This window comes from Anastrepha obliqua, chromosome 1 (assembly GCF_027943255.1).
Source record: "Anastrepha obliqua isolate idAnaObli1 chromosome 1, idAnaObli1_1.0, whole genome shotgun sequence".
Taxonomy (NCBI): domain Eukaryota; kingdom Metazoa; phylum Arthropoda; class Insecta; order Diptera; family Tephritidae; genus Anastrepha; species Anastrepha obliqua.
In genome coordinates this window covers 78640146-78784324 of record NC_072892.1, presented here as the reverse complement: position 1 = coordinate 78784324, position 144179 = coordinate 78640146, and the positions used below count along the sequence as shown (strand labels likewise).

General features: G+C 35.7%; 1 protein-coding gene across 1 annotated transcript; it reads right to left on the bottom strand.

Annotated features, from left to right (window-relative positions):
* Positions 1-31255: 31255 nt before the first annotated feature.
* On the bottom strand, positions 31256-140663 carry LOC129235478 (homeotic protein ultrabithorax-like). The gene is made up of 4 exons (XM_054869348.1): positions 139624-140663; positions 101039-101089; positions 45610-45660; positions 31256-31362 (listed from the first exon to the last, which is right to left on the bottom strand). Exons 1-4 carry the CDS (start codon positions 140375-140377, stop codon positions 31256-31258), a joined length of 963 nt encoding a protein of 320 aa, XP_054725323.1. The 5' UTR covers positions 140378-140663.
* Positions 140664-144179: the final 3516 nt, after the last annotated feature.

The following is a 144179-nucleotide window of genomic DNA, read 5'->3' as shown; positions in this document are numbered from 1 at the left end:
TGAAGCGTATAATTTACGAAATATACAAAACAGGTCAACTCAAAACCTTAACAGAAAATTCTTCCTTTTAAAGTTTTAAGAAAATTTTGTTTGTTAAAGCAACAAAACGAGTGAGCACCTATTCTCCTAGTTAACTAAACTTAACTCAAGTGCATCACCACATATATGATTTGCCGTGCAACACTATTAGCGCCATTTGTTATGCCAACACTAACATAGCCACAATGCCACATTCTCTTCAATCATTTCATTCCATGTTCACATCGCAGCAGTTATTATTGTTGTGGAGCATTCATACGTTGGATTGTTCACATTTTTTGCCATTGCACGTTTTGCCGTTGCCGCAATTTCCACTCAATTTTTTCTTATACAATTCAGCTGCATTTCTCGCCATCACCTTTGACGCAGTTGACTTTTCAGCTCATTGTTATTGTTGCTTTAAGTGTGTGTTTTTTGTGCTAGCGCTCGTTGTAAATGGGCAATTAAAGAAACAGGTTACATACCCATAAATCGTTAACGGCTACTTTAAAGTTTCGCCAGCCCCTGTCTCGTTCACCGCATTTATTTGTTTGCTGAAATGCGACAAAAAGAATGCACTTAGCTTTTCTTACCGAAGCTACCCCCTTTTATGTGCTCATACATATATAAATATTTTGCCGTTGTTGGCCATCAACACTACTATCGTTTTTGTCAGCTTTTGCCACTGCCGAGGTTGCTTTTGTTGGCGCGTTGCTGGCACCACGCGCATATCGTTGAATGTTGACAGCATTTTTGTGATTGCCTGATTTATTTTCAGCAAATCGATGGCAAATAAATTACATTTAATTTCTTAAAACTACAACAGCAAGACAAAACGCAACGCACAAGATCGAAATGAGTGCAAAAAGTTCAGTTGCAAGTAGCAACATCAGTCGAGACAGCGACAGCACTCGTTAAGATACAGGCGACTACTACCATTCGCACTGCAGTTTTACCACTTTTGGCATTTGTGGCAACGGCATTTATGGCCAGCCATAGCAATTGGCATTTCGTGAATGTATCCGTGTGAGTATGATTGTCGCGTAATTACAATTTTTTTATGATTTGACATAAATTGGCATAAATTCAATTAAATTGACATAAATTCCCAGGTCGTCGCGGAATTACCGGCAAATGGCGTCCAGTTGGCGACGCAAAGGAAATCCAACAAACGATGGCAACATTTTATGCCACTAATTAAATTTTGTTGCGTCGTCTTCGGAGCTTTAGCTTCCACTTTTTTAGTTTTATTTGGCCCATGAATTTTTTTAAATCTACATTGGGCGCAAGCAAATCAAATTCCAACAAGCCAACAACAAACACAGCATAAATTGGCGGGCAATGCCGGGTAAATTCAAACTGTTTCCATATCATAGCAGCTGAATTGGTTGAACTGGTGGTAGTGCTTTTCTCTTGACTTGAAAGCGTATCCAAATACGAGTAGAATAAAGGGGCAATCGAGATAGGAGTTGGAGAGCGTAGTGAAAGCTTGAAAAATTAAAGGATTTGCAGCCAAACTTCAAGTATTGTAATTACAAATGTGCACAAATAGGAGTATGATGAGAAGATGTACAGTAAACTATAGAACGTTTCGTAATAGTAAAAATAAAGACGCAAAGCACGTTGCAAGCTGTTGTTATTTTGCCACTGTTTTCCTTCTTTCTGCGCCCTTCAATTGTCTGTGGGCCCTAGAGCTCATTGCGGTTGGGCGCCTCGACAGTCAGTAGACAAATAACAGCAGTTGCCAATGCCGTTTGTTGCACAAATAAAAGTCATATGCATTGCATGGCATAGAAACTGAATGCCACGATTGCCACTACCGCATACGCCGCATCCGCAACTTCTTCTCATCCGTGTAGTGCAAACTAATTAAAATTCAAAAGCCATAAACAGATTTTGCCAATAAAACTTTTACACGCAAAACACTTTCGACAACGCCAATGACAAGAGCAAAAACAACAATAGCCTCTGAGGTGGAGCATAAAAAGGATCCAACGGAAACAAAGACGAAATGAGCACAATGTTTAAGGAATAGTGTTTCGATACGACTACTTGGCAACCAGAGACGGAGGACCACTACAAGAATGAAATTTTGACTTAAGTATCTTAAACTCCACCCGCCACCTTCGCACTTCACCACTTCCGGCTGGAGAAAAAGACAAATACACTATTTAGCTTGGTTCTCATACGAAGAAATTGTTGATGTTACTCCTACTCCGTTCACAACAAAAGCCGACGCCAAAAGACCTGAAGTCACAGTAGAAGTAGAAGTACGATAACTGACGAAGAATGGGAGTGAAATAAAATTTTGCATTTGAGTGCACAATATTCAGTCATGTGAGCATCTGCCTACTGGTGAGTGCGAGCGTTAAAGAAAGCGGGAAAGGAAATGGGAACATACAGCGACACTCGAACGTTAAGCATAAAATATGAAGAAGGACGCAAAAGATGCCGCTGGAGGAATTGCAGCACCTAAACACAGCGCCACGACACTCGGCTAGCTACATATAATAGGAATAGGAAGAGCACATACTCCGACTCCGATTCCAGCCCAACCAGAGTTTTAGTTAGTGCTCCACAAGCAGCTTTCAAGCTTAAATGGGACGTGTGATGTCAAGCAGCCTAGCTAACTTGCTGTTGTGCGCAAGAGAGGTGCAGCGTGGCGGCTCTCAGGGTTTAACTTTGTTGCTGGTGCTGCGATAAAATGAAAATTGCACACGAGCCATAAATAAGGATTCTCTCAAGGATAATTTATAAAAGTTTGCGCAAATATCTTATTTTCTATTTTTTGTATTTGTTTTTGCTCAGACTTTTTCAAACGTGAGCGAAGTAATAAGTTCACCGATGTTAGGCGCATCAAAAGAGAAGTACCACAGAGTTGAATGAGCTATAGGATACTATGTATGTTCATGCATATGTAGGTATACATATGTTATATATAGGTATGTGTGTATATATGAAAAAACTAAAAGCAGAGGCACATACCTCTTACTTTCTACCAGTAAACTCAGCTATAGAGACCAGTATGTAGTTAGAAGATGAAAATAAAATAATGGGTGGGTTTGTACACCTACAACTAAAAAGTAAAAGTGTGTGCAAATCCATCTTAAAGTTTTTTAGTGGGTTGTTGCTTATACTTATTAACGAGGCATTCCAAATTATGCTCTTAAGAATTACTTTTAAGTGCTTAAAATATGACATTAAATCCTAAATATGCTTCGAAATTGCTTTTAAAATCCTGAGCGCTACAGCCATATTGGCTTTATTCAGCGATACGATTTTTATAATATCAAAAATTATATTTGTAAAACCTATATGCATTGCATCAGCTTGTTGCTAGCAATCGTGACCAAAAACATACGACGGGGGCAAAAAGTAAGGTGAATTTGGTTGTAAAATGAAAATTCTTTATTTATTTAGCATCCAGAACTCTAATTCTACAGAATTTTGAAAATACAGAATTATGACTTAAAGGAATTTAGGCTGTTTAGAATTTGTTTCACGATTTTCCCCAATTTTTTGGTTAAAAAAAGCCTAGCAACAGAATTTATGCATTACTTAACGGAGCGTCAGAGAAAATGTATTTTGTTAACATGTTTCATAATACATGCATACTAGGCCGAGTCGATTTGTGGGGTGGCAAAAAAATCGCCCATTGCTCTGTAAAAATTAATTTCTAGGGATCAAAATAGGAAACTTTGCCGAAGGAACCATACCTCTAAAACGAATTCTGATGTCCCCCAATTTGGGTCGAACTTTTTAGTTTCTTTTCTCATGTAAAGACCAAAAATGGTGATATTTTGAAATGATTGTATGGGGAACCCCCCAGGGGAGTTCCAGGGGGTGTGCCACTGGCATGGGTGGATCTCCCGTCCAAAGTTAGTGGTCATACATTTGGACTCGATTGGAGCACTCTAAATAGGTCAAATTGGGATTTTTCGTTCGACCCAAATTGGGGGACATCAGAATTCGTTTTAGAGGTATGGTTCCTTCGGCAAAGTTTCTTATTTTGATCCCTAAAGTACGATTTTCACAGAGCAATGAGCGATTTTTAAATCGACCCCCCCCCCCAAATGCATACATATTTAAATAATAAAAACCGCTTTTCGAAATACCTGTATTTTATTCCTAAATTTTGTCCGATTATCTTGTACCACATAAGACGTTTATTTAATACTAATGTTAATATTTACAAGAAATGTTAATAGTTACAATATTTTAATAAGCCTATAGAGAGTCATAAAACAAAACTGCAAGTTAACTTAAAACTTCCCGTTTTGCGTCTAAGCACAGCATAAGAAACATTTTGTAAACGCTGAAGGCATTCAAAAACGACTATGAAGGCAAACAATTTCTTTGTCTACTTTTTAAATAATTTCAGTTTTTAGCTAATTAACGAAAGCCGTACCCACCAAAAAACCAACTAATCAAACCAAACCAACGGTAATACTGGCCGCTTCAGTCCTGCGAAAACTCGGGGCCAGAAAAGTGGTAGCTGCTGAAGTGATTTTTTAGTTGTAGGAATTCAAGTTAGTTAGATGATTGCGGTCCCTGATTAAATTCATCACAGAAATGTTGCAGGTACATAACGGAGAGGCAAATGAAAAAAAAAAATGCCAAAGCATTGACATTTCGACGATAGCGTCAAGCGTAAACAAGCATTTCATTTTGTATTTGTTGATGCGGCAGTCGCATAGTTGTCGTTTAGTGCAATCGAAACTGTTCATGTATGCATACATTTCCACATATATTACTCTATCCACTTACGTATATATACTGTCACCAGACACATTGTTGCACGGCGTATGGATGGATGGATTTTACCGTTAGTTTTGCAGGCTTTATTGCCGACTGATTATGCAAACAATGGCAGACCGAAAGAGCGCGAACAGCAAACGCTGAAGAATCGACTTGCCACCACTGCCATAGGGACCACCACAAAGGGAGTCAGATAGACAATGAGATTGGCAAAAACTGGCTACGATGCAAACATATATCCATACATGCATAGATACGTGCATGAACATATGTGTGTGTACCTTCATTTAGTTAGTTAGTTAGGCCTTTTTAGCGAAACCCTCACCATTGTCGTACACAACGCTACTTGTGCCGCATATTGGCTACGTTAGGCACTTTAGGCCACATCATGTTGTTTTTGTTTAAGCCGTTGACGTCGTTGTTGTCATTGTAGTCGTTATGCAATGCTAACATTTGTATGCGAATTTTTAATTTTTTTACTCTTTCGGTGGCGACATCACTAGCGAGAATACAACTTACCACAAACGCCAAACTTCTTTGATGGCGTTTAGTGCCCGTACCGCTGCCCTCTCACTCCTCCTGCGCTGGGCATTGCCAGGCTGCTAAGGTTTGGCCGGTGGGTGTTCTTGCAATAGAGGCAGCCACAATAGTGATGGAGATTCCGGTAGTAGCAACTTTGAATTTTAAATGCAATGATTTCCTTTTTCCATTTCATTTCTGTTTCTTTTGCTGATTGTTTGCAGCCGCTTTAGTTTACATACTTTTTTCATAGCCATCTTGCTGTGTAGTTTTTTCTAGCTACTTAGTTCGGGTTGGTTGCCATTTGTTGTCTCCTTGCCGCACAATACACCACATCAGGGGTACGAATATATTGGGCACCCTTTATTATACCTTTATTCGCGTGGACTTAGTCATTTTTCTCCAAGTCACCAAGAAGCGGCCAACGATTGCATCGAAAACTTGTAGGTGTAAGAGCGCGAGCAGTGAGGAGTATATACGTACATATATGGGTGCACTGTCATCTAACTGTTTGCTGGTTGGTGCACAAGGATTCGTGATGATTGCTATGATTTGCCATTTGCGAAATGATTCCTCATTTTGCTAGCGTCTAAACTCAGTGGAAAGCCTGACAAAGCCTGCCAAAGCACATAGCGTTGGGTGCGATGTTTTCAGCGCGCTGCACGTTCTCATACTCCTTTACCATATGCTAGTCAATTACATACATACATATATGCTTTTACGAGCTCTTTTTGCACTATCATGCTCGTTCGTTTGCGCAAACCAATTCACCATTTTGGACTTTTTACTTTTAATATATGCAACGTTTTGTATCACTTAATGGCGACTCTGCGCAAATATTTGTGAAAGTAAGCTTTTTTCTGCTTAAAGGGGGTCTGCTTTGTGAGTTGACATTGTCGGTTTGCTGAAATTCGTATCAGCAACTCTGCATCGGTCGTGACAAAACTAAAATTTCAAATTCAACTCCAATTCACTTTTAGCTAAAAACTAAAAAGGAAAATCAAAGAAAACTTCTAATAACGAGAAAAAACTCGCACCAAACTTATACGAGAATCGTGTTAATTTACTTTACTGTAATCCGCCTCGCAATAATTTACACACATATAAACATACATTTGAATTTCGAAAGAAAAAATATCGGCTAACTACGAATGACCGGCCGTTAGCCGTTGCTATGCTAATATTTGAGTTATCACGTGCCACGTATGTACATTTGCGTCAGCTCGCGTTGAATAAATATATGGTCCATTATTTTCTAGATTGAACGTTCATTTGCATTAAATACAACTTTGATGGGCAGGAATTTGAATTTGCCGAATTTGAATTTGAAGTGAAATCACACGTACTCGTATGTATGTATATTAGGGTGCCTAACTAAAAAAACAAAAATGGTTTCCTTCATGGAAGTTGTCAAATTTATTGTACCTTAATAATTTCTCCCCAAAATTTCTGAAAAGTATTTAGCTTCAATTGCGCATCACTTTAAAATACCTCCAAAAATCGATTTTTTATAAATAAAATCTATTTTTTATAAATAAAATAAATTTGTAAAATATTTTTGCCAAAAAATAGTCCCACATAATAGAAGAGTTTGAGCTTAAAAGATCAGCATAGAAATATTTTAAAATTGTATCAACGAAATCAAAATAAAGAGGCTTTTGGAGGTACCTTCAATTAGGTGCTGCTCACGCAAATCTTACTATTTTTCCCAAATATTTTCGGTGGAAAACTGGTATTTTTTTGTATACGATTTCAGAAATTATAACTATACTGTGAGCGGTATCACTTCACATTTGTACGTATTCGAAATTTATTGCTACGCTTTGCTGCTGCGTGTCGAGCATAATTATCATCCCCACATTTGTATTTGCGTACATTTCACGCATATGTATATATGTATATTTGTAGGCTCTTTGTTTAGCTTACTTCTGTAAGAGTACTGTCAGTTATTTATAAGATGCACGAATTGTAGTGAGAAGTCACCAGATATTCAGCTTAAAATTCAGACAACTTATTTTCGGCTTAATTTTAGGTAGGTAGCATATTTGCATTTGCTCGATGAAGGATTTGTATTGAAGTATGATCTTGTGGTTTGATAAAAAGGAGTGTAACGTCGACGGTGAGATAAAAAAGAAGTAAATAATTTTTTTTTCCAAAGCTTATATGGTGAAGAAGCGCAAAAGAAAAAGAAAAGTACAGCCCTGATGGTGATATAAAGAAGTAAGGTTGTTCATGCTACCCTCACGCAAGATATTTCTATACATATTTATACAGTGTTGCGCAAAACCTAGGCAACTTTTCTGTTGCGCTGTAGACGCCGGTTTTTTTCTAACCCTCAATGTATTACTTGTGACCGTATTTTTATATGCATTAAATATATATTTATATACTATAAGTATATTACAAAATTCCGCGACCGCCATGGAGTGATGCATGACTACCATCCGGAAGTACACAGGTTCGAACCTCGGTGCATGAAACATCAAATGATAGAAAACGTTTTTTCTAATAGCGGTCGCCCCTCGGCAGCTCCACATAAAAAAACCACTTGCCATTCGGAGTAGTCTTAAAACTGTAGGTCACTCCATTTATAGGAAAAACATCAGAATAGGAGGATGGGCTCGACCAAACACCAAGTAAAGAGTGTAAGCGCCAATTATATATAATTATCATACTTGCAATGATTAGAGTAATGCTTGAACAAAGAAAGTCAAGTAAAGTAATCGCTCATCGAACGAACATAGATTGCGACTACAGGAATAATAATGCCAACCTTTTCGGGCTTGCAATTGCTGCAATTATAATCTAAGATCATTCGATAAATGGTTAGCTTAAATTAATTTAGTAATATTAATCCTTATTACCTAACTCCGCCTAGAGTAAGATTTACGAACAATTTCAACGACTTTACACAAAATTAGCAAAAGTTGCTATTTATATTATGTATGTGTGCGTATATTATAACGGGTGATTTTTTAGCTATTATCTTTTTAATCAGTTGGTTCAAACATCTTCAGTTTGGTCTATAATTTAACCATGAATCGTCTTAAAAACGAACAACGCTTGCAAATCATTGAATTTTATGATAAAAATGCGTGTTCTGTTAAGAAAGTTTATCGCGCGCTTCTTCCATTTTATGGTCAGTTTAATCGACCCACTGAAGCGGTTGTTCGAGCTATTGTGACTAAGTTTAGAACCAAATTTACATTATTGGACATCAAACCACCAACACGCTTACGTAGAGTGCGAACTGAAGAAAATATCGCAGCTGTATCGGCCAGTCTTAATTCTGACCATCAATTATCGATTCGTCGCCGTTCGCAGCAATTGGGTAACAGAGGCACTGAACAACGTGGAAAATTTTGCGAATTGATTTAGGTGTGAAGCCTTTCAAAATACAGCTGGTGCAAGAATTGAAGCCGAACGACCTACCGCAACGCAGAATTTTTGGGGAATGGGCTCTTGGAAAGTTGGACGAAGATACACTTTTTATCGAAAAATTGTGTTCAGCGACGAAGCTCATTTTTGGATCAATGGGTACGTAAATAAGCAGGATTGTCGATTTTGGAGTGAAGATCAGCCAGAATAATTGCAAGAGCTACCAATGTATCCAGAGAAAGGGTCACAGTTTGGTGCGGTTTATGAGCTGGAGGTGAGGTATCATTGGGCCGTACTTCTTCAAAGATGCTGCGAATCGTAACGTAACTGTGAATGATGAGCACTACCGTGAAATGATATCCAACTTTTTTTTGCCCAAAATGCAAGAGCTGGACTTGCATGACATGTGGTTTCAGCAAAACGGTGCCACATGCCACACAGCACGCGTAACAATGGACTTGTTGAGAGGCAAGTTCGGTGAACATTTTATTTCACGTTCGGAACCTGTCAATTGGCCACCCAGATCGTGCGATATAACGCCTTTAGACTATTTGTTGTGGGGCTATGGAAAGACTGGGGGCTTTTGGAAGACAACATTAAAGCATTTATATGTGAGATACCGGCCGAAACATTGGAAAGAGTATGCCAAAACTGTACTAAGCGGATGGACCATTTGAAGAGCAGTCGCGGTCAACATTTGCATGAAATAATCTTCAAACTAAATAAAAATTGCATGCATTTTTCTGAATTTTGCGTGTGTTTTTTGAAAAACTTTCCTATAGCTCTTAAAAAATCACCCTTTATATGTGTTCTTTTTAATTTAACTGTTTAACACTTCACATCTCTTTATTTATTTATGTAGTAAATTTCCAGTGCTAACGGATAGCTAAGAGTGAAAACATATTTCAACTACATGCATAGATTAATCCAAATTAAAATATAAACTCTCGCTAAAGGAAAAAGTTTACTGGATTATGCACAAAACTGCGCTATCTTTATATCCCAGCTAATCTGAGGTTTCAGTACACAGTTTTTCGAACGAAGAATGAGTTATCTGGAAAGCTTCGTTCACTTGACTTTAAAAGCAAATTAATGCCACTGTATTTGACATAACAATACATTTGCTTCTAATAACTCGTGACTAAGATATACTTCACCCAAAAAAGCACATAAACATTGAAACATTGAAATACTGTTTCATCTAACGGTCTATTGTAGCAGCAACATATTCCTCCTTCATTGCTTAGTTTACTTGAATGAAAGCACTTAGGGGCAAACAAAAAAAGTAAATTAATTTGGTTTTTGTTTTTTATTTTTATTACCATTTACTGTTTCGAGGTCAAAAAATTGTGGTACTAACTTATTGATAAATCAATTCATAAATGCGTTAGTGTTTGAAATTGTAAAACTAGCCAAACTGTTTAATGGAATTTCAGACCAAGCCGCTTTATTTTTTGAATTAAACCATTTTTGGTTTCAAATTTTTGCGTCCAAGACGATGCCATCTAACGGTGTGTATAGATGAATGATCCATTGAGTTGATTCAAATAGTATTTTCCTAATTTTTCATCCCTCTTGAGTCTACAATTTTCAATTTTAATGCACCATAATATCGCGACTATGAAGGATGTCGATTCAAGTACCTCTAAATTGTACTCAAAATTGTTCTATTTACATGCACCGGTCACCGTAACCGAATGGGTTGGTGTGTGACTATCATTCGGGAGTGTGTAGCTTCGAATCTCCGTCCATGAAACAGCAAAATGAAGAAAAGGTTTTTCTAATAGCGGTCGCCCCTCGACAGACAATGGCAAACCTCCGGGTGTATTTCTGCCATGAAAAAGCTAATCATAAAATCATATCTGCCGTTCGGAATCGACTTAAAACTATAGGTCCCTGCATTTGTGGAACAATAAATGACGCACGCTCTCACGCATGAATCAGCTCTTAAAGCACCTAACAGAAGTGTACGCGCCAATTATTTACTTTGTTTTTTATTGTTTAGATCCATCTGGCCCATCTGGCCCATCTGGCCCATCTGGCCCATTTAGATACTATTTTATTTCGACAATAAATTTTTTTGCACTCACCGGTGTCTTAAAATGTTTTTTTTTTATATTTTAGATAAGGCGAATTAAAGATAGCTCTCCGAACTTTAGGTAGGCTACCTGTACACGTAACGAATTACTTTAATAATTGTATAAAAAGTGCAGAATTGTATGCAATCTTTGTAGTCATCGTTCTAGTACGTGCCATGTTTTATAAAATATAATGTATTGATTATTAACATTTCGATGTCTCTCAACCTGTTTAGAAAACTTGTCAATTTGGAAGCCCTTTAGAGCAAAAGAAATTGATTTGCCTTTGTCCCCGACCTGCCGTTTCTGCTTTCCTATTTGACCGAATATTATAAGCACTTAGTTAAATACACTGAAAACTTCAAAAAACAGTCGAGTACATCTATTCAAATGAGAATCAAAATATTTGCTGCCTCAACATACCGTTAGTTGAAACTATATTTCAATGTTTTCATAGCGGCTATAATTTACATTTCATTTCATGAAAATAACTGCCTCTAACCGTAAATTGCACAACTAGTTCTGAAAATTAACTTAGAGAGAGTATTTAATTCAATCCACGGTAATAATCTGACAAAAATTTTTTACACGAAACTCCAATCACTCATACACATTTAGACATATTTGAGCACCCTTAACTAAGTAAGTCAAATTATTTTCGTTAAATGTAATGCTGAAAAAAAGACATTATCAGTTGGTCCAATGTTTGTGTGCATTTTGTCCGATTGAATAAAGGAACCATGCATTTTTCCACTAACTCAAATTGCTAGTAGCCTTGACTTTGGCAGAGCAGTCAATTGACGCCCATAAAAATGGCAATTTTCTCTGCTAGCTTAAAAAACGGTCACACATTCCAATAAGAAGTACTCTCAACATATGTTGCTGAAGGACCTTAAAACAATGTAAAAAACGCACATAAAAAATGCAATAAACAATACAAAAATGTGCGCCAACATGTGTTAGCCATTTTTTCGACTGTGCGAAAAATAAACTCACCACAGTGTTCGTTGTTGCTTTTGCAGCAATTAAAATGTCGAAATGCCAAAATGCCGCGTTCAAGGATAAACCCATGTGAAACCATTAAGTCCCACAGATTTTTTTACTGCCGCGGTTTTTGCAATGTCTAATGTTTCCTGTTTTGTGCGCCTTGCCGTGTACCAAAATCTACCGCACGTCTCCTCTGCCGTGTATCAGCGTTTCACTAATCAGCAGTGGAGTAGCTGCAACAGTTGGCGCGTCCCCCATATACTCTACCATATTTGCTATCAATTCGAAAGCAATTCACCGCTTGGTTTAGGTCATTTCTATTTGGTGCTCTGGCTCGCGTTGAGTCGATGGTGGCGATGAAGTAAGCAGTCGCGGCCTGCATGAATCCAGAACTGAACTTGTACTTCGTGCTCGGCGGGAATTTACAACATTTTCCTGTTGAAACGAACACCGAACAACGAAATATCGTGCCGGCGCGTTCATATCTCATTCCGGCGGCGGCAGCAGCAAGAACTACCACTCCAAAAGCTACGGCTTTAGCCAGAAAAAAAATGCGCTATTGCTGTGGTAATAGCGACGGCAGTGTTGCACGAAAAAATTGTCATGATTCGATCTTTTATTTATTTGCTCATACTAACACACGAAAAATTGCGAGGAAGAAAATGGAATACGAGAACCTACAATGCACAGGCAGCAAACAAAGAAGGAGTCACCAGTTACCATTTACCAGCTACCAGTCACCAGCAAACAGCCGACAACCGCCAGCAGCGTTGCAATAATGCAAGGAAGAGAAAGGAATCTAGCGAATGGCGCTCGCTGTGGCAGGTTCGCATGTTGCGCTGATTTTTTACCATTTCGTGGAAGGCACTGCATGAATTTTCTGCCTTTTGCAATACTTTTGTTTCACTTTTTTTAATTATTGTTATTCTCTTTTTTTGTGGCACGGACGAAGATTTTCCGCTAAATTTGGTTATATTTTTTAGTAAAGCAGAAAGGCCACATTTGAAGAAAACTTGTTGCTTACATACTAACGGTTTGCCTGGTAGATGGGGATGGGCTATAGTAGGAGATGAGTTTTCGTTGGGAATTGCTCATAGAATGCAACAACGCAATTCAACTAACTATATTGGGCCTATAATTGAGGCCTCGAAATTTAAAAGAAAGAAATAGAAAAAGTTGATAAATTTGACAGGAATTACATAAACAAAACGACGGGTTTATTTCTAATGTAGCGGAAGCATACATATATTAATTTTTTATATGCCACGTGGCGCAGTATTAATCATCCTGTCGGCAGATTTATAATTTTTGTAAATGGTGTGACACTTGTGAACTCGACAGCTGCAGTATACAAACAGACAAGCAATGGAGTGCGTAAAGGCCAAAACAAAGATTTCGAACACACACAATTATTATTTTTGGATATCCCCATTTAAAGCTTTAATTAATATCTACAGAGTCTGCAGAGGACTTACTCAAGGTTTTTATCGATACTTATTTCCCAGGTAACGAAGTAAATTAACTCGCTTCCCAGAAGATGTGCCAAACGCGAGCACATTTCGAAAACCACCTCCACACAATGTAAAATATGAGGGCGGTAAAGATATTTTCACCTTAACTAGAAATACCCTGACCATGATTCTTTCAGTAACACTTTTTTTCTGTCCTATGAACCAAATATACATTTTCGGAAAGGGGAGAAAAAATAAAAATAACCTGTATCGGCGATTTTCATATACACGTCAGATTTTTTTTTTTTATGTATAAAATATAGAGCTCGTAGTCCGCCTGTGTGAAAAACTTTGTATCAATTTTTAACCAGTTTTCCGTGATCCAATCGCGCTGAATTTCTGCAGGGAGACTCGTGGAAATGTTTTTACTATGTAAAATTAAAAAAAAAAAATTGTATCAATTCTCAGATTTTTTTGAATTTTTTTTTTCTAAAAAAAATTTTTTTTCTAAATTTTCGGCATAACTTGGAGGGACTCCAAATTTTTAAACAACTTATTAACCTTTAATTTATTGTTTCATACAACACACTCTGTGCCGTTTGTGTGTTTGTTACAGTTCCGGAAGTTCCGATCATCTGACAGTTGCGCTACTACAAGACGTATACTTTGACAATTGTTTTAAGTTCTGTTGCGCGAAAACGTCTTTCTGTATATTTCATCTTACGAAAAATGCAGTGCCCGACTCGAAATAACTTTTGTTACGTTTGTGGCTTATTCGAACCAAGTAAAATTTTTTAAAATATTACGAAAACAGTGGTTAATTCGTTTCAGAAAATATTCAAGACTGCTTATGTTCCTTACTTGTGGTATACTCCGGAAGTCGTGTGCGACTATTGCTATAGAAATTTATGCAAGTTTACTGATGGAAGGTCAAGAATAAAGTACTCCAACAATTTGGCTACCACGTACGGAGCACTGCAGTGAACTGTGCTACTTTTGCGTAACTTTTACTCAAACTAAAGGGTACCAATACTTCCGCTGCAACAAAATTCGCCACGCTAATGTAGAATCGGTTATTCCAGCGGTTCTGTACTCACCAGAAGAACGTATAGCGGTTTCAATGGAGATTTTTGATGATGTTCCCGAATTTAGGGATGGAGAATCAACAGTAGCACCAACAATGCTATCAACATTTCTTGCATCGAATGCGAGATGCGGGGAACCAGAGGTATCGGAATTTGTACCAACACCCAGTGAACTTGGGACTGCAGTGCCGCATTTAGTAATGCAAGCCGACTTCAATGACCTTGTACGAGAAGGAAATTTGTCAAAGAGAACAGCCGAACTCTTTGCATCACGCTTTAAGCAGTGGAATATAGTGGCGGCTGATTTTAAAATAACAGCCGCTTGTGATCGACGTAGCAGTATTCCATATGACGAATTTTTTAAATTGCACGAAGATCGGGAAAAAAACCTGGCTTATTGTTGTGATATTGATTCGATGTTCGAAAAAATTGGTTACCCTCATATTAAAAAATAAAAGGCCTAAGTTTCTTTAAAAGCATTTTTAAAGTAACAATTTTTAATTTTAATATAAAAAATTAATAAAAAAATTCGGGGTTTTATATCTCTATTGTAATGCGGAGTGATATACCTTTCTTTTGATACCCACATAAGCATATCTCATGCAATTTTCTTTTTAATTTCGAACAGGTGGCAACCTTGTGAAATATTGTCAGTGGCAACACCTAGGTGAAAAGTCTAGAAATGTGATACACTATCTGTGTGCTCAATTTCATTCAAATCCGTTAAGCTAATCCTGAGATCGTGTGGCTATACAGATATGCATACAAGAATTGCTCGTTTAAAGTTATAAAATACAAAAAAAAAAATTGTGACGTGAACATGAAAATCGCCGATACACGTGTATTTTTATTTTTTATCCCATTTCCGAAAAAGTATATTTGGTTCATAGGACAGAATGTGTGTAACGCAGTGTAATGTAGCAAACTGTTGGTGCACTAGCACGTCTGGCTTTTGCTAATCTTCAAGAATTATGTGTCTCTTAACCGCACTACTATGGTGTGGGTATAGCTGAAAGTAGTATTTATCCAGAAAATCACGAGGATATACCTCTGCTAAACCTGTGAAATTGTTCCAGACGTGCGTAGGTATCCGTGAATCATTCTGGGATGATTGCATTTCTGATGTACAATAAGCGCATATAAAAAGAAAACTAGCAGAAGCGGCGTTTCATGATGTCGTTTAAACATTAGGGTGATTTTTGGGAGTTGAAGTAATTCCCTTTGCTGGCTTTCCTTAAAAAGTCTTTTCCAGAGCTAGAAGTCGAATGCGATTTCTTCAGAATTCGGAAGTTGCAAACTCACAGGCAATGTTATATCTTAGCCCAATCTTAATCAGAAACAGGGGAATATAGTAAAAATGTATGACTCACCTAACTGAAAATATTTGGTAGTCTAGCTAGATTTTAAACAGATTTGGAAAAATAATATCAAAGAGGAAAGCAGCATCGCCTTTTGCTAGCAGAAAAAGAGAATACGCGGGGTCCCCATCCGAATTCCAAAGAATTGCTTTATTAAAAGTGCAATAATGCAACTTATATTTTTATTGAACACTTATTCACCTTTTTGCCGAGTTTGCATTTCCAGCACTTGCCAAATAAACGGTAAACAATTCCACAGAATTATTCACCGTGCTAATATGCCACATAGACAGAATTTAAACAATAAATTATAGTGTAACAGTATTTATAAGGCAGTCTTAAGATAGATGCAATAAAGAAAGGTTTGAATTTAATTGAATGAAAAATTGTTTTTTTTTATTCATCAAAACTTTCAAACTCAGAAGTGTGCATCACATAACTTCACTTGGTTTATTTCAGCCGTGGCATTAAAAATCTTATATTATAGACTAGATTCCATAATAAACAGTAATTTATAATTTGACTAATAGTACGATGAACAAAGAATGAGCTCAATATTGTTTTGAGGGTTTATTGAACCTCGCAAACGTTCTGAAGATCTGTGCCAGAGCAAAATAGTTGATTGTTGATTGAATAGTTAATTGAATGCAGATAAAAATCAGTGTGAAAGTGCATGGCTTCAAGTGTATTTTGCTGGAAACAATGAAACAAATTTGTTTAAGTAAATCGAGGCTATAAATAAAACCATAGATCAAATCATAGACAAACATATCGGTCATTTAGTGTCATAATCTAAAAAAAAATATTTTAGATAAGTAAGCAGAAATTCCTCAAGTCTTCTTGTATGCTTTATAAAAAATGCATGGCGATTTTAAAAACATCTCATTAGTTGAAAATATGTCTTTACTTTTACTAAGGGGACTTAGTAAATAGGAAATTTTTGAAGCCATGTGGTCAACATTTTGGTTTTTGAGTTATGACACTATTGAAGTAAATGAGCGATATGAGAGTGATTGGGGTGTTCTTCCATTCTCAAGTAACTTCGTGTCGATAAGCCAACCCCGAGCCAAACCAAAGCCCAGATCGATGAAATCTAGACGTGAGGTAACTTGTGGCTTAAAATACCATGCACGAATGGGATTAGAAGTTTTAGAAAAATGAGTTTTTTTACCACTCCATGAAACGAGATTGTTCAAAATCAGGGTCCGCTATGAGACTCCGAAATTCAAACAGCGATTTTGAAAATGATTAGCGTTAAGGGGCAGTCAGAAATGTGAATGAAAGTGATTTTTCTCTTATTTTGGAGTTTCGGAAAGTTCGTTGTAACCTTTCCCTTTATCGATTTCGGAAATGCGGCTTGCATGGTCTGACTGCAATTACCAGTAAGCGTAATTGGAAAATTAAGTCAACAATTAAAGTCAACTTTATAGGTTTATACTAGCAACCTTCGTTTTGATTCAGAATATTAAAGGTACGAGGTACAGAAAATATTTTCTAACAATTATTAAATGCATGAGGTTTGCTTTTTGTATGACTTGTATAAATTTTTGCATTTTCCGAACAACGATCTTTGAATTTTTTCACATAAACCCGCACAGAGCAGAAAAATATTTTTCCTATTTTTGTATCCACTAGGTCAGGATTCTAAAGTCAATTTTGAGTCCTCTAAATTTTAAAAGACATACTATGTATGACAATTTTTTAATATAACAGGTGGGATAAAATTAATCAATTATGGAAAGATTTATAATATTTGCAAATATCGTCCTACGGCAATCATATTTGACACTTGTGAGCTAGACAGCTGCAGCATACAAACAGACAAGCAATGCACGTAAGGGTCAAAATAAAGATGTCCGTCATTCAAAATAATGTTTTTTAGTAAAAAATTGAATGGTTAATTTTGCGCCACCCAATTAATTTTGCGCCACCCGTTACTTACATACATAGGTAGTATGCCCTAGCAATCTTTCAATGTTACACACCTGTGCTAGGTACCGTTAGCTGGAAAAAATCTTATGATTATGATTTTAAACTAGTTTTTTCGCTACCGTGGAGTATATAAATCAAACGAATACAATTCTAAATGCGTTCTTAATTTACTTAATTAACCATTTTGTGTGCATATTCAAATATCTCAATCCCTTCGTGTTATAAAATATCCCCACACTAACTTCACATTCCATCCAAACTCTCAGATAATAAACACATCTCTAAACAAATCGACTTCATTAGAGACAAAGAAATATAATAAAGTAAAAATAAACTGAATAAAAAAAGGAACAAATTTTAGCTAATAAATCCATAAATCATGTCAGGGCAGCGAACAAGCACATGTCTAGCAAAGCTTAATGAAAACAAGTCCACACACACACACACATTAGTATAACGACAGAAATGAAATGAAATAAAAAATGAAAAAGAAGTACCACGAAATCAACATCAACAACAATACAGGAGACATTTTCGAGAAACGAAATAAATTCCAAAGGGAGAAGTGACAATAAAAATAACAGCATAGACAATTTTTTTAAAAATATACCTATGCATATATGTACACATAAAAATACACTGATTTTTAAATATATTCATATATAAATGCATGAATCACGGAAGGGAATTATGGAAAGTGTGGCATAGAATAGGTACAACTAAGTGAAAAATTGTCCAAATAATATTTACATTCAACAAAAACATACGAGTATAAATCGAGCTATTCAATTGAAATATTACAGGAAACAGACAGCAGATTTAACGCTCAAACTGAGAAAAATTAAAATATTCAATAGACGAAATGTTTTTTAAATGTGACTTAGAGTAATTGTATAATATTATTAAATGTAAATCACAACTTAATATCTACAAATTATGCAAAATATTAAGAACGACTATTAAACTAATTGATGTTTATAATAATAAAAGATAGAATGCGCGGAGTTGTAATGAAGGTAAAGAAAAGTACGTAAGTTACAAATTGTATATGCATTACGTATGTATGTATATACGCATGTATTTTTAAGTAAGGGCATGTCAGAATATAAAGTTAGTCCGAACGATAAGAAGGCCCGTGACTTACAAAGTTTAAGAATCTGAGAAAACTCCTCTTTCATGGTAGCGTCGAACAATTATTTCAAACACATAGTGTAGTTATGTATGCAAGTTTACAGCAACGGCAGCAATAACAACAAAAATGGTTCCCTCACTTTACTAAGAAACCGACTTAAGGAAAGCAGTAGCAACAACAAAAAGAGTAAACGTAAAGTGAGCCATTGCGCGCGCCATCAGACATTCGACAATTCCACTTGTACGCGAATATTGTGTGCCAACGATAAACACTTCAGAGCGGCCATTAAAATCTCGCCAACAAAGTGTTTGAAATGAATGAGCGCCAAGCAATATAAAACACAGCACATTTGGAGAGTAGAAACTGCTTCACACTACCACCACCATAGTTATCAACACTTTCAACTAAAATAGCGACAATCACACAGCATAAGCAATGTTTTGAGTACTGAGTTTGCGCTCTTCCTATCAGTTTGCTAACAGCTGTTGTACCAACAACAATAATGCACACGCAAGACAAACGGTGAGAGTGGAATGGAGTACATGGTTGCGAGCGAACTTGCGCGTGAGAGCGACGGGCGGTCTACTTAGGTTAGGCAGAGAGCAATATAAATGACTAATGGCGGTGGATGGAAGACGAATAACCCAACCTCTTCATTCATTCTCAACGGTTGATACTGTGTTGTTTGGTTCACAATCGAAATGCTATCTCGCTCTGGCGCAAGCTAAGATGCTTGTAGTTGTTAGATGAGTGACTTTATGCAGTCAACAAATAAGCCTCTTGAAGCATGCAGGTTTCACTCTAACAAATGGCAAATAAATTTAAAATTTTATTGGATTTTGCTACAGTATTTAGATTCATAGTATTTTTTGAGTGGTAACGAATACTCATATATACAGATATGCATATGTAGTTATATATATACACATACACATATCCGCGTTCACATATACATACATGTGTGTTTACACCGCTTCAGCGAGAAACATTTGTCACCAGATTCCTATCCACCTGACAAATATATAATGTTATATTCAACTAGAACAGTGCATTTAGAAACAGGAATATCCTAAACACTTACATACATTTCAGCTATAAACATATGAACATATATGCAGAGCCACACTCCCTTTTAGTGGTAAAAAAAAGTGAACAAGCAATTTTCGCAAACGATCAGAAAGTAGTTCGGCTTAATTTAAGGCCCAGTGAATACTTTCGATCAGAAAATTACTTTTTTATCATTTTGAGATAGTTAATTATGTATGTACATATATGTATTGCTGATGACACTTTGACATTAAACGGTCAACATTGTCTGATTAATTGTAACTGTTTTTAACACATTAGGCATGGTTTGCGGTCTTAACCCAATACAAAAGTATTCAAAATTATTTTAGCCGAATCTTTCAATAAACTGAAAAGAATTTTAAATCGAACAATTTCAAAACCAATTTGTAAGTGACTGGCACACTTTACTTACCTATGAAGCTCTGTTTATTACCTTAGCGTTTATTAGCTTATCTTATTTACTGTTTCTAAATGTCTGCGTCTACAGGTATGTATGTGTAGTATATGTATTATTATACAATATGCAGTTATTAATTTAATATTTAAATAAAACTTAAAAAGCGCTGGTCTAAGCATCCCTGCCAAGGAGTGGGAATGTAAAATATAAATTTACTAAATGACCTCTTTTCCCAGTTTTAATATTATGTTTTTCATAAATCAACACAAACCTCGGATCCATTTACCACACTCGATATCTTTGTATATATGTACATATTTATGTAAGTCTAACTATTCAGGCTGCTTTTGAACTCCTTTGCAACATGTTACTGCAACAATGTTTACTTTATTTGCCCCAATGAATATGCACTCAAGTAGCGAAGAAACAAAATACCTACTCATTCACTTCTGAGTATGAGTCTCGTAAGTCACTCAAAGGCATAAACACTGTTTGAGCCAGCAATGAGTGAGCCCAACGAAGATGAATTGCCTATTGCTGCTTGGTGAGTTTATGTTCCTTTTCGTAGGCCGTGTGTGTGTGCATGTGCATTACGGCGAATTTATTTACGACGCCATATTTGTTGTCAACACGCGCTCACACATACCACAGCATATTACTCATCTGGCGACCATTCTTAGGTAATATTCGCCGCATTCATCATATCTTATGAGCAAACGTATACTGAGCGTTGGCAATAGGAAGGTCAACGTGGCGAATCTGCACGCAATGACAATAATTCATTGCGTTTGTTCAGCCGTAACTGTGACAGAAGCGACGGCGCCGAACATCAAGCGCTTTATTGCAATTAATTGTAAACTTTTTAATAAATACCCGTAATTTAATGATAAAAAGCATATATTTTACATACACAAAGATGCAAATACACGAATATACAAATATTATATGTGCAATAAGCAGGTACACAGATATGAAACGGATTAAGCAGTCAGTATGTAGTGAAATAGTGATGTGTAAACTTACTGTGCTACTGTACTTTTAGAAACTTAAAAGTGTTAAATGTCGAAAGATGCGTTTGCCGTCGCAAGATGTGCATTGTGCAGCAACATCAAAGAATTCTTAAAGAAATATACTGAAATTATAGCGCACATTTGTTGTTTCAATACACAATTTGTGTTGGAGGAGGAGACAAAGAAGTAACCGCAGCATTTCGAACATGAAATTCTAGTGAATACTCCTCAGTTTTGATTTTCCAGCTTTTTCAAGCACCACACACAGTTTTGAAAAACAATATTTAAGTTTTCCTCTTGAAAGAAAATATTAAGTGTTACTCCAGTCAATGACAACTTATTGTACTTTATTTAACACTTTAATTCACTACGCAAATATCTTTAACTATTTGCGCATGCTCGATTTGCTTCCCTTTTGGCCTTCCGCTGCTGAGATACCCCAGATAAGGCTCTCAATTGCCAAAATGCCTACCATTAGTTTGCTTTTTAATGCATGGTTGCCAACACGGACCTTTACGAGTTCAAAAAATGTATTATGAAAAATTTTATGCAGGAGAAAGTTCCAAATAAGCCAAGTAGTCGCATGTAGCAAATCTGAGTGCAATATTAAAAATTGGTTTATCCATATCTTGAGACGAGCACCCGAGAAATTTTTCTATATATTTCTACCTGAATTATCTTTATAAAACTGCGTAAAAAGTGTAAAAAACTGAGTAGCTTCTCACATTTTAATGATAAAAACACACTAAATGTTTAAGGAATTTATAGTATCTTAAGCCAGAGTTAAAAAAAATTTTACACTTAAAAAATTCTGATTCAATTAATTTACGGTGAAATGCCTAGTGATATATTTTTATTCTTGTTCTTCGCATTTTGGCAACCATGCCAGCTACCATGGCGAATAGAATGCTTTATTGCTGCAGGACATTGAAGTTTATAGCTTTTGCCTCTCAGCGAAATAGAGCAAAAACCTTGTTCGTCGCTCACTTTCTTATTTAGGGCAATAAATTCGATTGGAAAATGTACTACCTACCGCAGCAGAGCATGCGAGAAAAAACTCTCCGCTGCCGCTGTTCCAATGGGCTTTGGGAATTGCGCGGCCAGAAGCAGGCTATGTATGCATACATACGTGCGTACATACATATAAAAGCAAAATAAAGTGCTAACAGAGTAACTGTAAGGATCAAAAACTAAATTTATTAAACGTACATAAATTTGAGTGAAAAGTGTTATTATTAATTACTCTTCAGCAGACATTTGCACCTTTAATGAATAGAATAACGGTTAATGCACATATGGTGAGTCTGAGTTATCCTTACGCCCTTGTCTCTTGCCTTCGGCCTGATTTCTTGTGATTGAGTTTTTCTTAGCTGAGCAAAAGGGAATTTGTTGGTGAGCGCACATGGCGGAAAGCGAAATGCCTTCCGTTGATTTGTGCTCAGTTCTTGTTAGTTCAGCCTACAGGCTATACCGCCACCCACCTTTCAAAAAATCGAGCAGAAGGGAGAATTGTGTATGTTATGTTTCATTCTTAGGTATATGTGGGTCATTCCATTGGGAATCCAATAGAAAACGCCAACACATTGGCAACAATGGAGGCATTCAAGCTTTATGACCTCAAAAAGCTGTAGAGAATATTCTCATAGCCTCTAACCATAGCATCCGGCACTAAATTTCTGAAGCATTATTCTCTGCTTTTGCTTCTACTTTTTTGTACGTTTTTTTCTCTTTATCGTTGTAGCAATGTCACTCGAAGTGAGTCCTTCTTATCCCCACCTGCTACATTTCAATGGAAAAATATAGTAGATACGAAGATGTTGCATAACTTTTATTTGGAATGCCTCGGTGTGGTAAAGCGATGGGTGAGCTGACAAAGTAGAAGAACAAAATGTTCTTTACTTTTCAGTAAAATCATTAGGATGCATGTGCAGTAAACAGGAAAGAGGGTTGTCTTTTAAATTTCAATTAAGTTCATGACTGCCTACATTTGAGCCTGCAGTTCAATGCGGAGTACGCAAAAGCTGAAATTGCTTCAAAAGAAAGCCGCAAATCTTTTTGTATTATTTGTTAGATGCGTCAAAAATGCTCATTTAAAAAAAAAAAAGCTGTCATATTCTACGACCAATCATTCCAATTCGATTATATTCGGATAAGCACTTTATTGGTACTTGACGTCAAGTTAAAGCCATTAACACTTAATAAAATTGAATACTACAACCAATATGCAGTCAAATTGCGTAACATTACAGAATATTTAAGGCAATTACCTACTCAGTTCAGAAATGGTTAATAAATATGAAAGTAATAAGTTTTAAAAAGTACAGAAACCTCACGAAAATTCGTTTTCATTTTATTTTCTTTTGGTGTCTTTATAAACTGCAGCCAACACCTCATAAAGCCTCAAGCAAAGGGCGATCATTTTTTTATTCGTCAACACAGCAACATGAATGGAATTTTAATTATTTCTTAATTCCATCGCGCACCTTTTCAAGAAAAACATTCGCTTCTCCAACATCCTCAAGTTATTTTAATAGAACTTTAACCCATTGTCGGCCAAGAAAAGCAACGCATGTTGTGAAAATATCAAGCAGCTTACTTATTATTTAATCGTGAGTCACGTGTAAGGATTTGTAATTCAAAATTTAAATTTAGTAATAGTAACTCGCCGCCGCCGTAGCCGAATGGGTTGGTGCGTGATTACCATTCGGAATTCACATAGAGATCGTTGGTTCGAATCTCGGTGAGAGCAAAACTAATAAAAACATTTTTCTAATAGCGGTCGCCCCTCGGCAGGCAATGGCAAACCTCCGAGTCTATTTTTGCCATGAAAAAGCCTCATAAAAAAAATATCTGCCGCTCGGAGTCGGCTTGAAACTGTAGGTCCCTCCATTTGTGGAACAACATCAACACGCACACCACAAATAGGAGGAGAAGCTCGGCCAAGTACCTAACAGAAGTGTACGCGCCAATTATTTATTTTTTTTTTTAATAGTAACTCGCCCTTTTCTTTGATATCTTAAGCTAAAATGTCAAATACTGTTCGTGACGCTAATTCGAACATTTACTTAATTTTTCCCCAACAATTCTCGTTTTTGTATGTCCACTTGTAGTTCACGGGTTAAGTTGTTATTTGGTGAGCAAAACCTACCAAGTCGCCCCACACTCACTCAATTTCAATGTCAATTTTTGTTGTCTGTGACAGCTTGTTCAGCTGTTGCTTCGGCTGACATTGACACTGTACGCAACGCATGTTCAAATGTCTGGCTGCGAGCGTTCGCAAGAACAGTCCAGCACATCCATGACTAAGTCGTACTGAACCTAATAATCCTCTTCCTTGATGATGGCGCACACACGTACGCAACGCATTTGCACCATACTCACATTCATGCATATACGAATCGGTGCTGCTTGGCATTGCAATCTTGGGAGTAAAATCCCTCCACAGCCTTTTACGGTTTTTGCTTTACTCTAAAAACACATCCAAAACAAATTCGACGCTCGCTTGAATTCTCTTCAAGCGCAAATCTTTTAAGTTAACATTTTGTTTCGTTTTTGTACTGAAACGGCTTATACCATACCTGAGGCAAGCTCGTTTCTGGCTGCTTGAAAAGGGAGACCTTTTTAAATTGTTCGAAAATAATAATGAAGTCATCGATTCAACGATCGGTCATATGTGATTTGCATAAATAAAATTCAACGCCAACATAAGGTAGAGAACAACAACGAAAGCAAGAGGAGTCTATCAATGTTATGTGCGTTTATGCCTGTGGAGGTACCCTTTAAATATAGAAATGGTAATGAAGAAAGTTTTATAGTTTATAAACACTGATAATAATGAGAAAAAAAATTGTAACTGTTATTTAACAAGTTTAATATATAGAATGACCATGACGACTTTAATTAAATTTTCAATTGTGCCGAGGAAGAACTAATTACGGAATGGAAACATTTAGGAATATTTCATGGTGCTTTTTGACGAAACCGTGCTTTATTACACTCAGCACTTTTTAAATTTTAATATCTAAAAATGATAAAATGTACAATTAAAGCAGTTTTTATTTTCTGAGGCGTATTTGATTTACTTCTATTTAATACTACCAGTGTAAACAGGCAGATCAACTTGTCGAAATAATCAATTTTATTTTAATCTATCTTATCTATCCAATCTTATCTCTTATATTATATATCTTATCTAACTAACTAAAAAGTGCAAAATGGTAACGCCTCTGTGTAACAAGAAAAAATATTGTCAGAATCAGTGGTTCAAAAGCAACAATTCTATAATACCTATAAAAATAAAATGGTATAAGAAAAGAGGCAAGAACTTCTCTAACGAAGTGGACTCAGTTTAGAACTCCGAAGTTGTTAAATACAACCAAAGTGTTTTAATAACGGGTGCCAGACTCGCATGACAATTCTTTCGCTTCGGACAAAAACAAAATATTTAAAATTTTTTTGTCAACGCTTTTTGAAAATTAGCCCATCCCCAAATTTAAAATAAAAATTTAATTTGTGGGGAAAAAAGCCAAATCAATTACAAAAATAAAAAAACATTCACTTGTTTTTCAATGTATAAATGTGAAAGTCTGCTCTATATCATTAATTTATTTTTGTTTTGCAATTCTAATTACCTGAAGTCAACTTAACATTACATACCGGTATGTCACTAATATTTTAGAAATAAATAAATAATTAAAAAAATTTATTTGTTTAATTATCTTTTATTAAGATAATAGTATGACATCGGCACGAAAATAATCGAAAAATATTAAAAAAGTTGAATAATGATGTAGTTTTGAAAACTCGTATAATTGCCAATTTTTCCACAATTATTCATACATTGAACCTGACTCGGAAATCAGGTACACAGATGGTCAAAGCTTTCCGATGGTAAAATTGCTATGCATGCCTTTGAGCCGAATTTTAAATGATCGATATTCATGGCATAGGTACTACTTCGAAGCGCATCTGTATTTTGCCATGCACTGCAGTCTCGCAAAATAACATCCAAACTCTTTGAAGAATTCGTCACTGTCGTCAATACCTCGAGACCCGGTCTTGCTGGACTGGTTACTAGGATGTGAAGACTATGACGACAACTGCCAGCGAAATTAGGCACTGCAACAAAATTCTATAGACCAGCACCCTTCTGCGGGCTTACCAAAGTTCACATAAAGAAAACTATTAATGTCTGGGAAAACACTGAATTACTACGACACTGTTTAGAAAGCCCAGGACAGAGTCACACAAAATAATTTATTATTCTTTTTAGAAGAGGGTATAAATAAGAAAGTATAGAGGGAACTTACGAACTGCCACGGGATACTAAGATTAGCAGAATCAAGCGCAGGTCGTTTCTATCAGCTGGACAATGAAACATCTGAGCCTATGCTTTACGAATGTGCAGTTTTCACAACACGAGGACTCACTCACCTGGATGGTGTGACTCTTGATCCATTAGCAATATGAAGCAGAATGGCAGAGAAAGCGCTCAAAATCATTACAAGCCTTCAATTATAGGCTCGCGGTAAAACACAATCGACCACATAAAAGGTCGCAGTGCACTATAGCCCAATAAAACTAACTAATTAAGGGGGGGAGCCTGGTTTATGAGGTCTAAAAATTGCATCTCTTTGCGATTTTTTTTTTAAGGAAAAAATTAATTTAGCACTGCAAAGTTTTTTGCTATCTTTTAATGAACATTTAAAAAGTATAAAAAATTTTTGTACTGGTTAAAATAAGTTGAAAAAAATGTTTAACATAGAAATTAGTAGAGCGCTGCAACGCTGGAGTTTCCAACTGGCGTACAAGATACAGCTCGTAATTATTATCTAAGGCAAAAAATTCAAATGGATTTCTAATTATCATGATTTTTTATTCTAGATAAACTAAGAAAACTGAGAGAAATTCCAAAATTTCAACTAAAGAAAAAAATGCCTTTCTATAAACAAAAATTCATTTCAACTGGGTATAAAAATCTTGAAAATTTTTTTTATCTATTTTGTTAGTTCAAATAGAAGAGAATTTAATACTGAAGGGAACAAGCTATGATTCATTTCAAAAGGTTCATTAGTTTTTTTCATTCATGTACGCCAATTCAAAGAAATCATAAAAATGAAAAGTCGAGAAAAGAAGATAACGTTTGTACTATAGCTGTCCGGTCACAGCGTAACTACCTAACGCTCGCCTCCTACCTTTGGCTTTGTATCTACGGAAATATTGAGAATTAGGCTCTGTAACTTTGTGTGAATATTCTGAAATATATTAGGTAACGCTTAAAACGAAAAAAAAATTGATTTTTTTGACCTTATAAACCAGGCTCCCCCCTTAACACAATATTCACATGTTTTGAAATTATGAGTAAAATAAATTAAAAGTAATACTTATATCACAGGTTGGATGTCAGCTGGGATTTGTACGCGGAAATAACTTTTACGCTTCCTTGATAAAGAAATTTTGCACACTTTTGCTTAAAAGAAAACAAGCGATCTGCCTAGAAAAGGAGTATCGGAGTTTGTGAAACTCGTTTTTTAATATATATAATTGCATAAAATTTAGCTATTTGTATGATAATCAAGGCGAGACTCAAATAAACAGGGAATGTCAGAATTTTGAATAGACAACCGAGTTCCGTTCTTAATATCAAATTAGAAGTCAGGAAAATATGAAAATATTTACTTGAGCTTTAACTAATTTAGGTCATATCAATAATAACACGTTTGCCAAGTTTTGTTAAAATATCTCAATACTGAAACGACGTATAGCCCTATTGAATGCCCTTCAATCTTAAGTCTAAAAATGTATACTAAAATATATTAAATTCACTTTTGAGCTTTTCTTAAACAGGATTTCGCTATCAGCCTGCAGATGGCGTTGCTTTACCAACAGATTTATCTACGCTTGCATTCTGCAGATCAAATTATAACTCATGCCCAAATAACACAAATAAAACTTCTTGCCTAAGAGCGTTAGAGTAGCAAATTTGTTAATGATTTATTGTTGCCAAACGCAAAAGCTCCCCACTAACGAGCCTTCCTTCGGTTTCTAAATGCATGTGTGCCTTGACATATACACATAAACATTCGCAGATGTGTTTTTATTATATTATATTCTTATGATAAAACTAAACACAGCAGAGTGCTATAATAAATTAGTGTTACGGTATGATGACTATAAATGTATTTATCAATTTTTTTCTTATATTTACACTCGTATGCCTGTATGTATGTATGTACATAAGCCGCCGCCTAAATAATCAAACCCTCAAAAATGCCAAGTCGCAGCCCAGCTGCTGCCCATGTCTGCTGCAGACGCAATTGAAGAAATTTTCGAGTATGTAAGATGTTCGCGTACCTGTGCTGATGGCACTTTTGCGTCGCTTCACCAAAATTGATAAAATTTCTACATAAACAAATGCGTGTAGCGAGAGGAAACATTTCACTGACTTTGTGCGGAATGCGATGGAAATCTTAAAAAACAGACGACTGCCATTAGACGCGCTTATGTCTTCTATTAAAATCCACAGTGAGGAAGAACCTCAACAACACCGGAAATATTTTTTCTTGGAGAAGGCTTTTTTTATTTTACCGTATATTGAATAGCCGTGTTTTTGAGTTCTATATATACACACAAATGTTTGTATGCATGAGCATATCTTTTTTTTTTCGTGTATATCTATTTCAATTTAAGCAGGTACATAAATGTCATAAAAAATAATGACAGCAAACGTTACAGCAATAAAAAAGTTCAAAGTTCAAAAAGCCGCGAATGCGAAATGTTGTGCGAAATGGGTTTCTTAAAGCACTTAATTGCCAAAACTTACATTTTTCTCAATTACATAGGAATTTTATAACAATGCACCAAACTTTTTCGTGCTGTGTATATTTATTGCGGCAGCGATGGCAAATGTGGGTGTGTTTCGTCCACACATACATAGGTTTGTTCATTTATATATACATTTGCGACTTGTTCATACATGTGGGTATGTGTGTATGCATGTCTATGTAGAGGTATGACTTTGCAAAGGAGTAAGTATGTATGCTGTCGTACAGACCAACTTGTTTTGTTCGAATGTGTAGGTGAAGCTCGATGATAAATGGCAAAAAATTTGGGTGAATAAATACCCCAGATTTTGTTACGAATAAAGCTGATGAAGAAAACGAAATAAAATATGAAAACGGCTAGATGAAGGGCTACCGAAAGCAAAGGAAATAAAGAAAATAAAAAGTAAAATTATCCACACCAAACTCCTTTTGAAATACCCAGTAAGCGAAAAATTAATCACTACGAATGGAGTACTCACAGTTGAGTGTAACTTTGTAGGTGCTTTATAACTGTTTTATAGATTATGCGATTCGATTTTAGCTATATTTTAAACACATATGCATGCATAAATACATATAAACTTATGGAAAAAATAATAAAATCACGATATCTTGATTAGCTCTGGCTACTTTTGTTTTGTGTTTTTAATAACAAAAAATTTTCAAGCAGACTGCAACAAAATATTGTTCTATAATAAACATGCGATGCTTGTAATATTGCTACAAATATCCGTAGGGCCATTTTTTTGGCTTTGCTCTTAAATTCATTTTCTCTCTAAAAACTTTTTTATTTATCTAAACTATTTGTTCTGTAGATATGGCCACAAAAGTACTTTAGATTGAAGTGCAAACTTTAAGTTATTCCAAGTCTGTTGTAGACAAATTCAACAGCTCATCAATCCATTGGTTCATATTTTTCGCTTCGACCGTACCATCTGCTTTATTTGTTTACATAAAAGTAAACTGGATGTTGCATTGTTGACATGCTTTTTTAGTCGCTGTTGGTGAGCTACGGCAACTTGTTTCGTTACTTCTGTCACAGTTGCTATGCCAAGATAATGATGAAGGTCGCTATTCCCTATATAGTAAGGCACATTTCCTATGCAGATATGCTTGAGCGCCTACCAATGAGGTAACACAGCTCATTTAATTTCAAGCCATCTCCTCTCATATTTTCTTGACAACAAGTGTTGTTAGAATAAAATAAAAAATATGCGCGTTTTTTAAATTCATGCGCTTTAGAAAATGTTTGTTGAACCCTCAAAACGCCATATAGCTAAGAGAAGGGCCTATTCTGTAGTATTAAACAAATACCTAATTGGTTGCTGAGGAATTGAAATCGAATTTATCATGTTGATATTCTAACTCCCTATTTCATGATTTTCATACTAACAGGCAGTTGAGAAAACGATCCTTAAACTATTTATGTATATTTGTGTAAAGTCTGGTAAAAGTACATATTTTTTAATTCACATTAGTTACTTATGGTCTTTACTAATACATACCTATATACATTCGCCCACCTATCCTTGATGTTTGTTGTTGTTTTGCTAATGCTGTAGACATTAAGAGCCACTATTGGTTGCTTTTCGTTTATTTCACAGTACTTTTTTAAATATGTAATTTTTAAATTGAACAAAGCTTCTCAAAACATTGGGTAAAACAGTCAACAAAAGGGACCAGCTACGTATTATACTTCCAGAGAGCTTACTCAAATTTTCGAATGATGCTAATCTCCCTGACTTCTTAAGCTGATGCATAAGCATCACATGGATCACATGGAGTTATACGTAACTTGACAATAGCCACTATTTTTTTATGCTCGACTTTAAAATAAATGTAAATATTTCTGAAAGATATAACACCAAATGATAGAACTATAAAATGCCTGCTTACTTTCATCTAATTCATTTAATTTTAAAGACTTAGTAAAACAAATATAGGAACACAAAAACCATGTATAAAAAAAGCAAAACATAATAAAGTACTGAATTAAAAAACAATTATAACATCATAATGTAACAATATTTGCTTTTACAAGATTTATCTAATTTTAGAAAAGTAGTAATAAATGCTGCTTTCGATTCACCAACCATCGAGTAGCAAGTGGAGAAAAACAATTTCTTTTGGATACAACGCAGCACGTGATTTGGTAGCACTGCATTATTTTCGTTTAGGTAAATTGTTATATAATTTCATGGCTGGTCAAAGTATTCCGCCTGAAAGTACGCAAAGTATAATAAAAAGATCAATACTTGTGCTTAAAAGCACTGGCTTAAACAAAGTCGCTTGAACATCGCTAAACTGTTGTTGCTTTCACGTAAAAATTTTTCGCTTAGCGAGCAGGGAAGTGGTCCTTCGAAGGTTGCTAATAATAAAAAATACATTATAATTATAGTTGCTTTAGTTGATTTTGCTTCCAAGAACAGCAGGAATTGTATTCCAGCCTTCTATAGCATTGGTGAGGAACAGTAATGCTGAGATCACAAAATGAAAAAATGAAATGAAAGATACCTAAGTCACGTGAAAGCTATTGTGGGAAACACATATTTCTCATACAGATAAATTGAAGTTTTCGCACTCTCTAGTGGGAGACCTTAGATAGTCAGAGATTCTTAACCTAGCAGATAAATATACCGAAAATTTTACGTAATCCACAGATTTATCGCGTGAAATAATTAAATAAGATATCTGTGTTTCTGGGTGCCACGTCTTTCCCTGAAAAATCACAATGCCACATATCTGCTTCTCAACCCGAACGCACTCAGCAAAACACAAATATCTTTAAATGCGAATGAGGATGTTGTATTATGTGCGAAAAAGGGATAACATGAATTATTATGTAACCCAACAACAAACGCACCGACACATGCACACGTTTAACGCAAACATACATACAAATATTACATTGCGGCGCTGAAGCGAAACAAAGTAGTCCTTACTTTGCCACAGTGAAAAACGCACACACCAGCATAGCATAAAAAGTGCGGAAACGCTCGAAGGAAGTGAGAAAGAACAAAAAGAGAATTTCAACCGCCACAGCAGGTTGATTTTCACACCGATTCTTGCTATTTTTGATGGCGATGTTGGTTGTGTGTGTGTGTGTGTGGGTGTTGGTGTGTTAATGTGCGCGCAGAGCGACGAATGTGCACAAGTTTTTGGGAGGTTGTCCATTTGAAAGTGTGCGTGTGTGTTTGTTAAAAGTAGCACAATTTTTCTCGTTTCGAGCATTTTAGCGCGTCAGAAGTTGTTGTAAATGCAATAATACTAAATGGATTGCCTTTGCTGGCGTTAAGCGAGGGTGGAAACCAGCTGAATGTCAAGTGGTGGAGGAAGAGCAGTGAGATGGAAAACAATGTGGCAGGCATACATATGCGTGTGTTCAATATCCAGCACAGCTAGGTATACAATGTGGAACAGCCAGCGCTAGCTCTGCAAATTTCAGTGCACTAATGAATCCATGTATTGAGCCGCAGAGAGGAGAAAAAATAAATCAAATAAAATTATGCGCATTCATATGCTGAATTTGTGACCGTCTATGTAAATCTTCCGGCTAAAGCAGGCCGAAACGCACGACGAGGACCAGTGATTTAGGGCAATGGGTAACTGTGTAAAGGTGGTAGCTCTGGATTGTGGCTTGGGGAAAAAATCAATAAATGTGGTTCAGAAAATGGGGAATTGGAACTGTGTGTTGTTATTGTCATTACTATAATGGAAGCTATGAGAAGTGGAATGAAGTAAAAGTCGGCGTCCCCAGCAGGGTGGAATCTTTCGCCTAGATTAAATACAATTGTATAACTTATTTTTAAATTAAAGTTTATAGTGCTATTCAATAGGGCTGGTCGAAGTGGAATAAATCAAGCAATGTGTATTAAAGGTCGGACATGTATGTCATTATGTGTGGAATATGACGTGGTTCAAATGTCCGCTGCAGCTTCGCATAACGGCACAGATTTGATAAGTACAATTTTCAATGTATGTGCTGCATAACGGCTGCATTTCAGCAATTACTTGTTTTATATTACCGAAAAGTCATAAAAAAAAATCTATCGGACCCAATTCATGTCACCTCCGAGAGAGATAACCATGCCTTCAAATCGTTCATATTGAAGTTGATAGTGGTGATTTGATAAAGTGATTTGCCATCACGGACGGCATAACAACCAAAAAATTTGAAAAACACGTCCCTTTTGAAAAGTCCAACAGTAAAAAACTAAGTTGCTAAAAAGGGATAGTAATTTTAATAACGTTACCTTGTCCATTAGTCAAAAGTATTTATTTATGCGCATGTGTGCATATTTTTTCACACATACACATGTTGTACATATCCACTGTAAATGTAACTCGCCGTTGGATGATTGAAATATCAACTTTCAATTAGCGCAATCAAAAGGCAATTTCAAATACTGATTAGTTCTTTAATACTCATACGCAAGTGCTGAACTTTTCGCTGCGAATCAGACAACGACACAAAAGTTCTACGCTTGTGTTTGAGACGTAGTTGGATTCAAGCCATACACAAAATACGAACTAGAACTGGTTGTTGTACACGAAATACAAACACACAACAAAACAAAAAAACACAAAAATTGTCCCAATCACCAATTTAGTCATTCAGCGTCATAAATCAATAAGTAGAGCTGACGCAAAAACAGATATACATATATAAATATACCCGGCAGGAAAGCCCTAAAACCCGGTAAAACACAACAGAAGAAGGTTTTGAGTACTTTTTTAAAATGCCGTATTTCCATATAAAAAATTCCAGTAAGTATTTTGTATGGAAGAAAAGGCCTGACAACAACAGACGAAAAAAGTTGTAAAAAAACAAAGGTATTTTGGAGTAACTTGTAACTTGCACTTTGTTATACTTAAATTTCAAGGGTTATAAAACTGTGTACGAGGAAAAATTCTAAAAAACCCTCGCTAAAAAGTTGAAAGTTTTGATGAAATTTTGAAAAATTTTGTGAAAAATTCGAAATTTAGAGTTAGATGGCTTATACTGTTAGTAAATAGTGGTGTTTATAACTATACAAAGGCGTGTATATGAGGAGAAATCGTAGAGGTACGAATTAATAGTGGTTAGGGCAAGTATATGAATAGAAGGCCTACAGCTTTATGGAGCTTTTATAATGCAGAAATCCACTCGGAGTTTGGTTATTGTCTGGCGAGTGGTAAACTCCTTTTCTGCCTTTTAATGTTTCGTGTCATTTTTAATGGGTTTCGAACCCAGTTTACGCGCAAATGCATTCAGCTGCGGCGGCTGCCTTTTAAAAAATGTTTATACTTATAAAAAAAGTATACGGTTGACATGTGCAAAACCAAATTACACAATCAGCTTGAGGCGTAACGGAAGCTTTAAGGGGGGAGCCTGGTTTATGAGGTCTAAAAATTCCATCTCTTTGCCATTTTTTTTTAAGGAAAAAATTAATTTAGCACTGCAAAGTTTTTTCTACCTTTTAATGAACATTTAAAAAGTATAAAAAATTTTTGTACGGGTTAAAATAAGTTGAAAAAAATGTTTAACATAGAAATTAGTAGAGCGCTGCAACGCTGGAGTTTCCAACTGGCGTACAAGATACAGCTCGTAATTATTATCTAAAGCAAAAAATTCAAATGGATTTCTAATTATCATGATTTTTTATTCTAGATAAACTAAGAAAACTGAGAGAAATTCCAAAATTTCAACTTTTTGGAGGTTTTAAAGAAAAAAATGCCTTTCAATAAAAAAAAATCACTTCAACTTGGTATAAAAATCTTGAAAAATTTTTTTTTATCTATTTTGTTAGTTCAAATGGAAGAGAATTTAATACTGAAGGGAACAAGCTATGATTCATTTCAAAAGGCTCATTAGTTTTTTTTCATTTATGTACGCCAATTCAAAGAAATCATAAAAATGAAAAGTCGAGGAAAGAAGATAAAGTTTGTACTATAGCTGTCCGGTCACAGCGTAACTACCTAACGCTCGCCTACCTTTGGCTTTGTATCTACGGAAATATTGAGAATTAGACTTTGTAACTTTGTGTGAATATTCTGAAATATATTAGGAATCGCTTAAAACGAAAAAACAGAATTGATTTTTTTGACCTTATAAACCAGGCTCCCCCCTTAAGGGAAACTGACCGGCACCCAACTACGAAGGGTGGAAGACTGGAGACCCGTCCTCTCCTGGTTCCCTCCATCATAAAGTATATCGGTATAAGTAGGCACAAGTCCAGTACGTACAGCAACACTGACCACTCAATTTCATAAGCAGTTCGAAACCGCCACTCTTCTCTACAGGGTATGGGCTTACATGAGAACCTATTTGCATATATATGTGTGTGCATGTATGTAAATGCGCGAGAGCGAGATAGCAGGAGAAGCTGGGAAGAAGTGAGTGGGTTAAGCAGCAGAGAGAAGCTGTCACAAAGATAAATTAAAATTATGCAAATACCAGATGACAAATAAAATGGCAAATAATTCAAAAGCGAGTAGGTTGCCGTAAAAAAAAAAAATAATAAATAAATGAACGCCAAAGAAACGAGAGAAACACATGTGTATCGCTTAGTAATACAAGCAGGTCCCCGATAAGCATATCAAGTTTGTTTATTTGTTTACTTGTTAGTTGTATCCGCACTTTAACTGTTAGTATTAATTTTTTTTAAATTATGAAAATTAAAAAATGAGTGCAACTATAATTTATGTAGGTACAATTATGAGGCTTTATTAAGCTTTTAACGGTCACTTGGGATACAGCTTTTAGCATTTAAACTAAGACTAAAATATAATCTGTGAATTTCTCCTCCTACACTCACTTCAGTAGGCTTTCTCAGATATGCACAAATATATTTTTATATTTGTACTAATACACATATCTATGCAAGTAACTTCTTGCCAATTAACTAATTTGCAGTATCTCAATAGAGCAATTAAACACCGTTGAATACGGTGGCCAACGATGATGACCGTAATACTGCCTACCTACATTCATCGTTTGCCGCGTGGCAATGTGTGACGCTCCGACGCCACGCTTCATGTGTTGTAGATGTCTGTCCCAAAATACAAACAAACAAACAACAAAAGTGGCATAGATGTTTTCTGACCCCGTACAAGAGCCATGTACCACTAATTCCCAAGCACCACCAGAACAGTCGAAAATTTCGGTAGTTGTGAGTGGAAATGTGTGCAATAGGCGCCTCGATGCCAGTTTGGTATCCAAGTTGTGATACAAAATTTGTGCTGCCATCCTACCATCGTGCATGGTGGAACTAAGCGGGAGCAAAGTAGATGAAGTGGCGAAGTATGTAAGCCGGAAACGGAACTTCTGTCCAACTCGTACTCACACACAGGTCTTCATGCTGTGCGCAACACGGTGGTGTATGTTTGTGCTGATTGCCTGTCCACTGTTGGTGCTAGCCTAAACTAGAGTAATTTGTTAATTGCTGTTGCAGAGTGGCAACTTCAGCAATAATTGTATGCGTTTTGAGGTGAAAGTTTGTCCATATCCATACGTAGAAGGGGAGGAAGGAAGGGTAATTAGGCTTCCATTAGTGCTCGCATTTTGTGCTATTGAAAGGCCTTTCAATTAAATTAGGCATTCGCTTAAGTCAGCTAGTTATCAAAGCTCGCTTATTTCCTATATTTTAGAAAGCATATATTTTGCTTTTATTTAAAACTAAAAACGAAAGAATGCTTATGTACTTTGTTGCGTCACAGCGTAAGCAGAAGAATTTAATATTTTTGTGATGCAAGAGGGTAAATAATTTCAAATGTCAGTGTGCGTAATTTTAAAGATATCAAATTTAAAATGATTCAATGCGTTACCAGTTGGTGGTAGCAGAGGAAGAGGAAAAATTCTAAGCGTTGGAAAGATTGGGTGGAGATGGACTTGGCTTCACTTGGTGAATCCAACTCGCCCAAAATCGCATTAACGGTTATCACTTGAATCAAGAAGAAGAGAAATTGAAAATGAAATGTTGGTTCCTGCGCACTTTTTGCATTGCCAATTGTGTAAATTTTTGACTGAGCACAGTCCCACCAAGATCGATTGGTTTAAGGGTCAAGTGGTTGCAACGGTTTGTATTGTATGCATACAAACTTCACAGAGTGATCCATATATAGGTTTATTTTTATAAACTCAATTTCCTTCAGTATTTATTGGCTTATTCGAAAGAGCAAGAATTGTGGCTGACTAGACTGGCTTCGCAGCAGCGAATTCTGTTCACCTAGTTTTTCAAGGCCTTCACGACGGTTTCTGGCTCTATCTCACGAATAGTTGGTGCATATTTTGCCTGAGTTCTTAAAGAATTCTTCACATAAAATACTTCAAAACATCCCACAAAAATATTTAATTACAGCTCCGACGTGGCCGATTGGCAGACCTAAGATAGCTGACTATATAGCCCAACGTTGTTCAAGCGTTAAACGATTAATTTCATTTCGCGGAGATATGATGCTCTTACTGACTTTCTGTCAAGATCTCCAGTTGTAAAAGCTGTCATTGTCAAAAAAAAAAACGTGATGAAAAGAAACGCTGTGTGGGTCACCCTGTGCATTAAAAAAATTTCAATTTTCTCCCCGGAATTTTAAAATATATTGCACTTTAATACTTCCACCAAAATATTTCGAAAAATTACAAGTTTTCCATAAATAAAATTAATGCTTAAAAATATTTTTCCCAAACAATAATCTAAGAAGAGTTTATGCTTAAGGGGGTAGTGTGGGTTTCGTCGGGTAAAAAAGGCTTATTTTCAATATTTTTTTTCTATGTAAAAAATTATTTATTTAATTCAAACTTTTTTCTGTCTTATAGATACATATTTAAAGAATAATTTCTGAAATTTTCAAAAAAAAAAAAAATTAAAACTCCTCCATTGTGACGTCATTTCCGGTGGCCCCTCGAAAAAAGATGCGTCCGCGTTGTCAGCATAACTCCTGACAGGCTCATCAAAAATGAAAAAACAAAAATTAGTGCTTTAGTTAAGACCATAAACTCGAGCTTCAACGAAGGAAAGAAAAAAAGTAAAAATAGGAATTTTGGCAGACATTTTTGCAAAAAAATGAAAATTTCGGTCACATTTGCTTGACATTTTTTTTTTTTTAATAGTTGTAACTGAAAAAAAAACAAAAATCCTTCGCTCAAGCACGAGTAAATTGTATTTCGAACACCTCTGTAAAATTTCGTCAAGATCGGTTGAGTAGTTTTCGAGAACATTTGACAACAGACTTTGAAAACACGGTTCCGAGAAAAACGCGTTAAAAGATTTGAGTAACAATAAAAGTGGCTTGAAGCGCACACCTTCCAAAGGCTGTATCTCCGAAACTATTATTCGGATCGACTTGAAAATTTAGGATAATATTCCTGAGATGTTGTAGAAATTAATAAGCCAAAAAAAAATCGATTTTTTGAACCAACGAAACCCATGTAACCCCTTAAAACGTGTGCATAAAAATGTTGAGCGATCTAATTGGGAGTTTTTACGTTTTAGATATAAGTACCCTTATATATATGTAGGAATTTTCTGGGTCTATAGTTAATACTTAGGTAAAGAACGACCGAACTTCGACTTCAGCTTCGGCTTCGGTCAGTTGGCCAATAAAATTGTTTTTGTTATTTGTACAAACATAAATATATAAGCTGATTTCAATGTAGAAGAGACGTATAAAATTGGCCAAAGTTCGGTTCCGTTCAGTTTAGCTTTACAAATCGAAAAATCGATGTCCGGTCGTTCTCTTCACTCAAGGAATATATGCGCTATCTTGCGGCCAATTTTCCAAGGTTGTAAGTATGTCACATGTACTCTAAACATGAACCAAACCGGTCCATAACTACGATTTTTCGAAACATATCGACATCATTCTGCCAGTAATATTTATATGCAAGCTCTAAAAATTCCGCTTCGAACTTTTTCCGGCACAGACTGACATACAGGCAGTCAGACGAAAGCAGTTTATGTTTCGTTTAAATTCAAATAACCATACGAATTTAAGAAAGCCGTTCATTCAATTTCACAGACAGTCATTTAGACGCAATTCATATGGATGCGCGCCAAATGCATATATGGCTATTTTTCCGTGAAAATTGTTGATCTATGTGATCGATTGTCGTGCATAAATATTTCACTACATTTAATGCTAAGATGATCGCATTTGTTGAACTTTGTATACTGGAAGCTCCATAAGCATATTTCACTGCTGCTTCGAGCACCATACCCCAGTTCACGCAAGACTCCTATCAGCGCCTCAACGCCTGCAATTGGCGCCAAAGTTTATCAACAAGCAAACCATTTCGTTTACTTTATAGCACATTATTGGGATGGTAATGTGGACGCATTCGCTTCCAAATGATTTGCGCTCACTTCCCGGTATAACATTCACTGGCCTTTTGATTGCGAGACTGTGGCCAACTGATGTGTATGATGGTTGGAGCCGGCAGCAAACGAGGAAATTTAAGAAATAAATTTACACACGCTCGTTTATTTATACAAGTAGATATAAGACCCAGTACCATCGGACATTCAAGCAGTTGTACAACTTAAGCTTTTCATTTTTCTATTCCTGAATGCTTTACTTTGGTTTTCATTTATAATTTTCCTTTTTTATTGTTGTTATTTTATTTTATTGTTATTTGTAATACTCGTATGATGTCCGCATGAAAAAATCCAAACTACAGTAATAAAAATTATAATGACAACACCAATAATAAGTAGATGATTTTTTTTTTGCAAGGATGGAAATCTGCTTACGATGTCACTCTTTCTGTTTCTTTAAGATAATCAAAAGTCTAGGAAAAAGCCAAAGACTACACTAGACTAGACAACTAGGTAATCAACATTTGTGAAATTCCTAAGTTTCATATAAATAAACAATTTTCGCAAAGGTATTAGCTGAAGATGGTCGAACTATTAAGATTTATAAGAATTTATATTAACTTATTTAGCAGGGTCCAACTTTGTTAGCCTGAGCGATAATAATATGTTTTTAAAAAAAGCTAAGTCTTAAAAAATGTTATATTCAAACCTACAGTAAAGAGACCCGCCCACATTCCTTTCAAAATTTCACCCCATATGTATATGCCATTAGACATGAATTTGTCTTTGGCATTAACAAAACACATTTGACATTAAGAAAAAATAAGAACCCTTCTTTCACTCTTTGGCCGTTTGCTTTATGTGCATTTGGAAGTATAATTTATTGTGGTTGAATCAATTCTCCTTTTCGATGAACATTTACTGCATAAATAAATAAATTGATTTCGATGTATTGCTGAGTATCAATTACATATATTTATGGTAGTGTGCGTGAGTATGGCTTGGTGAAACCGCATTTATTTTCCTTATTAATTTTCTAATGGATTTTACTTTTCTAGTCTTCATTCAGTTTCGAAGTTCGTTTTTTGTGCCTCCATGGCTTTTCACTAGTCTTTCCAAAAAGCGCAAGGTTTTTATATCACATATTGATTATAGTGATCTGGGCTTCGGTGGTAAATTAGCTAATTTGGCGAAACATAGCCAAACAGCCCTCGGAATTGGCTGGAAGAAATATGGCCTCACATAAGTGCCTATCAGTTGGTATTTTACTCTTACGTATTTATTAAAGCCAAACATATACACACATTCTTGCTTAAGAAAGCATTGTTTTTTAGATACATAACGTACAGCCTAAGCAATTTATATTAATTTCCGATACTCAAGCAAATTGAATTGGCTTTCTCTGTAGTGGAGGCGACGTTTAGATCTGTTGAGCTGAGTTTTTATAAAGAAATTATTTATTACTTCGAAATAGTTATATGTAAGTAGTTAATCGAATACATATTACTGAGAGTTTATACAACTATCTAATAGTTGGAAAGTGTAGATTTTGAGATGTAAATTGGATATCTAAATGTTGTACCAGATTACCGGAAAGTCGTCCTAGATACTTATGGGCGTCATTACATCCAAGTGGTGTTTGGAATTGGACTACCTGCTGAGTTATTCAAATACATTCGTCTTATAATATTTTACCTTTTGGATAGCTAAAAATGCATCCTAGTTTTTTAAATAATTTGCAGAGTAATTGCCATTTTCTTTGCAAAGATGCGAAATTGGAAACACTTAATTAAAATGCGAAAACTCAAAACTTTATCAAGCAGTCATTTGTCACTGTCAGGGCTTGCTTAAATTATATTGATGATTTTATTAATTGGAGTACCTTTAACTGAAAAACATGAAACAATCCGAGCCTTGAACTAACATTTAAAACAAGTGGCCTTGCAAGCAAATAAAAAACACATTTTTTTCAAATAAATAAAGCCAAATATCTCGAGAACAGTCAACAATAATGTCTTTAAGTATCTACTTTATGACGACTGTTCGGGTAACCCTTGATATTTTCTTTAGGGTTTGCTATTTAAATACACTTTTTAAAAACGTTCAACTTTTTTCAAAGAGCTATGCTTGAAGGTAAAACATGATTTGTTATATACAATAATATCTCAAATCTATAAAGTCGTCACTTTTAATCGAACACATTTACTACTGTACTTCAAACTCTTTTCTTGTTTGCTACACATGGTTTATTTTTATTCAATTTGACTGTCCCACAATGACAATTGTATTTGACAATTCGAAAATCGTACAGAACAGCAATGTTGATTGGCCATTTCGCCAAAAATTTCTTGAAGAGAACAAATGTCGCATGAATTCTGAAGAATTTCTTTTCCCATGATGAATTTTGGTTTGGATGTGCTATGTCCGTGCGGCCTATGAAAGAGTGCTAAAGTAGAGTTCGAGTTTGCCAATCGTTCAGCATCTGGGAAATTTCTCTGTAACCGGATTTTAGACTTCGACGAAATGACTCTAAATACTTGCAATCAAGTTTTCTTTACATGAAGTCCCTTTAATTTCATTACCAAGTTTCACAAGCCTTTCTTGAAATGGTCTAGTTTTGAATTTTGAGAATTTTTGAAATTCCCATGATGTCAATATGGTTCCACTGTCGTTTACTACAGTTCGAGCTAAGCCTTTAAAACTTTGTAATATATAAATTCTCCCGAAGTTGCTTTGAGCATTTCGATGGTATACGGAATTGGTTTAGGAGCCACCTGCTACCGAATGAATTCGTTGCCAAGAGCAGGTTCGACATATTGCTTTAACTGCTTCATCGATTTCTTATTCGTACGCCTGACGAAAAATTGCTCACCTTTGGAGACAATGAAATGTTCGATCAGTAGGTGGGAAAGCAGATGATGCCAAAAACTTTTGACATAACTTCATTTTCAACATGAGAGTATTTCATATAGTCCTTATTGCTTGCGTTAGCAACTCCAAATGAAACTTGTTTGGAGCCTCAGACAAGGTATATTTTTGTAGAATGTTGGAGTTTGTACCATACCTCCTATATTCATGAAATCGGCCAACAACACGAATTTGAAAATTAAGTCCATCTTCAAAATCAGCACAAACACGTATTTGCCACTGTTTTCCCCATATTACAACAATCCCCCCACATTAGTCAGTTAAAAGTTTAGTACTAATGAGCCGATATAATTTGGCGCGCGCTTCCCCATGGTAAGCTAAACGTGTGTCATACGGTTTAGAAAACTTTGGCTTTGCATCGGATATTAGAACTATGTTAGCTTTGAACGATACTACTAATCCAACCCACTTTTTGAAAAGCAATGCTAAACAAGCAAGTGCTTCGATTTGATTGTTGCTCGATGATTGAATTGCCCGGAATAAGTAACATTTATGCAAACTTAATTTACTAACCTGGTCTAGTTTTTAAATGTTGCCATTGCGACTGCGACGATATCTTAAATAGCATTGATGACCACCATAAGCCTTTAGTTATTTATATGTGTGAACGAACATTTGCTCTCCAAACAACCTGTAGCCTTAAGTCCTAAGGTTGATAGATTGCGAGGTTCAGCCATCCGAAGCAAAATTGTGAGAGTAACTTCTGCTGCTACGCCATAGGGGATTTGGCAACAAAATTATACTCATTTCACACTATTCCTATGCTTTTCAGTCAGTCCTTATTCAGACGGTAACGAAGTGACATGAGTAATGGTTGAGTTGTTTTTTCTTATATTGCCTAGTTTTAACGTAATCAAACCGCCGTCACATCTCAAGTGACGTCAGAAAAAGAGCTGATTCCTTCCAATTCGCTGAGAGTCTGATGTTAGTTGCACCATGTGAAATATGACTAGTGAGTAAGGGGTAACCCATCATTTAAAAAATTATACTTTCGTCCCATGAAAAGCAAGTCGACACCCATCATCTCTTTGTCGACTATAAAGCTGCGTTCGATAGCCCGATAAGGGATTGCCTGTACGCCACCATGTCTGAGTTCGGTATACCAGCGAGGCTCATACGGCCTTGCAGAATGACGTTGAGTAACACAACCAGCTCCGTCAAGGTAGGAAATAAACTCTCCGAGCCATTCAGTACCGTTCGAGGTTTCAGACAAGGCGATCCACTGTCATGCAACTTCTTCAACTTCGTGACAGAAGGGGTGCTCCGAAAAGCAGGTGTGCATCGTAATGGCACTATTTTCTACAAATGTGTCCATTATCGGCTGCTGTAAGCGAGATGTCACCGCTGCGTTTTCTGCTATCGAAGAGGAATCATCACGAGTGGGTCTGGTGGTGAACGAGGGTAAAACGAAGTAAATGCTGTCTACAACGCGGAACACACGACGTGTAGGAACGCACGTCATTGCGACGAGCTGTATGAGCTCTACGCCGACATTGACGTAGTTCAACGCATCGCCATCCAACGCCTGCGTTGGCTAGGCCATGTGTCGCGTATGGATGAAGAAGCTCCAGCAAAGAAGGTGTTCGAGGGCGAAGTCCAAGGGAGCAGACGCAGAGGAAGACCATTGCTCCGGTGAAAAGACCAGGTGGAGGAAACCCTATGCTCGCTTGGTGTACAGAATTAGAGAAGGCGCGCGCGGAGCAGCGGCCCCTGGAGAGAGCTAGTGAGGTCGGCCGTAGCTAGGTAACGGGTTGTTATGGCAACCTAAGTAAGTAAGTACTTTCGTCATATACGCGAAGCTTAATCTCAATTTATTTATGATGTTGCCCGAAGCGTAAACGGCACCTGGTTGGCCTCTGTTTTCAACTAAGTCTTCATTTTGTAGATGTTTTTCACTTTTCCATAGTTATGTCTTGGCTATAAATTCAGTAATATTCGTCGCCAAAAATATATTATATTATAGTAGGAGCTAGCATTATACATATAATGAGGAAAAGTTTATTGCGATAGGCAGGTCCAAATCTCCAGCAGAAGTGTAAGTAGGAGAAGGTGAGAAAACAAATCAGCAGCAGAAACAAAATGTCAGTAATTGAATAGTGAAAAGAATGCTTTGTCACAAATTTTAACACATTTGCCAACATCAAAGTTGCGTGATCTCGATGCATTTTCACTTATCACCGATAAGTAAATGGAGTTTTAAATTGTTGTGTATTGTTGTTTTCCTCATGGCATGGTAATTATTCAACAAAATATTCGCACTGTTTTATCAAGTTGCCAATTAAATGATACAATGAACAACAAATTTATGCATGTTCTTTGTCAATATTCATTAAATTTTCAACCGAAACTAATTTAGTGAGAATTAAATTCTATAAAAAGTGACTCTAGATATTATTGCTATTTTTCACATGCCCATGCAATTTATTATGCGAATGCACACATATACACATATACATATGTAGCTACACACAACCGTATGTATGTGTTAAATCAAGTGGAGTTATTTTGGGGTGGGTTTTTTCATTCCATTAAATATTTTACAATATGGATTGACTGAACACACACACAACATCTAGAATTTTATAATGACTGGAATTGGTTACCTTCTCCGTTGGATGCGCAGTGGCTGGAAATAGTAACACCAAGGTGTTCCTTGCCTCTTCGGTGTTGGACTTGACTTTTCTTTTAAAAAAATAAATATTCACTTCAGAGAGGAAAACTAAACACGCATTCGCTAATTAACACAAAATTCAAAAAGCTTTTTTTTCTTTACTTTCTATTTGTACTTAAATGCTTTGGATGGTGTTTTCGAGCTGAAATTTTGAGTTTGTGGTTATTGTCTGTGATTATTGTGTGTGCGTGTGAGTGTCATGCAAGCGGGGTGGCTGGTGTTTTTTGCAACACAATCAAAACTCAAAAAGTGCAATCTTGCTTTGGTGAATAATTTTGTTTATATGCATGTAATAGTGTATGTGTTCACAAGTGTCGGCCAATGAGTGTGGTCGTGGTTTATGAAGTGCGCAGTATTATGATTGCACTAAAAAATGTTTATCAAGCCAATTTCGTCAATTTCTGAGTAATCGAATTGATTCTTTAATTAAAAAATGAAACAATTTTGTTTGAACCATTTCGCAAAAAACAAAGGATAAGATTCACGAAAAGTCGGAGTGAACAAAAATAAAAGTACCAATTTCAAAATTAATTTTTCATAGTAAACCAAAATGAAAAAGTTACTTTCAATTTGAGGACATTGCGAAAATCAAAATTTGGAGCATTCCAGTATGTCTATATGTAAATATGACTTGCAAAATATAATAAGTACAAAATAATATTAAACGGGGTTTTTAAAAAATTAAAAAATGGTATTCACTTCATACGCTTTTTTGTGTACTTACCTAGCCAATCCGGCAGAAGCGAGCCCGCAAGAGATTCTGAGTATCTCTTACCTGCAAAGAATAGAAAACGAATGTTGAAACTGCCTTTGGCAAATTTAAGTTTTAAAATAATATTACTTTAATATAACTATAAATTAGATGCTTTCGATTCACCATTTATCTGCTCACTAAGCGAATAATTTGTGTGTGCTTAGGCCAGTGCTTCCAAGAATACGAAATTATATTTTTTATTACATTTGGCATTTCAGGCGAAATGCTTTTTAAAGCAAAGGAATTATAAAACAGTTTGAGCGATACTCGTATGTGATGTCTTGGACCGTCCAACGGCAGTATCAAAGCATTTTGCATACTTTCAGGGGGAGACTTTGAAAAGCTATGGAATTATGTTATTTTTCTTTATTTTATTATAAACCTCGGCAGGCAATGGCAAACCTCCGAGTGTATTTCTGCCATGAAAAAGCTCCTCATAAAAATATTTGCGGTTAGGAGTCGACTTGAAACTGTAGGTCCCTCCATTTGTGGAAAAACATCAAAACGCGCACCACAAATAGGAGGAGGAGCTCGGCAAAACACCCAGAAAGGGTGTATGCGCCAATTATATATATATATATTAACAATAATAGAAACACAAATAATAGAAGCTGCCAAATCATATTCAACTTTGGATTCAAGAATTTTTTTTACTCCGCAAGTGGTTGGTGAATCGAAAACAGCTATTATAACTCCTGTGTATAAACAAAACTATAAGGTTGTCAATAGTATGGCAAATATTTTAAAAATTGCAAAATATAAAAAGGTCGCCAAAACTTGTCTATGTAGCAAATATGTATTTTGAACGTTGAAGAGGCTCAGCAACTATGATTTTTTTTTACTTTTAATTGAATTATGAGAACGAAACCAGCAGTAAAAAGCAAAACAATAAGAGACGCTAACATGTATATTAAATCTACAGGTCATGGAAATTTAGTAAAATAAAGCGGAATTTTCAAGTGGCTCGAAACGAGTTTTGATTTTTAATAATGTTTTTTTTTTTGGTTTTGCTGACGGTGTCAGGTTTCTTCTTTCATATAAATTATTGGACATTCGTTGAGAAATTATGAAAAAATGCACAAGACCGTAAGCAAATAAAAAACTCAAGAATCGGCGGGAATTTCTAGCAACGTCAAACTAACAATTTTTTATACCAAAATTTAAATGGCTATAAAACTTCATATCTGCAATTTTTCTAGGAATTCTCATTAAAAAGTGTGAAGTTTTGATGCATTTTTTTATTTATACCACCATGGTTTTATAGAAGAATTTACTATACAATCATAAAACACAAATGCTAAAATTAAAACTTGACATGTAGTTCTAGTGCTATAATTACACTGTGGTACAAAAAAAAAAGTTGCAAAAAAACTTTGGATCGGACATGGTGAGGGTTGTAGCTTATGAAAAACTGAAAAGAATGATATAGGAGAAATTTCCAATACACCCCCAAAATCTCATTTTATGGCCATAAAACCGTTTTTCAGTAGGTTGATATGAACAATCCCTCCTAACTTCGCCAATTTCCATCCGATTTCGAATTTGCTTTTTTAGTTCGAAAGAACAAAAACAAGCCTTTTTGACAGTGTGTTAACATTTTTTCTGAAATGACAACTGACGAGACTGTAGACGGAAGTATTTGGAATTTTTTTATTTTTTCTCTATTTTTTCGACTTTGACATAATTTTTACGATATTATCCGATATTGAGGATTTTTTTTAGTACCCTACTGTGTTAGTAAATTTAATTTTGCGTCGAATGAGCTATATTTGACTGTAATTGAATTAAAATTAATAGAGTTGTGTGGGTTTTAAGATTTTTTCTTTTTTTTTTACTAATTTGGAATGTTGGTATAGCTTACGCTAAATGGGAATAAGGACGTGTTTTGATGCGTTATTATAGATACGTAATATTTATTGGAGTGCATATGTATACATAAGAGTACACTGTACTGCATACAACAGAACTGGTTAGAACTTACGAAAATATCTGACATATTATAGCACTTTTTTTCAATAGAAATATGAAAAAGCTCCCAAGTGTACCAAAGTGCACTCTGTACATTGATTAACAAAAGAAGTTTGTTATTATAATTTAACCTTATTAAAACGTCAAAGTTTTATTGTTTGTTTCATTGAAATTCAAAAGATATAAATCAAAACGTTGCCAGAAAAGTCAAATTTCTCAATATTCTCCGATGATATGGCATCATCAGCCTTATCATAAACCAGATGATTGTTATTTTTGTAAAACGGACGTAAACGGTCATCATTATAAAACTCGAAAGCACATAAAGTATGCTGATGTTGCAACTGTTAAGAACCCCGTAGTCTTGGACGATATGATTGACTCAACTGCAGGTCATGAACTGAAGGAAGTTCAACTCATTGCTGATGATGATCAAACTGATACAATAAACCTGATGATGAAGAGTACTTTCCGTCTGGTTCTAAGTTTTCAGAACGAGACATTGTATCAAATTCAGATTTTCAGGATCTTTCTCGTGATTTACATACTTCTATGGGGGAAGACAATCTGAAACGCTCGCTTAAATTAAACAATGGAATTTAGTTGATGACGACTTCAGATGAATGATGATGATCGAATTTCTTACAGAGAAGTATTCAAAACTGATGAAGAAATGACAAATGTACCGTACCATACTAAACTCCAAAGGGCCGTTTCCAATGCATTTTTAAGTTTGGAACCAGTGCCGTTGTGTACTGCACCGCACCATAACGTACAGTGCTGCACTGCACAATACTCCAATAATTATTATGCGTTTATAATGACACTTGTTATTATTTTCATGCTTCGAAACGCATACCAAATCTCGTAGTAAAAAAAAAGAAAAAATCTTAAAACCCACACAACTCTATTAATTTTAATTCAATTACAGTCAAATATAGCTCATTCGACGCAAAATTAAATTTACTAACACAGTAGGGTACTAAAAAAAATCCTCAATATCGGATAATATCGTAAAAATTATGTCAAAGTCGAAAAAATAGAGAAAAAATAAAAAAATTCCAAATACTTCCGTCTACAGTCTCGTCAGTTGTCATTTCAGAAAAAATGTTAACACACTGTCAAAAAGGCTTGTTTTTGTTCTTTCGAACTAAAAAAGCAAATTCGAAATCGGATGGAAATTGGCGAAGTTAGGAGGGATTGTTCATATCAACCTACTGAAAAACGGTTTTATGGCCATAAAATGAGATTTTGGGGGTGTATTGGAAATTTCTCCTATATCATTCTTTTCAGTTTTTCATAAGCTACAACCCTCACCATGTCCGATCCAAAGTTTTTTTGCAACTTTTTTTTTTGTACCACAGTGTTATTCAAGGCAGTATATATTTAAAAGCCAATTCAAAATGTTGTAGATAAGTTTTTTTTCACAGTTTTTCCGTATTTGTTTGCTACCAGTAAATCGCTGTTGGGTAATTTGAGTTTATATTGTAATTTTCAAATAAATTATTCGCGCTTTGCCAAAGTTTAGTATTTGAGAAATTTTTTTTGACGAATTGCTGAGAAGATGGAAGAAATCAACCAGCACTTTAAAATGAGGAATAGTCTATCGCCCAGGATAGTAAAGCGTTTTTTATAGGCAAGATGAGAAAATGACCAAAAATAATATTAACTATGCCACACTCATTTTGAAGTAAAGTTAAGAAAACAGCACCTATTAGATGGCAAAAGTCCGCCGATAGATTTATTTAAATCTATGGCTTATGCTTAATATCTGTAACGGAAGCCAAAACTGCATATAAATGGAGAAGCGGAAACATATGTTGTAACATATAAAAATGATAAGTGAAGTGAAGATCTTCTCAAATATGCTATAAAGCTATATTTATTAATTTTTCCCACTAGTGTAGTAGTAAGCTAGGACGAGTTTACTTGCCTTTTAATTCAGAACACTTAAGTGCTGAGTTTAGTTTATTTTTCATAACAGATAACTTTAATTGTTTGTTTAATCAATCACACACGTAATATACTTATCTACACTTCTGGCCCAAGTAAAGCTTAAGGAAGACCTCCCAGCAGGCATTAAATTGGGACCAATTAGTTCTTCGGTTGATTGAATAGCACTTAGTATAGGAAGTGCCTCGCTGTTTAGCTTAAAAATATGATTGACCTAATGATGGTAACATTGGCTGCATATTCTATTTTTAAAAGGCTAGTAGGTAGTAATTATGCCTGTGGCATGAAAACCAAACTACAAATTAATTTTCTCGGCCTCAGAGGGGCACACAAGGGTAAATTTTAGAAATACAGTTTTATGATTCGTAAAATTTTTCATGGCAATATTTGTAAGTAGCTGTGTGTAGTAGTATTTGCCAAAGTGCACCGTACGTCTGACGTATATCCGAAGTATATATAATATTTGCCCGAAACGCTTACATATAAGTCGTAAATAGCTACTTTTCATCAATTCGCAGACTATTTTCAAGGTTTCAAAGAAAATTTTGGGTTTTATGCTTCTGGATATCTTTTCCCCTGAATATATTGACTTTTCGCTAATAGTGCTAAAGAAGAATCAAAAATGCCTTTTTTTCTATCTTTAACAGATCCATATTCAAAAGAGAGTGTAAAAACAATGTTGGCTGTTCTTTATTCTTGCGAATCTTTCATTATTCGACACTACTAGAAGACTTCGAGATGAGTGATCCAATAGTGGGATGCTGTACTTGGCTAGAAGTCTTTTAAAAGTAAATACGTCTGGAAAACTACAACTACAGTCCATGTCAATGCCAATTTGAGTCAAATCATGAAGATAGTAATGCTGAGTAAAAGTCTGACCTTCAGACACGTAAAGAGGGTGCCAAGTAAATCATCTGAACGTATTTTCGGTCATCTTAAAAACGCTTAAATAACTCAAGGATACCTCAGTGAATTATAAATTTTAATGGCATTTTCCCATTTCCCCAGTTTTTAAATTTTAAAATTTTTCTGTCGAAATAAAAAGTAAGGCAGCTTTTGTCAGATTTGCTCACGGAATTGCAAGGTACGGGCAACACTTAAAATTGTATTTTGAAAAACTGTTTTTTTATTGTTTTGCTTTATTTTTTTTATTTATTGAATGTTTATGTAACTGATCAGATGTTAACGTAGTTATTTAGTTCTTCTTAAAAAAATAAATTCACCAAGGAATAAAACGAAAAAAAAAAAATTCAACTAAAATTGTCATTTAAAATTTTGTCTTATATTTCGTTCTCACAATCTTGAGATAATCAGCAATTCATAGGTGTTGACTCACTTTTGGCGTTTTTAGTATACCTTATAAGTAGAACTTTAAGCAATTTTTTAAAATAATGTATACAGAAAGTGCTACAAAATATCTACTATTTTATTATATGTACAAATAAAAAGAAATGGTTAATAATTTTGCTAAGCAAAATAAAGTAAAATAATAGAAATAAATTTTTAACCTTATGTATAGAGGAAATATGTCTTTAAAAATGCATGCAAGTTTATTTGTCATTCAAAGGAGAACATAGGTAAAGAAAAATATATCAAAATTTTAAAGTATAATTTTTTCAAAAACGCACAAATAATGTCACAGAAGTATCGGAGTTGACCATAAAACATTTATTATTCACTCAATTTTATTATATCGTATTTATATAGAATATACGGCTTCCGAAATAATGCATTTCTGTCAACGAATAATCCAAACATCTCAACCTTTTCCAAACGCATTTTCCAGAACCGACTTCAGTACTTGCCACGAATTGTCTTCTATGTCTTCTACCCACTTAGAAGAGGTGCCTCCAGGTGGCAATTTGAGTTTTGGAAAGAGAAAAGAGTCAGCCGGAGCCATATCAGTAGATACGTAGATACGTGAGTTCCCGTGAGATAGTGAGTTGGGATAGTACAAAATTCTTGAGTTTTTATTGCAGTAGATGACATTTGTTATCTAAACTCTAACCTTTTGGTTTTGAAATTTTGTTAGTCTCTATAAATTATCCCTTCTCGGTAAGCTTTTTATCGAATGTGTGAAGTAGAGAACAATATAAAATCAGTATTTAAGTAAATTATGCTAAAATGGCTTGAGAATACTTGAACTGAAATAAGTTCGCGTTTTTTAAATAAAACATTAACTAAGTAAATTGAGCTGAGTACTGAAAATACCACCCGACTCACCTGCGAAATATCACGGCTGGCGGCCATAAAACGCATCTGACACACCAAACTTCGCGTGGCCGCGTAAATTACCAACACTCAGCCCTACTAAGTACAAATAACACGAAGATATTTACAAACATATTTTCACGTAAGTATTTCTATATGTACTCGTATATATACATAAGTACACCCTTAAGTATGTTTGAGGAAGAGGTGGATGGTGATTTAAGGAAAGGTGAGGATGAAATGGACGAGCAAGCGCGCCATGTCGTCAGTTGGCAGCATTAAATCAACAAAATTAGCGGCGAGATATATTTTTGCACCGCAAACTCCAGCACTACCTGCCACACAGCACAGCACACATATATATACATATGTATGTACGCCTAACTTAGCGTGCATAATACATGCGTCGCGTGGCGTGTAGCAAATGGCAACTGGTATGAGGCTATGAAATGCTAATCTAATAACTTTAGTAGCAACAGCCGCATGCGTCATTGCATCGCTTTTAAAGGCACATAAATGATGTTCATCACACTCTGCAGACACTCTCCGCACACACTCTTACTCGCACACTCGCAGAGTTACACTGGCGCGCGTTGGGTGTCAGGTGTGCATATTAAAAGTAAACGTAAGTACAACCATACACACCTGAAACCAAAAAGGCGCGTATATGTGTGGGTGTTCCTCATTTTGCCATTCAACATTGGCAAAATAACTTCTGCTATGTCTTGCGACTTAGGTAAGTTCTAAATAATTTCTTTTTTTTGCTCGACCGACCATTCCCGCTTACCTTTATAGCCAAGCCCCTTTGCCTCTTTGCCCTCCGACACTATGATTTCTTGGACTGGCATGAACGAGATTTGACATGCGAAATTTGCATAAATTGCAAGTAAATGCAAGTTGGCGCCACTAAGTCTCCGGATTCCAACGCTTCGAGAAAGATGATGGGTGTTGGTAAGAGGGAGAGAGGGAGAGAGGAGTTCAGGAAGTAAACACACTCAAATTTAAAATTGATTAAGCCGAGTTTAAAATGTTCTTTCATTTTGATAAATACTTCGATAGGACCCGATTTATGTTGTTAAATCTGAAGAGATTCAGATTAAAACGAATGCATGGGTGTGAATGAATTTATGTGACCTCCTACGGATATTAGAATTCAATTATGATTATTCGTACACACCTGGAGGTACATTGTGAGTTTTCCACAGCTGAATTTTTATTTAGAAAAGATGGCTTTCAAAGTTTGTGGCTTTGGATTTATTGTCGAAGTGAAACTGATGGAATGTACGCTTCGTTGGCTGAAAAGCGGTCGAATTAGATTAACGGAAAGATTGAAGTATAATACCTTTCTTATCTACAAATTTTCTAAGGTGGATAGATATGCATACATTTACTTATTTGTTGATTTGTAGTATATTAAACAATCATTTATACAGCACAAAATACTTGGGAAGTCCAGACGGTACAATGCTGTTCTAATTCTCTAACCAGTTTCAGAAAGAGTCTATCGAAAATGTGATGTTACTACAACGGATCGTTTGCCTATGCGCCAGTAAGGCTACGACTACAAATTAACCAAGAACCAGTAAGCAGCATGTGAAGAGAGGATACGAGCCAAGACACATGGAGAATGTCAATAATGTTATAGTGTAAATTTTGCGGGCTTGTGCGAACCTGAAATACATGGTCGAAAAACCCTTGAAATCAGCTCCTTTGCTACACAGATACGTATAGGCACATACATATTTATTTAAAACCCTTTCACCATATTTATGATACAATACTTTACTTGTGTATAGGTGCACTAGACTTTGCATAACGATGAACACCAATGCGGGTGAGCAAAATTATTTGTTGTAAATTGCATACTACGTACATTGGGTATAGTTAACGTTCGACGTTTTGCAATATATTGCAAATTATTTGCAATATATTTTATCAACATACTCAACCGGTAATACAGCAAAACGTATGTGTAATAAAACTAATATCTATAGCAACAGTACGGTAGATACTCTTTGAACAGCTACTGTATAGGCAGTCACAATATCAACTGTACAGCAGAAGGAGGCACGGTAGCTGCGACGACAATACTCGTAAAGGCGCTTCTAATTCTGCCGCTGTCAGCATAAGTCTCAGCCTCCAGCCGTGCTTTATTTGCATGCACACAAGTCCGTAAATGTACTCACATGCTTATGTATTGAGTCGCACAAGGCTTCCATTGTGGTGCTACAATTCGATTACCCGAGAATATGTGTACATATGGACAATATCTATGAGTATACTACATATGGACAATATGGTTCACTAATAGATATTTCGAAATGTGTACAGCCGAATGGCATTAAATAAATTACCAACTTGTTTCGCAATTTTTATGGGAGTTAAAGGGCTACAGCATATGAACTATATGGGGACTATATGCATGTGATGTACATATGTATATGTTGTAGAAATATATGTATAATAAAAAATATATATTTAACGACCAACCTTCTTGCCAAATTTTTTATTAAAGACACCCAACTAGAAGAAAAAGGAAAAGCTTATCACTAATCAAAAATATATATATTTTTCTCCCTCCATCAAAATTAAAGAAAGCTGCCATTAAATTTCAGCAAGACAGTTCGTGCTTTAAGAAAGAGTTGTAATTTTTTTGTAACTATTAAATATTTTAAATAACTGTTGAAGTAAAAATCAATTTAACATTTTTTTCGAAAGTTATATAAATATATTTTGAATTTTTTAAAGAAGCTTGGCGTTTTTTATGTCATTTTTAAAGTATACACCTACATAAATTTATAACAATCAAAACCTAAAAAACTTGTGAGTACTTTAATTTAAAAAAAATACAGAGAAAACTCGATATAACGAACCTTAAAAAAACAAAAACATCTGTATAAAGAATGTTTGCTGAGACGTCTGAAAAACCCTCATTAATACGAAATTTTCCATACAAATAAGTTCCATAGGCATAATGAAGAAATGTTGAGCATCATCATACAAGACGGATTCTTACAAGCTGATAATAATCAAGGCGTATCTACACAAGATGGTGGCATTCGAGCAACAACAACATTTTTTAGATTAGAAATGTCAAGAGAAAGAGAATAGTAGAACTGGCGAGCTAGCCAGTGCTCTTGTCCATCAAAAGCTTCATCTAAAAACTTTTATATGTAAAATATTAAATTTGTTTACAAGAAAAGATATTTCACAAGAAATATACATTTAATATTTATATCAATGTCATTTTTTAAATGCATTCAAATATTTGTAAAATTTCTTCTATGAATTATAAGTGTAGACAAAACAAAAAAAAATCGGAATTTTCTGATGGAGAGCGTGTCAAGTGCATGATGGAAAGAATAGTGAGATGGCGCCTATCGTGGTCCCGTTACTATGCTCTCAGCGAATTTGACAACGAGTTACGTGATTTTAGCACCAGTTTGGCCAGATTACCATTTTCGTAACTTGATTTAGCATTTTTTTTTTTGTTATTTAGGTTCGGAGTTTTAGTTCTTTCTTCATGACATTTTTCTAGCTGTTCTAATTAAAATGTAACGTTTATTATTATTTGTAAAATATACATTTTTTAATAATTAGTTAAATAATTCACTCAGTTTTATTTAGCTTTACTTTTTTTTAACATCTGGTGGCATTGCCCGCGATTGCAGTTGTTGTTGGTGTTCTTCTGCTTTCGGCAGTCAAATCTCTCTCTCGCTACTGCAGTGTTGCCTAGCTTTGGATATAAAAACGCACTAAAATGCCCATTTAAGGAAAATAAACACCAAATCTTTATTGAATTACTTAAAGAACTTTGTATGCGTGACAAATTATTTTTAAAATTACTTTGTTTTAAATAAATGTGTTATGGTTATGTATAATTTAATTTATTAGTTTTTTTTTGTTAAGCGAAACTCTTTTGTTAAGGGAACGACTTTTGCGCTATATTTGAGGTTAAGTAACTAGATAAGATACTATTTTTATAAAAATGTCATTATGGTTTCTTTAGTATTTTCTGGTATTTTTTTAATTAATGCTATGTCCTATTAAGAATTGATGACCGGAAGAAACGATTACACCTCTATGGTTTTGATTCGCATTCAGTAAGTTCAAACGCTTTTTAAAATGTGTAAAAAGGTTTTCAATCTTAAGAAGAGTTGAGGGAAGAAGATTTACTATTCTTGCATAACCTTAAAAGGAGCAAAAAATTAAATTCCCTCTTTCAAAATATCAAAGTTTATAAAAACCAACAAATTTTCATTAGCACTAAAATCTTCTCGGAGTGGCCTTTTTTAACCTTCTTTTGTATAAAAATACAGTTTTTTTTTTAACTTAAAGTTTCGGTAGCTTCACATTAAAAAAAAGAAACAAACACGAAACTTCAAATTTTTCGCATTTTGGGGATAAAAAAGCACTAAATTAATTGCAAATGGTTAGCAATGCTGCACAACTCGGAAAAACGTGACGTCACGCACTCTTGATGGGCGCAATCTTCTTTCTATCATTCTTTTGTCAAGTGCACATTGTTTCACTCTTTCAACTCAATTAAAATATATTTTTTTACTTATGCGAGTATGTATACGAGTATGTTCACGTAAGATTATTTACTTTACCCACACTTATCCCTAAATATCCTTACGTATAGTCACTTCAAAGAAATAATTTTCTTTGGGGAAGTTAATTGTTCCTCATATTCGAATAAATTCAAATTTGTAGTTATCAATTGTCAGTATTGTTTTATTTGTTGTCAATATGAGTTATCCAATGAAGCGCAATTCACCATTCGGAAGTGCCCACGTTGAGTGAAGCCTCGTGTACGAAACATCAAATGATAGAAAAAGTTTCTTCTAATAGCGGAGTACACCACAAATTAGAGGATAAGGTCGGCCAAGCACCCAATAAAGGGTGTGAACGCCAACGATGCATGCACATGTAGATTTAACGAAAAATCGCTTCAATCTCTTCAACTTCGTTGTATCGAGGATTCACTGCACAGGGACTATTAAAGTAAGTTTTTTTCATAATACTACCTAAGGGTTAATGGGCTAGGGGGTACTTGATCTCTGTGTGTGGATCACTCTGAAATAGTTCCTGTTTATTCGCCTTTGCTTAGCTATAAGCCAAACCCCATTTATGTGTTAGTTTCAATGAGTTCACATTTATTTTATGTCGCTTTAATTATTTTTTCAGCGATTTCTGTGCATACATATTTGTGTGTGCGCATACTTCATTCGAACCCATAGATGAACCTATGTGCTTGTACATTTACACTTCTATTTATATTTGTGCATGCATTTACTCGTATGTACGGAGCTTGATAGCTCATCAGCAATCAGCTTCTCTTCTGTTTAAGTATTAGGTTCAACATGAACGTATCCTGCAGTAAACAACGAGTTGGGGCAATTGTTGCGCCTGTCTGTTCAACTGACGCGCAGCAACTGATTGTCGTTGTTGATCGTTTGTCAAATGAGTCAAATAAATATACAATTACACACTTAAGTGATTCTGCGGCTCGTTTCTCGCCTCAGTTGGGCTGCTGATATGGCGACGCTGATAGCTAGCCAGTGCTCTTGTCCAAAGTCGGAAATGATTATAAACATTGTACGAGTATCTGTTGTAAATGGTCTCTGAGGTCAGAGCAGCAGTGGTTGAAAAGCCCCTTTACAATAGTTTGTATAAGGCATTCCTTATGGGCTGGTCGACTTGGCTCGCACTTTATTGGGCTGCCGGTGAGTTTTAAATAGTGTTGCCAACTTTTGACTTTCAAAAAGCACTGAAACTTGAGGAAAAATTGCTTCACCACATTAAAAGCACTCAATTTTGTTGCACTGAGGAGTAATTTTTTCATATCAGCTTGTACCTAACAAAAGTATCTATAATTCTATAATACAATATTGATTCGCTCATCAAAATTTTGTAAAAATATAGCACCTATTCATTTAAAATGTTTAAGTTATGCCACAAATTAATTAAAGTCTAATTCTGCTTCATTTTCATTGTTGCCCTAAACTTTACTCACATTAACCAGACGGCAGCAACAGCAATTTTGTATTTTTTTTTACATTTATTTTGTAAATCTATTTATTATTTATTTATGGTATTTTTTGTAAATTTTCAAATATAGTTTAAATTTAAATTTTTTTATATTTTTTAAAAGTTTCTTTAAATTCTCATTTCTTGTTTATATATATATGTATATATATATATAATTGGCGCGTACACCCTTTTTTGGGTGTTTGGTCGAGCTCCTCCTCCTATTAGTGGTGTGCGTCTTGATATTGTTCCACAAATGGAGGGGCCTACAGTTGTAAGCCGATTCCGAACGGCAGATATTTTTTTTATGAGTAGCTTTTTCATGGCAGAAATACACTCGGAGGTTTGCCATTGCCAGCCGAGGGACCACCGCTATTAGAAAAATGTTTTTCTTAATTTTGGTGTTTCACCGAGATTCGAACCTACGTTCTCTCTGTGAATTCCGAATGATAGTCAAGCACCGACCCATTCGGCTACGGCGGCCGCCATTTCATGTTTATAGGCTTTAATATTCTAGGGGCCAAAAGTAAAAAGAAAATTCAATGCTCTGCTTAGTTTTGCTTTACTGTTGCTATCTGTTCAACATGCCTTATGTTCAAGTCACATTTTAAGTTTTGTTAAACGCAGTGCTGCCACAGATTTAAATATAATATTTTATGTGCTTAAGAATCAGCGAGAGGCGCATGTACATATGTTGCATTTGAGTTCAGAAATAAACACTCAAAGCATCAATTTGGGGACTATGATTCCATGCCATCGCTACTTGAAAGATTCTGGGAAACTTTTAATTGTCTTCTTCAGATGCACAGGCACACATACATAGAACGCCTCTCTTTTAGATATGAACATACTATGTAGCAGGACTACAAAAGCAAAACTCAAATGGCATTGAGTTTCTCATAAATACCGTTTGAACGCCTGGCGAACAGAGCACTGATTTTGAAAATAAATTTTAATAATTTAAATGCGTTGTTAAATCGTGTTCCTTGTTATATATCAAGCCTAAAAGCGAGTTTTCTTGAATTATCCAGCTAAGTATCCTCATCAATTTCTATGGAACGATCCGGCTCATGTTTATGGGTGTTGGCTGCATTGATATATAACTTCTGTATTGGTAGTAGTAATAAATATCATAAAAAAGTGGATGTATTCTTCACAAAAATTTTCTGCAAAAAACTTCATTCAACATAAAATATGTCTCTGAAAGAAAGGCTCTTTTATTGTACTTCTAATAATTTCATCTTTATGTATAAATTTCCTTTCTTGACCCTGATACATCAATTGTACATGCTAGTTGAATTTTATTTCTCATCTGCATGTGGCCCCAGGATGTGTGACCCTTATTTATCTCAATTTACGTTATCCTTATTCACAATTTTTTACATTCTAGAGTCATCTTGTTATTTGTGAAAATAAGGCTGCATCTTGAGATAATATTTATTAATTTAAATTTGGACTAAATAGGTGTTGCTCAAAAGGTGAAGTATTGTAAAAATACTATTGTACCATATTTTAATGTTTTAGTTAATTTTAAGAGTATGTGAATTTTTATAAAATGTGCTAATTTTACTAATCATCGAAAATTTTGAAGGACAATGGCATACTTAATTAAGAGTTCAATTATGATAGGCCCATAAAAAATTGTTATAGGCTAAAAATTTAAAAGTTTTCAGAAATATGTTACTTGTGCCATTGCTATGAAATTAATACACAGTACTACCAATTTTAAAGGGCTGTTCTGCCAACCCAATGACGAAAGGCAGAACGAACAGAACAAACATAAACTGAATCAAATCTCTATGAGGTACACCTCGTTTTTATTTCGTTTGCGTGCAAAATCTTTACCCATATCCTGCTCATTGCTCACTCGAACACAGCTAATAAGTTATGCCGCGAAATTCGGCAGTTATAGTTTTGCCAAGTTAACCGTTATGTACTAACATATTTCGAACGCACATATTGAAGAACCCTATGTTTAATCAGCCATACACTCAAGATATGCACAAATAAAAAACTTTACAAAAAAAAAGGTTTTAAGTCTTAGTAGATATAACTACTCATAATAAATTACTTTCACTGAAAATATGTTTGTTGCTATGGCAACGCCAATATTTTTCAATGAAATTTGCTTTTAATAATTAATCTGTTTTAGTTTATTATAAATTAATAAAATCGGCGGAATAGGTTTGAAGTCGTTATTATTCTCGGAGGCTATGAACATAAATTTTATAGATTTTATTTTAATATTTTATGCTAAATTAAACTTTTTAAGGTGTCCACATAGTTTTGGTTTTAAAACTATTTGGGTAAGTGTTTAAAAGAACTCGTTTAAATAAAGAAGATTGCGAATGGGATGGTTTTAAAGTGCATGTACACGTACGTACGTATGCATATGTATGTACGTACATATATGCTCGCTTCCATCACCCGTTCCTGTTTTAGCATCCAACCACCCGCTTTGCCCGGTAGCCATTCATTTAATTTATTTATTGGCGTTTCATTGGTGAATTTATGCATTTCGAATCCCAATGTTGTAAATTTAGTCGAATGTGAAAATTGTGCATTTTGGCATAGACTGAATCTGTCTGTATTTTCAACACATACACATACGCACATGCTAAATACATACATACATATATGCATGAGAGCTACACACTTTTATGCGTTGTATCAGGTTATTCATGTACATACATATCTATGTGCGTATGAATCGTGGCGGGATTTTCATTTTAAAATATCGTATGGCAATATGGCATGCAGAATAAACTAAAATAAAAAAGCGGAACTCAAACCAAAAAACAAAAGCCGAGTGAAATAAAACAAATGCAAAAAATAGCGGCAACGGAAAAAACGAACTTAAAAACAATGACAAATAGTGTGCGGAGATAAAAGCCACACACGCGTGCATGAGCACACACACTCACATGCGAAAAGCAAAGAAGCACGCATATATGTATGTGCATGCATTCGTAACATACATACGCAGCCAGGCACTTCGAACGGTAAGCGGGCGCAACGGGCGCGTCTATGCGATGCGTTGTGGTGATTTATTTGCATATAAATGGGGCGAAAATGCAAAATTACACTCACACAAACTCATACCACTCGTAGTACATACTTTGTATAAATGTTTTGCACATTCTCATGCATACTTATGAACATGTGTGGCTACCACTCGGCGATAGGCGGCGATAGGTGGGGGTTAAATGCGGCACATATGTAGTTGGCGTAATGCGGCATTCGCAATCGAAGAATAAAATGTTTTTGCGACGCATAAAGTAAAAGCCTCCCTTTTTTGACGCCAATGCAGCACATAATTTAAACGCCGGCTGGCTGCTGACTCTTGGATTATGGTCGCTTTGGGCGGGGGTTGTGCAAGCATATTGGACCATGCTTGTTGCACATATGTACATATGTATGTATACTTTCGAAATTACTCAATGCTCATTGCTGTAATAATTTAAAATATGTTGCGGGTGGTGCGAGGTGAAACCGAAGTTCTTGCGGATACTAAATTTAGTATCAGAACCTAGCCCAGATAAACAAGCTTATTGACTTAATCCATAAATTAGAGGTTCACTAGGTGAAATAATTATCATATTTTTTAGTTAAAAAACCAAAGTAACGAATATAATTTTAAGTCAATCATGAGCAATGTTTATGAAATTAATCACATTTTCCAATAAAGGATGTTTCATAAATTTTTCAGCGATACCTAATATGAATATATACTCGTATAACATATACATTATGGCCACGGTAAAATCCTGGCTGGCACTTTGGGGCTTCCCGGACTGGTGGACTATACACTCCCGCCTATACTTGCTATTACATCGTTTACGACCCTCCTACCCTCAAGGGAAGAGTGGGAACGGGACGCTGTGAGACAGGGCGAGTCCATCCATTTATACACAGATGGCTCAAAGCTCGAGGGCAGGGTGGGCGGAGGTATATATTCCGAAGATCTGGGGATCTCCTTCAGTTTTCGGCTCCCCGACTACTGTAGTATCTTTAAGGCTGAACTGATGGCAATAATAAAAGCCGCGACACTGATACAGTGTGATGCGATATCCGGAAATGATATCTACATTTTCACTGATAGCCAAGCAGCGATAAAATCCCTCACAAAACAGTCGACAACCTCCAAGGTAGCCATGAAATGCCGCACATCTCTTAACGAGATGGCTGAGTCATTTCACCTAAAGGTAAAATGGGTTCCTGGCCATCGCAACATTGAGGGTAACTTTAGAGCCGATGAACTAGCAAGACTCGGCACTAAATTGTCTGACGAGCACATAGATAAGGATATAGGGATACCCTTACAAACATGTAAGCTACACATCCTTGAAGAAATTGTAAAGGAAGCAAACGAAAGATGGCGTAATGAAACCACCTGCAAAATCGGCCGTCAACTGTGGCCGACTCTAAATGCTAAACGCACAGAATCTCTGCTAAGCCAAAATAAACACAGTCTTAGCACATTGATCTCAGTCATAACGGGGCACTGCCTAATAGGTAGGCACGCCCAAAGGATGGGTGTGCAAACACATGACTTCTGTAGAAGTTGGCTAGATGAGGACGAGGAAGAGACAATCTTGCACCTACTGTGACATTGCCCTGCTCTATCCAGACGCAGGTTTACTATTCTGGGTAGACAATTTTTTAATGAGTTAGAAGACGTCAGTTCTGTAGAAATCAAAGATATTTTAAAATTTTTGAAAAACACACACTGGTTTTAGAAGAGATAGGGACAAGCTCCCCACGCGGCATCACAATGGACTATGAGCCTGAGTGTGTCCCACAGGACAACCGCTTCAACCTAACCTAACCTAACATATACATATATAATTGGCGCTTACAACCTTTATTGGCTCAGCTCATTCTATTATTTGTGGTATGCGTCTTGATGTTGTTCCTCAAATGGAAGCATCTACAGTTTTAAGCCGACTCCGAACGGTAGATGATTTTTTATGAGGAACTTTTTCAAAACAAAAATTCTCGAAGGTTTGCCATTACCTGTCGAGGAGCCTGCGTTCTTTGAAAGAACTGTTCCATCATTTCATGTTTCATGCCCGGAGATTCGAACCTGGGCCCTTCCGAGTGATAATCACGCACCTACCCAATCGGCTAAGGCGGTTGAATGTATGTGTGTATATACGTATATGAAAAAGATTATTTTATATATGTATGAAAGAAGTGTTCTAAGGATTGCAAACGTTATGTGATTTCATTATTGTAATTTATATCCCATTTTATTTTAAAAGATAAATACCGAAACTGTCAGAATTGAAATTTATACTCGCTCCGCACTTGTTGCTGACACTCGCAACAAGTATTGTCCATATTTCACTCAAGATCAGATCTAACTTTTACATTCTAGTCCATTATTTAGACCCAAAAACTTAAAGAGGCAGTAGAACACTTTCCCTAAGGGCTTTTAATTTGAATGGACCAGGCTGTTATGAGTCTCCTCAATCATAAAACAAATAAACACCCTTTCGATCGTAAATTTCTTCCGGTGCATTTACTACACATTTAAATAACAGGTACAACAACAACAACAACAAAAGTTCTGAACATATGTATGTATGAATTTATGGTCACAACTAGCGGCCAAACAAACAATGCCATCCTTACGCACACATTTACTGTAAATAAGAGTATACGCTCTGACATACGTTCAGACATACACCCATTGACAGTTAATTTTGCAATTGTATTTCGATATCCATAAATTTGGGCCTTTGACGTGAAATACGAGTGAAATGTTTGTTGTTTGTATTGCACGATTTTGTGTTTGTGGAATAGTGATACTGTTATGTGTTCTCCGATATGTGAAAGTTGTATGTCTAATGAGGTGAGGGAGGTCAAAATGGACTAGCCACTACCGCCTGCGTTGGTTAGCTTAGGTTACATACATATGTGTGTATACAATTGAACAGGCGCGTGCACATAGGCTTCACACATTAACACGCAGACATTAATAAAATGTAATTAAAATTGGCATTAGCTAAAACATATAGTACAATATGCATAGTGATAGCATCGCGCACACATTCGAATTTAGTAAATTTAACAAACTGTACAAAGATGGACGATGGAATGAATGGATTTGATTATAATTCCCATGAAACAAAAACCCTTCCCCTGCACTGCTAGCAGTATGTGCCGGTAGTAAATGATAGAAGAAGGGTTTCTGCGGTCAGAGACGAAGTATTGACAATCTTGAGCCCTGCATACACATTGATCAATTAACATTGTAATATTTTCATTTGTCACTGGGTTAATTTATAACCAAATCAAGATTAACTCACCGCCGTCGAAATGGATGTTGGTACGACCATTGTTGCAATGGGGTTGGCTAGTGACCTTAGGTAGACCTTCAACGTTGCTATCAATGTAAGTTAAGTGGCGAATTCCTGCCAGCCTGCATGTCACAGCCTAAGCATGCTCGAAATGTGGCATTGCACCTAATTCGGTAAGGAGCAGTAGAGGTTGGCATGGTTACAATGACATGGCCATTTGAGTGCATTATGGCTGCGACAGGTGCGGCCATTATAGCGATCCCCCTAATTCTGTATTGGTCGTTGCACACATGACAAGGGTTGTAGTGCCACTCTTCCCGATCTCTCTTTTTCTCTCTCTCTCTCTCTCTCGCATTATCAATGCCTGCCCCATTCTCTCACCACCACCTTCGCTGTTCTTTTCTGTTTCACTTTTCGTTTTGTGTTGGGTCAGTTGTGGGGTAGTTGCCGTTTTTTATGTTTGGCTTCTAGTTCAACTATAACGAATGTGGCAAGTGTTGCATGTTTTCTTGCATTTGGGTGCCAATGGAAATGAGAATTTAGCTGTAGGCTGTCAAAGATTGCATTATTATGCCGGAAGCAACATGAGGCGCTCCTGATTTAACTTAAGTGCAATGCTATGGTCTATTATAAACGACCAAATTGACAACTTCCATGCCGTTGTAGCTAAATTTCAACTTGAAAGTTTCAAGTTAAAATTGCCTTGCATTTGAACATTCCTGAACCTTCGCACTCCCGAATGGTAGTCACGCACATATTTATCTATTTACCAATGAATAACAAAAAATTTTTACTGCTTAAAGTTTCTCAGAACTACACTTAAACAAAATGATTTATAAGCATGAAGGCTATTATTAGTGAAAAATCTATAAAATCGCGCTAATTGAATTCAGGACATAATTTTTTTTCGCTTGTGGTATGTACATATAATGTGTCTACATGCCAAAAGATACATGTGTGAGGGTAAATAATTATATTATTAAGTACAGGGCAGTGAATAGAGCAAAACGAGTAGGAAAGAAAGTCCTCTAGCTATATGTACGATTCAAGATCTAAAAGCATGCAGGGAACATTATACCGCGGAATAGGTTTTGAAAACTTAAGTGAAATTAAGTCAATATAAAACAAAATATCTGGATACGTTGAACCAATTGATATGAGTATAGATGGAGTAGCAAGGCCTCTAAATAAAAGTGACATATTTTAGTCTGGGTCTAACAAAAGCATTTTAAATGGGGTTGAAAATATTAGGATCGGAAAAAATAAATGAAAGCTAGCATGAAATAAACTTTCGGGAGTATATAATTAATACTAATGAGGAACGAAAATCTTTTGGCAAAGAAGATACCGGAATTCTTAATCTGCTTTATTTCAAACCAGCATTTTTAAAAAAGATTTGGAACAAATTTAACTTTTTAGAAATAGTTTCATATATTTTATTGTATGAGTATTCAGATGCAAGCAATTTTCTACACGCCCTCAGTTAAATATAATGATAACAATTTAAAATGCTAAAGCATCAGCGACAGAATTTATTGGTGAATAAACTTTGAAGTCTTCTGCATATAAAAGACAATTGAAGGCGGAGAAATATGAGCTGATATAATGAATAAAAAACTCAAATATTCAAATTCCCAGAATTTAACCTTGGGGAACACCAGGAGTTGTCAAGGACAAGCTAAAAAAGTTGAGTGGAAACCCATACTGGCCACCTAAGAGACTAAGGTTTTGTGAGGGACACTTTATGTCGCGAATTGCAGGCTATAAAGCATTTATCGGCGAGCATTAAAGGGAGGTTAGTTAACTATGTGTCCATATAAGTTTAGACATACAGAGGTTTAAACAATAAAAGACAATTGGATATTGACAACACCAATTGCAATTGAGGTGAGTTTAGGGTTGGGGTGAGGTGAGTTTAGGGTCGGGCCGGTGTTTAGACACGTTATTCATTAGACACTACAATCTTCAGCAATTGGAGTTAAAGGCTCAACAAGGGCGTTACTTTTTTGCAAAACTTTACAATATAACGGAGTCGACACAACAACACCAGTTTGTGTAGAAGATTGTGTAGTAGAGTTTAAGGATTTCAACAGGCTTAGCTGTGTGCGACAAAGATCAAAAGAGAGGGCATGGGTTTATAGAGTTTGGGAGGCATGGAGGCATACCGGAACACGATTTGATTCAGCTGTGAAATTGAGGTTAAAAAACTCAGTTAATACATTTTTTTATTGTTTTAGCCAGCTTAGCTTAAAAAACGAAACAACAGATGATGGAATGTCGATTTTCTCAATTTAATAAAAATCTCGCGTTCTGAAGCGCTGCGTCTAAGTATCGGGTAAAAATTCTTTTATTGACTTTGATAACTTTTTTTTGTTGACGCTGTTATGCATTTTCTTTTATATAACGATCGCTCGACTTTTTTTATGTGGAGAAAATACAAAAGATCTCTTTCGAAAAAAAAAAAACAAAAATTGTCAAAAATCAATGCAATTTTCAAGCTGCTTCGAAATAGTACTTCATTATGCCGAAATTCAATACGCAATATAAGCTCGTATTTTTTCTTAAAATTGCGATTAAAAAGTTTGAAATTTTGATAAAAAATTTTTGAATTTTTTAGATTTATTTCAAACCTTGAAATTTTATGCTATGCGGTTTTCGCTGTGTTATAAAAAAAAAATAAATAGTGAAAACTTTGCAATATTTTGCGCTGCTGCCGCGGTAGCCGAATGGGTTGGTTCGTGATTACCATTCGGAGTTCAGAGAGAACATAAGGTCAAATCTCGGTAAAACAGCAAAATAAAGAAAAAATGTTTCTAGATTCGGTCGCCCCTCAGCAGGCAATGGCAAACCTCCGAGTGTATTTCTTGCCATGAAAAAGCTTCTCATAAAAATATCTGCCGTTCGGAGTCGGCTTGAAACTGTAGGCCCCTCCATTTGTGGTACAACATCAAGACGCACGCCACAAATAGGAGGAGGAGCTCGCCCAAACACCCAAAAAGGGTGTACGCGCCAATTATATATATATAAATATTTGAAAAATAATGACAAAATTTATTGCACTTATATGACCTCATTAGTTTACTGAAATTTTTTTAAATATTCAGCGCCATAATACACTTTACTAAATATGGCTATACTATACAAAATAAATATAATATTGCAATTCAATTATAAGAGAAGAATTAAGCTTTCAAATGTGGAATTGGAAATGAGTAAGTAGAACCTGTTTATGCGATTAACTCAATAACGTACGCCGATAATTAATTTCACATACAAATACAAATACAAGTATGTTTTTTGATATTTTCGACGCAATTTATTTTTTCCATAACGCCACCGCGCCCGCGTTGAGCTTTGCCACACTTGCAGCATAATTTTCTTCAACATTTGTGTCGAATCAATAAATGTTTGCTTATGCATATTCGAAGATTTGGATTTTGTGTGAGTGTGCGCATCATCAGACTTCACTTCAATGTGATTTATGTGATCCGCTTGAAATTTATGACCAAAAGCCGATGTGCATGGCAGTACCATGGAGGATGCGTTTGGTGTTAAACCGCATATCTAATACGAGTATTGTTATTGTTATGCGCAGCTATTATTGCAACTATGCCTACTGTCGCTATAAACAAACATTACAATAACAGGGTGCTCACAAACAACAACAAAAGTATACAGATCACAAAAGCAATGTCAGTTACAGTCACAAAGCAAAAACATGTGTACATGCATACAAACTCGCATACACTTGTGGTCAGATTATTAAGTCAAATCATCTTTTAACAAAATTGACAGTATTTTTCATGCCAATTTTTTTTTTTGGTATTCTAAAAACAAAATTAGAACTTTGCAGAATACAATAATTTCACTTTCTTTCTTGTCTGTCATAAAAAATTGTGCATTAGACTTTTTATTATGATCCTTTATTTTTTGAAAAAAGTAAAAGCTGACTGATTATTTAAAAAAAAAATTAACAAAAAAAATATTTCAACGTTAGTGAGATTAACTTTATTCTTAAATTAAATATAAACGGGAAGGTAAGTTAGATATTACTCTGTGCAAATTTATATAAGATAAGCTACATATTTAGAGATTGCAAACTTCAAAGTTGTGTAGACATCCGGCGGCACCACATAAGTGAGGAAAGCGGATGGTCGCATTATCATAAAAAATTGCATGCTGCGTTTCTATTGTTTACAGGTAGTCTAGAAGATCATGAACCACTGGAGATAAAGCAGTATTTTTTTGGGAGTCTTTCTTTTATAGAATTATTTTTTTTTTTTTTATTTATATTTTAAATATAATATTTCTATATAAACCTTTTAATGCGCAAAAACTCCCCCAAGAAAATATTAAAATTTCCAGAGCAGTTGCAGTTGTTGAGGTTGCAGGCAAACGTGTGAACATCAGTACGCACCGTTTAAATAAAAAAAATTGCATTGCGAAACTACATTATTTTTTTTGCATTATTTTTTTTTTTTTTGAAACTGAAAAGTAGGAGCCGCTAAAAAATCTTGTTGCTTTAAACCACAAATTCGAAAGTTTAGAGATTTATAGGGTGGGCCATATAAAATTTGCTTTTTGAATCGGCTATAAAACAAAAACTAATCAACATTTTTTCAAACTTTTTTTTTTATTTTGAAGATTAAACATTGTCATTTATGAATGAAAAATAATATCGTTTAAATGACTGCCACGACTGGCTTTACAGTAGGCCATTCGATCAACCCAATTTTTAAGCACATTTTCGATTGTTTGGGCTCCAATTTCATGAATGGCATCTTCGATTTCGTGTTTTAAAGCATCAATCGTCTCTGAATGGTTCGCATAGCATTTATTTTTAACGGCTCCCCACAAAAAATAGTCCAATGGGCTTAAATCACAGCTCCGAGGCGGCCAATTGATATCGGAATTTCGGCTGATTATTCGGTTTTCAAAAACGGTAGCCAAAAGTTCGAGTGTAACTTTGGCAGTGTGACAAGTTGTCCATGTCATCCTCTTCAATTTTTGGAAACAACTCGTTGAGCATGTCACGGTAACGCTCGCCATTTACTGTAACCGCGGCTCCTCGCTCATTTTCGGAAAAAAATGGCCCGATGATGCCGCCAGACCAAAAACCGCACCAAACAGTGACTCGTTGTGGATTCATTTGCTCCTCTACAGTAACGTGTGGATTTTCTGAGCCCCAAATCCGACAATTTTGCTTATGGACGTAGCCACCGATGTGAAAATCAGAAAAGAAGAAGAAGACTCATCACTTTGGAAATAGGTTTTCAATATTTCCCAAACCTTTAAGTAAATTATGAACACTTTTGACATGTCATTTGTGTTACCATTCTCAAAAAAATAGATAGAAGCAAACGCTATTTGGCCCACCCTGTATAAGGTTTTTGTTACAAATGAACTACTTATATTTTTATAAAAAATGTATGACAAAAATTTCGCATAAAATATATAAAATAATATATGTAACCCAATTATTTGTAAAAATATGAAGTAACCCAATTACGTGACCACAAGTGTACCAACATAAATACATATACATGTACTATACAGTGAGTTGCCTCATTGACACAGTTGCAATTGCAACACATAATCACAGCGAATACGACTCTACACCCAGCAAACCTACTTGTTTGATATCAACTTGAGATGCATTTGGTATTAAATAGCTTTCTCCAATTTCCAACGTTAATTCGCAACAAAATCTTAGGAAACGGATCATAGTATTTTCAACTTCAACGACACTTTTTTACATGGACATTTAGATAGCGAGATGAGAAATTAGTAATTTTCCACTTGATCTCAAACGGATTTCTCCAATTCGTATCGATGAAATAATCTCAGTTTTAGTTTATAATTTTTATAAATTTTTTTTTTCATTCTATACCTTCAATGATTATTTAAATTAAAAATTAGTTAAATAAGCTTTTATAAAAAAAAAAGTTTTGTTTTTTAAATATAATTGCAAAATGTAAGTGTTGATATTTCTTAAAAAAAAAAAAAAAATAAATAATTGGCGCGTACACTTCTGTTAGGTGTTTAACCGAGCTCCTCCTCCTATTTGTGGTGTGCGTCTTGATGTTGTTCCACAAAATCTTAAGTAGTTATTCCCCAATATTCAACACAATTTTTTCAACGCAAGCTGAGGTGTAAGGATTAAGCAAATGGTTAATATAAAATTGAAAGAATCTCGACTTAAGAATCAAAGAATACATATTTCGTGTTGTGGTTGCTGGGTAGCATGAATATTAGTAGCACACTTCGTAGATGTGAAACTGACGCTTGCCTCGTTTCCGCATACTTCATCCGAGTTCCTCCTGACCAACAACAGCTATGAAACTCCATTGCCGAGAGTTGCAATGATGCCAACGTAGGTTTGCGTCACTTTTGCCGCATCGCCAATCTACCTGCGTATGCAGCTATGCAAAAAAGTAACTTGTCTGCTTACTATACTTCCCTGCATACCAGACCTGATTAAACCACTCCGAAGGTGTTGTTGTAGTAGTTGCCGTCAAGTTCATTTGACGCTGTCAAAGTGACACTTGAGACTTTGCGCCGTACATCATACAAGTGAAAGCAACAACAACTACCACAATAAGGCCCAACTTGTAGCTTCACCAATGCAATGCATTGTCCACCTAAAAGTATCGCTGGCTGTCCTGGCGACCGTTCGCTTGCCCATGCCTTCCTTTCTCACACCAAACAACACTACGTCCGACGACCGTTCATTGTTATGAATTACGTTCGTTTGCACTGAATCAACTGAGCAGGTAACTTAATTCTAAGGCATATGCGTTTGTTGTGTTTCCTTTTGTATAATGAACTCCCTGTTACTTCTTTATATTAAATTTCATACCCAGCAAGGGAGCGAATTAAGAAAATTTCCATGTGTTTTGTGATTATACAATATTATGTAAAATAAAGCTATAAAGAAAAAATATTATAATCTGAAAATATGTAAGCTAATTATTACAACCAGAATGCTCCGATTTTTGTATTTTCAAACTTATCTCTCTTGGAAGGCTTTTCGACATAAATTCTATAAACTTATAAAAGGGGCGCGTTTACGAGTATAAGTAAAAATGTGTTAAAAAATCAGAAAACTAATTTTTAACTTGCAACATACTATTAATTACTATTAAAATGGGGAAGACAAAAGGAACATTTCAAAAAAGAAATGCAGTCTATGTTTTTATTCGCTGTGTGCCAAACTCTGTTAAGCGCGATAAGCGGAAATAAGCAGGCAAAGCAGAGATTAACAAATAAGGAAATGTAAAATTCGTCCCGAATAGAACTTTATGGGCCAGAAAAACTTAATTTGGTAGATTTGGTGGCATAGATAAGTAGAATTATAGCTTTTAACATCAGATGGATGGACAGATATTTAGTCGTAACGTGTAGAAAGAGGGTGTGGTTTTTATCCAATCAATAATCTTTAAGTTGGATCTAAATTTGGTTGCGAGCCAAGTTTGAACGAGTTTTATTTAGTAGTTACCGAGATATACATACGCGTGGCACCACCCGTTTCTCAAAATTTTGCTTACATCAAATTTCTATTTTTGGGTTCGTCTTTTGTGCCAAGTTTGAATAATTTTGCATAATTTGTAAAAGAGATGTTACGTGTTTTTGCTCTTTCTAAAAATTATCGCTATGGCAATTGTTTTGTGTACCAAGTTTCATGGAAATACCACTTTGATCGGAAAGTTCCCAGAATATATTCAGAAAATTAAAAACACAAGTTTATTCCTTAAAAGTTATATTATCACCTACAAAGTACGCCCCACCAATTTGCTTTACGTAAACGTCTCACAAGCAATGGCAATACAATTTAGTTAGAAATTTAATCACAGATGTGGCAATCTAAACAAAAAACAGGGCTCAAGTCAGCGTCACCTGGCGGTTGTTCCGGAAATTTTTCGATGAAGGTGGCTAAATCGATCTTTCTCATCATTCTGATTGTTTTGGTATATCTGCCTCCATATATGTCGGGATTTGGCAACCCTGGTGTTGCAATCTGGCAACTGACAGCTGTATCGCAGAGTTTGACATTTTTTGGCTTTTACGTACTCAGAACGTTTTGAAATACCAGCGCTATTTGTGTTGTTTACAGTAACTTAAAGATTCATCTCGGTCCAAAAATGGAATTAAATCGTGAACATTTTCGTGCGATTATTTTTTACAACTTTCGACGTGGATTAACTCAGCAACATTGCATGGATGAACTTAATTAATTTTTTGGCGATGAAGCTCCATCAAGGACCAGTATTTATCGATGGTATGGTGAATTCAATCGTGGTCGTAGTTCACTCCAAGATGAATTTCGTGAAGGTCGTCCAAAATCAGTTGTTGTTCCGAAAACCATTGATGCTGTGCGCAAACTGATATTGCAAGATCGTCATGTGACCTATCGTGAGATTGAGACAATCTTAGGCATTAGGGTGACCAGCATACATTCAATATTGCATAAACATTTGACTTTCAAAAGAATTTGTTCGCGTTGGATCCCACACAATTTGTCAATCGCTCAAAAAAAAGGCTCGTGTCGATTGGTCGAAGGAAATGCTCAAAAAATACGATCGCGGGGCTTCGAAACACGTCTATGACATCGTGACAAGTGATGAATCATGAATTTACGCGTATGAGCCCGAAAGTAAACAGCAGTCGACTGTATGGGTGTTTCAAGATGAGCCAAATCCAACAAAAGTTGTTCGCGCACGAAGCACTTCCAAGCAAATGGTCGCCTGTTTTTTCCGAAAAACTGGACATGTCGCAACCGTACCACTAGAACAACGCAGAACAGTAAATTCTGAGTGGTACACAACCATTTGTTTGCCAGTTGTCTTCCAAGAAATTAGGAAAACCAATCGCCAAAGACGGATCACTCTTCACACATCTGCTCAAACAACTGCATTTTTGAGCACCCAAAACATCCAATTAATGGGTCATCCGCCGTATAGGCCTGACTTGGCACCGAATTACTTCTTTTTATTCCCGTACGTAAAAAACAAACTGAGAGGTCAATGTTTTTCGACACCTGAAGAAGCGGTTGCGGCATTCAGAATGCATGTTTTAGTGTATAGATCTTCATGGAGAACATTTTGAAAAAGAATAAAGTGATTTTCGATGATTAAAATTTGTTTTTGTTCTCTAATCCCGACATATAAAAGGCACCCCTCGTTGTATCTTATATCCTTGTTTAAATTTCTTAACCTTGTTTATTTAGATTGAGACAATTTATGTACGAAATCTTTACAAATAAACATATATAAAAAATACAAGCATTCCGCTTCTCGCTATGGCTCAAACTGTTATGCACATTGTTATGTTACATTGCTTTTCAAACTATCTCGCCTGAGAGTATGCTTTGAAAAATTAAAATACATCCTTAGCGTTATGTTTTACAGGACATTTCACTATGAATATTTTCTCGCGTCAAATTAGAAGTTTCATATGAAATAAAAAATAATATGGAATAATCTGGAATGGAACTATTTCTTGAAAATGGTTTGATCTCTTTTGACTAATCTTAATATAAAAAAACGAACCATTCACATTATTGTGATAAAAATAGAATTGATTACTGTTGAACAGTAACAAACAGTGTTGTAACATTTCCATTATACAGTATTCGCGATCTGTTTTGACCCACATTAGGTTAAAATAAATATATGCATATAAATATTTATGAATAAAATATTGCAATTGCACTTAAAAACAAGTTTTACAAACGTGTTATTTCCGCTGCAAAATATATTGATGCCCATGTGATTAATGTGTTAAAATAATCGGAGGTACATTTACGATGTACAAATCGATTGGTAGAATTTTTCTGTGCATTCCACCTCGATTATAGTTTGTAATGGAGCTTTAAAAGAAATGTGTATATTAGGGCGAATCTATTTAAAAATCGCTCATTGCTCTGTGAAAATCGTATTCTAGGGATCAAAATAAGAAACTTTGCCGAAGCAACCATACCTCTAAAACGAATTCTGATGTGCCCCAATTTGGGTCGAACGAAAAATCCCACTTTGACCCATTTAGAGTGCTCCAATTGAGTCCAAATGTATGACCGACCCCCACTAACTTTGGCCGCCGATCCCCCCATGCCAGTGGCACACCCCCTGGAACTCCACTGGGGGGTTCCCCATACAATCATTTCAAAATATCACCATTTTTGGCCTTTACATGAGAAAAGAAACTAAAAAGTTCGACCCAAATTGGGGGACATCAGAATTCGTTTTAGAGGTATGGTTGCTTCGGCAAAGTTTCTTATTTTGATCCCTAGAACACGATTTTCACAGAGCAATGAGCTATTTTTAAATCGACCCGCCCTAGTGTATATGTATATATCTTAAAATCACTGTATCAAACCGAGCCAAAGTAAGTACTCACTTTACGTTTGAAAATTACCAAAGCGGATTGCAATCTTTGTCACTTCCCATAGACATATTAAAGGAAACGAAATTGTTCAGTGCCTAAAACAGATCGCAAACCGCCAGGCGGTTAAAATTGATTTCGCCACACACTGTGGATCGATCAAGCGATTTTTAGAATTTGTTGCATGTTTGCGACCCGCTTAAAACTAATAAACCTTGGTGGATTTAACATGTAACACTTCTCATAAAAACAACTTGCCATTTAACAGCTAACACCTCACATTACAGAATAGGTTTTTCCAAACACTTAACCAAAGATGTGTCAGCTATAAAACCCATTCCGTACATCTTGATGTTTTTCAAGAAATGGAATAAACGCCCCTTTTACATATGTCTCTCCAAATGAGGGGGGCACAGCTACATACACTCGGAGGTTTGTCATTGCTTGTCAAGAGGCGAGAGCCATTATCTGTCACAGTGGGATACGATCAACCCGTTTTTGCTATGACCGCCGCATATACTTATACATCTAAATATAAAGATAATAAAATAATATGCTAACGTAAATTATAGCAAAATAACAATGCATATTTCTCATATATTTTCACAGATCGGCTCATCAGTAGGCCAGTGAAAATTTATAACTCACGTGCGTCTAAAGCGCCTACTTAATGTAAAGGTTCAAGTTTTCATACCCGGTAAGATGATTACACAGTGGAAAACGTATTATTTTTGAATACACATTTACTGACCCTCGAAGGCTAGATTTTCTGATGTCGAAAAAAATGCGGAAAGTTTTTTCTAATAAAAAGTGGGATATAAGGCTAAGAATAAGCATATAAGAATTTGTTATGATACATGTACTCATATTTGCTCCACAACAGCAGCACTCATACTCATTAAAAAATAAATGGAACTGTTAAAATTTTTATTTTCTTGCTGTCACTACGATTTTTATTGCCAAATACGGAATTCTAATTTTAGGATTTAGCCGAAGGCCATAGTGGCTCTTTAAGTGGAATAGTTACTTATAATTGTTACTCTTTTAATAAACAAAAAAAAATAAATAAATAAATAAAATAAAAAAAATTTTAGGATTCCAGATTAAATTTGTCACAGTGTAATACGAGTATGGTGCATTGAGGCGTTTAAAGCGTCGACGAGCTTTGCATATTAAACTTTTACGTACATTGTCTACTCATCGCCTCCAACTACCCACCGCACTCCGTTGACCCACTGTCTGTTTCGCGTGTCGCTGTTTGGTGGTATTTTCATTTTCTTTGCAACGACACAGCGCTTCATTAAACAAACTAGCAATCGGAGAACAGCAGCCGCAAACGGTGCAGCAAAATGCACAAATGAGGCGCAGAAGGTGGAACAAGTCGGAAAGACAGTATCAGAAAAAGTTATGAAATTTTTACGCGTACAACTTGACATAACACTTTGTACGGCTCAACGTGACATTTCGTGCGACAGTTGCGAATCCGCGTTCCTGTCACTTTCGTTGACATTTTACCCACGTTGCACACAGTGATGGCGTCAGTGAAACTTGTGCTCCAACTACAACACAAAGCAGTTAATCAAATAAGCAGCATAGGTATTCCTTTGCGTACTTACAAATGTACTATAGGTACGTCGTACTTAAAAATCAAACAGTCTCAGAAGGGGTTTCTTTCTGGGTGTGATTGTAAAGTTAAGACACAAGGTCAAACTTCAGGCGCATAGTGCCTATTGGACTTACTGCAGGGTAGGCTTGCTCAATACTTTCATGTAGAAGTATGCATTTCTAACCACATACGAGTATTTATATGTATATATGGCTGAGATTGGCATGACAGTGACAATGACAGGCGTCGTTGTAAGCGTAGTGACAGATATAGCTCGGCATTCAAGAAAAGTTTAGACATTTAGATAATAATTTTCACTGATCGAAACTGAACGAAAGGCCAAATGGCTAAATGGAAACAGTGATTTTTCATTCGCTGTGAAAGTCTTGTTGCCGCTTATGTGAGGTAGTGCGTGAAAACGTGTTCCGCCTACAAGCCACTGAACAGTATATACTCCCCTCTTCCCCTCCCCTTCACATGTCAATAATGTTACGGCACGAGCACGACCACCACGTTTGTGTTAATTAAATTGCATTTGTTGTTGCCGCCGGCGAGTAGTTGTGCTACTGTAGTTTGCGTTTTTATTCGAGGGCAAACGCTTTGATGATGTAGCATGCAACATGCTGCATGGATGAGAGTAAATTGAATAATCATCAGTGTCGCTGATTTTGCTGTTGAATATATGTACTCGTATTGCTCTTGTTGGCGTCCATAGCAATGCTAGATGGAGCCAGTGAAGGTATTTTCCATAGTGACAATGATTAGTTTTTTAAAATGTGTCAAGCAAAATATGATGACGATAAGAGTCAAGTTGGATGGTGAATTGCGGGCAAAATAGCGGTTAATGAGCTGTGGCAGAGACGATGTAGTTAGTGTGGCAACGCTTCTGACCAAATTGTCCCTAGTATTAGTGGAGTAGATAACGGTTCTCGCTTTATGCATCATATAGCGTTCGGAGAACAACGAAATTCTTTTTTGGGGGGATTTTACTTGCAAAAAAATTCAAAGATAATTGTGTAGTTTAGGGGAAGTGGGCTTATTTATTTGAGCTGGTTAGCACAACAGTGTGGTGCGTCTAACCAGCTCGAGGACTGTTGCGAAGAGTCGTTCTTATGTCAAGCGTTTGCTGATGCATTGCATGATAGCTTCAAATTTATCATCTCATAATCTCCTTTGAGGGATACAGCTCGGCAAATTAAATGATTAATGAAATGATTACAGGTGAAACAAATTAAGTGGAAGTTGCTAAATAATTAGGTGATACAGAATTTGTCATAAGTGCCGCACCGTTAGAAGTTGTTAACGGTTAAATAAATGTTCAGAGGACTCGAAGCCACGATTGTTGTTTTCGCGTGAATATGAAAATTCATAATATAGCTTGTACGGTACCTTGCGAATCCTTTAATATCATATTTACGATTTATCTTGAATAAATTATTTTTATTTTTTATGACCTACATATGTGTCATAGATACTATAAACTTGTTTCACATTCATTTTACATATACAATTAGCGCTTACCCTTCAGTTAGGTGTTCAACCGAGCTTCTGCCCCAATTTGTGGCGTGTGTCTTGACGTTCTTTCACAAACTGATTGAGCTACGATGAGTTTGCTTTTGCCAACCGCGAGATGGCCACTATTATAAAACACATTTTTCTATTATTTTACGTTTTATGCCTCAGTTTTCGAACCCATGCCCTACCGAATGGGAGTCACACACCAGACTATTCGGGTACTAAGGGTGCTGTTAAAAAGTTTGACTTTATCTTTTCTACCATAATTTCTTGTTGGGCAAAAAGTTGTTAACCCCAGAGTATCAATATTAGTCAATTCGACTGTAACCTCAGTCGCATTCACATAACTTTCGGCGCATAGAATCTGCCAAATTAGGGTCTACGACTAAAAGTAATATCGAAAAATGAATAACCTAAAATATTTCAACAGAATTTTGTCAAAATTTAAAAAAATTTCAAAAATTGAGAAAATGAGTTAAATTTGGAAAGAAGTAATCTGAAGCAACTCACTATCGGAGTTACCTGAAATAAAGTTAGATGAAAAAAGTCTGCGGAAAAATTAACAGCAGCCAAAATAGAGTTAGCAGAGAACATTGAGCCGAACCGAAGAAGAAATATTTTCATATACATAATTTCAAAAAAGCTTCAGAACAATTTTTATTTTACTATTTGTTATATAATATTAAGATTTGTTCAGCTTGTTAAATTTAGCTCTATACGAGTATAACACATAGTGTCCAGGCAAAATACCATCATTTGGGGGCTATACTGTTTAGAAAACTTATTCTTAAAACTCCCCAAACGAATGAGCTCTTTAGAGAGCTACGATAGCTTATAGGTTGTAGGTTTAAGTAGTGTTAGTACATGTTTTAGACGTTAGAGTTAAAATATTGTAACAACTAGAAACATCCTTATTTCCAAAAATCTGGACCAATCCAACTGAAAAAAGTTATTTGCTGAGTAAAATTGCAAAGTAATTAAAATATACCCTCAGATTGCCGTTGGTAATTCAAAAAATTCAAAAATTAGATCTCCAACCCTAGTGGAGTATGATGCTGATTTGGTCATGAGATATTGCATTCAGGGCTTAGAGTTTATATTAAAGCTAACAAATATCAATACCAACGATATTAATTCATAAAAAAATTATTGACCTGTGAAAATTCACAGTAATGAAAATTATCAATTGAGTAAAATTCTAAAACACTATCATATTGTATTACATGTCTTTTTTATTTTTTATTTCATTTTAAAGAACTTTGTAGTTCCAAAATTTTTAATTTATTTATTCCTTTATTTTTTGTTAATACTCTAGGGTCAAAAATGATTTTTGATGGGATTAAGATGTTTTCTTTTATCTTCAAGAAATGGAAGGATTCAAAATGTAAGCCGTTAAAGCATGGTAAAGTCACTTATTAATTTTGTTTTCCCAAGAAATGGTTTTTAAATGATTCTAAAAACGATTAGTAATCACTTTTTCATTCAAAATATTTTGATTTTCAGTTTTGGAATGCGGCGAGAACGAGGACATGCATTTTTTCGAGATCTCACACTAAACAACACTTACAAAACCCACCAACAAGTGTGATATAGGGTGGGACATGTAAAATTTGCTGTTTGAATCGGCTATAAAAAGAAACTGATCAATATTTTTTCAAACCTTTTTTTTATTTTAAAGATTGAACATTGTCATTTATGAATGAAAAATAATATTGTTCAAATGACAGCCACGACTGGCTTTACAGTAGGCCATTCGATCAACCCAAGTTTTAAGCACATTTTCGATTGTTTGGGCTCCAATTTCATGAATGGCAACTTCGATTTCGTGTTTTAAAGCATCAATCGTCTCTGGATGGTTCGCATAGCATTTGTCCTTAACGGCTTTCCACTAAAAATAGTCCAATAAATCACAGCTCCGAGGCGGCCAATTGATATCGGAATTTCGGCTGATTATTCAGTTTTCAAAAACGGGCGCCAAAAGTTCGAGTGTAACTTTGGCAGTGTGACAAGTTGCACCGTCCTGTTGAAACCAAATGTCGTCCATGTCATCCTCTTCAATTTTTGGAAACAACTCGTTGAGCATGTCACGGTAACGCTCGCCATTTACTGTAACCGCGGCTCCTCGCTCATTTTCGAAAAAAAATGGCCCGATGATGCCGCCAGACCAAAACCCGCACCAAACAGTGACTCGTTGTGGAAGCATTTGCTTGTCAACATTAACGTGTGGATTTTCTGAGCCCCAAATCCGACAATTTTGCTTATGGACGTAGCCACCGATGTGAAAATCAGAAAAGAAGAAGAAGACTCATCACTTTGGAAATAGGTTTTCAATATTTCCCAATTCTGTTCAAGCGTTTAGCGTCCTATTTCGTAAATATCAAACCTTTAAGTAAATTATGAACACATTTGACATGTCATTTGTGTTACCAGTCTCAAAAAAATAGGTGGTTCAAAAAGCAAACGCTATATGGCCCTCCCTGTATATGTATAAGCTTCTTTCTATTCACGAACTACTTAGTGGGTAGTAAATATAACAAAAAAGGTCCTTTAAATATAGCGTTGCATATGAGTAGCTCTGCATTATTTTCGTTTTGACAAACTGTTATGTAAATCCATAGCTTTTCAAAGTGTTTCGCCTAAAAGTATGCAAAATATAATAAAAAAATATCCCTACTTGTACTTGGTAGCACTGGAATAAGCATATCGCTTGTGAATTGCCCGGCTAAAAACAAAGTCCCTTGAACATCACTAAAATGTTCTTGCTTTTAAATACAAAATTTTTGCCATGCATTGACGTAGTTAGATTTATTTGTGGGGCGCCGTAAAGGCACTTGTTTTTACTATGCTATTAATCTATTAACGATTCATTCTTGAGAAAGGGCAATAAACCGTCTCAAGGGTCTTGACAACTGAGTTAACTGAGGATACGCTAATTCGAAGCAGCCACACGAGTGAAATATTCTTTTAATAATGGGAATATTTGCTCTTTCGAATAAGCTAATAACATATCGGTAGAATTTATTTTTACAAATTTTTATTTTATTTTAGAGATAGATCACTATAAGGGCCACCCTGTATAATATACTACAAAAATATGCATCTTCGTGTGTTTTCAATACTCTTTTGCATGTGTGGATAGCCATTTTACTACTTTACCAAAAAAGTAAGACCTGGTACAGTTTAACTCAGGTAATCAAAGCAATAAATTTTATTTCCTTGAAAAAGAATATCACTGTAAAAGTGGTTTCAAAAAATGGCTGACACTTTCTCCACAAAGAAACAAAGAAAACTCAGAAAACTACTTAGCAGCATTAAATCATGCTGGCAGCATGGGCACCAAGATCGGATGAGATAGCGCCACGCGATCTTAGTCTAAACATGCATGCGAACATACATACCTACATACCTGCATATTCATCGAATTGAAATTAAAGATAACAACACGCCTTTCAGTCGCTGCATAAAACAAGCCGTACCTCCATAAATACACTTCAAGATGAAGTGTTAGAAAAATGAAGTGTCAACCAAAACAAAGCGTCGTCAAACCATAAGAAAAAACATTAAACAACAGCAACAACCACAAAAACAACAACTACAGTAACAAGATGAAGGAAATATGAGGGTACCCACACTAACACCCGCATCAATTGTAGGCAGTTCAATACCTGTTCCAACCGGCGGGCGTGCTCATTCTCCGTAATGCCACTTGCCTCACTTAACCGTCCATTCATTTTCAAAATATGGCAAAATTTAAAAAAAATTCTGGAAGAAGAACAGACAGAGCATCATAAATCACTTGGGTGCAATACTCGCTTGAACAAACACGTGCAATCACATAGCGTTTGATAGTTATTAATATACTTGCAATAATGATCTTGTACAGGGAGCATCGAAGGCGCTGGGAGAAAAAATAACTTGAAACAATTTCAATGTGTAAAAGTACCTCAAAGTGGAAATAAAATTAGTAATAGGTAGATAACTCCAAGCAGAAGAAGAAAGTTTTAAATGAAGCATGCAAAGCAATGCATAGGAAAAGCTCATAAATGAATTTGCTTTTTTCACACTGACATTTAATTGGTAACATTGCTCGGAAGACATTTCTGGAGAGGATAATCAACTGCGAAAAAACGAGCAAATGTGTCATATGGTGAGGTGCCGAAGGCCATAAATCTTCGCAACATGACACTTTTGGTAGTCGGAATAAAATATGGAATGCGTTAAGGCACAATGTCGTACGAAGTGGTCGGCAACAAAGTGTGGGATATGCCAACACGGCGGAATAAAAAGAATCATGAAAAAAAAAATGTACGAATATGGAAATATGCACATGTGAGCGTGGTGATAATAAGAATGCCAGATATACCTCTTGCAATCTTCTAGATCTAATTGCAAAATATCTGAGTAAAAGTTCCAGTCTGAGACAAAAACTTTGCGCAAAAGTGATTTAATATGCGGGAGGTTTTTTTAAATTAAATGATTCTATATTCCTACAATTTTGTATATTATATATTTCATATCTATTATCTATATCTGTACACTTTGCTGCCCTTTGTTTTTTAAGCGCCCATTATATTAAAAATGTTGAATCGATTTAGATGCGGTTTGGGAGCATTGCAGAAAAATAATCACAAAAGGTTGTTATACCTATATACATTAGACTGGGCCAAAAATATCGAGTAGTTTTTTTTTTTCTTCACTATATCGAAAATCTTGTTCAAGGTGATAAAAAAAAATATTGTGAAGATTTCAACGCTTAATATAATATTAAGAGGTCTATCACCTTCAATTTTGATTATTTATTTGTGCTTTCAAATTTGCGTCAAAGCTACCAAACTACTAAGGTGAAAACAAATTTTGTATACATAGATTTTTAGTAAATTAAATTCCCTACAAAAAAGGTGTCTTTCAAAATATTTGCCAGATGAGTCGTTTCCGAGTAATCAAGCTTTGAACACTGATGTATTTTTTTATTTAAGTTTTTTATTTTGCAATTCTGCAACTTATCAACAAATAAATAAAAAAACGAAGGCTTCTTAACATTTTCTTATAAAATCGTTCTTTCAAAAGTTATTCGCAAATGTTGATGAAAAAAAATTAAATTATTGTTTTTTTCGTTGTTGAACCAACCAATTTTTTATACTCAGTGGAACAAATTGATGCTTTATTTAATTGAAAATCATCATTCTATCAATGTTATCACTTAAAATATCTAAATTTTATAAAATATTCAAACCTATTTTCTGTTAGTAGCTATTTATTATTATTTATAGTAAAATTACGTCTAATATACATATTTTATTGGAATTGTAGGTTGCAAGGTATAGCACATCATAATTTCTATAATTTCCTACGTAGATGGGAAGCGTCTCTGACGAAGTGTTACCAATTGTGGTCCTATTTTTAATTGTAACTGAGGGAAATTTAAGTAGGTTTTGATTGTTTTGGACTTGCCTGACGGATGCTTACATATATTCATGGAAAGACCATCACCCCAAAACTGCTACCGAGATTTTAACATTTTGTGCATTTGAGGGTGGTATTTTCCAATCTTAATTGAATATCAATTACAATGCTATGGTTTCTTAATCGGCAGAGAGAGAATGATTGAACACCTAAGTTAAACCGAATTGAAACTTGGCTCCTTTATCAATGTTTGGCTTTGTGTTGAACGAAGCATTTAAAGGGTACAAAAATTCGGTATTTTTATTAGCAGTAAGCAAAACAAAGTTGCGTGAAAGTGAGCACGCATAACTCGAGAGCTTGACTTTGTTGTGTTTGTCTCGACTCAAGAAAACATGATGGGATGAGAAAATTTTAATAATTTCCCGGAAAGAGGGGATTTCGGAAACACTAGTTTTTCATATATTACATTTTGTATGAGAAATTTTATTTTCATCTGATTGCAATGAATTTTGAGGAAATTATTATAGCCATACTCTTTATGGCCTTAGTTTGAGCCTCCAGAGAGCAGCGGAGTTTAGTTATTCGTAAAAATATCTGTCCTGTTCGCGTGATGGAAAACGTCATTGTTATCTATCTTTCAGCTGGAAAACAAGCAGAATGAACGTAGTACGAGTACGCCACGAAGATTTGATTTAAGGGGGGGCCTGGTTTATAAGGTCAAAAAAATCAATTTTTTTTTTCGTTTTAAGCGATTCCTAATATATTTCAGAATATTCACACAAAGTTACAGAGCCTAATTCTCAATATTTCCGTAGATACAAAGCCAAAGGTAGGCGAGCGTTAGGTAGTTACGCTGTGACCGGACAGCTATAGTACAAATTTATCTTCTTTTCTCGACTTTTCATTTTTATGATTTCTTTGAATTGGCGTACATGAGTGAAAAAAAACTAATGAACCTTTTGAAATGAATCATAGCTTGTTCCCGTCAGTATTAAATTCTCTTCTATTTGAACTAACAAAATAGATAAAAAAAATTTTTGAAGATTTTTATACCAAGTTGAAGTGAATTTTTTTTTATAGAAAGGCATTTTTTTCTTTAAAACCTCCAAAAAGTTGAAATTTTGGAATTTCTCTCAGTTTTCTTAGTTCATCTAGAATAAAAAATCATGATAATTAGAAATCCATTTGAATTTTTTGCCTTTGATAATAATTACGAGCTGTATCTTGTACGCCAGTTGGAAACTCCAGCGTTGCAGCACTCTACTAAGTTCTATGTTAAACATTTTTTCAACTTATTTTAACCAGTACAAAAATTTTTTATACTTTTTAAATGTTCATTAAAAGATAGAAAAAACTTTGCAGTGCTAAATTAATTTTTTCCTTAAAAAAAGAAATCGGAAAGAGATGCAATTTTTAGACCTCATAAACCAGGCTGCCCCCTTAATTTGATACGTCATTCCCCCAACCCCTTTACTTTCCATGCCGGGTCCACTACTATGTTAATAATTGTATAAAAACATAATATTTGTTCAGGTCTTTTAGATCAATTTTAAATATCACATATTTGAATATATTACATATATTTGTATATACGGTATAATTGGTCTTGATGTTCTGACACAAGTGAATACCCGAGTGAAACCTTTTATTTCCATATATTTTTTTAATTCCTAAATATATTAATACACGTATAGTATGAGGACCCTACTTTAGGTATTACTTGCTGCTCCTCCAATGACACCTTATCTTATTGCTAGCATTACTTGCAGGTGACTCCAATGGCAGTAACGCAGTGCTTGGTGTTTGGTTTCAAGCGAAATGCGCATGTCTACATATAAAATTGTTAACTAACTCAATTCTGCGCCGTCAGTTTTCATTTTGGTGTTGCTACCACAGCTTCTGTTGTTTGTTGCAATCGCACGCGCACTCTCTTGTGCTGCATTCAGCACACAATCATGCGCCCGATTATCACATGCATATTCACATTCGTTTAGTCTTCGCATATTTCTTCGGTTTTGTTTGTTGTTATTTTTGTTGGTATTGTGAATACCAATGTTGTTGTTGATATTTTCGTTGCAAAGGTATCTGTAATGTGATCAGCAAATTGAATATTTGCAACAAAAGAAAAAATGAAAAATTTGATTTAAGGTCATTGAGGCTAATGAATCGAAAGTGGTATTTCATATGACTCAAAATGCTAGTTATAATATTGTATATAATTGGAAAAATAACGTCGAGAGTAGGACGCCTTATATTGTTTTTTGAGATAAGTGAACTACCCTGTATCGCAGATATGATTATCTTTATCTAATTTTTTCTTCTTCGTTTCTGACCAGAATCCTTACAATTTTATCTCCCTAATTTGCTTGCGATTCCGAAAAAACATCTGCATACTTTGTTACCACTATTCTTATTAGAAAACATCGAAAAGAAGTAGCTGCGAGTTCACTTATATTGAATAAGCAATGCTCATGCAGTCTTAAAGAACAGAACTCAAATCGTCACAACCATACACATGTTCCCGCTCAGGTAAAAGAGAAGGTGAATATAAATATCTAAATAAGGCGCAACTCTTAAGAGAGAAGTCACTGTTATAAATAATTAACAGAGCAATGTTAAGGAGTGTGTGCTCAATACGCCTTCTATGCATATGTATGTGTGTCTGGTGCTCTGTTCCTCTGTTGCCGTGTGGTTGCACCTAAGAGTGATGCTTTATTACCCTTCAACATCGACAATAAACAACTTCATCATTATCACGATCAGTAAGATCGTCATAATCGTAAACAGCTTCGCCATTATTAGGCTCTCTCTTTTTCTGCTTCAATGTCATTAACACTAACTGACTTCCCGGCTTCCTGCCCATTCACATTCTACTCGCTTGCTTGGTTACTGCACACATGTTTACCTGTCAAAATTTAATTCAAAATGGGATCAACAACACCACTCAGCAACAGAAGAGCAATAAAACACACGATGGTCGAGGCGGGCAGACCGTCTGCTCTACATACATGCACACATATACTCGTATGTGTCGTATCCCGGTTATGTTGTGGCTGGCACTTTTTATTTCATTCGCTGCGTAGATTTTGTGCCGGAAAGACGTGGAATTGAAGTCGAAGTGGCGCGCTTTGATGTCGCTCAACGAGATTACAACTGAGAGTGGCGGCGATCAGCTGTTCCCTGTGTAAACTGGAGACCATGATGGCCGCCGTTGTTGGCAGAGTGTCAGCCGCAAATCAGGTTTTTCTTCACTGTTCGTTTTGGCGGTTATTAATCATTGGAAGTGTATAGCTGATTCTTTGAGTGTGAACATACATACGTGTACGTGCGTACATACAATTGTATTACATTCGTGAAAAGTAGAAAGTGATTTAAATATATTTAATACATAATTTTTAAGTGTTTCTTGTACTCAATTCAAAAAATTCAACCTATTATCATTAGCAAGTAAGCAAAACACGCACCATGAAATTTATTACTTCTTAGGGGCTTTAATAAGTTAAGAAAGTATGGTTTATAGACGCTTGCAAGCAGGTGTAAAAAATATTTAAACTTCAATTTTATAAGTCGTATGCTAATAAAAAAATATTCACATTCAAACGAGTATTCTTGTGCTTGAGTTAAAAATGAAGAACAAAAACCAAGTATTTTCTAATGCCGTCGCTTCACGAAAATTATAAAACAGCCGAAGATGGCGGAATAGCTTTCCAGTTGACACATCGAATCGACTTTGAGGAATAACTTTATTTATTTTATTATATTTAAATACCAAAGTGTGCTTTAACTTTTTCCACATTTCTTTTTAATATTTCCAATTATCAGATCTGCTGGACTTTTCCATCATCTAATTTGGTACCTTTGGTTGGACTCCTTAATTAAGCTCTAAGTGTTGATGGTTCTTTGCAAACAAAACAAGAAAGAGGTCCTTCCGAATTTGGAAGTTCACGTCGTATGATTTTCTTTTCGCACTCTGATAAACCAATAAGCCAATTTTCTGATCGAATCTATTTTATGCGGTGACATAGATGTAGGAGGCTGGCATAGCCACAAATTTACCGCTCAGTTGATCCAATATTCGGCTAAACAGTTGTAGCAACAAGATACTTGAGTTAATATCTTTGGGCAACTATGATTTTTTTTTTCAATTGCATAGGTCCCGCATTTTGTAACCGTGATAAAGAATACACTAATGAGGCTCTAATTATGAAGCTTTCTCTAATATTTTCTTAGGCTATATGTACGTATTTATATTATCCACTTAGTCTGTAGGCATCTTGTTTGTTGGTTAAATAAAGAAATAAGTAAAGAAAACTCTACGACACCAAAGTCCAGGCTACAAACTCTACTGCAGATATAAAAAATTAAAACGATAAATAAGATGATATAAATCTTCATATATTCTCTGCAGCTCATAGTTGCATATTTGGTTCTCTGATGATATTAGAATTACCAGAAACTTTCAATGAAATTCACGCGGAAGTAAGTTACCGATCTAATTAAGTTCAATCCATCATCTTTTATATTTTCCTAATTCGTCAATAATAAATTTGTGCTTAAAGTATTAACGTTAGTTTGTATGTTCATAATACCCCAAAATAGCAATAAACCACAAATTCCAAAGCATTAAAATATTAAAAAGTTCAAATATTGGTTCGAAAGCCCTCAGCCTTATCTATTCTATGTCGCCTGAATTTAATTTTTTTTTAATATTCCAATACTTCAGACAAACGCTTAAAACATATTTACTAATTTACACTTATATTCTCTTGTTCTCAAATTCTGTATTTCATTCAATAATTACCTTCTACTTTTCAATATTTGAAAAACAAAAGGGCCACCTTATTATGTGCGTATGAAACTTATACTCCCATGCTCGCACATATATGAAAGTACAACCATATATTTAAAATTTCCTGCTTGCAGATCTTTGAGTTTAAGAACAGCTCCTGTATGCGCATCGCAGCGATCCACAGAGCTGAATCGAAGGTGATGGTGGCAGCAGAAACAAGTTTACCGCCGGCGATTTGAGCCAGACGCACTTTGCCTCACCTTAATCGATATTTGTTTCATGTTTTCGCAACATTCTAGCCAATATGATGCAGTAATGGTTGGTGTGATGCTTTGTTTTGGCTTTGCTGCTGTCGTTTTGGCAGTTAATAAATTTTTAAAAACGAATATTGACTATTGTGGAATGTACGAGTACCTACAGCAGAGCTGAGTAGGAGGCCAAGTGTAAGTGAGTGAAAGTGTTAAAGTCGGCTGCTTGCTTTCAATCTAAAACTCCAACGGCAAAGAGGGCGCACAGTTTAGATTTGGCTCATATGATGTAATTGGTTTTATTGCTTTAGTTTTACCTTTTGCAAAAACAAATTATAATTTGTGCTTTATGTACTCAGTGGTAGCTTCTGCTGTTTATGATGATACCTACCATAATCACTGAGGTTAGCGCTGAGAGTGCGAGCAAATTGTTTACAACTAACTCTGAAGCGATGACCAGAATTGTCGGTGTGTGGCATCTGAGCATCGTCAGAGGACGACTGCCTGCATCCACTACAGCTCGGAGTAGCGCAATACCCACAACACGTGGATGCATCTTCTCATAGTGAACGGTTTATATTTTGCAGCAACTGTGAATGCGCAAAATGCGCGAGTTAGTCGGCAACTATAGCGGCGTGCATTTGTTTTTTTTTTTTTTGTGTTTTGTTCTGCATACTCACATTAAGTGAACATTAATCTTCTCAGGTGATAATTAACAGGCGTTTTGCGCTTGTTAAACATTAAGCGAGCTTTTTGCTACCACCACTCGTCTGCTCAGCAGCGTACTGGAGCAGCGCGCGTCGTCAAGCTGCTAAAGTGAAATGATTAATTGTAGCATTTTTTACAGCAGCACCTGTTCGCTCGTGAAAGATGTTCCACGCTGCACTCTACTCCCATTATTTTATTGCTGCTCCTCTTCTTCTTCATTTTGCTTTTATTTCGTCTAGATTATAGCAAAAGGTGGAACTATGAATGTGCATGTATGTGTGTGCATTGCATGACAATCGACTATTGCAACATAAATGGCACAATTGCACAATTATTTGCTTCGCAGATATGTACATACATACATACATATATGAATGAGTAAATAATAATGCCAACGAAATGTTTATTGATGTTTTCGTTGATATGGAAACATTTTCAAAGGGAGTGTCTGTGAATGTTCATAATTTTGAGTATTACGAGTATATGGGAAGTACTTTTGGTTTATTTTCAAATAGTTTTTGGCACAATTTTGCTTATAGTACCTCACACAAGTACGAGAATATTGTTTTATTTTCCACTCAATTATTCTTCGCTTCGTATTTGGTCTCCTTTGCTGCCGCTGTGGTTTAATTTGGTTGTACCTAATATATAGGTGTTTGGTCCTAGATTCGGTGCACACAGTGAATATTAAACATTAAAAAGGTTTTTCTCATAGTGGGGATATGTATTTTGGCCATAAAAAGGGTTCGTATTTAAGCCATACCTGCCGTTCGGAGTCGGCTTGAAACTGTAGGTCCCCCCATTTGTGGAACAACATCAAGACGCACGTCACAAATAGGAGGAGAAGCTCGGCCGAACACCCGAAAAGGGTGTACATGCCAATTATATATAATATATATATATGCAAACCATCTGCCATACAAAGCCGGCATAAGCTTGGATATGTACAAGTAGAACAGCACCAGTACACAGACCTTGGACTCATCAAGTGTGTATGCGCTAATTTATTATTATTGCTCGATGTTTACTCAGGATAGTTTGTTGTCCTTTTGAAATTCAAACGTCTTTCGTTCGTATAATAACTTGTTGCTTAATTTATTAAATTTTAAATCATTTCAAACATAGGTACGATCTTGGTTTTGGTTTTGAAGAACCTCTGCACTTGTATGCTCGTATATGGTCGCCCTTATGCCAGAAGCAGGAATGTGAAAATGTTCCAACTTTGAGTTAGTGGGTTGACTGGATTAACCATTGGATGATCTATGTTAATATATATAAAAGTCCAGAGCATCATGCATGCAAGGAAACCATAAATATCGTTTTATTCGAAAGCAAACCTTGTAATTTTCATAAAACAGTAAATTATGAAACTTAATTTCACAGCACTTTTAGCACTGGCAATAGAGGAACGATCTCAACTTGTAGGAATTAATAAAGAACTAAGGCTTTATTAAAAACTAAAGGCTTTATAACCTTAAACTATTTGTCGAAACTCTTTTCAGGGGACACAAAGTCATAGAGGCGAGCTCGCGAAAATTTCACGACATATTTTTTAAATCGCACATGTGCTTGCTCGGATGTTCGTAATTCGCAAAATATTTACGGTCCAAACTGGTTGCTTTTGAAACGGTGGGATGAAGAGGAATGGACTAAACTAGTATAAAAAGCGATTTATAAAATCGGCATTTAGTTCCATTTACTTGAATACTGATTTGAAATAACTTTGCAATAAAAAAAAATAAATAATTGGCGCGTACACCCTTTTAGGGTGTTTGGCCGAGCTCCTCCTCCTATTTGTGCCGTGCGTCTTGATGTTGTTCCACAAATGGAGGGAGCTACAGTTTCAAGCCGACTCCGAACGGCAGATATTTTTATGAGGAACTTTTTCATGACAGAAATACACTCGGAGGTTTGCCATTGCCTGTCGAGGGGCGACCGCTATTAATATAGAAAAATGTTTTTCTTAATTATGGTGTTTCACCGAGATTCAACCTACGTTCTCTCTCTGAATTCCGAATGGCACTCCGTATAATAACTTTGCATTACTAAGGTTAAAATTAAGTTTGGTTTCATTTCTTTAATAAATATATATTTGGGTGTTGTCCCCTCAAGACACCAAAAACTTTTCTTTTGTGATTTAATTAGACCAATTTCGTCGATTTTTTGTATGAAAAATGTAGCATACAAGTTAACCACACAATTTTTAATAAAACAAAATGGAAACATAGGATGATTAGCCATTATATTAATTTGGGGAAAGAGAAATCCACTATTTTTATTTTTTATTTTGCGCAAACTGTTTTATGGTCGATCTTTAGCTCCTGGGCGATGCTACGACCGGCATGGGCAACTTCGATTATTTCTGTGGTTTTATCGACTTTTTCGACGACGGGCCTGTTAAGATAATCGGCATGCGATGTCAAGGCTGCATTAGTAAATCAAAAAAATTAAATTAAAAAATTAATCTTGAAACTCTTTTTAAAAAAGTGTTTTTTCATTTTTTACAATCATATAGGTTTAGTTTTCAATCTAATAAATGTAATGAGTTTATAGCACAAATAATTGAAATGCGAATGCGAATTTTGAAAATAAATCCATTGAAAACACAATCCACTTCAACCATAGCCGTTTTGTTGTTGCTCGATTACTTTGTCTGAAATAAAGTAAAAATCAGTATATATCCATCACAAAAATTTATGAAAACATGAACACCAAGCAAAACGAAATCGTAAAGTTTTTTGAAATCGTAAATCGCAAAATTAAGTAGCAATGAGAGCACGACTCATAGCTTCAGCTTGGCGTATTCGATGAGATGGTATTTAGCCGTTATCGCCGCAAGTATTCGCTATTATCGTCTACGCTTTGGCTTCCATTGCCAACGACTTTGAACATGACATTTAACTGTTGGGAGCCTTCATAAAATCATGAAAATGAAATGGCTAGTTAATTGAATTTAATTCTTACATCCGCGCTTATATGTCGTGTTTGTGGCACATTAAAGCAAAGGTGTTGCAAGTTGGTCCGCGCTAGTCGACAACCGACAGCCAGCAGTAGGCAGTGCCGACGAAATTGTCAACCAAGAATTAAATTTGAAAGCAAACACCAGGGCGGGGACTTGAGGGCAAGGTGAGTATGGCCAGCATGCAGGTTACATGCATCACTTACCATTCATATGTGACAAGCACTTCGTTGCAAGTGTCAAAAGGAAGGTAAGAACTCAAAAACTCTTGGTCGCAAGCGAATAACACGTGGAAATAAAGAGAGGAGGGCATCTGCGGGCATTTTGGATGGCAACAATAACAACGAAACGAAAACAGCGAAAGCAGCCGCAAAAAGGGCAGCTTGCAACAATACAACGTGCTTCCCACCTCTCTCGAATGCCAACTCCACTGCCAGAGTTTTTCTCGCTGTATCTGTTGCTGTTGCTGTTGCTTTTAGTGACGTCTAGTTTGCGATGTAAACACGTTGTGTAGTGTGCTACTGTTGCTGCGGTAGTTCATATTATTGTTGTTGTTGTTCTTGTATTGCAGCTACATCAACCCAACAATGGCCAACATGACACTGCACTCGTAGTAGGGGCTCAACACGCGACCGAAGTGACTAGCCGGCATTGGCATGCGTACATTTTTGTTGCTCTTGCAGATGTTGCGCATTTCGCACAAAAATTGGCGTACATACGTTTTGTTTTGCATTTTATTTTTTACAGCCTAGGTAATAAATTAATATTCAAATTGTTAATTGAATATTATTTGTGGGAACAACGAGCATTATTGTTGTCTACAACGATAAGCTTTGTTGTTGTAACTGTAATGATTAGCACATGTTGTTACGAGGGTTGTTTGCTCGTTCGCTTCGCTTCAATATAACCAGTAGGATCAACATTAATCAGTATAAAAAAGCACTTGGCTTTAATAATGAATATTTCATTTTTTAATTGTTGGTGTAAGGTTTATCGACTAAAGCCGGTTTCAAATGCCAATAATGTAGCAAAATACATCTTAGCTCAATGCCACAGTCAACAGCTTTTGGTAAGTGGGTCACTGGCACAACAGCCGACCGATCCTAACACACTCTTCAATCGCTGCATAGTCAATTCCAAAATCATTTAACATTTCCATTCGTCCCTGTTGACAGGCCTTAAACACATTCGTGTGATTGTCTATGTGACAGGGCAATGAACACCGCATAAAAAGTAAGAACAAGCTAACGGATGAATGGCGACAACAAAAAAGATAATAATAACAGTTATGTTGTGCCATTGCATGCGTTGGCAAGCAACCCTTTTGCTACGTCCCCTTTTGGCCAGGTTAACAAATATAGGAATACAATATAAATTGCTGTACATGCACATATTTGCCTTTAGATGGGTGGGGTGAGAGCTCGTGCGATGCGGACTCGCCTTGGCACAACATAAACATAAGCGACAATGTTCTATTGCGATTTCTGTCGTTGTTTCTGGTATTTCACTCTTGTTGTTTTGGAGTGTTACACTATAATTTTAATAATTCATGGGCACTGAGTCGGAATGTATTAAAGTATTGTAGTAGAACAGCAGACATCAAATTGAGTGTTACCTGCCTGCAACGACAATACGCAAACTAAATTTGTGAATAGATTGCATGGTCATTGATCAATTCCGACATTAAATAATTCGTATTAAAAGGTAATTAAAAGTAAAAAAAATTGTTTTTAGCTTCTTCTCCACAAACGTTATTGCGTAAGCGAGTCTTCAACTACTCGTATATCATAAACACGTCTTTTCTGCAACGTAATGCAATTTAGTTTTTCGGGTAAGGCTTGAGCTTTCCGTGCTCCGAGCCCTTGTTGAAAAGCTTACACGCACGATGATATTTCATTTCATTTATTAAGTCCCTGGTTACAAAGCCTTATCGACTAGAGGCACAAAATGCTTAGATAAAATAGGGATCCAGCGAAACCAATATCGATATTATTAAAAATACTATTAAGTTCAGTAAGAGAATTAGTAATAAGGGCTTATTTTAAATAATTTCATTTACACATTTTAAATTCAACTGGAAGTGAAAAAAACTCTTTAGGAATATAGAAGCTTATCTGCTCCAGCTCGGTCCTTTGGTAATAAGCAATATAAATCGGATTCTAAACTACTGAGTCATATTCCAACTTGGAAATCACTAGAGAATTATGAAGCGTTTTCTTGGTAACGTGTAAAGTGTCGCGTATAATGACGCAGAAAGCCTAAGTTGGAATAGATCTTAAGTGATTAGCAAAGGAAAACCCAGCGTCAAAAACAACGCCTATTCATTTACAGCGGTACCGAAATGTTACAAAATGTATTGTCCGTAAAAAAATATGGAACCCCTACAGTTGTGTTTAATTTATTACACATTTTTCTTTATTGTCTTATAAAAAACGTAAATCGAAATTTCATACTTTATACAAAAAACTTGAAAAAATTGGACAAATTTTCAACAAAATTTTAATCAGACTTAATTTAATATAATATTAATTAATTAAACTGGGTTTGGGGTTTTATAGCTTATGAAATGTGCAACTGTGAAGTTGCTAGAATATTCCGTTGGTTTTTTATAATTTCTTTCCTTGAAGCGCGCGCATAAGAAATCCACGACTTTTTTTTGTATGGAGAAAATATGCAACATCGTCAGCGTATAGAAATGATCCAAAATTTATGAAAATTTTGAGCCACTTCAAACTTGCATTTTATTGTATTGAAATTTAATGGGATATACAACTGCGAACCATTTTTTTAAATTTTGACTAAAAATTTGTCGAAGTATCATAATTCTTGTACAAAGTTTGAAACTTGAGCTTGGTCTTTATTATAGAAATAACTATATTTAATAAAACAAAAATATTTGAATAAAAAATAAATAAATAAAGAGTTAAAACTTGTCAAAATATTGAGGGGCCACATTTTTTTAGCGAACTGTAAATATTACTTCTGAATACTTTATTCTTTATGAAAGACAAATAAAATTGTATACGAACTCGCTTTCTAATGTCGGGTTGTGAAGTTTTATATGTTAACTGGTATCTAAGAGCCGGTTTGACCAGAGCTTAATATCATTGTTTTCGGCCGCCGTAGCCGAATGGGTGGGTGCGTGACTACCATTCGGAATTCAAAGAGAACGTAAATTCGAATCTCGATGAAAGACCAAAATGAAGAAAAAGTTTTTTCTAATAGTGGTCGCCCCTCGACAGGCAATAGCTAACCTCCGTGCCATGAAATAGCTTCTCATAGAAACCCATTTGCCATTATAATATTAATATCAGTTAATTTTATTAGTACTTACTCTACAACAACACTTATTCTGCATTTAGGTTAAAAGAAGCGGGTCGCCGGAAAGATAAAACTTATGGTCACGCTAGTCTATTATTGCGACAAGCTGAGTTAATCTCGGTGAGGACTGACTACATCGTCCTGACGGTGACTTTGAGTAGGAATTTTGCCACACTCTTTCCATCTAAGGAAGAATGGAATAAGGGATTCTCTCTAAACAACTTCGATACCACAGTCTATACAGATGGCAGTAAAATGGATTGGGGTGTTGGAGCTGGTATATATTCTCATAGACTTTTAATTGAAAAATCTGTGCGTTTCCCTAATACCAGCAGCGTCTTCCAAGCGGAAGTACTAGCAATTGGGGAAGCTTGTAGGCTACTAAACACGGATTTCTCTTTTAAGGGATCCAATCCACTGGACGCGGCTATAACAACCTCTAAAGTGGTGGAGCAAAGTAGGAATAGCCTCACCACCTTGAGTGAAAACCATAAAGTAACCTTAATTTGGGTCCCGGGACACCGGAACATAGAAGTTAACGAAAAAGCCGATGAACTGACAAGAGGGGGATCTGCCATGAATAGCGTTCTTGCAGAATCGGTATTCACACCATTAGGTGCGGTCAGAATGCAATTTCTCTAAAATACCTTCTAATCGCAGATTGTAGATGGAGAGACCAGGCGAAATGCAAAATCAGCAGGACGTTATGGCCCACCTACAACCTCAAGCAATCGTCGACGGGACGCCTGTAGACTAACAGCTGGTCTATCGGAGAACAAGCCGCCAAAATGGGCATCCCTCACAACACATACTGTCAGAGTTGTAAACAACCGAAGAAAAAGGAAGCAATCTTCCATTTCCTCTGTGAATGCCCTGCCCTATGGAAGGACAGCATGTTAACCCTTGGCCAACCGCTGTTCGAGAGTCTGGCTTAGACGTCAACAACCTAATAAGGTTCCTAAACCGCACAGACTGGATATAGTCTTGCTGTAAATAACTGTTAAACAAGTTGGTAACGAGGATGTGGCAACAAAATGCTGTGAAAGCGCTAGTTGGATTCTGGATGAATCACCACTCTAACCAACCAACCAACCACAACAACAACAGTCGATATTTAGTAAAGGAAATGCAACGACAAGCGGAAAAGAATAACTGCAATTAAAGTAATCTTTAATCGAACGAATTTAGATTACGATCACTGTAATTTTTTTTTGGACTATTTCAATCACAGCAATCGTAATCCAAGTCACTCAATTAAAATAATTTGGTAATCATAATCCCTATCGCCCAGTTATGGATTTAACAAACTATTTTTGAGTTAAAATTAGATTTAAGATAATTTTATTCTTTGCGCTACGTGATTAATGATCTTGGCCGAGCTCGAAAAAGCGCCGCCATTTCCTTTTTCCTCCAATATCTGAATGCAATTAGAGATACGAAATGAGATCAAGGCCGTATCATCCGTTATTTGAAACAAAAGGGAGGCTTTTCTATTCTTCTTCTCCTTTCAGAGGATTCCGCAACGAGTGCCTTAAAAGTGGAACATTTTTTATCTCTTCGTACTACATCACTTAGCAAATGAAGTCACAACGTATGTAATCCAGTGTAATCCTGCTACTGTACGTCGGTATATCTATTGCAATAATATCACAAATCGCTCGAAAACTCCAACGACCCCTCATCGAAAGAGAATATTACCCACGCATCTGCATACTGATAAGTTTATAAGGAGAGAGTTTTGTTTGTTGAGGGAATAATTTTACTTTTCTATTGCCTACTTAGTCCAAAGCTCTACTTATGGGCAAAAGCAATTCTTAACTGGGTTTTAAAGTTGATATTGCTATCGGTGTTAGTGTTGGTTCCTGATTCAACCGAGTCCTCTACTACTTATAATTTATAACGGCAAGAGATACATTGTTTGGTACTCGTTCACTTCCAATCCCATATTTTATTTAATAAAAAAATAACACAGTCACTTACTTAGCATACTTAGGCTTTCCATCCAATTTTTATACACAATCTAGTCTTTTGCGTATTATCAATTCGAATTTCTAATATTCCTAACAAAGCTATAGCAGTACTTAGTTACCTTAAATAAACACCTGCTGGTCATACTCTCCTATCACCGTTGGGTTCAGCAGAATTCCCTTGCCTTCCTTTGGAACAATTAAAGTTGAATATATTTATATAAATATGTACATAGTGGCCACAATGTAAAGTCCCCTCTATGCCAGTATTGCGGTCGCAATGCAGTAAATGTGACGAAATAACAAAATCCGCATTGCCAAAGTTCATATACTCATGCATGCACAAGCATATGCATATGCTTCAATACACATAAACAATCAGGATACCAAGCATAAGAGCGTCCCCACTTATGCACGTACATACATTTTTTCCTGCTTTGCAATACAACACACCCTTTGTTTTGTCACCTCAGAACCCAACATTGTGACAGGAGTTCATGAATTATGAATGTCGCAGCAAGTTTTCGTTATAATATTTGAACAAGTTTCATTTTAACATTTTGTATTTCTTAAGCTGCTCTACTAATTTTTGGGCAAATTGTGTAAGGATTTATTGACAAAATATGCCGATTGACGTCAGTTTTATTCATTGCATTGTCTTATTTATACTTTTAGCAGATTTCTCCTACTTATTTATTTGGGAATTATGCTTTATGAGAAAATGTATAAGATATTTTCGCCGACTGGCATGCTTTTAGCGTTCCATTTCTCTTGCTACTTTTAATGTGCAATATTGTCAGCTTCACAATGAAAAAGGTAAGTAATTGGGACTCAGGTGAAAAAGTTGTGTTCGGAAATTTTTGGAAACACCACCAGGGGTCCGAGGACTCTTAAGAGAAAAAAAGAGTCTCGGTTAATTTCGGCTTGTAGGAGGACATTAGCACGAAACTTTGGAAGCGCTAAAAAATTAAATATCACTTTCGGTTGGCACAATTGCAAAATTGAGCTCAACAACATTGGACAAAATTCGCCTTGAGGGGAGTTAAGAGCCAGCAAATACTAGGAATAATATAAAAACTTCAATTGCGGAGTACTTTTCGTACGCAGTTGGCTTTATTTTCTGTAATGGTTCTGTGTGTCGTCTGTGTGCGTTGTTTGTAGATAAGGATAGTTTTATATTACATTTTCCTTTTTCCTATCATTAAAATAAGCGTCTGTTGAATTAGCCATAAAATATATATATAATTGGCTCATACACCCTTTTTGGGTGTTTGGCCGAGCTCCTCCTCCTATTTGTGGGGTGCGTCTTGATGTTGTTCCTCAAATGGAGGGACCTACAGTTTTAAGCCGACTCCGAACGGCAGATATTTTTATGAGGAGCCTTTTTCATGGCAGAAATACACTCGTAGATTTGCCATTGCCTGCAGAGGGGCGACCGCTATTAGAAAAAACTTTTTCTTCATTTTGGTCTTTCACCGAGATTCAAACCGACGTTCTCTCTGTGAATTCCGAATGGTAGTCACGCACCAACCCATTCGGCTACGGCGGCCATAAAATACTCTCCATAAAAACCCCATCCTAAATCATTAGCATACCATGAAATAAAAAAAAGTCACAACCTTTATCTGAGATATTTGAAGTAGAATTAATTAACGTAGCAGCAGGAACGATGCATAATTCAATGTGTAAACATTCTTTATCGTAAACAAATTATGTAATAAATATAGCATTCTAAAAATATCTTATGGCCGCTGCATTTTCAAACTTACGTACAAGTACCATTAAAAATCGCTACAAATACCAGAAACAAAATTTTTTGTTTTTAAAAAATTATTCCGAAAACAAACTATATGTACCAAAATCGTGGCAATCATGAAAGAAATCGATTTAGTTGAATCTGTCCGTCTGTCAGTCCATTCAACACGATGACGCGATCAAAACCCGTTACATATATTACTCTTTATCCAAGGTACCCTCAAGGGTATAGAAAATGGGCGCAATCAGTCAATAACCACGTCCACCTGCCAAATAATGGTAGTTCTCCAAACAGAGAAAAAAAATACATGATATCTCTGTCTTATATAAAGCAAAATTTCTGAAATTTGCTACAAATAAATACGACGCAAGTATTATAAAATTTGGAAAAATGGCCGGTGAAACTCCTACTTGTGTTTAAAAGCGTGTATCTCAATGACGGTTTAATAAAGCTCGACTAAACTTGGTACAAGTGTGGCTCCCACCTCATTTAGATCCGACATAAAATTATAGGGATCGAATGAAAACCGCGCCTGCTTTGTGTATGTTAAGACTAAATTTCCGCCCATCCATCTGATGTTACAAGTTTTAACTCTTATTACTTATGAGTTTGATTGATTCCAAAAACTAAACGCCAGCTCAAATTTATTTGTATTAAAATGTGCGTGGGTATATGAGTTTAGTGCAGGCCAGCGTCAGCACTTCCTCACTCGTTTTCAAGTTATTTTTTTAATAGATAATATTCCGTCAGAATACTGTAGGAAAACACTATCTCAAACACTAAAAACCATGAGTTTTCAGGTGCTAGTACAGTAGATTCTGTTTTTATGCGGTATATACGTTCCGCAAGAAACAGCATAAAAAAAGCTACCAGTTCTATAGTAAAACTATGGATAGGTTTCAAAAGTGCTAAGAACCGCATAAATCTGAAATAATGTAATAAAATCGCATAAAAAAGGGTACTAGTCCCATATTATAACTATAGATACGTTCCATAGACCGCATGAATCTGAAATAATTAAATAAAATCGCATAAACAGAAAATTGTATTTTTGAAACTTATATCTTTATTTAAGAAACGTCAGAATCGAAAAATAAATTTAAATCGTCAGAAATAGAATCAGACAATATCCGCATGTTGCGCATTCGTTTAGGATTTGGCGTAAAATCACTTTTGTCACTTGAGGAAATGTACACGTCTGATTTAGATGGTGATGCAGGCGGTTCCTTACTTGTAGGGTTAGCATTTCTGATGTAATCTATGATGAGTTTTTGCTTAGCTGGTTTAGAATCTTGTTTATACAATTCCCGATAGATCGACATGAATTTTTAAATTTTTTTAAAAACCGCACTATCTCAAAACCGCATAAAAACAGAATCTACTGTACATACATATATACATACATACATATATAAACACATACATATATAAATACATACCATATATAGCGGTACTAGTACCAGTTGTTATAATTAAATATTTTTGTTCAGCCATTTTCAAGATTACGCACAATTACATGTTGCTACACACTCATCTTCCTTAAAGACATCAGTATCGCTTATAGATAAGTTAGCATATTGAATCAGTCATCAAAAGGAGTAGCTAAAGCAACAGCCAAATAAGTAATTGAAGTGCAGCGCATTGAAGTTGGTAACAAGGCCGAGCTAGCCTACACCAACATTTATTTCAGCTAATAGACGCACGACTGTCCGCTCGAATCCGCGGCCGCTTACGCCACATACCACCCAGCAATTCCTTTTACAGAACACTGTGAAGTCCGTCGCAGTAGTCGAACTTCGGTGCAGGTAGTAAATCAAAAACTGCAGTAGCAAGTTGCAAGCGTTAACTATTATCGCTATCAAAGTGAGTGCGCGTGCGCAACCGCCACCCAACGACTAAAAAGCCAAAGCATAACCGCATGGTATGGATAAGTTGGCAGTGCACTCAGGTTATCTTTTTACATGTTTGCGCTACTAGCCAACCGTAATCGAAGCGCATGTGACTAGTGAAGAAGCGAGGTAAGTATGAGATGAGAACACAAGCAAATTTTTGTTGCTGCTTTCAGAATGTTTCTTCATTTGCCTTTATAACACAACGAGACCATTTCAACAATTATACGCATTTACTTTTTCTTTACCTTCGAAACTTTCCTTTGAAATGCATTTCTTTGCTATAAATATTATATCTACGCAATTATGTCTACATTACCAACACCAGGATTTCATATGCAAAAATTAACTTAAGCGAAAAATAAAAAATAAGTGGAAAAGTTCTTACCCATGTCTGTTGATATTCCGCCGTATTGTGTTAAATCTGATCTTATCTTACCTGAAAAGAGATGAGAGTAAACAAAGTAGATTTAGAAAATATTGCTTAAATAATCGTTTGTGTACAAAACTTTTCACAATTTAACATTTGTATGTACGTATGTATAACCTCAATTAAAAATTAAACGAATAATATTTTTACACCGATTGCATTTTTTTCCGTTAGTTTTTGACGCCAAACTTGAGTTTAAAAGTCCCCCAAACAACGTAACGGATACTTCTGAACGTAACTGAACTGCCAAGCTTTTCTGTCTACCGAATTTGTATGCCTACTCGCTGTTATGTTTACACCGTAAAAGTGCAAAATGTAAACAATGGAATTACTGCCACAAGCGCATTGCACAGCACTTGAAAATTGAAAAAAAAAATGTGAATGTTGCGGCGAGGCAATGAGGCACTGACGCAGAGTGAGCAGTGCGACGTGTGCTAAGTTGAACGCGTTGCGGCATGTAGAGTGTAAAAATTTGATTTAGTGGCTGCGATAGACCACGTGTTTAAATATGCTAGGCCGTGTCTGACGCCCCGAAAACGGCGTCCTTTGGCTGCCAGCTGTCAGCAGCAGTGTGTTGGGAAATAGTGAAGAAAGGGGGTGTTTGAAATAAAGTTTCGGAGAAATATTTGTTTGAGTAGCGCCTCAGCATAGCGATTTATGTATTTTTCTATTTTTTAATAACAAAATATTTATTTACTGTTACCTGTTTCCAACAATTTTTTAAATATTTCCTTCAATTAACAAAATATTTAATACTAACAAGTACATTCAAATTAAGCTCAGCCACATTTTAACAAATATTCATTCCACTACAGATGTATAAATTAAAGTACAAATTCGGCACCGAACAACCGTTCTCAAATAAGGCAGAGCTAAAGCAAAGTTAAATATGCCTGCGGCCAGCTATGGTAATGTTTTCAACGCTACGAACACAGCAAAACATACCTGCAAAGTAGCCGAGGCCACCACGAAATTAGTATACGAGTACAATAAATAAATCATTATTAAAATCAAAATTTCACCCAATAAGCATATTTTAAAAAAATGTATATTAGAACTTGTTATTGTATCTTCTATCTGTTGTTCAATAGTGAGCTATTGTATTTCTTGTTCCATACCGCTTGTGCGTGAAAAGATACAAATGAATGTATATACATACATACATATGTGTGCTATACATACACACCTACAAATAACCGAATGCGTGTGAGAAGTTTCGCTGTGTTGGCGTCACGAATGATTTGTGGTTGTACAATAAATTCAAAATCGCTCATAACAAAGTAGTCGAATGCGCGCTAAGCACGAATTTACATTTTTGCTGGTGGATGTGAATTTTCAACACGTTTTCATTCGCAGATTTGTATAAGAAATCGACTAAGAACGCCATAAAGCATATTTTAGTGGCTACTGTTTTTGGGCAAAAATGTAAATTTGAACAAATGCACAAATTCCATTTAAATTTGTCAGCATTTAAATATTTACATTGTATTCATTAACACTATTTCTTGCAAATATTTGTTTACTTTGCTCATGAGAAAAGGGAAAATCAAAGCGTATGAGTAACTAAAGTCATATTTTTCTACGCTGCTTTGAAGATAAACGATACGAAAGCGCAGTGGCGTCTATGTAGCAGTCAGTGAGACGTGGCCAGACATGGCCTGCACCTTGTAGATACACATGGTGTATTTATTTGGGTCGGCAATTAAGATTTATATCAGCTAAATTTGATGAGCAATAAAACTCAGGCAGACTGCAAACAACCTAGCTTCCCAAGAGAGGAAAGGGATGGCGAAGAAAAACGAGATAAATTAAAAACCACAGTAGACTTAAACAGCTGACTCCATCTGCAGCAACGGCCACAGAAGACTATACTGCAGAGCCGACAACAACACACCTTCAGAGAGTACAAAACGAAAGTAGTAAATATTTTAAATTATATTTGATCTTGTTAGCTTTTCAGACTAGCATTTTTTTCATTTTTCTTCTCTCTCTGAGTCGTTACTATCATAGTTTGCTTTGCCTGCGGCAATGGATGAGGAAATGTGTACGGGATATAAAGAGCAGTGCATGTCTTGGGGGAGAAGAATGTGACAGTGCTGCTGGCATGTGCAACGGCATTGAAGTGCGCTATAAAAATGATTTTAATGCGAATTTTATTCATTTGCTAACAGCCACAACTCAAGCTGATGATAGATAGATATTTGAGTGTGCATTATACTTATATGTATGTATATGCATATACAAGTACATGGCACCTTGATAAGAACTTGCACAGTTTTTACTGCAATAAGTATATTTCCGTGTGTTAACAGCGGCGATGTAAGCTGAGGGCAGCAGTTGGGAGCAATTTTTATTTTGGATAGAAAAGGCATTTCTAGTTTGTATGGGTGTACGAAAGGAAGATTTGGAGAGAGACCAGTTGTATAGAAGAGAAATGAAGGTAAAATCTAAAATGGTAGAGAGATATTGCCCATTTGTTAATCGCTGGTAAGGTTGGAAAAGGACGCAGAGCTTAAAAAAGCTATTAGTTTTATTTTCATGTATTGGACTCTACTCTATTACCACCTTTTAGTAGTCCCCTGATTATTCTGTTTACATAATTATAAGGCATTTTTGCAAGAAATTTTGACGCACTTAATCAAAGTATCGGTCACAGTACTCATATTAGCAAAACAGTATAGATATTACTCGTACTTACAAGTTACCTGGGAGGCAACAGTTAATTTAAATGCATTATTTGACTGTATATACATTTTCTGTTCGCGGAAAATTTCCTTTATAAGTTTAAATCATATTTGTTAAATTTAAACTGGGTTACAATTTACTAATTGCTCTCAAAGAAAGGAAAAGGTTGCATGCGCGATGTATTAACGTTTTCTTATATAAAAAGAAAAAAAAAACTGAAAAACAAAAACTGTGTGTAGGATTGCACTTCGCTGATTTTCTTGAAGAGGTTAATAGTCCAAATGAACCAGCAGTTTAACGATAACAGTGCTTGGCCGTATTTCAATGTAATAAACCGGATATGTGACAATGGATGAAACATGGATCCATCACTTCACTCCGGAAGCTTAATAATCGGGTGAAAAGGTTATGGCCTCGGTATTTTGCGATGTGCGAGATGTAATATTCACCCACTATCTTGAGATACGTAAAACCATCAACGGTGAGTATTGTATTGGAGCATTTGAAAGCCGAAATTCCAAAGATTTCAAGGCAAAAAAAAATGTTCTTTCATTAAGACAACACACCGTGTCACAAGTCAACCAAAGCAATGACAAAACTTCGAATTGGTCCCACATCCACTGTATTCGTGAGATTTGTCTCGCAACTACTGGCTGTTCGCTGGCCTAAATAAAAACTCACTGGAAATTAATAATTAATAATTAATTATGAAACCAAATGCATATATTATTGTATTTTTAGTCTAGGGAAAGAAGCATGCCCTACAATTACAATGTGGTTATACCAAAATAAATTTATTTTGGAATTCACTTCGATAGAAGACCCATGTGGCAGAAAAGGGTAGCTAAAAGCAAGCTCAAAATTAAAAACCTATATTAGATGCTTAATTCAAAATCAGTATTGCCTCTAGAGTACAAAGTGATGCTGTACGAGCATAAAGCTATGCTAAACCAATATGGGCATATGGTATAGAAATGTGGGGAACTGCTACGCCTTCAAATATCGAAAAAATTCAGAGAGTACAATCCAAAGCCTTGCGAATAATTAGGAAGCTCCATACTTGTATAAAGAACGCAAGTATTCATAGAGACATTTGCATACCTCATGTACCCGATAAAATAGTACGGTTGAGCAAAAAATACCCACAAGCGTTAGGGAGCCATCCCAATAAACTAGCCCGAAATCTACTTCTAAATCAAGCTCATTTGCTAACAGCCACGATTGAGAAAAAAATACATCTTCAAGCCTGCACTATCTTTATTATCTCATCTCGCACGAGGGACCGTCCCCGACGGCAACGGAATCTCGGACATTCCGGCTTGCAGTACGAAAAATTTGAGACTGGAAAATTGTCCCTTTCAGCTCACTCCATCCACATGTTTACATGGTGTTTCACCGAGATTCGAACCTGCATTCTCTCTGAGAATTTCGAGTGGTAGTAACACACCCATTCGGCTAAGGCGGCCGCCGTCGGCATTTATTTGGATAAATACTTGCATTACAATGACTACATAAATCTTCAAATCCAGACTAATTTAAAGGCTATTTTACGCTTACAGAAGAAAATGGTTTTCCTAAAGCTCTAGTGAGACAAATTTTCTTATACGTTTGCTCCGTTTGGTATAACATTCCACCTTCTTAAATGGAGGGTGTCTTCTTATTTCAAGAGCCCCCTGTCAGTGATTAAATAGACTACCCATCCAATTTCTAATTGTTTCATCTTAAGTTTGATTGGAGAGCATATGAAGTGCTGCCTCAACGATGTCCACAAAATGTTAATCAAATGAATGTGCACCCCCAGAATTATCCTTTTACCTTGACAAAACCAGTTTCATACAAAATATATACAATTTTCAAACATTTATCATATGTATACTTAGAGAAGCCAATAATAAAATAGCCAATTCAAATCTACAAAGTGGACATTTCGGTACGTACTACGTTTCAGCCAGAGCCCGAATGGAACATAACTTCTTTACTAAATCTTGCTGATTACTGACAACATACGACTCAAACTAATACAGTCATACTGTCTATGTGATTGATCGCTTTTATATATTATACTTATTTTTAATCAGTATATCTTAAGCATTCAATCATATGTCGTTTTTATTTCCTTGTTTCCTTCTACCCTGTAACCAAAATACAAAATTTAAAATCTACGTAGTTATAGATAAACTAGTCATGCGAGGGCTGTCATTGTACGCAGCATTTAATTTTCCTCCTACATTTTGTTTGCTAATGTTGTTTAAAACTGGGTTATTAATTTCAATATATACACTTAAAAAAAGAGGTTAGAAGGACTGCCAGCAGTACCTACTGACGATATATCATTAGAAAGAATTTTCGTTATTTTTTCTTAAGGTTACTACTAACTTTACAGCCGTGAAATGTTGCTAGCAACATTGATTGTCAAATGAGAAGAAACGTCAAATTTATGAGCATCGCCCAAAAGTAATGACAAATTAAATAAGTGTGAAAAAATGTTGCTGCTATGGTGCACAGTGCTTTCAAGTCGTGAACTGAGTACTCCTTTGCCATGAGATACAAACGATATTTCACGTATATTTCACTTCAATGTAATTTATATATGTGTTTTTATCCACTTTGACTTGAAACGCGAACTTAGTATTATGCTTTAGAGAGCTAGGGACTCTTGAAAATTTTAAAGCAGTTTTTTCTGATATTTCGTTTTTCTTGTGACGTTCTTCCACGTATACTACGTAACGGAAGCACTTTGCAAAGAAGATTCTGATCGTATTGTTTAACTCAATTTATAATATATTTACACTTATGCTCTCAGCCAAACAGCTCAAAATGATGCACAATAATCGATTTATTACGTGACAGGTCACAATTGATACATTAGTGATCACAACCTCCTTTACATAAACACTGCAATTAATGCAATGGCACACAACTTCAACTACAAAAGTTTCACATAATGACCCATAAATTGTGCTCGATTCGAAAATCAATTGAAGTGCAATTTAAGGGGCGGCGCTGACGAAAGCGTAGCAAAGAGAACTGTCAATTAAAATACAGTAGATTCTGTTTTTATTCGGTTTTTTTTATGCGGTTTTCAAATAGTGCGGTTTTTAAAAAAATTAAAAAATTCATGTCGACCTATCGGGAATTGTATAAACAAGATTCTAAACCAGCTAAGCAAAAACTCATCACAGATTACATCAGAGTACAAGTATGGAACCGCCGAAAGTGATTTTATGCCAAATCCTAAACGAATGCGCAGCATGCGGGTATTGTCTGATTCTATTTCTGACGTAAATTTATTTTTCGATTCTGACGTTTCTTAAATAAAGATATAATTTCCAAAAATACAATATTTTGTTTGTGCGATTTTATTGTATTATTTCATATTCATGCGGTCTATGGAACGTATCTATAGTAATAATATGGGACTAGTACCCTTTTTTTATGCGATTTTATTACATTATTTCAGATTTATACGGTTCTTACCACTTTTGAAACGTATCTATAGTTTTACTATAGAACTGGAAGCTTTTTTATGCTGTTTCTTGCGGAACGTATATACCGCATAAAAACAGAATCTACTGTACAACATACAACTAATACACGTAGAAGTCACAGAGCGAGTAAGAGCTCGAATCGAATTCTGGAGAACTCATTTGGATGAAGTCGAATCGAAAGCAAATCGAAGTCATTTTTTCCATACAAAACGCAACGTCATTCCGGCTTCTATTATCTATATGTCATCGAATCGAGTGTTCATATATGGACGGGGTTGGAAAAGCTCCACGCCCATAGTTTTAGATATGTAGGTGTAGATAAAAATCATGTTCATATAGACTCATCAGCATAGTAAACCATTTTGTTACTTTTTATTAGGACAGAATATGGAAGGGTCATTTAAGAATTTTATATTGTTTGAAAAGTTAATGGAATAAAATGCGATTTATCCCCCATCTTAATTTGAATGATTTTACGTAAATATAATATATCTACTACACCATGTTTGCATGGAGCTGCTTAATTTATTATTAATTAATTTATCAAATAATTAGAAAAAACAAAGCAGCTCTTCCACTGGTGCTACCAGTTCATTGTGACTGGAAGAACTTGAAAATAATTTTGCATTACGAAAAAAGTTTTGAAATCATTATTTCATTTTTATTTGAATTAAATAATAATAAATTCATCAATAATGAAAATAATGCGACAACTGCAGCATTTAGATTCCTACAAACCCTTTATAAAAAAGTTATATAATATTGTAATATTATATCAGACTCCTTTCAGCAAAGATACAATGAAGCTCATGACAGTTTGGAGAGAACAGCCAAAACAAACTTTAATTATGCGAGTTTTATTTATGTATTTAATCAACGAGAATTTACCATTTTTATACTTACACATCCATTTGTATGTATACATGCATATACATTTTGTCAAAAAAATATCGGGAATTGTTCATTTAAAAAGCACGCGTTACACATATATCTAAATTTTGTTTGCTGGAATGTTGATACAACTATCTTCTATAGTGTCGCAGAGCTGAATTTCTTTAAAAAAATTAATCGGAAGAAGGTGGCTGAAGACATGCTTAAGCTAGTGAATTCGGACCCAACGTTTATCCAGCGCCCAGCGCATCATAACAGGTGATGAGACGTGGGTATATGAGTTTGACATGCAAACCAGTCAACAGGCGGCTGAATGGCGCTATCCACATGAGCCGAAACCCAAAAAACCACGCCAAAGTCGGTCAAAAGTGAAAGTCTTGCCACTCGTTTTCTTTGATTATAATGGTATTGTGCAATTGGAATTCGTTTCAAATGGTTCTACGGTAAATAGAAAATATTATTTGGAAGATATGCGACGTTTGAGAGGGAATGTGCGTAGGAAACGACCAAATTTGTGGAAAGACAACTCCTGGTTCATATTGTGAACACTTTTTAGCCCAAAAACTCGACAAATACCATTGAACAACCACGGAATTCACCGGATTTAGCCCCCTGTGACTTTTTTCTTTTCCCAAAACTTATATTGCCATTAAGGAGAATTCGCTGAAGGAGCTGAAGAAGATCTTTCTCTTCAAACGTGTTTAAAAGGTGCTTTGATGACTTGAATAACCGTTGGCATATGTGTATTGCTTCGAATGGAGCCTATTTTGTAGACGACAAAATAAATTTTGATGATTAAACAATTATTTTGCGTTTTTTTGAACAATTGCCGGTACTTTTTTGGCAGAATGTATACATACATACATATTTACATCCGAACTGTTGAACTACGTAAAAAATAATATTCGTAATTCAGTCAAACCAATGATTTACGGGAATAAAGTAAATACTAAAGAATCAAAAAAATAAATAAATAAATAAGTTTAGTTTCCGCAGCACATTTTTGTGTCCATCATTCACTGACGAGTTCACAAGCAAGCAAATTGTTCACCGGAAAGAATCAAAATAGAATTCGATTCAAAGTCATTTGGCAAATTGGGTATTTATCGTACATACGTCGTCTGTTTTTTTAGATACAAGAGAACTAGGAATAACGAGAGCTATGGTTTGACAGCTGAGAATGGCAATGTTGGCATTTCTGTTCTGTAAGATTAGGGAAGTCAATGGCTCCAAACTACGAAAATTGAGAAACTTCGCTAATCGCAATACTGCACGCTTAACAGTCGATTGATTACAAAATCAATTTGGCCACAACTTTCTTTCCAGAAATGGTTTAACGCCTCTGGATTACTTTTAATGGGGATGTGTTAAGTCAGTGGCTTATGCAGACAGAGCAGCAACTCTTTAATCATTGGAAGCCATACATTTATTGGGAAGATTAAATTATTTATCAGACTATAATAAAAAAAATATTCACTCTAAGAATATTTCTGTTTTGTATTATCATTTGATATTCTCACAGACTTGGAATTGAAAAATCTGTGCGTCTCCTTAATACCAGCAGTGTCCCCGGGCGGAAGTACTGGCAATTGGGGAAGCCTGTAGGCTACTAATCACGGATTTCTCTTTTAAGGGCAACATCGCTATTCTTTCGGATAGCCAAGCTGCAATCCAGGCTCTGGAATCGGCTACAACAACCTCTAAAGTGGTGGAGCAAAGTAGGAATAGCCTTTCCACCTAGAGCGAGATCCATAACGTTACCTTAATCTGGGTCCCGGGACATCGGAACAATGAAGGTAACGAAAAAGCTGATGAACTGGCAAGAGGGGGATTCGCCATGAATAGCGTTCTTGCAATACCGGTTTCACACCATTAGGTGCGGTCAGAATGCAATTTCCCTGAAATACCTTCTAATCGCAGATTATAGATGAGGAGACCAGACGAAATGCAAAATCAGCAGGACATTATGGCCCACCTACAACCTCAAGCAATCGTCTGCACTGATAAACATGAAACGACGGGACACCTGCAGACTTACGGCAGTCATAACTGGCTTCTGGTCTATCGGAGAACAAGCCGCCAAAATGGGTATCCCTCACAATACATACTGTCATAGTTGTAAACAACCGGAGGAAAAAGAAACAATCTCCCATTTCCTCTGTGAATGCCCTGCCCTATGGAAGGACAGAATGTTAACCCTGGGCAAACCGCTGTTCGAGAGTCTCGAGCAACTGTCTGGCGTAGACGTCAACAACCTAATAAGGTTCCTAAACCGCACAGACTGGATATAGTCTTGCTGTAAATAACTGTTAAACAAGTTGGTAACGAGGATGCGGCAACCAAATGGTGCGGAAGCGCTAGTTGGATTCTGGATGAATCACCACTCTAACCAACCAACCAACCCATTATCATTTGAAGTTCTCAAGCTCTCAAAGAGCACCTAATGTATAGTCATACAAATATTAAAGTTTAGTAAGTTGTTTTCAAAACAAAACGGAAAACTCTATTTATACTCCGATAAAGCTCATACTCGAAATATGTCTTATCCACCTAAAAATAAATATCCACTGGTATATACCCGCGCTGCAGTTGAAAAATAAGGAAAAAGCGTATTTATGGTTCGATTTGGTTCGTATTGATATATGGCTTAATTGGCAAGGAATGTAAGGGATATAAGAAACATTTTTGTTAGACAAAATGCTACGGTGCTGTTATAATAATGAAAAACACTTAGCGGGACGAACCGTGGGTAATATCTAGTATATGATTATATAAGTATGTACGTATGCATATATCTTAGAATAATAGATTTAAAGGCAGTGCCATCCGATGCAACAACAGTGCAGTTTGGCGCAAGCATTAATAATAATAACCGCACCAATTTAGATAAATATCATTCAAATCACAACGATTTATTGTTTTGCTTACTTCGCTACCGCACGGTGGCCATGTGGAAAGATGCCACTTTCAGTGCATCCATCGCCACCATCATAACCTTTTAATGCCATTTTTGGCTAGTGACTGCGTGCCAGCGTTGCAACCAGTTGACGATTTATGTCGCGTTGCGTGTTTGTTTCATATTTGAGTTTGTATTTTTTACCACATTTTCACTTGTCGTTGCTGTGAACTGCTACCGGATGAATGGTTGCAAGCCTTTAGTACGGCCAATGCTGGTGAAAAGCAAAGCAAATGCATGGAAATCGTTGACTTCGCTTGGTCAGTAGGCCACGGAAGCTCTCATATTTTATTTTAATTATCATATTATTCATATACAAATTTCACTAGTACCCAGCTACGAATGCCTTTTGAGTTCAATGCTTCTTAATTTAAGAATTCTATGCTTTCTGCTGTGGTTACTTCATTTCGTTTTCAATGCATTTACATATTTTGATTTTTACCTTAACGCGTTGCTTGTGTGTGTGTGTGTGAGTCGTTGCATTGCATGACCGTTTTTGAAAGTTTTGAGCCTGTAGAACATTAGTGTCAATTTAATGTTTCCTTAATGACACTTGCAGCGTCGGAGGCTTAGGGGATGCAGAAAAGCCGGTAACTTGTTATCAGTTTAGTTGGTCAACTTTTCCGGTTGGCAACGGAGTGTAGAGAATTCGACTAAGCATATAAATAAATGAATCACTGACCGGAAATAAGAAATGATATTTTATTTGAAATAAATTCAGAATGTTGTTTAAAGCCCTGGACTTTTCTCAATCGAATTTAGCAGATGAATTTATGTTCATGTTTAGTTCCATAAGCATTTTCGCTTGACCTGCTTAAAAATATTCGTACCTATTTTATAACTTTAGCATAAAAATTAGTACTTCGTTTGTTGAAGCGTGGATTGATCTACGTAGATTTTGAGACGCAAGAAACTGTTTTCCTCTTGATAGTTGTAGTTTCAATACTCGGATCTAACTAAAATTCAATAAATGCACCTACGAACGGAAAGTCAGGGTTCTCGAGCATTTGGAGATGAACAGCGTTTTCGGACGAAAAACTGTCCCAAACTTCAAGTCATGATCATCCCACAAACTCAACACTGACGTTACTTATAGTATCAGCTATGTACGATTACTTGTTACCAAGATTCGTGCAATTATGCCGTTATAACTTTTACACCCGCGCGCACTTGTGCACAGTACATAATCATATGTATACCATAATGCTCAGAATGATGAGGAGACGATTTAGTCACGACTGACGTCCAAATGAATAATATTGAATAATAATCAAATAATATATCGCTCTTACTCCTAGGTAGGTTGATATTGAAAACGGCCTATGTACTGCTGGGGCAAAAAGTAAGGTGAATTTGGTTGTAAAGTGAAAATTTTTTATTTATTCTTGTAAATCAATTTCATCCCCTTCAAAATAATCCCCTATCGATGAAATACAGTTATGCCAACGATTTTTCCAATCCCCGAAACATGTCAAATAGTCCATTTCCGGTATAGCCATCAGCAACTTGTTCGATTCAGCTTTTATTTCCTCAATCGACTCGAAACGCGTTCCCCGGAGTGGTCTCTTGAGTTTTGGGAATAGCCAGAAGTCACTCTGAGCCAAATCAGGCGAATACGGTGGTTGCGGAACGATATGCGTGGAATTTTTGGCGAAATGGTCACGAAGAACGAGTGCAGTGTGAGACGGTGCATTATCGTGATGCAAAAACCAAGAGTTGTTGGCCCATAATTCTGGTGTTTTTAGACGCATCGCTTCACCTAAACGAAGCATAATGCTCAAATAATATTCCTTATTAACAGTTTGGCCCGGTGGAAGGAATTCATACTGCATCACACCACGAAAATCGAAAAAACTGTCATCATGACCTTTATTTTTGAACGACTTTGACGTGCTCTTTTCGGTCTGGCCTCGCCTTTAGCACGATATTCGCTTGATTGGTCGGTTGTTTCAGGGTCGTAAGCATAAATCCAAGTCTCATCTCCCGTAATGATGCATTTGAGCTTGTCCTGATAGTCTGAAAGCATTGTTTCACACACATCAACGCGACGACTTTTTTCCAAGAAATTGAGAATTTTCGGTACCAAACGAGATTTGACTTTTCGTAGGCCCAAATGGTCTTTCAAAATGGTTTTCACAGATCCTTCTGATATTCCGATCATATCATGTGAGCAAAATTAAGAAACATGGGCGTTGCTCCACCCTATTTTGGGTAGGTGTATGCATATCGATAACAACGTCATATTACTCGCCCACACTCATTTTGTATATCCGACATAAATATAAATTAGACTGGATAAAAACCACATCCACTTTATATGTATTAAGATCAAATATCCGTGCGTCTGCCTGATGCTATAAGCCATAACTTTCATCGTCTTTGAGTTTGGTTGATTACAAAAATTAACATCAAACAAATTAATAGCACAAAATAAATTTTACTAAAATAAGCGCGGGTATTAAAATATCCGTCCGGACCGAATTTAGTATTTCCTTACTTGCTCAATGGGTATAGTTTTGTTTACGTACATACGAGGGGTGTTCAATGCATTCTCAGTATCGGGGTAGTTTAGTAACTGTAATAAATAGTTACATTACTTTTCAGTATAAAAATAAAATTTCACATACTAACAGTCAGTAATTATTTAACGTAAGGCAGCGCAAAATTAATCATCAATTTTGTTTTTGAATAACTTTTTTACTAAATAAAAAAACATATTTTTGGAGAGATGGAAATCTTTATTTTGACTTTTACGCGCTCCATGACTTGTCTGTTTGTATACTGCAGCTATCTGGTTCACGAGTATCAAATATCACTGACGTACGACACCATTTGCAAAAATTATAAATCTTCCGATAGGATAGTTAATTTTGCGCCACCTTGCAGTAATTTCTGCGAGGCCAGCGGGTGTTTCGAAGGCCGTTGTACGAAATTATAGCTTCGAAAAATTCAATCTCTGATGATATAGGCCCTAGTGATTATTTTTTGTTTCCAACTTTGAAAAAAAGAACTTCGGATAAGGGGAAAAGATTTTTTAAAGGAAAATGAAAAATTCATTTCAAGTTACAAAAAGTGTATTGATAATGATACCCAGAATACATTGAACGCCCCTCGTATGTATGTATCTACTTATGTACATACTCAACCTTGAAACAAATGGTTACAAACAAGTTATGAATATTGTCTTAAATGGATTTAAAAATAGGTGGCTCAGTTCGTTAGCTAATGCTGTGTTTCAGTACACATACGTGCGGATCATAATTGAGGTATCACACAGCAGTTTCAGCAGGTACACCACAAGGACTTTGCAAGAATGGTAATTATGACTTGTTGGGAATGCAATTTGTTTCGCGCAAGATTTGTTACGTGAGCAGACACAAAACTGTATATTCCCTATGTATGCGTAATATGCGTAATAATGCGTAATATTTCCATGCATAATTTCAAATTTCGTTTGTGATGCTTTCCTCTAAGCCAAGGTCAAAGATCCTTTTGGTTAGAGACACTCGAATACTTTAAATGCCTTCCTTATGGTTTTCATGTAAATTTCTATGCGGTTATACCAATCAGCAGTAACATTTTTGCCTGTGTCGCCGAAGTGCCTGCATTTACCTGTTGAATCTCTTGGGACACTTTGTGCCATATTAATATACTTATGTATACAAAACTTATTTGATTAATTTCATGCATTGACTAATTTATCTAAGTAAATAAATGAATTTGGAACTGCAAGCGAGAATTGAGAAAATAGATCTTAAATCTCTTAAAAAGTAGAAAGCGTCAAGATGTGGGCAGCGTTATGTTTATTACGATCGAATTTCTTTGAATGATCCATTTCTTAAAAAAATTATGTATTTATGCAATTTCTTATATTTTACAAAGGCAGTTGTTTTTACTAAGTTCCTACTAAGCAATATGGCCAGATGAAAAGGAAAAGGGATTCAGCTCAGCTTGACTTAAAAAAGATTAGAATTTTTTAGATGCTATCGAAAAGAGCTAAATAAGAGCCGAACATTTTTGTTTTATTTAATTAAATTTTGTATATAACAAATATATTTAGAAAAAACTTAAAAATTTTTTTTTATAAAATATCGGGTACGATTTTTCTGGCCAAGACAAAGCGTGTATCAAATACGTGAAACAATACAAATAATTTGTAGTTTTTGTTGTTTGGGTGACGGAGTTTCACGTACTGCGAGACACTTAATTAGCATCTAACGTCATTTTATATTAATACGACGACAATCATCTGTGGTTTTGGTGTTTGAGTTTCCATAAGTGCTATTTCCTATAGCCACTTCCTATAGAAAGAGAAGAAGGGACCTAAATTGCAAGCCTGAAATTTTATACAATTTTTTAAGGAATAGTTTGCCAAATGCGCGTGATCTTGCTCTTGATAACCCCAAGTTTATGTTACCGAAATCGTGACCCAGCTGCGATTTTTCACATGAAAACGGAAAGACAAATTTCTTAGTGTCCAACGTATTCTCTGCTGTCCGTTTGACCGAGTCACTTCCAAAGCTCAAATGCGAGAAGTACGTGAATCTTTGTGTAAGTCCCTACGATACGAACGTATGTATAATGTTATTTTAATTGAATCACGTTCCATACCTTCACATATCGATGGTTTTCGAGAAAAGTGACACAATTCAAAAATACAAAATACTGAGTTGGGTCAGTTTTCTAGATAAGTGACGCGCCAATTCGATCACCTGACAAAACAACACTAACGCTATCTCTCAGAATTGCTTCAAGATTCGCTTATGGCGCTTTTCCAGATAAAAATATAAAAACTCTCTAGTTGATTTTTGCTTTTAACGGCAAAACTCCGAATTTGAGTTAATTTTGAGTTGTGTCGCTTTTCTCGATATACACTCTTGTTGAATAGCTGCACGGCTTTCCATTAATCTGAAATCAATTTCAGTTTTTGAGTACAATATTTTTTGATAAATTTAAAATGCCAAAACTCGTGATCGGGTTAACATTTAAGTTGATTCTACTTTTGATTTGCCAAGGGCTGTGTAGAGTAACTTTCTCTTTTAAATATAATTATTTATTCTACAACGACGTATTGGGACTCTGAATATTGTGCATATAGTTCATGGTCCATAGTTCTGTACAAAAATTAGCTAGTTAAAGCAAGAGAATAAGAAATTTCCAAGTTGAAATAATAAGCAGTCACTCGCACCTTATTTGATACAGATACGACTTTTTTATAAAATGTTCTATATTTCACAACATATTGCGAAAATGGAAATATGGAATAAGCAGACATCTTATTTATTTTGCTTTATTTCATTTCTCAATATAACATAAAAAACAGAGTCTACTCATTTCATTGCAATGCAAAAAAAACAAACAGAGAATTTACGCTAATTATCTAATATAAAAGTTAGATACTGTTAGTACCGCTTGTCTGTCCGGTATACATTCCATATCGTCCATACAATTTTGCTGTATCATTGTGGGTATGCCAGAGATGGCGTTTAAGTTTTTAAGTTTATAAGCCTATTTGGACCCGCTATATGACGCAGAAGTAGAGAGTTAATTCGATTTAATTCGCGAGTAGATACCCATTTCATCTAAAAATAATATTTTCGCAGGAAATGAAATAAAGTTTTCCATCACTCATACTCATTTTTTTATTTTCTTTTATTAAATTGGATGATTAGTTTTGCAAAAAGTGGTGTAAACACATACACACATATCACTTACACATACACACAAATGAGTTCTTACTGTTAAGAATGCGGATGAAATCGTTAACGCTCCTATAGAATTTTTAAATTCCTTAGATCAACCAGGAATTATTAAATTCCTTATATCAACGCCCCCATATATGCTTTCACTCAAAGTTGGTACATGCGTCTATAACTTTTCTCCGCAACATAGATCCACCTTGGTTATGTAATGGAGAGGAGGAGAGGATTTGATTGAAAGAATTCCTATGACCCCACCAACCCAATGCGTTTTGAATTCAGACGCTCACGGCTTCCGGTCCGTCTTACTCACTCCATGACAATAAACAAAGCTCAAGGGCAGTCACCCGTAGATATGGATTAATACCCGTAGATATGTATTAAATACCGAACATTTCTGTTTTCTTTTATGGTCAGTAATACATATGTCCGCTGTTCTCAAGTGGCAGATGAAACAAACTTCTTTATTTTTACAGAATATAGATAAACTAAATTGAAATTATTTGCCTTAATAGCAGAACACTGCTTGCCGGAAGTGCTTGCTAGTATTTTATAAATATGTTAATATTAAAATTATCACGCATTTAATGCATTTCTTAATCTTTAGAGTAGCATTTAAGGTTGCTTTTTTTAGTAAAAAAATAAATTCTCTACATGGCTAGCAAATATTTCTAATTCAGGCTTTGAAACATTTGAGGATAAACTTTTATGGAAAAAACTATTTGGATAGAGGCTAATAATATTCCTTCTCTAGACACAATTCCTTAACAAATACTACAAGGTTATTTATCGACACACAGCTTAGCAGAATCATTTCGGTTTTTCTAATTTTCATGATAGAAAAGCATTCCTCCGCTGTAGGACTTCTCTTACACAATATATTTAACGGGCACATATGCAAATCCTTCCATTCGCTGACTAACCATCCATGAAGATGCAGCCGTTGAAATTTGACGAAATTACTCTTTTGCAGCAGATTTTTCCAGCTGCGAGTTCGGTCTGCGCATTTTTCATTAGCATGACACTCTCATAAAATAGGCATGGCACTCGTATAATATATAAAATGGGATCTGTTACGTGGTTTAGTGATTCACGTTGTCAATGAACTGCTCTTTAAGTTCCCGTAAAATATCTATAAAATGTTTCTTTGCTACAAAGTGAACCACGCCATTCACGTTTGAATTGAACGAAAATTCTCTTAAGGTAAGAACAACATTGGTTTTTTTTTTTGGAAATTTGGTTGGTTTCGAGCCTTGTGTGATAGCAGTAGTGGAAGCCGCAGTTTAAAAATTCTGTATGGGTGTATGTCTGTATGTAGGTATGTATATATGCATGAATATACAAGTATAATTAAGGTGATCTCGGCCATAGGACTAACTATAAGTGGTTTACGAACACGCGCTTTTTGTTGTTGTGAGCAGTTTGGCCGCTTGCTGGGTCTCTCTGCTATTTGAATGCCCGGCTGCATGGCTGCTTGATTTTATTATTAATGTGAGAATTTTGTAATTTATTAGTTTTGGTTTTAATTTTGGTTTTCACTACTCTTGATTGCTTATCTGATTTTCTTTGCTTCTTATTTAGTTGGTTTACTTTCTAATTTTTTCTCGTCTCGCTTTGTGGCTCTTCTCAAAAGAACTACTCCGACTGTATGCAGAGGCAAGGTAAAATATTTATAATTTATTTTAAAATATCTCATTTTACCTATTTAGTTTATAATATGAAGCTATTGTTGCCTAATGTTGCATAATTTATGAATATCGCTGAAGTTCGACTAGAGTTTGTTTTCATTTGTTTTACTCGTAAGTGCTTTACATTTGCATTTCGTTGTATACTTAATTAATTTGTGGTAGAAATTTGTATTTATTGAAAATTCACTGTGTTGATCAGAATGAAAAACAACAACTTCTAACCGCTCTCATAGAGTACAACTCACCAGCTCCCAACGTTTGGCTGGACACCGAACACCGACGAACGGTCAGCAGCTGGTGATCGCCTGTTGCTTATCGATCCTTGTTTTCGTTTATTTCGTTTGCTATAGAAGATCCAATGAGATAAGCGCCAAAGCAGCGAAATTCCCAAAAAGCACTCAGGCACACATTTTTCGGTGATATCTAAACAGGCAGCAAGAGGACATACATATTTAGCTTTATGGATTTCGAGACGATCGAGAGGGTTCGCAGGGAATAGAAGCAAGTGCGAATTTTGTTTGCGAGTTAACTCGTGCTGAAGTAGACAGAGACGCGGTCGGTTGCGGAGAGAGATTTTCTTGTAGACGCATACACATTTTTGTGCGTTTTGCATTTCAACGAGTTTTCTGAAGCGCATTAAATCATTGTCCTGAAGGCTTTTAAGTCATTAACGATAAAATTCAACATAAATCTCGAAAATCGGAAATTTGTTTTATGTTGTGTTCAAAAGTGTCCGAATGCACGATTGTTTATTTACGATTTTTACCATGCGCCTGTTGCCTTGCTGTTTGTGTTGTTTTTTTAAATGTATTCAGATTTGTCATTATTTCAGTGCAGTAATTTGTTCAAATATGTTCGACCAACTGCGTAAGTTAAGACTCTTCACGACAGAGGTGCTACAGTAAAACCGCAAAACTTGCTTCCATTACCCGTTATAGCGCAATCTTTATCTTGAGGACAAATAGGATATTGACCGAACGACTTCAATTTTTAAAGGCACAGCCGAACCGAAAATGTTCAAGGGTTCAAATAAGAAACAAGCTATGACTTTTTAAAAATCCAGTATTTTTTATTATTAACGTCAGATCATCTCATGCTATACTTATGTTTGTAAAAAGAACCAAACACATTTTTACACTGTTATTGAAGTATATTAATTATATAATACACATAATTGAAAAATTCTAAATTGCCAAGCAAAAAAAAATTATATAATAGGTATTTTCTCCTTGTAGGAGGAGACATAACTATCGGTATAGAGCTAACTTGCAGCACTGAAAAATTGGTCTCTAGCCACACTCGATGGGAAAGCAGTTGATATTTCAAGGCAATTAAAAAAATTGGGGTTTTAATATAAGTATTAAAAATTTTTTACTGAAACTAAAAGTTTATACAATTTTTTAACAGAAAATATTAAGAAATATTCGAGCAAAGTTCGACTTAAAAAATCGGACTAAACTTTTGCGGCCGCACATGGCCGAAGCCGAAGTTCGGTCATTACCTAAAGGCATATACCATTCTAACTAATACGAGTATCGTTTTCTTTTTTCGCATTAGTACTGCATTTATGCTGCCCCTCGCGAAGCCAGGCTAATTTTAATGTTCTGTTCTCAGCATATTCAATTGCAAAATTTTCTACCCCCTACAAAAAGTGATGCGGAGCGTTGCCCAGCTGGTTTTAATTTATCTGTGGGCACAAGCTCGTTAGAATAGTTATGCGAAAACTTTAGTTGTTACAAATAATGGAAAAAAGTCATTATATTTTATTATTTTCAATATACACATACAGTGATCTCCGCTTAAACAATACCGCGGTTCGTTTTAAGCAAAGTTCACTTTAAGCAAATATGTCCAAAATAACGTATCTAAATAAAATAATAAATGTATGCTGTTTATTAGGTATTAAACCAATCATACAATTTTCTTTGGTTAGTATTTAGTATAAGTAAATAAAGATTAGTTTCCTATTTACTTTTTTACATTTAAAAAGAATCGTCCAAACTATCGAGTTAATGTTCACAATTTCACGTAGTCGTTTAATAATGTCGTACATTGCTTTGAACGAAAACGGCTTTTTTTACATAAACGTAAGTATGGTGGAATACTTTGGAAAATAAACCGAAATGGCTGCCTAAAATTTTGGCACATCTTTTGTTAGTAAAATCAATATTCGGATTGTTTTAACCGTAAATTCACCTTAAACGAGATTGTCTTAAGCGACGAAAAATACTTGCATTTTCCCGAAATTCGACCGGCAAGTTTTGATTTGGTTCATCTCAGCCGGAATTGCTCCTTAACCCTAGTCGAGTTTAATTAGAAAGTGCAGAAAATTAAAAAAAATCAAATATTATTCCACAAATGGAGGGACCTACAGTTTCAAGCCGACTCAGAACGGCAAATATTTTTATGAGGAGCTTTTTCATGGCAGAAATACACTCGGAGGTTTGCCATTGCCTGCTATTAGAAAAATATTTTTCTTAATTTTGGTGTTTCACCGAGATTCGAACCGACGTTCTCTCTGTGAATTCCGAATGGTAATCACGCACCCATTCGGCCGCCAATGTACAGGGCCCGCGATCTATCGTTACGGATTTGAACTAGGTATTATTTGAAGAATGGTAACACTTAGCTGTCATCTGATTTGACAGAAAATTAGTTTTATTCTTCCGCTGAACGAAAATGGTTGTGTATACGCTCAAAGAACGCTGGGAAATAATGCGTTTTCGACTTCTTCAATGAAGACTTTTACCGAAAAATCATCTTTTCGGATGAAGCTCATTTCCATCTCGGCGGGTATGTTAACAAACAAAATTGCCGCATCTGGGGCTCAGAAAACCCGCACACACTCGAAGAAAAGCCGATGCTTTCACAATGTGTCACTGTTTGGTGCGGATTTTGGTCGAGAGGCATCATTGGTCCATTTTTCTTCGAAAATGAGCGAGGAGTGGCCGTAACCGTCAATGGAGAGCGTTGCCGGGCCATGTTGAGCGAATTTTTGTTCCGAGAAATTGAAGAGGAGGGTGTTGGTGGCATTTGGTTCCAACAAGATGGCGCTACTTGCCACACAGCGAATGCTACGATCAATCTTTTGCGCACTGTCTTCGAAGATCACATTATCAGCCGAAATTCTGATATCGTTTGTCCACCTCGGAGTTGCGATTTGACGCCGTTGTATTATTATCTTTGGGGTGCCGTCAAAGACCAGTGTTATGCCAACAAACCAGCAACAATTGATGCACTGAAGACCAACATACGCGATGTCATAGCTGAAATACAGCCGCATACAATCGAAAATGTGTTGAAAAATTGGACCGATCGTATGGGATGATGCATGGCTAGGCGAGGCAGCCATATGAATGAAGTTGTGTTCCATCATTAACCGGAAGGATTGTACTTCAAAATAAAAAAAAAACAGTTTGAAAAAATATTGAGTTTCTTTTTTATAGCATTTTTAATTCCGTAAAGTTATATGGCGGACCTTTTATAAGATTTTCTTATTAATGTATTGGAATTGTGGAGTGCTTAGGGAACCGTTTACACATGGCGTAAATTTAAATTAAAGATAAGTTTAAACAAACAAAATGATAGTCTTAGAGTATTTCTAAAGTGACGCCTAGATACCAGTAGTGAATAATTCCTAGACGACACATTTTTTTATGTCGTCTTTGATATTTGTCAAGCAGACAGGTGCAGAATTTTACGCGATAGAAAAACGCGTTAAATTATTGAAACTTATTGTCGATCTCTAAGAACAACATATCCCAAAATTAGTGTTCTTTTTGGCGGAAATAATCGTCCGAAAACCTGGATATTCTGTTGAGAATATTGCTGCTGTAGCGCCAAGTGTTGCTGAACAACATTCAACATCGATATCCCGACGTTCTCAACAACTAGGCATTCATGAACCCACTGTTTGCGGATTTGACCTGTAGAAGTCAACAAGGGACAAGTTAGCCTACTTCTGGTGAACAGTGCGATCGCAGACCATTTATACTCATAATCTAAAATATTGAAAACTGAACGCCACTGCGCTAACATCATTACACACTATTCTTTAAAATCATTTCTTAGGTTCAAAGGCATTCCGCCATAGAGATACAAAACAACAATAAGAGCTCTCATATCAAAATTATAACGAAACTTTTGTGTAAGTGGCGGTGTGTTGGACAATTATAGGAGTGAAAATTTTGACAATATGACTCTTTTCGTATTACGAATTTTAAGGTGTTTCACAACACATCTTCTGCCACCTTGTCATATTTCCTTAGCATAACCGCATTTCTTTATTTAATCAATTTGCAAAACCTAAATGAACCGAACAAAACTAAAAAATGGACAAACAATAACAAAAATATCAATGGTAAGTGATTTTAAAGGAAATGCAAAGCGTGTAAATTTTTAATTTATATGCGAAATTTACTAAACTGGTCTTAAGGCACAGATGCAAGATTGGAAGCAATGAGCTGATAACATTAAGCTCAACAACAACTGTTATATAACCCATGCGCGCCGTTGAGGTGCGTCCAAGGCGAATTCCTCGCTTTACCAATACCGGAATGTGCTGCAGTGCGTAGTGTGTAGTGGTCGGGTCGGGTGGCCTGTTCAACAGTCGAAATCACTTGCAAGCCTTCAATGATTCAACCACACGAATTGAATGAAATCAGGCACATTCAGCTTACGAACAGGGTGAACGAGGTGAATGGAAATATTGTGACGACGCATGTGCGTCTGACCCGTGTCAAAAGCTGCCATAATATGCTGGACACTGGACACAACATGCTGAATATGCGCATTCGACGGGCCATCGTGCAGCGTGAAAGACAGACAGACAGAATAATGTATGAAATAATATGCGCATAACGAGGCGCAATCGGACATGTGTAGCTACAAAAATCAGTGGAAAGACACAAAGTTTCGCAATAAAAGTGATAAAATTGCGGAATAAAATTATCAAAAGCAATACACAAAACAAATGGGCCATGAAAGCATACATACGAGTACATAGATAGATATTTTTCTGTAGAAAAAAATGGAAAGTGCAACTAGCTTTGCTGGCCCTACAGGATGCATCGGTCATATGGCGAGCATTCAGATTCCTCGAAATATTTTTATTTTAATTGCTTTGATAGTTTTATATATAATATATGTACATAACCATATACATTGTTAATGTGTGCTGCATAATTGCACTGCGCTTTGATATTCGTACACTTCTCACAAAAATTAAGGGAACAGTAACATGTCCTACATTTCTTAGTGATTTTTGAAAAGCTGTATCGCGGTGAAAAATGGTTGCCGGAGTTCCGACAAAAAGCAATTTGAAGCTTTGAACTTCTAGTTTTAAGAGCTTTGAGCAAATATATATTTTTTTTATTCAACGGTTATTTTGTAATCGTCAGTTAAAGGCGACACAAAAATTTTCGAAATTTTTTCCTTCTTTTTTTTGATTGCACGGGCTTTGCAAAATTCTTCTGACTAAAACTAGCCATACCTACAGTCAACTAGCTTGATTATTTAGCTTCAATTTGCTTTTCTTGAATTCTCGCTACGCACATTTCTCTCTGAGATATCTGCCATTTACGAAAAAAGACCATTTTATCTTTGATCATTGATATTTCCTATAAGATCCTAATTTAATTTTTTTAGAAAAACATTTTTTTTTACCTTTAACGTTGGTTTGAAGTGAACACAAAAAACCGCCGTTTTACGGTTTTTCACGAAATCTATTGCTCACTTACAAATATTAATGTGGGGACTCATGTTTCCAGGGATTTTTATAGATTTATATTCCACTAATAGTCCTTTAAACTTTTAAATCGTTCCATCAAGCCGTTTTTCCGGACCGATTAAGCAAAATTTTACAAAAGAATTAAAGGAACAAGTGCATTGTTTTGAAACACTGGCTAAACATTATTACATTAAATTGAAAAAACAATTTTTTTCAACTTTTGGCGCATTTTTGCATCAGTATCTTATAAAATTAAAATAAAGTAATATAAAAAAAAAAATTCAAATGGTCTTATGATCGTAGCGAGGATTCCAAAAAAGCGAATTGGAGCTAAATAATCAAGCTAATTGACTGTATGGCTAGTTTTAGTCAGAAAAATTTTGCAAAGCCCTGCAATCAAAACAATTATGAAAAAGTTTCGAAAATTTTTGTGTCGCCCTTTAACTGACGATTACAAAATAACCGTTTATTAAAAAAATTGTTTGCTCAGAGATCTTAAAACTAGGAATTTAAAGCTTCAGATTGCTTTTTGTCGGAACTCCGTGCGACCATTTTTCACCGCTTTTCAAAAATCACTAAGAAATGTGGGACATTTTACTGTTCCCTTAATTTGTGTGAGAAGTGTATAATATGATACTTACATATGTACAAAATGTAATTTAACAGCAGTCATAAAAATTATCGAGGAGAGCGGCGCAAAGAGAACGATTACAGGCGCACGTTCTCTTTGGCCTATCAACAGTATCTTCTAAGCTGTTTGAGGTGGGCATAGTCATCGCGTGGTGAGCACAGGTAAAAACGCTTTCTTATTAGACCAACAGGGTGTCTTTCATGACTACTTAATTATCTGTTCCAATTAGATAGAGGGAAGATAAAGGAAGCAGGCAGTTTATCTGAAGATACTTTTCACGAAATTCCTAATAGATTCATATTTATCTTCATCCCTGTATTTAGGAGCGCCCTGTAGCTGTGCGATAAATCGATCATAAATTCACGCGCGCTCTTTCTTCGCCACTTATGCACATGACGCATGTGTGGGTATTCCTCTTTAATACTCGTATGTATGCGTATGTTAATATGTGAGGAAACTTGGGATTTTGGCTATCGGCGGCACATAAATTTCATTACGATCATCTGCATTATCAACATCGATTGATTGTGCCACAAACTGAATTGTTGAACAAATATGTATGTATGTATGTTTGCTGTACAGCTGTATATGTAGAGCACATACTTGCATGCATGCCTTCAAGCTACATAGCGAAAATCTGAATGCCGATCACATCACATCCGCACCGATTCACCACCACGTTCTTTGCACTACCGACAAGTGGCTACATTGGGTATCGAGAAATAGCCTGGCAAGTGAGCTTTACCAACAACAATAAAAATATCAGTAAAGCAGAGCAGTAGGAAGCCAGTTATTAATTTTGTTGTTTTCTCTCACTTGCGCGTCGTGAATTTTTATCAGGGGATAATTTCGCGGCAACGGTTAATGCAACGAGCTGCCGAGTAGTATTAATAGTTTGAATGATGGCAATTAAAAATATCCTTGAGCTTTTTGATTGATTTCTGAGTCCAATTAACTTTGTTTACTTATTAATATTTTTAAAATTATCCTTGATAAACTACCACAATATCGTGCTGCAGAATTATTTGTCGTAAAACGGAAGCTGCTTTAAAGCATGAGTGCTTTTGTATGAGATATAAGATATGTTGTTGTTCCAGAATCTTACTCATAAAAATTAAAATGTTATAATGTTCTTGCTGCATGTTACATACAACATTTATGAGAAAAGGTGCATTGGTTATATTCACCTGTATGCCTGGTATATATTTATGGTCGCATGACGAAATACGAGTTTGTACTTATTTGGGCGCCTTTGTTCAATTTGTATGCTATTTTATATATTACGTAAACAACCTTAACGTAAATAAAAAAATAAATATTTGTGACGTACGTCTTAATTTTGTTCCACGACATAAGTTTCTGTACAAATGTAAATTAGGATTAACGATAATAAACAGAAAATTGGAAAATTATATAACTGTTTCATATTCAGAGCGCTACTAAGAAAACAATTTAATTTTTATCTTAATTTTTATAATTAAATTTTCGTACTCGAATAAATAATATTCCAATACCTTTATTGATACATTTTAAATACAGGGTGATTCAAAATTAGTCATCAAAATTTTTTTTAATAACTTTTTTAATACAAAATAAATAGAAAAGAATGATTTTGAGTGATGGAAATTTTTATTTTGAATTTTACGCACTCCATTGCTTGTCTAGGTCACAAGTGTCAAATTTTCACAATAAGATTTGGTTGGAGTTAGATAAGTGTCTACGTATTTGCCACTGATTTGTCCAAATCGTATTATCTTTATTTCATCATCGACATGTGTGAAACGCATAAAATTTTTAAACATATTTTGCTCTCTTACACACCAGGAACCTAATTAAGAACAGCTATCTAATGGTTTCTATCGATTTTAATTTATGATGAAAATAAACTAATTGACTAAATCGAATTATATTTGCGTCGAATCGAATTTTTTTTATAACAAAATGTAGATGTTATCAGTCATTTTATTTTCCGTACCTTATTTCTCATTAATTGAGGAATTGATCTGCAAGTTTTTTGGAAAGTTATTGTTTTCTTTTTTCATGAAGTGTAGTTTCAAGGTACTTAAGTGGGTATTAATATTCGTATTCGGCCACCGTAGCCGAATGTTTGGTGCGTGACCACCATTCGGGAGTGCGTAGGTTCGAATCATTGTGCGTGGAGCACCAAAATGATAGAAAGCACCAAAATGATAATAGCAATCGGCCTTCGGCAAGCAATTTCAAAACTTCGGGTGTCTGACATAAAAAAATTATCATAAAAACCATCTGCAGTTCGGAGGTAGTATAAAACTTTAGGTTTCTCCATTTATGGAAAAACATCAAGACGCACCCCAAATAGCAGGAGTAGCTCGGCCAAACACCCAAAAATGGTATATACACATGCCAAATTGAAGAGTGATGGGTTGTTACGACTTTGTTAAAATAAATTTGTATTTTCTTTAAGGGGGTTGTGTATTGGGCTATTGAACGCCATTTGCGCTTTATTTTTCAATAGGAAAATTTAAAAATTGTTTAACTGTTCTTTAAATTGTTTACTTCTAAATTGTTTCGATTTTGTCTTTATTTTTCTATTCGCAACACTTATTTTTACAATTAGTTAGCAAAAATGACTGAAGTTCGAAGAAAACTTGCTAAATGTTATTGTAGTTTTAGACAGCGAAAGGAGAATAATTGAAGAATTTAAGCCTTGGGCACAATGTATTGCATTTTTGTACCGTTGCATTTTTTATACCACTTCTCCGTATCAGGCCTCGTGTAACATATGTATGTAGTTTGCTAAGGAACCTCAGACATTTCTTTGTATTACTAATATTTACAAGGAATTAAAAACTTTATATCTGTTTCTCCATTTCGCTTGAATACATCTCTTACAACTGATAAGAGTAATCATTGCCGTGACTAAAAGGTTTGGCAATCAATTTAAAAATTTTAAAGTTGTTTTGTTGTTAAATCGTTAGATAGGTATAAATATATTGCACAAAAAGTATGTATTTTAATTTCAACATGAAAATTTTAAACCAAACAAACCCTTATATAAAAAAAAATTTGTTCAAAATACCCCATAGTCTACCTGACAGCTAAAATATCAGGAAAGCATAAACTGGAAACATACCGAACCCAAGATTTCTATTAAATTTTTATGGCATAAGAGCGTTGAGAAAGCAAATGACTGAGCTTTACTTAAAAATGGGAGTACGTTTGCAAATATCAATTCAAAATAACTTCTTTATCAAAACCTTTACTGAGGAGATGGCTAATTTCACTGTTAACACATTTCTGTCTTACCGAATTTCTTGTCATCACTGTCCTAAAATCAACTGTCATATTACCGAACCAATTGCATGCCATATGCTTCATTGGAGTATGGAAGGGAAAACTAAAAGAAAAACAATCGAGCAATAACAAAAAACCACTTCCTATATAATGAAAGCCAATGAGACATATTTTGAAATTGAAAAAGAAAATTTATTTACTTACTACTACTCTACTTACTTTTATTAAACTTTATCATTACCTATTTGGTCTTATCTAAGTTTCGAGTCTACAGTTTTGGGGTCTACAGTTTTGAGAAACTTCTCCATGATAGAAAGACACTCGACGAAGGACTGAGTACCATTAGAAAAAGCTTCTCCTATCAACTCATGTTGGATGATGGCACAGTAAGCATCAAGCCCGAAGTCTTCGGAATGGTAGCTTCACACAGCACCTTGACAAGTGTGTCTAAAGCTGGGCACAAGCGGACAACAAATCCAAACAATCGGTTGAAATTTCAACAGATTGATGCGTATGTTTGGCCGCCGTAGCCGAATGGGTTGCTACGTGACTACCATTCGGAATTCACAGAGAGAATGTCGGTTCGAATCTCGGTAAAAACACCAAAATTAAGAAAAACATTTTTCTAATAGCGGTCGCCCCTCGGCAGGCAATGGCAAACCTCCGAGTGTATTTCTGCTCCTCATAAAAATATCTGCCGTTCGGAGTCGGCTTGAAACTGTAGGTCCCTCCATTTGTGGAACAACATCAATACTCACACCACAAATAGGAGGAGGAGCTCGGCCAAACACCCAAAAAGGGTGTAAGTGCCAATTATATACATATTATATAATTAATAAATAATTTATTGGGGAGCTCAAATATTTGTTCAAAAGCCAGCCATCATGGAAAAATAATAGCGATGAACATAAAGACAGAAATGTGCAATTAAAATCGTGGCAAGTTTTATTAGAAAAATATAGAGATGTTGGAAAAAACGCTAATATAGAACTTGTGGAAAAAATATTTCCTCTCCCTCTTCTATTCAAGCACAGATAAATAGCATACATGGCAATCATTTTTTTCGCGTTCGATGTTCACTCAGCAAGGAAACTAAAATTGTTAACGAATTCACACGTGTGTGGCAAAATTAGTTTCAAACGATTACTTGGATTTGTTTTCCGTTTGTGGCCAGCTTAACTCGTCGTTGTAGCGCATGCGGTAAGTACCCTCTTCAAGTCGAATATTAAATATTAGAATTTTTCTTTCAAAACAATTTAACTGATCGGCTTATTTGGATTTCAGCACCCAGACTTCGCACCCGCATATGAGTGTACATATTAGATGAACTAAAAAATTGTGAGCGTTTTCCATGAGATGCTTTTAGTGATCATTGTTTCATTCAAAACGGAGAATTTATAAGAGTAAAAACAGGTAAAATTCGGTAAATTCTTCAATGTCATTGAGACTAAGGGGAAAATTTCGAGCAGTAGACCAAAAAAATGTGTGCTATTTATAGACCCAATTCTGTATCGAATACAATAACAGAGTGACTCCAACGATTCCACAGAGAAAACTCTTAGGATAAGATAGATAAATTCTAACTATGTTAATTACATTAGCGAAATAAATCGAAAATCCGTTGGGAACTTTTTATTTCGCCTCTGTTGTAAGAAGTAAGGCCAAGCTAAAGGAAGCCATTAAGGAAATTAAAAGTGGAGTCTCGATATACCTTTTTCGTACGATTCATATTGCGATGGCGATCGTTCTACATTTGGTGCATACTTGGGCTATTCCGATTAATATTTACTTTCGAAAACTATGAAAATGAAGAATTTTTGTTGATTATGATGAAATAAAGTCAGCAAAAGACAAAATATGTTTTATGATATTATACATTTTATGATAGGCTTGCAGGAGAAAATATCCCTCTCTCCATTCCGCTAGGTTTTTTATACCTTCTCGTAAATGTTCAAAATTTGGCATTTTATACACCCGAAATCCAACATAGCCTGCCAAACAGAGTTTAAAATTGCGGTCGAAAAGTAAGCAAACTATAAACAAATATATCTTATAAAATTGAATATAGCTTATCATATAGTTTAGAGAAGGACCAAACATCGATTTTTAAGGCCGAGCCGAACCGTACTTCGATCAACTTTAGCCGAAGCCGAGCCGAAAACGAATCGAACATTTTAAGAGGTTCAAGTAAAAAACAGGCAATGATGTTTTAAAAATGCAGTTGTTTCATTAGTAAAAGAACAGAAAAAAGGTGCATAAATCTACTTATATTTGTAAATATATATTAACAAACAAAAACATTTGCACATACTTTAGTTCTCATAGTTGATTAATTTTTTCATGTAATGTAAAAAGAATAGCTTATCGGCTTATCGGTCGAACGAAAAATCCCACTTTGACCCATTTAGAGTGCTCAATCGAGTCCAAATGTATGACCGACCCCACTAACTTTGGACGGCCAATCCACCCATGCCAGTGGCACACCCCCTGGAACTCCCCTGGGGGGCTCCCCATACAATTATTTCAAAATATCACCATTTTTGGCCTTTACATGAGAAAATTGGGGGACATCAGAATTCGTTTTAGAGGTATGGTTACTTCGGCAAAGTTTCTTATTTTGATTCCTAGAATATAATTTTCACAGAGCAATGGGCGATTTTTTTGCCTCCCCACAAAAGACACTTCCCCCTAGAATATGATTTTCACAGAGCAATGGGCGATTTTTTTGCCTCCCCACAAATCGACCCGGCCTATTATTGATATTTCAAGGTAATAAAAAATATGATATGTGGGCTTTATAACAGTACTCAAATGTATTTGAAAAAACTAAGAGTTTATATAATTTTTGGACACAAAAGCTAAAGAAATAATCAGCCAAAGTTTGGCTCTTCTTTGGCCGAGGCCGAAACAAAACCGAACTGAGCTTTTTGATGGTCGACGATTTTCAATGCCGAAGTGCAGTCGTATTCTAATATATGGTATGTATAAGTACTTACTTATCTCATGTCCTAATATTTGTGTTTATAAAATTTGAGTTCGCTAAAATAAAGGAAGCAAGTAAGTTGCCAAGATCCTTTAAAAAATGAAAGATTGTGAATCTTGGAATCTTAAGGACGAAGGAAGAACTTCAGAGGAAACACAATTTATCTGCATCTCACAATTGATAAATAAACGAAACAGTTTGATAATAATTTGGGATTCTCTTCACTAAAGGGTGATTTTTTAAGAGCTATAGGAAAGTTGTCCAAAAAAACATACGCAAAATTCAGAAAAATGCATGAAATTTTTTTTAAATCGATAGTACAGTCGATATAGTTTAATGTTTGAATATTATTTCATGCAAATGTTGACCGAGACTGCGTTTCAAATGGTCCATCCGCTTAGTTCAGTTTTGGCATACTCTTTCCAATGTTTTGGCCGGTATCTTACATATAAATGCTTTAATGTTGTCTTCCAATGCGTTAATTGAAGCATGGGCTTTAACGTAGCCCCACAAAAAATAATCTAAAGGCGTTATATCGCACGATCTGGATGGCCAATTGACAGGCCCCGAACGTGAAATAAAATGTTCACCGAACTCGCCTCTCAACAAGTCCATTGTTAAGCGTGCTGTGTGGCCTATGGCACCGTCTTGCTGAAACCACATGTCATGCAAGTCAAACTCTTGCATTTGGGCAAAAAAAGTTGGATATCATTTCACGGTAGCGCTCACGGTAGCCATTCACAGTTACGTTACGATTCGCACCATCTTTGAAGAAGTACGGTCCAATGATACCTCCAGCCCATAAACCGCACCAAACTGTGACCTTTTCTGGATACATTGGTAGCTCTTGCAATTCTTCTGGCTGATCTTCACTCCAAAATCGACAATTCTGCTTATTTACGTACCCATTAATCCAAAAATGAGCTTCGTCGCTGAACACAATTTTTCGATAAAAAAGTGGATCTTCGGCCAACTTTCCAAGAGTCCATTCACCAAAAATTCTGCGTTGCGGTAGGTCGTTCGGCTTCAATTCTTGCACCAGCTGTATTTTGAAAGGCTTCACATCGAAATCCTTTCGCAAAATGTTCCACGTTGTTGAGTAACAGAGGCCCAATTGCTGCGAACGGCGACGAATCGATAATTGATGGTTATCATTAACACTGGCCGATACAGCTGCGATATTTTCTTCAGTTCGCACTTACGCACTCTACGTAAGCGTGTTGGTGGTTTAATGTCCAATAATGTAAATTTGGTTCTAAATTTAGTCACAATAGCTCGAATAGCCGCTTCAGTGGGTCGATTAAACAGACCATAAAATGGAAGAAGCGCGCGATAAACTTTCTTAACAGAACACGCATTTTTATAATAAAATTCAATGATTTGCAAGCGTTGTGCGTTTGTAAGACGATTCATGGTTAAATTATAGACCAAACTGAAGATGTTTGACAGTGAAACAAAACACGAAACGTGCGCCAGCTGTTTAAACCAACTGTTTAAAAAGATAATAACTAAAAAATCACCCGTTATTTTAGTAATGTTTTCAGCAGGCGATGTCGTATTCAGGCTGCAGCGCAAATCCTGCAGTTTTCCTTACTAGCTGCCTTAGTGCAAACAAAGCAAAGTTAATTAATGAGCAATATTATGTTTCATTGTGTTGTTTACTTATATTTCCAGGACACTAAATTTATTTATTTACTATACATTCCAAAGGTATTCTATCTGTATTGTTTTGTATTATAAAATTTTAAAGTTTTTATATGTATTTCAGCACTTATCAAAGCTACCAATGACACCCAGCCATCAAACTATTCACTATGCTTGCAATTTCATCATGGATCATTTTACACTTTCCGAATGGGTAAAAATTATTGGAAAATATCAAACTTCTGGCTCAGTGGAGCCTTCCTCAGGAAACAGGTATCGTTACTGTCAATAGTCTTCAGTATGGGGCGATGCTCGAGCGATAAATATTTGTGGTTTCAACAAGGCGGTGGTGCTACATGCCATATAGACGACGCAGTGTTCGAAATTGTGAAGGAGAAATTTGACGAATGGATCGTCTTACAGCAGGTGCTCATCAATTTGTCGTCGCGATCGTGAGACTTGAGACCCTCGATTATTTTCTCTGGTGCTACGTCAATAGTCTTAGTTTCCGCTAACCGGCCAACTACTTTAAATGAGCTCGCGACCAGCATTGGAAACGCTATTGTCGGAATAGTTCCACTCACATAGAGTGGAAGTAGTCACTAAAATTGGATCGCCCGCTTATCGACTTATCGTTTTTATCAGGTTGCCAAACGTATAATTTTGACACCTCAATGTAAAATTAATCTTTATCTTTTTACTTTTGTCTTTAAACTCCAATATTAAAATCTTTAATTGAACTCTAGCAATAAATAAGGAATTTGATGGGTTTGACGATTTCAAAATATAACTTTATTTAAGTAAATAAATAAAAGATAAAAGTTTCCGTTCGTTATGACAGGTAGGTCTGGTGCGTTGAGTTCTACGGATTTCTCCCAAAACTCTATTTGATTTAAACTTGTTTAGTGGCTCCCAAATATTTAGTTTTCGTATTTTTATTTTGTTAGCTGAAGTCCAGATTAACAGTCAAGCAACAAATTTAATTATTGCTTTTATTTATTTGTCGCTTTTCCGACCTTAATTTGAAGTAATTTTCAAGAAATCTTGAATGCGCCTGGTTGACTACATTTTAATCGGTTGATATGATATCTCAAAAATTTATGTACCGATCTTTTTTTTTTTAATTTGGCATACTCCCTAAGACTAGACTAACTAGGGCATGAAGCGAGGAAATAATATCCCCAGACGTTTTTAAAAATAGTAAAACCTGAAAGAATCTAAATTGTTGTATGTTTTATTTTAAAAAATATCTAAGCGGGTTGAAAAACCCTTTAAGTTTGGTTGATTTTACATTAATAAAGGGAGGCGAAGTGAATAGTGTAGCCACCAGCGGATCACTGTATTTAAAAGAAATGGATATTTCGTTTACTGTTTATTAATAGAAAGGTTTCGGTTTTTTGTTTTATGATGAATTTATTATGAGTTATGTTCAAATGCAAAATTTGAAAAAGTTTTCAATCAAAATTTAGCAAAATATTTTTCAAATTTCCATTTAATATGCGCCTAACGGTAGGAAAATTGTGGAAATTATGCGTTTCGAATGTGTCTCGAAATGCCATGAAATCTCAAAACTAAACTATTTTTCCTCTCTCGAGACAGCCAAAATTACAGTGTCTTTGCGCACTACACGTGCTTTTCTTTTTGTAAAATCAGATCTATCGGAAACTTGTTGTGGTTGCCTGCTCTGGTATCAACAGTGCTATCTGCAAGCAAAGCTCCAATGAGTATTAGTCGGGGAATTTTCCAAAGTCAAATGTTCGACAGCGCTCTTCAAATTTCAGATAGTTTTTTTATATTTTTAACTACAAGTGTTAAATTTGCAAGCTTTTACGAGTATGTTGCTGTAATGTTACCGCTTCTGTTAAGTGCCTCAAACAAAAACTATGGTTTCTGAAAACAACTTCTGATATTAAAAACAAGTAGCGGACTTCGTTGGACGGAATTCAAAAATGTAATAACTAAAACAGTTCTGACTCAGCATATATAGAAGGTAAATGCACCGCAAATGCGCCATTATTAAAACAGAAAATTTTTAAAAACGTGCAAAACTATGCACGTCCTCAAACTGATAATTTATTTTAGTAAGTATTATTATTTTTATAGATCTGTAGAATTCCGCACTTGAATTAATTGAAATAATTTTTATTGCCTATGGAAGTGCGGTGAATTGCTTTACAGCAAACAATGAATTCCACTGATTTAAATAAAAATAAAATTTTATGTTTTCACTAGCGCCACCAATATTTTTTTATAGCTATCAGCACAAATACATGCATACATACGTATACTTTGATTTGAGTTTATAATTTATTTTTATTTTATTTTTTTGTTATTCTGATAACGATGGTGTTGGAGGGTTACAGTGTTAAGCGTTACAGATAGATTGAAAAGGCGTTGCCGCCGTACGGGTTTAAAGTACCGCCAATGTCTATCAAAATCAAAGATGCCGAATTAGCAAAATTAAGTGTGTTTTTTTCTCTAGAAAACATTAACGCTGTCAGAAATCTATAGAATCGCACATTGTGCATGGGCGGTTATTTGGTTACATATAACAATTCAACAAAGTGGATTTCGCGCATTCAATGAACGACAGAGGAATAAAGTGCTACGTGAATCGTTTACTTAGTTATGGGTTTTCCTTATGCATTGAGTACTTTTAGTTTTAGTTGGAGTTGAGTAGACTTTAACATTTTAATTACATCAAGGAACAAGGTTGCATGTCCCGTTACAGCTTTTTTAACGCTCACTTAAACTTGCATTTGTTAATGCCTCGCAGTAGTTGCACTCCTTCGCTGCATGCCACAATTCCTGACGCTTTGCGCCATATTTTAAACGGCCGCTGGTGCTATACTACTGTTGGCAAAACGACGACAGAATTGGCAATAATTACATAAAACGCCGCAGTTAGAAGTAATAAGCGACAAAGATGCTTCCCTTGATGTTGGGTTGCACGCTGCTTTTGCACTACTACTAACGGCGAGTGCGTTGCACAGCGTGCTAAATTTGCACCACTACAGAAGAGCACCGGTAAAATCTTAGTCAACCGGTTAACTCTATGTTGGCCGCTTGATCGGGCGCTGGTTGAGTACCGACGGTGGAGCTACATTTGCACACGTTACTGTTATTGTCATATTTTCTCCACTTTATTGCTGGCATTGTTTTAATTTGGCGGTTGAGTATAGCAGCGGCATTGTTGTTGCTAATAGTGAGACATTGTTTGTGTTTGTTGTGTTTAGCTATGGTGATACGTTAACTGCTGCTATTTGGACAAATTGCCGCACGTGTATGAGCATTTTTGTAACAATTCCCCACTGCGCGCTTGTATATCTGGCTAAAAAAAACTACAACTGCCTCGAAATAACACACACACATTTATGTATATATGTTTGTATCCATATGTATGCAGGATTGTTCATGGAACTAGAATGACTGCAACTGGGAAAATCAAAATGGCTCATCATCAAAAAAAAAAAAAAAAAAAAATACGAAAATCAAAGAAAAGGCGGAATAAAATGTCACAGAACGAAAGGGAAAAGCAACGAGGAGAAATTGTGTCGATGCCATGAAAGGTGTGAAAAATTACTTTGATGTCTTTTGCTACACAAATTTGTTTCAAAAATAGAAAATATAATAAAGTGTAGGTTTTAATTCGCAGTGAAGTGTACAATGTTTTGTCCAAATGATTTTTCAGCAACAAAAATATGCGTCGGAAATCAAAGTGCTCAAACCATACTAACGTTTTTTATTTTGGAAATTTTCGAAAAGAAAAAGTAGCGTTTTATTTTTATGCATAATTCAAATATGCATATTTTTGATGTTTTAATTTTTTATTTTAATATAATGCCTCTCAAAAGGGCTCATTAAAAAAAAAATTTAAGTATAAGTAAACATATTTAAACTATGTGTGTGCTCCACTCAAAAGTTAAAAAAAAATGATTAACTCAAAATTAAATTACATTGGTTTCTCTTTAAATGTATTTCAATATCAAGTGGTTTATTTTAGATAATAATATAATTTAAGGGGTTACATGGGTTTCGTTGGTTCAAAAAATCGATTTATTTTTTTTTTTTTGCTTATTAATTTCTAGAATATCTCAGGAATATTATCATAAATTTTCAAGTCGATCCGAATAATAAATTCGGAGATACAGCTTTTGGAATGTGTGCGTTCCAAGCCATTTTTATTGTTACTCAAAACTTTAAACACGTTTTTCTCGGAACCGTGTTTTCAAAGTCGGTTGTCAAATGTTCTCGAAAACTACTCAACCGATCTTGATGAAATTTTACACAGGTGTTCGAAATACAATTTACCCGTGCTTGAACGAAGGATTTTGTTTTTTTTTTCAATTACAACTATTTAAAAAAACAAAATGTCAAGCAAATTTGACCGAAATTTTAATTTTTTTGGGAAAATGTCTGCCAAAACTCCCATTTTTACTTTTGTTCTTTCCTTCGTTGAAGCTCGAGTTTATGGTCTTAACTAAAGCACTAATTTTTGTTTTTTCATTTTTGATGAGCCTGTCAGGAGTTATGCTGACAACGCGCACGCACGTTTTTTTCGAGGGGTCACCGGAAATGACGTCACAATGGAGGAGTTTTAATTTTTTTTTTTTTGAAAATTTCAGAAATTATTCTCTAAATATGTATCTATAAGACAGAAAAAAGTTTGAATTAAATAAATAGTTTTTTACATAGAAAAAAAAATATTGAAAATAGGCCTTTTTTACCCGACGAAATCCATATAACCCCTTAATGGAATTTAAAAATAAATTCATTTATTTAGTTATTTATTTAAGTTTATGGAACAAAATTTTAAACCTAAGACTTGAAATAGAGCAGGACAACATTAAAAAATAGTGTGCAAAAGAATTAAAAAAGCTTGTTTTGGCAACGAAAAATCGATTTCCATATGTTCATTGAATTCTCTCGTAGTTCTCGCTAGCGGTACACCGATAGCAAAATTGTTTAACCTTGCAAACAACAATTTTAAGGTATATGGGACCGTAAATTTTGTAACTACGTACAAAACAAAGTAAAGAATATAACTTCCCCGAAATGAAGTTCACGTAACTGCTAAAGAAGAACTTAGTTGCAAATATCATTTCTAAATTACTAAGAAATATTGCTAACATTTTAGATCTTCGCGACAGTCATTTTAAAGCATTTTTGTGTTTAATAAAACGCCCCCTTGTGGTACCCCCAAGAAGCAACAGAAGAATCGAAAAACGTTCCTTTTTCATAGGATCTAATCCAGGATCGGTCGCCGTAGCCGAATGGGTTGGTGCGTGACTACGCGGAATTCACAGAGAGAATGCAGGTTCGAATCTCGGTGAAAGCAAAATTAATAAAAAAACATTTTTCTAATAGCGGTCACCCCTCGGCAGGCAATGGCAAACCTCCGAGTGTATTTCTGCCATGAAAAAGCTCCTCATAAAAACATCTGCCGTTCGGAGTCGGCTTGAAACTGTAGGTCCCTCCATTTGTGGAACAACATCAAGATGCACACCACAAATAGGAGGAGGAGCTCGGCCAAACACCCAAAAAGGGTGTACGCGCCAATTATATATATATGATCTAGGATCTAATCTATTCAAGAAAACAGGAAAGAAAACCTGAACAAGTCAGTTTGTTAATTAAAATACGATGTGAGCATTTATCAAAAGCTACAGAGAAGTCTGTGTTAATCATAAAACCAGCAGAGAAATTGCTGTTCGTTTGCTTCGTGTACGTAAATTTTGACTAAAAATTTTATAAAAATACCAAATAAAAATGTCTATAATTTGCCCTATTATTATTAATTCTGTTATTTGGCTTCAAGCGAGCCACTAAATTAATAATATAAAAAATCGGAGTAAATATTTAAGGCTCTTATAAAAACAAACTGTACATTTTTAACTTCAGTTTCTTTAATTTCACATGGATAATCATTTTTGAAATGAAATACTGGCACATTGGCAGATATTGGCTTTAAAACACTCCGAAGAGCCTTTGTCGACTTAAATGTAGATTTGCTCTGTATAGAGAAAGAGAGAAAGACGGAGATAACAAAAACATCCATACACATTTTTCTTAAGTTTACTATTTCGAACCAATGCGTCGATCCTTTCCAACGCTTTGAAAATATAACGGAAATAAAATTTTTATTCAAAGAAATATCAGGAATAGTTTGTTCTCGTCATAATTATTAAGTTTCTCAGCGATTTTGCAAGATCAACTTTATTGGGCTCATCCCGTTATTTTTGGTAGCTTTCCAATTCCCTTTGCGCAATGAAAAACATAAAAGTACACACTACCTGCTGGTTTTGAATAGGCCACTATCATTTTAATAATTTTGACGTTACAATATAATCGTGTCAACATCGACCAGTTTTCACGAGGCTACCAAAGGACCTGTTCTTATTAGAACTTGCAGCCACTAACAATCGATCGCAACACGGAAGTCCGCAAGCAGCAAAGATCTATTCCGCCATTCTTCGCATGTTTTCTTTGAAGCAGAACTTGTCTGCAGTTTAACCGTGCTAATAGCGGGTAGACGTTGCACGACCTTTCAAATGGATTTTATTACTCACAAAAGGGTTGGACGAAGCAAAAGTGACGAAATAATTGATTTCCATCGACGACGTGTGCCTAAAACAGTGGAGCACACACACTTGCACTGCACGTATGAATAGTATTATAGAGCACATATGAGTTAACGATAAGGAAATGGGCACCAGCGGAAGCAGTAATCAGCAGTTAATTGTTTAGAGCAATTAATTTAGCACGCTATTAATAATTTATACGTAAAGCTACTTTTTGTGATTGATTTTATATTTAATTGCAGATATTTATGTGTGCCCACACATAAATTTTATTTTAAACTTTATTTGTAACTCACCTGCGATAGCCATCCAGGGGTAGAATGTGTGATTGGTGGCCTGATGTAAACTGCTAGCGCTTTGAGCTGCTGCGGCGCCGGAAATTGTGCAATTTGCATTCCAAGCGGTTCCTGCTCCGCCAACGCCACCCACACCACCACCAACACCAACACCACCCACGCCGCCGACACCGCCAGCACCTTGGCCGCCACCAACAACTCCGCCACCTGTTCCACCACTACCACCGCCACTTCCACCTCGATGGCTGACCGGGCTACCACCCGAAGTGTCCAAATACCCGCCTACACGCGAGTCTGGGGTACAGGCAGATGGCCGCACAGGCATGCCACCAGCGGCATTATTCTGTCCATTACCATTTGACCCGTTAGAGCCACCACCTGAGCCACCGCCTCCGCCAGAACCACCGCCGCCTCCTCCACCTGTACCGTTTGCGCTGGTGTTCCAGATATCTTTGTAACCATTGACCACTGAATCTGCCTTAATATTGAGGCAATCTTGTTTGTAGGCGCCATCACTGTAGATCTTGTTACAAGCTGCAGTGATGCTCGCATCATAGGGCGAGTCCTGTGCGGTGCGTTGTAAATGGTGATTGGCATACGGCGACATGCCCAATGAGAGCGGAAAACCACGGTATGCGGCCGCCGCCGCTGTAGCTGTCTGATCGTGATGGCCGCCAGTGCCCATGGCCATACCGGTGGGTTGATGCGGGTGGCCGTAGAAGCCCGCTGAAGCTTGTTCAAAATATGAATTCATATTACTGGTGGTAAGAATTTTGGCGGTTGCAGAGTGCCTCACGTACGAGATTCGACTGGCACTTGTTTTTGTTTTTTTGTTTGCTTTTGGGTTGGAGTTGCTGGAAGTAGTGGCGTTTGTATTGGCCGCTTATTCCTGATTTACAAATATTAGCACAGTTTTAACACTTTTTAATTTTTTGAATAGGTTTGGCAAGATAGGGCGTACTGACTTCACTTTACCTCTGCTTTAGCACTTTCCACATAAGTTCACAAAGTTTCACAATATAGCTTATTTTAATAAATAACCGTCACGAATGTAATATTAACTTTATAGAAAATATTCACAGTATATTTAACTCTTAACTGGAAGTTTTATTTTGTATTCGACACTTTTTGGTTATTTTCAAATTTTTTAAATAGTTTCGGTTAAATTATTAATTTAATTCTTTCGATTTTTGGTTGAATTGTTTTTCGTATACTTCTTTTCGTTCTTAAAATTTAATAAGTTCTCACAATACTATCTTCGATTTAAGAGTTATTATTACTGAAGCCAGTTTGAAAAAAAAAAATAATTCTGCTCAGGTTCTTGAAGAACAAATACAATTTTATCATAAGGTTTATGTACTAATTTAGTACAATACACAGTAGGTTTGCACAGTTTTTATTGTTTCGTTTGTGAGATATGGAGGTAAGCTCACAATAAAATGTTTTTATTAAATTTTTGAATTATTAGTTTATTTTTCAATTAGCGGCGGTGTTTGTCTTCATTATAATATTATTAACTTTCTCAAAATGTTGCTGTTGTAAATCATTTTTGTATTTAGCCGCTAACTTTTTCTGTTTATTTTATTTTTTTTATTTTTACACAATTAAATTGGAGTCTCTTCTTCGACCAACCTCGAAATTTTTGTTTTTTATTTAATTCAACTCATTTAACTTTTTTGTTTGCTTTGTCTGCTTAAAATATTCGTTTTTTTAACAATTTACTTTTAGCCGAAAACTATCGACCACAATGGCTCATGAAAACGTCATCAGCATAATACTACGAATAACAGCCACAATCAACACAATAATCGTTATAATAATAGTAATAGCGACAATAATAATAATAATCAAATTTATTTGCGTTCGAGTCACCAAACCGCGATTTTGTTACGAGCACTGCCGCAGCACTGAATTACTGAGCAACTGAGCAACTGACTAACTCACTGCCTGTCTGCCTGTCGACTGTTGCTGATGCTACTGCTACTGCTGCCGCTTGCGTTTGCTTTGATGAGTTTTGCCCGTCACTGCCGCGACCCTACACTATTCCAATTTAACTCTAATGCACTGCATTGAACGCCGCGATGCCTTGCGATAGCGTTGCGATAGCGATCCGATAGCGGGAATATTCACCGAATCCAACCGCTGTCACTGACTCTAAAACTCTGCCGCCGTTGTCGTTTTTGTTATCGCTGTCACTGTCGTTGATGTTCTTGTTATTAGTTTTTGTTGTTGCTGTTGTTGTTATTGTTATTGCCACCAACTAGAATGCGCACAGTTCGAGTACAACAGCATTAACCGCACTAAATAGTACCTAGCGAGTGTTGGGAGTATCGTGCGTTCAAACACCACAATGCCAATAACAATAAATGGTGATAAAGTGGATAATAAAACAAAGCGCGCGCCTGCTGCTCCAATCCAAACCGTTGCCTTCGAACGAATGCGCCATCAAAACGCCAGTTTGTTGTATTTTGACTGACGTCGATTACGTTCACAATGTTCCCAACAACGATTACCACGATGAAGGCGCTGAAACGGCCTGAACCAAAACGACAACGGCCACAACGACGATGATGATGACTACGGCGACGACGACGAGCGAGCACAGCGAGAAACTCGTACTCTATTGTTCTGTTGTTGAGCTACTCTGCCGCTCTGTTGTGGTCGCTCTGTTTTCGCTCTTCCAACGAAACGATGATGAGGAAAAGAAAGGCAAAACAGTACCACCACCGCTGAGATAAACGGCTATCAGTCCCTCACCACCATCACCTATACGGGAGTAAAAGAAAACAGAGCAGAGCAGACCTGAACAGAGTGCCGAGTGGATCAGATCGACACAGTGTGTAGCTGGGAGTGGAATAAAGTAGACGCAGAGTTGAGCGCGAAGTTGGAACTTTCAGATTTACTACAAGAATAAACAGGCAGTGCGGCAAGAGGGCGGCTGAAAATTGCACCCAAAACTCTGAATTGAAATTTGGAATTAAACAGAAGAGAAGAGTGAATTTTGATACAGCAACTGCAGATAAATAAATTTTGAGAGCACTAAGCCTTTTATATAATATATGTATAAACATATATTCGTATGGCCTCTCGCAATCAACCCACAATATACCAACAAATATTGAGCTATGATTATTACTGGTGTCTGCAGAACATTGCTGCACTTGTTTCAGTTGTTTCAGTTTGGCTGCTGATAAGAACACTAGAAGATGTTCAGCCTGTGGACAGAAAACCAAATTACTTGATTACGCGAGTTTTTACGAAGCTTACCATAGCATAGCCAGATTTTTTTAGTTTTGAATGGCGATTACGATTATAATTTAATTTTTTTCATATTACACGGCCGCCGTTGTTGCAGCGACGGCAATTGGAATATCCAAGTACGAGTGTATGAAAAGAGCTCGAAACATGGCCCAAAAGCAATAAGCGCACACAAATCCAACAAGCGAATGCACACTGAGTGGAAAACCGAAACTAAAATGCCAACATTCGATAATAACGCACACACAAGCCACGAGTTCGAGCACTTCTGTTAGGAAAATGTTTGCGATAGTCCAAAGCCCACACCATCATACCGCGACGGAGTCGTTACTCATGCTGTGCGTGTTGGTGTTGTTGCTTTATTATGGCTTTACTGGTAGCGGCCGCCTCCTTCGCCTAGATTTTGAGCTGCGCCAATGCTCTTTTCACTCAACTGCGAATGAACACACCGCCAAAATGCTCAATACGTAGCGGCGGCCCACTGGCCAGCGAATGAGCAGAGCGTTCATTTTGGCTGGCATTTTCAGGGTTGGAGTGGATTGGCGCATGCTGTTTGAATCGAACATGTTCGTCTGTTTTGTGTATTTGAGTGGTAATGAGTTTTGTGCACCCACGGTTATGTTTATTTTGCCGTTGTTGTGCGGAATGTTTGATTTTAGATTTCTATGAGGGTGCACATTTAGTGAATAAAAATCTGGAGCATTACTAAATTGTTTGATGGTTTCCCAAGTCTTTATTTTATATAAGTTGCTAATCATACAGTTTCAGTTATTGTTAATTTGACAAATTAGTGCTGTATGATTTGTTGTAGAGAATCAGAGGATTCGATTGGAAACAATACTGACTTACAACAGCAACTAATGAAAAAAATATTCAAATTTAATTGTGAGTAGTTTTCGATATTGGAAGGATATTCCAAAGTTTCTTCGCAAGAGGAATTAAATTCAATTAACCTCCTTTCGCATTAAAAATTAATATGGCTTGGTAAATTACACATATATTTATTAATCAATAATTCGTCAGTAAAATTAATGAAATGAATTAAAAACAAACAAGAATTATCTTTCTTATTTAAAAATTAGCGGCAGAAAGATTGAAAACTTAAACTGTGAAAAGTGTTTTTGCTGGAGCGGAGTTCAGACTCTTATACCTGGCGCATATTTTTAGCGAAATATCACAGACCTATACTAGCTTATTTAAATTATGATTGTTGGAAGTATATATATATGTATACGTTCGCCATTTGAATTTACAACATAAATTTTGATTAGATGGGATGCGAAGCTGCAACTGACCAA

Excerpts from the sequence above, each read along its gene's own strand:
- LOC129235478 (XM_054869348.1), bottom strand. The coding sequence starts at position 140,377 with ATGAATTCATATTTTGAACAAGCTTCAGCGGGCTTCTACGGCCACCCG. Across the intron at positions 45,661-101,038 it reads CGGAATATCAACAGACATGG|GTAAGAGATACTCAGAATCT; the intron begins GTAAGAACTTTT and ends TATTCTTTGCAG. Across the intron at positions 31,363-45,609 it reads GCTTCTGCCGGATTGGCTAG|CAACCTTCGAAGGACCACTT; the intron begins GTAAGTACACAA and ends TTTTATTATTAG.